The 144,179-nt window shown below is 37.2% G+C and overlaps 6 protein-coding genes across 7 annotated transcripts in view; 4 read left to right on the top strand and 2 right to left on the bottom strand.

The window, feature by feature from the left end:
• LOC586744 (phospholipid scramblase 2) overlaps nt 1-834 on the top strand; it is a 14,491-nt gene extending 13,657 nt beyond the window's left edge. Inside the window, exon 9 of the mRNA XM_786514.5 lies at nt 1-834. This exon is cut by the window's left edge and continues 794 nt beyond it. The gene's annotated coding sequence lies outside the window, so the exon portion shown is untranslated.
• Nucleotides 835-4,629: 3,795 nt separating this feature from the next.
• On the bottom strand, nt 4,630-20,755 carry LOC586783 (deleted in malignant brain tumors 1 protein). Its single transcript, XM_786550.5, has 10 exons — nt 20,444-20,755; nt 16,498-16,821; nt 15,025-15,351; nt 13,900-14,223; nt 13,072-13,404; nt 11,807-12,130; nt 9,648-9,977; nt 7,066-7,398; nt 5,722-6,084; nt 4,630-5,200 (listed from the first exon to the last, which is right to left on the bottom strand). Exons 1-10 carry the CDS (start codon nt 20,538-20,540, stop codon nt 4,989-4,991), a joined length of 2,967 nt encoding a protein of 988 aa, XP_791643.4. The 5' UTR covers nt 20,541-20,755; the 3' UTR covers nt 4,630-4,988.
• Nucleotides 20,756-24,301: 3,546 nt separating this feature from the next.
• LOC753542 (deleted in malignant brain tumors 1 protein) lies at nt 24,302-49,298 on the top strand. Its single transcript, XM_030987009.1, has 14 exons — nt 24,302-24,573; nt 27,900-28,223; nt 29,020-29,346; nt 30,710-31,033; nt 32,542-32,874; nt 34,970-35,287; nt 36,160-36,489; nt 37,727-38,068; nt 39,022-39,354; nt 43,617-43,940; nt 44,816-45,145; nt 46,238-46,570; nt 47,265-47,624; nt 48,688-49,298. Exons 1-14 carry the CDS (start codon nt 24,477-24,479, stop codon nt 48,933-48,935), a joined length of 4,323 nt encoding a protein of 1,440 aa, XP_030842869.1. The 5' UTR covers nt 24,302-24,476; the 3' UTR covers nt 48,936-49,298.
• A 7,327-nt stretch (nt 49,299-56,625) lies between these two features.
• On the top strand, nt 56,626-57,387 carry LOC115924702. The gene has a single exon (XM_030987455.1). The coding sequence runs from the start codon at nt 56,626-56,628 to the stop codon at nt 57,385-57,387; it is 762 nt and encodes a 253-aa protein (XP_030843315.1).
• Nucleotides 57,388-62,854: 5,467 nt separating this feature from the next.
• On the top strand, nt 62,855-68,592 carry LOC588415 (39S ribosomal protein L47, mitochondrial). The gene is made up of 5 exons (XM_788101.5): nt 62,855-63,037; nt 63,781-63,938; nt 65,424-65,581; nt 66,277-66,453; nt 67,606-68,592. Exons 1-5 carry the CDS (start codon nt 62,883-62,885, stop codon nt 67,768-67,770), a joined length of 813 nt encoding a protein of 270 aa, XP_793194.1. The 5' UTR covers nt 62,855-62,882; the 3' UTR covers nt 67,771-68,592.
• A 4,178-nt stretch (nt 68,593-72,770) lies between these two features.
• On the bottom strand, nt 72,771-95,687 carry LOC100891185 (peroxisomal targeting signal 1 receptor). 2 transcript variants are annotated; one of them, XM_030987006.1, is made up of 15 exons: nt 95,518-95,687; nt 93,366-93,555; nt 92,343-92,469; nt 91,392-91,532; nt 90,468-90,543; nt 85,589-85,627; nt 84,820-84,922; nt 82,692-82,820; nt 81,606-81,776; nt 80,425-80,568; nt 76,303-76,373; nt 75,685-75,894; nt 75,054-75,219; nt 73,847-74,004; nt 72,771-73,009 (listed from the first exon to the last, which is right to left on the bottom strand). In XM_030987006.1, the coding sequence occupies exons 2-15, from the start codon at nt 93,507-93,509 to the stop codon at nt 72,808-72,810; spliced, it is 1,881 nt and encodes a 626-aa protein (XP_030842866.1). In that variant the 5' UTR covers nt 93,510-93,555; nt 95,518-95,687; the 3' UTR covers nt 72,771-72,807. The 2 variants fall into 2 exon arrangements, with proteins under 2 accessions (XP_030842866.1, XP_030842867.1); XM_030987007.1 differs by lacking the exon at nt 82,692-82,820.
• Between the last annotated feature and the right edge of the window lie 48,492 nt (nt 95,688-144,179).

Raw genomic sequence — 144,179 nt, 5'->3', positions numbered from 1 at the left:
CTTAACACTCCTTCTGATCCAAAATGAGATAAATATGTACATGTATTAATATAAATTGAATTCGTACGTTTGCATATAATATGAATATTGGTGTCATGTAAAATAATATACCAATATGCCTGTATAAGATCTTCTTTTTTTCGGAACGATTTAACCGGTATAACATTTCCAAGTGTCATAAAATGCTACGAAATTGTTGTTTGCGCCTAAGCCCATCACACAATAAACGATCCTTCTCTGATTTAAAAAATAATCGCAATACCACTAGATACGGAAAATAAAAATGTAATTTTCAAAGATGATATTCTGACTAATATGTATGTACAACAATTTGAATTATAGTGCACTGCAGCTTTGCAGTCCAAATAGAGAATAAATCAATTTAATATCGTTTACAATCCCATATCAAGTCTCTGATGTCAACACGATCCTCGGCCAATTTGGATTCTTCTTCATCAAGAAAGTTTTCGATCCTTTATAATTTTACTATTCACATGACTGTCTAGAACATTGATCGTCCAGGTGTTGTATATTTGAATGTTCATATGAAATGCTATTGATAATTCTTCAAACATCAGATTGCAGGCAGATCGTATAGTAAGGTAGGATTAAATGTACAAACGAGACTTTAGATTATTCATTTACTCAATTTCGTATTGTTCCTTATCTCTCTCTTAGAATGCGATACACAATGTTTAGTATGTTTTTATATCCCTTTATATTACCTTGTATTCGGGAAACTTATAAACCTTTATTAGAATTTTCTTTGTATGAAATTGATCGTTGTACTATATATTTTGAATGTGATTATTAAAAAAAATCTACAAATAAACAAAGATATATAGTGTTTAGATGTCAAGTAGAAGTTAGGTACACACACTTTCCCCCCTTTTTAAAATAGTTTTTTGCATTGATTCCAAAGAAAACAAATCAATCTTAGAAATAAAATACAGTCGTTTTTCATCTTGACATGAATTCAAAACATTTCATTACATAGATTGTACGATTGATGAAAACAAAAAAGAAATCAATTTCAACATGAAAATAAAAAACCTATCCAACCAAACACACCACTACCCCCCCCCCCCCGCCATCATGCGACACACACACACCACCCGACCACACTCCCACACATATACCAGACACTGTTCCTACCCAAATTGTAGCGACAGAATAATAGAAATAATCCATTTAAAAAAAAAAATTAAACGAAGCTACAATAGCCCAGGGTTAAAGGTTCATGAAAACTTCACTTGTTCCCACTTCTGTATACAATGTTATATTTCTTACCTGGCTGTAAATTTAGGAATTTGTCATTTTACAACAATTTACTAAAAAATGAGAAAATGGAAAATTATGTCATTTCAGCATTATGTGTAAAGCATAGTTATGGAATTAGAAATAAACCACGATTAAATTTTATTTCCCCCGAGCCCCCCCCCCCTCCCCCGATCTACACTTTGTTGGCGGAAAATCGCAGCTGATCTCCCCTACCTTTCTTCTTTCTCTTTTTTTCTTTCCCTTTCTCTCCTCTTTCCCTTTCCCTTCCCTTCCCTTCTTTCTCTCTCTTTTAGGTTTGCTATTATTATTATCAGGTGAATGAAATAATTTGTATCGAGGCACTTGATTCACTTGGGGCGTCATTGAGAACGCCCGTAGATTTGGCCAAAACCCGTTCTGGATTTCAGTACCTCGGCGGTCACCCTGCTGTTACTATAGTAGTTTTTACATTTTGCACACCTGTTATACCGGGATAATCGCTAAATAATACGATCGTAAAAACATAGATATCCAGCACAATGTCGTCTCTTTTTGTATCGGAGAAGAGCAAAAAAGCGATATTCAAGCACATTTTGGCCTCTCTCGCAAACTCTCACTGATTCGATTGTGGTCAGGCGGCTTTGGGGTGATAATCAATATACTAATCGTTAGCTTTCTTCTGGTATTAAACTTGTTTTGATCAATTGTATATTTTTGTCGGAATAAAGGAAACAAAAACGCTTGAGTGACCAATAACCTTCAGCGTCTGAAGTTCCGGATGCACGCGCAAAATAATAAACATGTTCTAATGACGTAATCATCGCTAAATCGGCGTCTTTTATGGTAAAATGCTACGAATTCACAATGTATATACATCTTTTTTTAAAATTATTATTAAGATATAACATTATTTTGTTTGGGTTTTTATTTAATGACCCATTTTAAAATAAGAGCCACTTAACTGTTTCAATGACTGGATCGTACCATTAATAATAATAATAATAATATGGTTATTTGTATAGCGCCGGTATCCGCCAGGTCGCAGGTTAGAAAGATGCACATGAATTCCAACAGCGCCACATTACATTTAAGTACCGACATTCTGCTAGATAAATACAAATAATATATGGTATATTAATCAGTTTGTGAACACCACAATGAAGGAAAGTGAGACACAACTGCCCATCGGAATCGGGAGTGAGTGGGAATAGGATCAACAATCTATCTCTCTCTCTCTCTCTCTCTCTTTCTTTTCACTTTATGTTGCCTGCTATCTAACTCACCTGTCTAATTACAAATCGCCCCCCCCCTCTCCCCTCCCCTCTCCCTCTCTCTCTCTCTCACTACCTTTCTATCTCCTGTTCTCTATTACGGGGGGGGGGGGTGGGTGGGGGATCCCTCCTTTTTCAGGACCAATCTTTTTTAAAGTTTTTTATTTCAGAAAATCGAACGAGATCTTAGCCAGGAAGTATTGCTTACTAAACGTTTCTCCACAATAAAAAAATCATCTCTGAAAATCCTTTGTTAAAATTGTACTGCAAAGTATTATTCTTTGGTTTATTGATCTTACACGAGTTTTAAAAAAATGGAATATCAAATTAAAAGCTAGAAGGAAGTTATCTTCCTGATAAAGTATATGAAATAACGCCCATATGGCCATCAATGGTTAATCTGGTTGACTAGAGCAACGTAATATCTCTATCACCATGATCATTAGATAATGATAATGATATATTTTGTTTTTATGTAAGATAAATAATATAACTAAAGGAAATTTAATACACAAACCTACAAATGATGCCGATTATATTATGGTATTACCAAAAGTTATTTTCGCACGCCTTTCGCACACAATCGCGTTGATTTTTCAGTTATATTTGCAATTCACAAGAGACGCTATAAAAACGCCTACAATCTAAACATACATAAAATTATACATATAAACAATGCATTTGCGTACGCAACGCACATACTCAGACCCGCACACATTTAAAAGCATTCTGCAAAATTACATATTTCAAATTATAATCAAAATAAAAAATGTATTTCTTATACTTATCAATAATAGTTGTGCAACTAGATATATTTCAAACAATTATCAAGACGTTAAAACATAATATAAAGCCCTACTTACATGATATATCAATTAAACATGAATTAAGCACAAATTATTTCTGGAATACATGAATAGGCCTACCCAAAATGTTTAAAAACTCCTTTATAGACACATTTTCCTTTAAAACATCCATGTTCTACGGGGAAATGAGATGACCCCAACCTTAGGTCTAAAATGTAAATGCTTGAGATTTACATGCCTTTTTATGAAAACAAGTCCTTTTTATGAAGTCCTTTTTTCCATCATAACAATTCAATTTGAAATTAAGTCGTTTAATTTAAAAACAAAATGCTTTGAGACTTTGTCATCCATTATATTACCGTGATTGTATCTCTTTACCATATTATTACACATAATTATTAAGCCTTCTCAAGTTTAATTCTTAGATTTGACCACTCCAGAAATCTATACTTCACAGTGTATAGAGGCTGAACAAGAGTTCCTGTACTGATATGTAGTGAATGCTTAAAGGTCTCATATTATTTTAAAAAATACTTTTTACAAAGTTGTGTCATTTTGCGTCAAGTGAAATTTCAGTTTCGGGTTGTTTGCTGTTTATTTATTTTTTATGATACGTAGTCAGCATTTATGGCCAATAGTTTTTCCACACAGCATTTTCTACCTAAAAACCTTTTATAATGCGTTTTTAAATGTCAGTAATCTACTTGTTTTAGAGAGTGATTGGAAATTGTTACAAGGATATTATTTCACAATTCATATCTTTTAATTCCAAAAGCATCAAAATAAATAAAACTTTGAGCATGAATATTCATTAGGACAAGTTTTGACCATTAGTAATATCAGGCGTCAATTAAAACTGGGCATTCAATTCCAAACCTGCGTAGAAAAATTGTTGACCGAATGGTAATAAAAGCACTTTATGTTCATAAAATAGTATCGTTTATGGCAGTCCGCTAAGCCAGCAATAATAAGCCCATGTTACAAGTGGTCCAGGTTTCTGAAAATATAGAAGCCCCCCTGGAGTCCATTATACGTTTTACATTTTTAGAATACACCGAATACTTTCAGAAATGACGACGGCGGTATATGTACAAAATTTTCTCTGCTTTTAAAACAATAATTCCACCTGAGTATCACGAAAATCAATGATTGACCCCTATTGCCATAATAATATACAATATTTGTCTCGGTGGGTATCAATACATAATGAGGTGTTTAAAGTTCGCAGAGTTTATAAACAAAAAAATAAGAAGATGATTTTTTGTTTTAATTATTATTATTTATTTTTAATTTACATTAGCGCGCACACAGAGATAAGCGCACTTTAGATATTCATGCCTTTACAAATAACAATAGTCATAATATTTAAAGTAAACAACGAAGGACACTTTTGCTACACGATAATTTCGCTAGAGCCTACTGGATTTCAGTTTCACATTTTATAGAGAGGCTTAAGATGGCGGAGGAGCCAACGTGAGCCCAACATTAGGGACTTTTATATGTGCACAATGACAACGTGGATTGCTACGATCGACGTCCTTTTAATGCACTGCCTTGACTGGACGTCACACGTATCAGTCCACGCAAATCTAAAAGTCCCTATTGCAACCATCGGAGGTTCTCAGGGTGAAAACGATGATGTAACTTCGGTTCATTCGTTGTTAGGAGGACAGGCATCCGTCATGGTGGTAGAACGAGCATTAACTGTGGTGAGGGGGATGCCCTGGTCCATTCTCTGCGTCTGTCGGATGGTCTTGGCGTGAGTGCAGGTATACCACACGGCTACGAAACTGCTTAGTGCCAGCAGCGACAGAGACACACCAACAAAGGCCATGGTACCGATCACTCGATTAGAATTTGAGGCTAAATGAAAACCATCAAACACAAAGCAAAAACCTGTTTGTCAGGAGCCAATTAATCTGCTTGACATAATCATTTCTCATCCTGTTCTCACATGTTATTATACGACAGTATACGACTTACAACAATTAAGCCCCCTTTCAACTAAGATTTAAACACGACGTTGAGTTTTAGGCTTTGTCCAAAATAACTATACATATTTTTGTGAAAAAAGAAGGGTGATTGGAATACCTCGTCTATTTTTCGCGTATATGTGAAACCGACAGAGAAAGAAATTACTACGCCATCGCCTGAGAATAGGTTTACAACTTTGAACCTATCAAGGAGTTAATATTTTATCCTAACTCTTTGAACCTATACAAAGACAGGGGCACAGTGGCCCTGGGAGTTTGGGGAGTTTTTCACAAGTAACCGGTCGATTTCAGGTCTGCACTGAGAGCCATCCGAATTCTCCAACGGAATTTCAGTGCCAATCCGACCCTCCTACAAGATATGGAGAATAGAAATAGTTTTGGCATACTTACGCTCCTTGCACCTCACACCTACAGCGTCTTTGTTCGTGCAGTAGCCGTTTAACCAAGTGTAATGATTACAGTCGTCCAAGTTGACCTCATAACCGGAACAGTAAACACTTCTCAACCAGATCAGCCCCGAACCACTTCCGAAAAACGCCCCTTTAAGGGCCTCAGCGTCCTCAGTGATGTATCCCAACTGCCGGCATACGACCTCCGCCATGCTTTGTAAGGTGTTATCCGCCACGTAGTTGCCACACACAGTTCCCCATCGTCCATTGGCGCGGACTTCTAGCCGACCTTCGTATTCCGATGATGAATTCACCAAGCGAATGTCGTCTATTGAGATAACGCTTGGTAGTACTGTCGTAGGATCTTTATAAACAATAAAATAATAATAATAATAATCTTTTAAAGTCCACTCCGAATTTTATTAAACCAAAAATGGAAATCCAATTTGCCCAATTGATCGTGAGCCCGGCAGCCACTGAGCAGCGCCAGATCGACGTTGCTCTATCCCTTATTGTTGAACGCCAAACAAGGTAACAGCAACTCCCGTCTTTTAACGTCTATTGGTATGACGCGGCCGGGGTTCGAATCCACGACCTCCCGGTTGTGAGGCGGACGCTCTATTGACTGAGCCAACACACCGGTCATGGGTGATTACAGAAATATTATGATATCACCTCCCTGTTCCATAAAATTCACTACGACACAAAGTCATGTTCTGGCGAGAAATGCTCTGACCTGTCAATATCCGAAACTGACCAAGTTCTTGGCCTTAAGCAAACACTATACCTTACCCTAGCCCTTACCCTAACCCATATGACAAAATAAAGCCATTGGCACAGGTTGCTAGTGTATATGTCACCTAGAGCATCTTAAGGCTCGTTCAGATAATGACCTAATTATTAAATTATAATTTCTGAGTCTTAGTCTGAATCTTTGTGGCGTCATCCCAACAAGCAGCCAGCTTTTTTTATTTCATGTTTGACCTTGGCCGAGCCAATCGGCACTTTATATATCACATGATCTCTTTACACTTTAATTATTTCCGTATTTCATTCTTCTTGTGTATCTTATCTAAAGACTATCTCTGATATATGCTACAGTTTCCCAACAAGTTATGTGCTAATGCACAGTTATTCGCCAAGCGAAGGAATTCAATAATAAAAATTGTATCGAAGAAAAAGAATAAGAAGCACACTATTAATACGCGCAAGTCCTTTGTTGCGAACATGCAGTTACCATTCATTTAGCCACATTCAACCAAGGTGAGATAACAGATTTGTTTTTTTTTACCGCGGCATAACATCTGGTGTATATATTATGATTGTTAGTTTTTTTTCTACTTACGAAAGCATTGCACTCCAGCATTGACATATCCTCTTTGGCAATACGAATCGGTGACACCCCATCCGTTATGCGTGCAGTCCTCTAACCTGTCATCATAGGAATTGCATCTGACATTAGTAAGGTATTTCGGTCCTGATGCAGCGCCGTACGTACCACCAGTTCTAGCCACCCCAACATCCCCTGTATACCCGAGCTGCCGACAGACTACCCTTGCGTCATTGTCATCCCAGCCTCTATCACAGACGGTACCCCATTGGTCATCATGGAAGATCTCGACCCGGCCTTCGTCTGGACTAGAACCAGCCACAAGACGGACAGCTCCTTCCAGGGAACCTTCGGGACAGAAACAAATAACTTCGGACTTACATCGAGAAATACAGAGTGACACATAAATCATTCCTGTAGATAAATGTTGCTTGTTTTAAACGGCTCGTTCAGATGTAACGCGGCAAATCCGCGGCGCTTTTTGTGGAAACGTAAAGTGTAATACGCTCCCCCCCCCCCCCCCCCACTCAGTGTTATTTAGGGTACACGTATGCTTGTTTTCTCTTTTTGAAAGCACCCCCTATCTGAGGACTGCCAACATTTCCGAACCCCCCTTTCGCGGTCTTTTCGCGGGCTTTTCGCGGGCTTTTCCTGCCTTGGAGACCCTCCCAAATACGGAAAATGCTCAATGTACCCCCCTAAATTCGGAATAATTTCCAAGGAGTCCAAAGAGATGAGAGAAACAAAAGAAAAACACCCCCTTTTTAAAGAAATCTCCGGGTGAAAAGTCAAATACACCCGTTTTTTTTTTACAATTCTCGGGCCGGACTTTGTCGCACGAATAGTACCCCTTTACCGGACATTTTGGCAACACGCATGCGGTCATTCCGACCCCGGAGTGGGGGGGGGGGGGTCGGGAATACACTTCACATTTCTGAATGTTTTAACGCAGATCTCAGTGAATACGCGGAGTTGCCATTAATTTTACCCGAATTTTACAGGTACAAAAAAAAAAATTGTTCGCAGCGTTTTTCCGAACAAGCCTTTACCGCGTCACACTGACTTAAGCCCGTTATTCCATAAGTTACGTTTTTCGATTCAATATTAGTCATGCCACGTACAGTGAACAAGAGGCCAGCTAGGGGCCACACATAATGACGGCTACGCCCAGAGTTGTCTTGTGTAGATCGTTAAACCACTCGTCCGCCGAAAGTAGATATCCGGACAAATCCGATACCTTAGTTGAGCTAGCTAGCTAGGCCGTCGAACCCTACTCCAAGGGGTTTGCGTTACGGTGACTAGAGATTGCGCCTATATCTCCTATGCATTTATGCATGAATATCTTTGCATGAAGCAAATGAAAGAACGCTCACATGCATCGGGTATACCGGGCCATTAATACTGTAGGATTGCTATAGTCAAGATATGTAAATGCGAGCGACGCAATAAAACTTAGTATGTTATCGCATTGCTCGCATCGAATCTATTATAAACAGTAACATATATAATATTCACTACTCCATTATATTTTGATCGCAATTTAATTGTGCAACACACTTCTGTGAAATCCAAAGTGCTGTTGCTCGTTCGTACCGCATATCAATATTTACACCGCGTATATATACTTTGCATTGTTAGTCTTTTAATGTTTAACTCGGATGCTCGATCGAGACATAATCCAAAATGCTCACCTTAAAGATAAAGACCAGTATTGGAAACGCCCCAATTTCAAAAAAATGAAATGGAAGCTCTTATTACCAATCATGTGAAAGAATATGTTTTGACTAATACATGATGATAACATTTTTGCCGGGAAACCGCCTACTAATTGATGTATTTGGTAAATTAGTTTATCTACATGGTCTGTGAGAGATAAACGCACGTGTCGCGTATAGTCCCATATACATCTTTCTGTGCACAGTGCTTGTAACTTTACGAAGACTGGGCCATATGTCTTATCATTTTGATGATTCCAGAACCTTGCAGTACACACCAATACTTATATATGCTAGATGATCAACCTTTTCTGATCGATTCCACAACGTTTCTTTCACAATGCAATCGCATGACCATAACTGGTCTTTACCTTTAACTCTAAATGCGAACCCTAACTCAGATCCTAAATTACATTTTTTTAGTACAAACAATATTGTTTCTGATTAACATTGATATATGATTATGTTAAAAATGAATGATTATGAGAGGGTCGACATTTCTTTGCAAAGGCCTAATACACTGTCTTCACTTGCCACCCTAGCTACAATGAAATATTCGCTGCCAGACCTCACGCATAGAGGTGTCGTAGTCGAGTGGTTAAAAGCACTAGACGGGGAATGCAAAGGTCGGGGCTCCGAGTCCCAACACGACACTATGTCCTTTGGCAAGGCATTCATCTACATTTGCCACTCCATACCCAGGGTAGAGGTAGGGACTTGGTAGGATGACGAAAGCATTTATGTTAGAAATGGTGATGGTGCACATTGTTTCTGAATGAATCCGATGACCGGGGTAATGATGTCTGTAAAGCTCTAGGTATTTCGTATTAAGCGCTATATAAATCCAGATTATTATCATTATTAATATTACTGCAAACTTACTAATGCAACGAGCTCCAGCCACATCACTGGGGTCACAATTGTCACTGCCGTCGTTGCTGCTCCTGCATTCATCCAACCTGCTTTCCGTGCCACTGCAGAAAACGCCTGTAGAGTGTATTGGACCACCACTCCAGTCGTCCGCAGTCCCGAATGGAACACTGCCACTGTCATTTTGGTATAATCCCAGCTGTCGACAAACAGCCGTCGCTTCTGTAGCACCCCAAGAACTACGATTGCAAATAATGCCCCATTGGTTATTGTTATAGATCTCAACCCGACCTTGGTTTGTCGTGTGTCCATCAATGAGACGAACATCTCCTTCGTTGGGAACTTAAAATCAAACAAAAGGATGGACCAAATATTAACCAAATGTCATTTTGAAAATGCAAATGGTGAAATAACAAAGAAGATATCAGGGTGGTATGCTGAAAACGATCGATGTAAGCGTGAAAAACATACTTAATATTAAAAACTATGTTAAAAAAACATGTTAACATAATTTTTGGCAGGAAGATGGAGCGCTCATACACGCATAATCTTAGCATAACTTGCAAAGCATGATAGTTAATATAGTTTTGGTATTCTGAAAATTGTTCTAGCCGAAATTGGTCTGGAAGTCTTTTAAGTACTGTACATCGTCCTATTTATACTTTGAGAAACAAGTTTCACAGAAAATACGTGTTTACACAAGCGATGAGAAAAAGTAGGATGGGAGTTGTGTCCCGAAGCTGAACAAAAGCAAATGTATCCCTTTTGCCTTTGGATTTAACGAACTGCAGGCCTATGTACTAAAGATGCAGAACTAACCATCGTGAATATTAATCCTTTATCATATTGCATAACAAATTAGTCAAAACAAAATATAATAAATATTCCACGTAAAGTTCTTCAAATTACAGTTTTCATGGTTTTAAACCAACTGTCCAGATAGCCAACCTGTCCGGGCACACAACGTCTGGTTATATTCAATTCAATAAGGGTTTATTCGTATGATGTTCTGGCAGCCGAAGCTGAATTGCAGATCATTTGTACAAGGTAAAAACATCATGATATTTAAAATACACTGAGCATTATACATTTTGACATAACTAAATTAGATAATATTATTAATGCAAATATTGTTGTTGTATATATATATATACATTGAATTATTCTTAATGCTAATATTGTGAATTGTCACTAGAAAGTGATCTAACTATTGATGACAATTCATTGTCTTTGTTAATTATATGGTATTTTAACTAGTAGTATATTTGAAACAATTGTGAAAGAAATAGATATGTTTTTAATTGTAAATTGTCATGCAATTCAGCCCAGGCTGCGAAATGATGATATTAATAAACTGAACTGAACTGAATAAAATAAAATTAATGACATATAAAAGGATAAAAATACTGGACACATTTATACACATAATAGGCAACATCATTAAACATAAACATATACAAAAATATATATGAAGCTTACTTTTTTGAATAATAATCGTTTAAGATACGAACAAAATAGGGAATAGAGCTGTTATTAAAGCGACTAGTTTTACAAATAAATTGAGAATATTTCTGTACATTTCGTAAATTAAATTTAACAATTCTTTGACTTGGTAGCCATAACGAACACAAATCATGCTTTTCTAATTTAATGGCGAAATCAAAACAAAGTTTATTCCTACGTTCTTCCAACGTTAACAAATTGCACAGTTCTAGAGCATGATTATATGTTTCATAATTAAGTCCCAAAATAATTCTACATGCCCGTTTTTGTATTCGTTCAATATTATCTGTTTGTATACGTGTTAGGTTGGAATGAAAAAGTGGTGCACAATACTCTAAAATTGGTCTTATGTATCCAGTATAAACAATAACGAGATCAATAATAGGTAAATTAAAACGTTTCAAGGTACGTATATAACTTTCTACTGCACTTCTTTAACATTTCCTTTACTTGAGTAAAGAGCTTATTTTGTAAAGATGTGTGGTCCTATTTTATTTTCATACTTAATCTAAAGCGAAATAAACGTTACATTCCAGAACAAAAATTCATTAAAGTTGGTTATACAGTGATATAGACGTCAGATGATTGTCACAGAAATTAGATACAAATCAAAGGAAAGGAGACATTTGATAATAATGGTTAATGCCATATTTCATCTTTGAACTTACCAGTGCAGATAACAGCAACATCCTCAAGGTGTGAACAGTCGTGCGAGCCCCATCCATTACTGCTGCAGTCATCCAATCGAACTTCGAAACCGGTGCACCTGACATTATCCAAATGTATACGGCCATTTGCCCTTCCATAGTTATCACCCCGGGTAGCACTAGCATTGTTTGTTTGATAGCCCAACTGCCTGCAAAGTACCTGGGAATCTGGGGAGCCCCAGCCATCGTCACATATGGTCCCCCATATGCCAGCGTGGTAGATCTCGACCCGACCCTCGTTTGGACTGTTACCATTCACCAGGCGAACATCCCCATCTTCAAGATCTTTAAACAAATATAACATAGACACTGGTATAATTCCAATTGAGGGAGGGGGGTAACATCATGTTGCAGGATCTAGGGAGGGGGCCGGGAACAGTACTCAGGCATTCTGGAAATGGACTTATCAGCCCAGTGCGTGCAATACTCTGACGAGTTTCCGAATTGCTGTAGGATATACAAATGGGGACAGCAGCCGTTTCAGAGGCTAAACAAATAGGGACTTTTAGATTCGCATGAAGACAATAGGTCTATGCTACGATCGACGTCCTTTTTAAATAATGCACTGCCTTGAATAGACGTCACACGTATCAGTCCACGCAAATCTAAAAGTCCCTATTGTCTGACTCTGTCATCGTGGCAATAGCATAAGCCTTTGGAATAAAGTCGGCTACGTGTGTGCACATTGTTTACACTATGACACCTTTCCAAATCGCTGTAGTGCATTCTCTTGGCAATTCTCCCCGAGGTATTACTGTGCCACCATATGTATATAATGTCTGTATTGTGAACACAAATCTTGCTCACAGGAAATGTACATGTATGATGACAAACAGTGTAAACACAAACTAGTTTAACTGAACACATTGCGTGTTGAATGAAATTGTTCCAGGTCCTCGCAAGGTTCAGATCGGATAAATTTGCCATTTCCAGGCAGTCCACGCCAGTCTGTAGTCAGTTTAAACCCACCGCCCGGCCGCTTGGAAATGTCAAATTTACCCGATCTGAATTTGATATGAACTTACAGGGACGGGGTACAGACTAGTTGGACGTATTGTGGACTGTTAAAGAACGAGCTAGGATCGTATTATAGACATTAGTCCAGTCCGAGCCCGTCCATGAAGTCATTAAACAGATCGTAAATAGTTTCACACACTTTGAGCCCGTTTGGCAACATTTTTGAAATCGTAGTTTGGTGTGATGGGGGCTTTAGGCTTTCAACTTACCCGCCGGGCAATGAACTGCAGCATATCCGTTATCCCCACAACTATCGTTGCCCACTGCGTTAATGCTTTTACCGCAGTCATCTAGCTTGTATTCTTGGCCTACACAACTAACATTATCAAGGTGTATTGGTCCAAGACCGGGTCCGTATGTTGCACCGCTGATAGCAAATCCAGTATTTGGCTTATATCCCAGCTGTTGACATACAACCCAGGCTTCAGAGGCACTCCAATCCGAGGCACAGACACTACCCCATCTCCCTACGTAGAAGATCTCTACCCGACCTTCGTTTATCAATGGACCATCTTGTAAACGAACATCTCCGTCATCAGGCACTTTTGAAATTAATACAATGAAAGAAGAAACAAGGATGAATGATGGATACGACAAATGTTTCTTTTTCTAATTTGTTTTCTTTTCTTAAAATATTCTAAAACTATTGCGAAATACTGGAATCGCATAACGATTCTAAATTTAACGATGACAAATGTTACAATATATATTATTGTAATACTATTAAATAGGGGTGGGGTAGATCCCAAGATTTAAGAACAATAGGCAAGGCCACGCGGTTCATTTACGAAAGTAGGCCTTCTATTAACGACAAATTATGTAGCGAGGAGAAAAGTTCAAATATAGTTTAGTGGCCAAGATCATGATGATGATGATGGTGGTGGTAATGGTGGAGATTATATTGATGATAATAATAATAATGGTGATTATAATAATTATACAGAAGAAATGGAGGGTAGAAAGAAAAGAAATATATTAGACTTCCCCACCCCCTTCCGGCGGTTTTACCCAAGCCGATGGCATGACATCAGACTTACAAGAGCATCGTACTCCGGCATCTTCGGAATGTGTACAGTCGTGGCTGCCCAAAATTTGACTGCGACAGGATTCTAGTCTGACCTCTCTGCCCGAACACTGGACGCCATCTAGGTGTATTGGGCCAGATCCTTGTCCAAAATATGCCTCTCTATATCTATCTCCATCAAATGGTTTGTACCCCAGCTGGAGGCACACAACCCAAGCGTCTTCGACGTCCCAAAAGTCATCACAAACGGTACCCCACTGGTCGTCATGGTAGTACTCCACCCGTCCCTCCATTAGACTGTGACCACCCACAAGCCGGACATCACCTTCAAAGGCAGCTTTAAAGGTGGATCATATAATGATATCAATAATATTAATAATAATAACAACAACAATGGTAATTATGATAATGATAATTATAATAATTATAATAATTATAATAATAATAATATTGATGATAAAAATGATGATACAAAGCGGGTTCTGGTAGGTCTTATGTAATCTTTGGTTACCCATGGTGGTCCTTTTGCCCTCAATTTGCTCTTAGCGCAGTACAAAAAACTAATTGAGCTTCATATAAGGTTCAATAAGGCATAACTATTTTAGATTACTTTTTATACATGCAGAAAATATTTAATAAAAATATTATACGATGCTAAAATACTTTACAATGAATTACATTACATTAACAAACATCGCATTAAATTAATTACAATTACAATATAGTTGCGTATAGTTACCATAATAAGTATTGTAGGATGAGAACAAATGTAACTTTAATCTACTCTTAAATAAATCAAGAGACGGTGCCTCTGGGCATTATTAGGTGGAAATGATGAAACATGTTTAGTTTTGTCAAAATTATGTTACAACGATATTGATTTATTTTCATTTATTTTATTTGAGCGAGGGACCCTACCTCACCCGATGGCCGTTCTTTCGTTGTTATTGTGGTTTGATGATCACATATGCATATATATAGTCAGGTGCCTAAGTACCCCCGTCACACCGCCAAACCGACTCCACACCGACCCCAAATGCGAGAGATTCTTGGTCATTTGGGGGTAATGTTTTGCTGGGTCTGTTACAATGTGGTGACGATTTCGTCTTTGTTGGGACTGAGTTTCAAACACACTTACGTGGGCAAACCACTCCAGCATCTCGATCATGGCCACACGTGTTGTTACGCCATCCGCCACTGCTGCAATCTTCAAGCTTGATTTCAGTACCTTCACATTGAACATTACCAAGATGTATTGGACCAGTTCCTTCAGCATATGCACCCCCACTTATAGCCTCGGCGCCATGTTGGTAATTTCGTAGCTGTTTACATATAACTGCAGCGTCATCGTTGTCCCAATCATCATCACAGACTGTCCCCCATTCTCCTTCGTAGTAGATCTCTACCCGACCATCCTCCGCCGTCGAACCATTAGCCAGGCGGACGTCTCCTTGCAGATAAGGACCTTTAGATGAAAATAACAATGATATTAATAAGAAGAATAATGATGATAATAATCAAATGAATAAATAATGATAATCATATAAATAATGATATTAATAATAATATCAATATGATACCAATACAAAATAATAATGATATAATAATGATTATAATGATCATAACAGTAGGCATATTAATGATGATAATTATGATAATAATAAAACTATTAAGAATAATATTAATAATGATAACAATAATGATAATTAAAAAATAAAAATGATAATAACTACAACAACAACAGCAATAATAATGATAATAATAAAAATAATAAGGATGAAGAAAATAAAAACAATCATTTACTGTTTTGGAATAAAGCACATATATGATGATATTAGTCCTCTATATCCACTTCCAGATAACGTTTGATATTCTAATCCTAGATTTAGCTCCGACAAACGTCGCTCTCAGTGCATTCATTAGGGACTTTTAGATTGAGTGGACGAGAACACGACGAACGCCGACTGATCATGCGTGTCAACGTACTTAACTGCCCATGTTGACTACAATTAGAAATCTTTTAGATTGCACTCGACAATATACATGCATGCAGGAAGTAACACTATGAACATCACGGACAAAGAAAGAGGACAAAATATACAGTTCCTCATTCTACCCTCTCCTCAGCAAAAGAACAACCTTTCACTGCTATTATGTAAAAATGTGTAGAACAGGTGAATATGCATGTGACACCTGTTCTATACATCTTTACATAATAGCAGGGAAGGAATGTTCCTTTGTCTACCTGAGGAACTGTATACTTTATGCGCACGCGGCATACTAGTACATTGAGCATGTAAAGGCGCTGTATAAATATCAATATGTATGTATGTATGTACTAGATTTAGGAAAATCAAGGTTGACGCATTCTCGATCGCCGACTGAGACGACGTAACGCATGCACAGTGCCTTAAAATGACGTCACACGTTGCAGTCAAAGCTGTTGACGTGCAAATCTAAAAGTCCCTAATGAATAAAACCTAAGACGTAGACACGTATTGCACGTGCATGGATTGTAGTAAATGTAGATTATATAATGTCTAGCCAATGGACGTTAAATTGCTGCGACATGGATTCGCCACCAGAGCAACCAATACAAAAGTATTCTCACCACATTCGACTGCCAAAACCATTTCGGTAAAAGAACCTGATTCACCGTAGACGAAACATGCATCTATTCGGTTTTCTGACCCATCGCAACTATGGACTAAACCGAACGTATGAAGAGGTCCATTTCCGCGGTTCATAACAAACCCGCGTACATTTGTGGTGTCTAAGCCCAGCTGTCGACATGCAACCTCTGCTGTGTAATCAATATAGGACCAATATATTTGGTAGATGAAGCCCCACGTGGAATTGTGGTAGATCTCCACCCTTCCCCTGCTCGAGGAGTTACCATCTTCAAGACGTATGTCCCCTTCGGCAGGTTCGGATTCTGTCAAACAGAAATATAAAGATATAAGAGCTACGTCAATAGAATGGGGGTAGATAACTGAAATACATATATATATATATATATATATATATATATGTATATTATGTGTACACTGTTGGTCATAAAGTTGGATAAATTTGTTTTACCCCAACTAATGGAATGATTTTGAAAATGATTTATTCGTAATAGATATAGATAATACCATATGGCATGGCCGTGCAGAGGAATTTTTCCTGTTAGGGACCGGCGAAAAATGTAATGAGTTATTTATAATTTATTGCATTTTCCTTGTTTTTTGATATGTGTGGACTGCCCCTACTCTAGCCCCCGCTGCGTACAAACATGATTCAAAGGCAAAGCGATGGCCTCGTAACTGTGAGGCCCCTGGATCAAAACCGTATGGATGTGCTATATGAGTGCCCTTTTGTGAGGTATTAATCCTCATTACTGTCAGTTATGACCTAAGGGCGTAGCCGGGTCCCCAATTTTAAGGGCACAGTGGCATAAACATGCTTTAGCAGTCACGCAAAACAAACACTCACAAATTATTCAATACAATCTGAGAATGTATACTATTATCTATACCTATTAGGAATAAATTATTGTCAAAATCATTCCATTGATTGGGGTAACAAAAATTATTCCACCTTTATAACCCTACATGTTGCATAAACAGGACATCTATATATATATATATATATCCCTAAATGGTACATTAACAGGACATCAAAAAACTGGTATATTACCCTAACCCTAAGTTCAACAAAATATAACTAATGACTAATGATTAAACCTACTGTTTCTTTGGAGGCCTTTACGTTTCCTCTTCCTGCAAACGTACTTAGAGGGCAGTAATTACGTAAAGTTCTGCTATTGACCATGTCCATTTTATGTAGATACATGTACATAAAATAATTAAATAAATTAAAAATTCCATCGCAATACCTGAACAATTACAATAGTCCCGTCACCCATAGGTAAATATTATTGTATTGTATTAGTTAAGTCTTATTTTGAACGTATTTGCACCAAGATTGTAGAGTAATCATGTACTTTTAAATTGCTACCAGTTGCCTGATGATCGCTCGCAAGGCGTGAAACTCGGAGTTGCAACCATGTTCTGTTAGTCTGCCTTAATCAATATATATATATATATATATATATATATATATATATATATATATATATATATTTATATATGTGTGTGTGTGTGTGTGTGTGCATGTGTGTGTTTATCTTCGTATGTATATGTGTATATTATATCCACTCAATGGCGTATTTTAAGAAACATACGAAAGACGATTATCTAATGCAACACAAAAAATAAACTGATCATCAATTGGCAATAATGCATAACTATTGTCTTTTATCTGTTCTAAAAGATTTAATATCAGAACTGATCAATTGTTAGTATCGGTGGCTTGTCCTGACACAGACATAAAATCAAATAAACATACAAACCAACAAAATGTATATTTCTTTTCTAGAGAGGATATTAATTGGTCCAAAAGAAAGAGGCATACGAGAAAGAGCAATGGCAAATATTCGCCATTTCGCCTCAAAGTTTTCTTGTATCATAAGAATAGAATAGATAATGGACACCTCTCCATCTAATGACCTAACAACCATAAGAAAACTTTTGGCTGTAATATTCTTATATTTCTTTCTTTGATACATTAGTGTGGGTATTATGTATATATATATATATATATATATACATATATATATATATATATATATACATATATATATATATATATATATATATATATATATATATATACATGTATAACCATATAAAAATATGTGTGTATAATGTATATTTATTCATCGACGGATCATCAACTGGACTGAAATAGTATTTCTAAGCAAGCATCATGATATTTCGAAAACATATCAAGATATAATAGACATTGATATTTCAGATTATGTTCAAGCACTGCAGAAAGAAAACAAAAGTTGTAAGATCTTGTTGTGTGAAACAACTGGGATGATAATAATATTGGGAAGTATTAATCACAGCTATTGTAAAATTCATAATCCTATGGCGGTGCATTGTCACGCTTAAGCTAGCTGGTGACATGATATCACAAGAGGCTCAAAAAAATTTGGGGAGATTTTCATGGTCGAGGTGGGGCCGGGGGGGGGGGGGGCTTAGCAGTATGTAGAATAACATGAGTAAGAAGGGGAAAGTATATCATGGTCAATATCAAGATGAATAATAGATACAACTAGTTGAAGATTTATCTACCTATAATAATGTTTGGAAGGCAATTTGGTTGCATCTGCATGTCATTTGACCTTTAGTGAAGCCTTTGCTTGAGCTTATGAAACCGTTATATTCATCTCGTTGCAATCCAGAATGCCACCGTTTCCCCTATTATACTTCCTTCAGCAAATATGACCTCTCAAAAATTTCAGTTGCTTCAAAATATTTAAGTAAAGGATTAAATATACACTAGCACGTGCCGAGAAAAGCCACCGTTTGCTGAAAAAAAAACAATTTCTATATTTTTTCTTACAGTATCTCACAATTTCGCGTCATGGCTATTTATAGCACGACATCATACTGAATCTATAGGCTGTTCATATTTGCCTAACGGTGACATTTCTGCTTGCATGCAGGCGTGACTGGTCATAATACAGGTATATCGTTTGGTATGCAGTAAACCATGGTCCATTCGGATTGAAAAATAAAAGAAGTATATTACAGTCAAACCTGTCGATAGCGACCCCCAAGTGGTCTTTGTAGACAGGTCACTTTAGTACATGTTTCAATGAGAAGTATGCAAGGAAATAAATTATGTGGGCTTTGTAGACAGGTGGTCACTAAAGCAGGTTTCACTGTATATACAAACAAATTTAAGGTTTGTCGTTGAATTTACATTTATTAAACCTCACTTCTTTTCAGTTCCATGAAAATCTTATTCCTCTATTAAAGGAAATTTCCTCTGAAAATGTATAGAAAATCATATCAAATGCTGAAAAAGTACTTGAAATTTGCTAATAAATAATGCACATATTTGTCATAGTATAATTTATATAATTACCCTTGGTATGGAAAAGAGATTAAAGTGATTTAATACATTAAATCAAAACATAACCCAAGAACATATTCTATCAAAAAAAGAATGCAAAAATAAATTTCGTAAAACTGTTTGACATTTTTGTAAACACAGTTAAATATACTCTCCCTGCATTTTGTGGAAAATACCATTTCTGGTAAGTAAAAGGCGCTTCATCAAGTTTCTATTGCAGAAACTGATTATATATGATATATGATAATCATTCAAATGTTCTGCAAATCATTTTTTCAATTAGTGATTATTGTGGCAACGTCTTTAGAAATAAAAATATAATTAATTCATAAAAGAGACGAAATAGAAAATATAGAATAATTGTATTATGCAAAACAGTAAATTAGTTCGTACGAAATGAAAATTTATTTGCGCCCAACATGAACAAATTATTTCAAATAAAATCGAATGTTTCTTTTTCTTTTCTAACAGAAACTCTCGATTTCCCGTCATGGCTATATAAAGCATAAACCATAGGCTATTCATACTTGTCATTCGATGTCATTCTTCACGATTTAAATATTGTATAACTTGCATGTACTTACCACATTGTATTAATCTTGGGACCAAGATTACAAAGGCACAAAAAATCCATAGTTGTATACAGCCCCCCATCATTGCTTTTCCATGAATGGACGCCATATTTTCTTAATACAGGCTTTCTAAAGCTGATATCAAATGATTTGCTGATAGCAGGCTAGACCTTAATTCTGTGTATCACTATTTCAGGGCTATTGAACTATAACTTCTGCCAACAACGTCCACGTTCTGTCGTGATTGTGTCGACCAATATCAACTGTCGAAAAACGATGTTACATTCGATAATTACACAGTCTAAAATTGACCTTTGACCTCTGGATAATCATCCAGTTTCATTTCTCCCTACGTGAATGGCTGACAAAAACAGCGTCGCCAGGAGTGTCAGATCAGCCGCGGTGAAAAGGGAGAGCGCATGCGCAGTGTAGAGCGACTGATTAAATATGTATATATATATTAACATATTGATAAACATTGTGATAATCCGCTTTCCACGGAGCGATGATATATTGCTTGTTATTTGATAACGTGTAATAAGGGTAGAGAAATTCATCTTGACCGTCTTGCAAATGAAAATAATGCCGAAGAGATGTGAAATTTCATTTCCCACTTATTACCAAATAATTAACAAATAATTGACAAAAATCAAATAAAATCAAATGATTTATATTTCTTTTCTAACAGAGTTTCTCAATTTTGCGTCATGGCTATATAAAGCATTTCACCAAACAGAGTCAATAGGTTGGTCGTGTTTGCCTAGTAGTGATATTTCTTTTTTCCATGGAAGGCTGGTTTGTCATTATGCAGGCTGTGTATGGCGTATTGTATGCAGTAAAACGGTGCCCAGTCGGGTGGAAAATGGAAGAAGAATGCTACCAACAACTAAAAAGAAAATAAGACTTGTTGTTAGAATTACAGTTTTTTGAAACTCACTCATTTCCTTTTCACGGAAAATCTTAATAATCTATGGAAATTTTGTCTGAAATATATAGGAATCATATGGGCCTCTTAAAAAAGTACTTCAATTTTGCTAGTAGATAATAAAGAAATGAGTTTATATTATATTTAATTATCATTGTTGTATAAAAAAAAATCAATATATAACTTAAGAACGTGTTCTTTCAAAATGAGAATGAAGTCGCTGTTTTCACGAAGTGACGGTAGTGAAAAAAAATTGCATTCACTTTGCGTTACAATTTTCCTCACTATATATTCACCACAAAGTTTCAACATTTTCATATAGATTACGAGCTTTCCCGGCATTTCGTGGAAAAAATACAATTTCTGGTAAGTCACATATTTCAAAGGCTTTTCCTGTTACTGGCAGTGCATAAATGGTCAGGAACATGGGTGTCGATCCTTACGTAAAACCTATTGTTCAGGGGGGGGGGATGAATGAATAGATCATCCCCCCCCCCTGAACAATAGGTATCAATTACAGATCGACACCCATGGTCAGGAAAGAGATGATTTGAAGGGCTAAAAGATAACTGACTAAATTAATCTTCTTTTTCTAATGTGGCCTCTCTTATGTGTTTTAAAAAAAAATCGATTCCGTAAGTTAAAGTAAACAGACTTCCTTCAATTTGCAGCAGCTTCAATTTAAAAAAAAATTGTATTGCATTTGAAATCACCTTTTCGCCCGAGGAAAATTCCGGATAAGCAACTGGTGACGTTACTTCTAAACTGTATACTCGTAATATAATGTAATAATTATATTCATTATACGGTTGAATAGGCAGATTAGCAGAGTATAAATAAATGTCCAGTACATTCATATATCTTTAATTGCTGATTCCGTAGCTAACAATTAACAATTTACAATTAACACCTACCTCCTGAACCTGTCATTGTACAATGTCATGGCACGGATGGGAAATGACCCCCTAAATCTATTTGATCTGACTTTCGGTAGCCGGACACGTCCTGATTTGTAGTCATTCATATGGCATACAACATCAACATATTTAGCGATTGATGTGGCAACTTTTTCAGGAATACAGCAGTATTTCTACATTCTATTTGTTTATTTCCATTCAAAAAAAAAAAAAAAAATCATAATTGACATAAAACAGAGTTTTAAATTGATAAAAGAGACAGAATAGAAATAAAGAAAAAAGGTTATTATGCAAAACAGTACATTTATTTACAAGAGAAAAAATGTATCGGTCCCAAGTTGAAAGATAATTTCAAATCAAATCAAATCAGATCGAATGATTTATATTTCTTTTCAAACAGAGTCTCTCAATTTCTCGTCATGGCTATATAAAGCAAGCCATCATACAGAGTCAATAGGTTGGTCATGTTTGCCTATGGGTGACATTTCATTTTTCATGGAGGGGTGATTTGTCATATGCAGGTATGCCGTATTGTATGCAGTAGAATGGTGTCCAGTAGAGTTGAAAATGAAAGAAGAATACTGCAAATAAATTCAAGACTTGTCGTTGATTTTAAATTTTTTTAACCGCATTCCATTTCTGTTCAATGACAATCTTAATAAGCAATGGAAATTTCCTCTAGAAGTTTATTCAAAAATTCATATCCGCTGCTGAAAAGGTTCTTCAAATTTGCTAGAAAATAATACCAACAATTTATGTATTATGATTTATTTAATTATCCTTGATATGGAAAAAAAAGATTAACTTAAATCAATATATTCATTCAAACATAACTTGAGAACATGTTATACCATAAAAAAGAATGCATAAATACATTCATCACAAAGTTTCGTTAAAATTTCAACATTTTCATTAACGCGAATTACGTAATTTCACTCATTGATTTCGTTTAAAATTCAGTTTCTTGTAAGTCGTATATTTCAAATGCCTTTCCTGTTACAGGTGGGGCATAACATTGATCAAGAACAGTCTAATTTTAAGAGGTTATAGGTTCCTGATAATAATAATCTTTCATATTCTAGCTCAAAGAGTGTGCGTAAGCTATACATATTTTGTTAACTTGATGGAAATGACACTGAGAGAAAGAGAGAGAGACACACACACACACACACAAAAAAAAAAAGGGGATAGGGAGAGCTTCGATACTCGTAACTATGTTTCGCAAAGTTTCACAATGATAATTATGTATAATATAAACTAATTTCTTTATTATCTGCTAGCAAAATTGAAGTACTTTTTTAAGACGCTCATATGATTCCTATATATTTCAGACGAAATTTCCATAGATTATAAAGATTTTCCGTGAAAAGGAAATGAGTGAGTTTCAAAAAACTGTAATTCTAACAACAAGTCTTATTTTCTTTTTAGTTGTTGGTAGCATTCTTCTTCCATTTTCCACCCGACTGGGCACCGTTTTACTGCATACAATACGCCATACACAGCCTGCATAATGACAAACCAGCCTTCCATGGAAAAAAGAAATATCACTACTAGGCAAACACGACCAACCTATTGACTCTGTTTGGTGAAATGCTTTATATAGCCATGACGCAAACTTGAGAAACTCTGTTAGAAAAGAAATATAAATCATTTGATTTTATTTGATTTTTGTCAATTATTTGTTAATTATTTGGTAATAAGTGGGAAATGAAATTTCACGTCTCTTCGGCATTATTTTCATTTGCAAGATGGTCAAGATGAATTTCTCTACCCTTATTACACGTTATCAAATAACAAGCAATATAACATCGCTCCGTGGAAAGCGGTGTATCACAATGTTTATCAATATGTTAATATACATACATATCTAATCAGTCGCTCTACACTGCGCATGCGCTCTCCCTTTTCACCGCGGCTGATCTGACCCTCCTGGCGACGCTGTTCTCGACAGCCATTCACGTAGGGAGAAATGAAACTGGATGATTATCCAGAGGTCAAAGGTCAAATTTAGACTGTAATTATCGAAGGTAACATCATTTTACGAGGAAAGATATTGGTTGACATAATCACGACAGAACGTGGACGTTGTTGGCAGAATTTATAGTTCAATACCCCTGAAATAGTGATACACAGAATTAAGGTCTATAGCCTGCTATCAGCAAATCATTTGATATCAGCTTTAGAAAGCCTGTATTAAGAAAATATGGCGTCCATTCATGGAAAAGCAATGATAGGGGGCTGTATACAACTATGGATTTTGTGTGTCTTTGTAATCGTGGTCCCAAGATTAATACAATGTGGTAAGTACATGCGAGTTATACAATATTTAAATTGTGAAGAAACGTCAAATGACAAGAATGAATAGCCTATGGTTTATGCTTTAAATAGCCATGATGCGAAATTGAGAGTCTCTGTTAGAAATAAAAAAGAAACATTCGATTTTATTTGAATTGAAATCATTTTTTTCATGTTGGGCGCAAATAAATTTTCATTTCGAACGAATAAATTTACTGTTTTGCATAATACAATTATTCTATATTTTTTATTTCGTCTCTTTTATGAATTAATTATATTTTTATTTCTAAAGACGTTGTCACAATAATCACTAATTGAAAAAATAATTTGCAGAACATTTGAATGATTATTAAATATCATATATAATTAGTTGCTGCAATAGAAACTTGATGAAGCGCCTTTTACTTACCAGAAATGGTATTTTCCACAAAATGCAGGGAGAGTATATATAACCGTGTTTACAAAAATGTCAAACAGTTTTACGAAATTTATTTTTGCATTCTTTTTTTTATAGAATATTTTCTTGGGTTATGTTTTGATTTAATGTATTAAATCACATTAATCTCTTTTCCATACCAAGGGTAATTATATAAATTATACTATGACAAATATGTGCATTATTTATTAGCAAATTTCAAGTACTTTTTCAGCATTTGATATGATTTTCTATACATTTTCAGAGGAAATTTCCTTTAATAGAGGATTAAGATTTTCATGGAACTGAAAAGAAGTGAGATTTAACAAATGTAAATTCAACGACAAGTCTTATATCAAATTTATTTGTAAATACAGTGAAACCTGCTTTAGTGACCACCTGTCTACAAAATACCACTTTTTGTGTTTCCCTTGGGGGTCGCTATCGACAGGTTTGACTGTAATATACTTCTTTCATTTTTCAATCCGAATGGACCATGTTTTACTGCATACCAAACGATATACTTGTATTATAACCAATCACCCCTGCATGCAAGCAGAAATGTCACCGTTAGGCAAATATGAACAGCCTATAGATTCAGTATGGTGTCGTGCTATAAATAGCCATGACGCGAAATTGTGAGACACTGTTAGAAAAAATATAGAAACAAAAAATGTTAGCAAACGGTGGCACGTGCTAGTGTATATTTAATCCTTTACTTAAATATTTTTAAGCACGGAAAATTTAGAGAGGTCATATTTTCTGAAGGAATTATAATAGGGGAAACGTTGGCATTCTGGATTGCAACTGGTTGAATATAACAGTTTCATAAGATCTAGCCGAGGCTTCATTAAAAGTCAAATGACATGCAAATGCAACCGAATTGTCTTCCACACATTAATATAGGTAGATACATCAACACACCTTCAACTAGTTGTATCTATTATTCATCTTAATATTTATTATGATATACTTTCCCCTTCTTACTCATGTTATTCTACATACTGCTAACCCCCCCCCCCCCCCCCGGCCCTACCTCGACCATGAAAATCTCCCCAAATTCTTTTGAGCCTCTTGTGATATCCTGTCACCAGCTAAATTAAGCGTAACAATTCACCGCTACAGGATTATGAATTTTACACTAGCTTTGATGATACTTCCCAATATTATTATCATCCCAGCTCTTTCACACAACAAGACCTCACAACTTTTTTTCTTCTTCTTTCTGCATTGCTTTAACATAATCTGAAATATCAATGGCTATTATATCTTGATATGTTTTCACAGATATCATGATGCTTGTTTAGATATAATATATCAGTCCAGTTGATGATCCGTCGATGAATAAATATTCATATACACACATAATGTATGGTTATACATCTATATAAAACATTATACATGTATACATAATACCCACACTAATGTATCAAAGAAAGAAATATAAGAATATTACAGCCAAACATTTTCTTATGGTTGTAAGGTCATTAGGTGGAGAGGTGTCCATTATTTATTCTATTCTTATGATACAGGAAAACTTTGAGGCGAAATAGCGAATATTTGCCATTCCTCTTTCTCGTATATGCCTCTTTCTTTTGGACCAATTAATATCCTCTCTAGAATAGAAATATACATTTTGTTGGTTTGTATGTTTATTTGATTTTATGTCTGTGTCAGGACAAGCCACCGATACTTACAATTGATCAGTTCTGCTATCCAATCGTTTAGAACAGATAAAAGACAATAGTAATGCATTATTGCCAATTGATGATCAGTTTATTTTTGTGTTGCATCACATATAATCGTCTTTCGTATGTTTCTTAAAATACGCCATTGAGTTGATATATTATACACATATACATACGAAGATAAACACACACACACACACACACACGCACACACACACACATATATATAAATTTATATATATATATATATATATATATATATATACATGTACATCTTCCAGCGTCATATGACGGACAAATGTAGTGACAAACTGAAACATGGTCAATAGCAGATCTTTACGTAATTACTGCCCTCTAAGTACGTTTGCAGGAAGAGGAAGCGTAAAGGCCTCCAAAGAAACAATAGATTTAATCATTAGTCATTAGTTATATTTGTTTTAACTTAGGGTTAGGGTTAGGTTAATATACCAGTTTGTTGATGTCCTAGCTGTTAATGTACCATTTAGGGATATATATATATAGAGTCCTGTTTATACAAAATGTAGGTTTGTATAAACACTGTTGGTCATAAAGGTGGAATAATTTTTGTTACCCCAATCAATGGAATGATTTTGAAAACAATTTATTCCTAATAGGTATAGATAATAGTATACATACTAAGATTGTATTGAATAATAATTTGAGAGTGTTTGTTTTTGCGTGACTGCTAAAGCATGTATATGCCACTATGCTCATCAGATAGGGGACCCGGCTACGCCCGTAGGTCATAACTGACAGTAATAAGGATTAATGCCTTACAAAAGGGCACTAATATAGCACATCCATACGGTTTATATCCAGGGCCTCACAGTTACGAGGCCTTCGCTTTGCCTTTGAATCATGTTAGTAGGCAGCGGGGGCTAGAGTAGGGGCAGCCCCACAAATAAAATTTTAAAAAAGAAAATGCAATAAATTATAAATAACTCATTACATTTTCCGCCGGTCCCTAACAGGAAAAATTCCTCTGCACGGACATTCATTATCTATTAGGAATAAATCTTCGTCAAAATCATTCCATTAGTTGGGGTAAAACAAAAATTATGGCCACCTTTATGACCAACAGTGTACATATATATATATATATATATATATATATATATATATATATATATATATATATATATGTATTACTGTTATCTTCACCATTCTTTTTACGTAGCTCTTATATCTTTACATTTCTGTTTGACAGAATCCGAACCTGCCGAAGGGGACATACGTCTTGAAGATGGTAGCCCCTCCAGCGGGGGAAGGTTAGAGATCTACCACAATTCCGAGTGGGGCTTCATCTGCCATTTGTATTGGTCCTTACTTGATTACACGGCAGAAGTTGCATGTCGACAGCTGGGCTTAGACACCACACATGTACGCGGGTTTGTTATGAGCCGCGGAAATGGACCTCTTCATACGTTCGGTTTAGTCTATAATTGCAATGGGAAAGAAAACCGAATAGATGCATGTCCCGTCCTTGGTGCACCAATTTGTGTTTCTGAAACGGATTTGGCAGTGGAATGTGGTAAGAATTGTTGTTGTTGTTGCTCTGGTGGCGAATCCATGACGCAGAAATTTAACGTCCATTGGCTAGACATTATTTAATCTACATAATCTATTCACGTGTAGTACGTGTCTACAACTTAGGTTTTATTAATTGAATGCACTGAAAGCTACGGTTGCCAGAGCTAAATGTAGGATTAGAATGTCAAAGGTTATCTGGAAGTGGATATAGATTATGTGCCATATTCCAAAACAGTAAATGATTGTTTTTATTTTCTTTATCCTTATTTTTTAAATTATTTTTATTATTATTATTATTATTGCTGTTGTTGCTGTAGTTATTATCATTTTAATTTTTTAATTATCATTATTGTTATCATTATTAATATTATTCTTAGTAGTTGTATTATTATCATTATTATCATCATTAATAGGCCTACTGTTATTATCATTATTATATCATTATTATTTTTTATTGATATTATTATTGATATTTTACTAAAGGCGTCATTATAGGGACATTTTGAGTGGAAAAAAAATGAGTCATTAAGTAGACATTGTCATTTGGAGGACAACTTTTTACGTTTTATTTCTCATAGAAGGCCCAATTTGTTTATATTTCTCTATATATATGTAATTTCACTGAAGGCGTTATTAGGGGGATATTTGGAGTGAAAAAATGAGTATATAACCCTACATGGTACATTGATAATGTACCTTATAGGGTTATATATATTATTATTAATATCATTATTTATATTATTTTATCATTATTATTCTTGTTATTTTTATCATTTATTCATTATTTTCATCTAAAGGTCCTCATGTTCAAGGAGACGTCCGCCTGGCGAATGGATCGACGGCGGACGACGGTCGGGTAGAGATCTACTACGAAGAGGAATGGGGGACAGTCTGTGATGATGGTTGGGACAACGATGACGCTGCAGTTATATGTAAACAGCTACGAAACTACCAACATGGCGCCGAGGCTATAAATGGGGGTGCATATCCTCAAGGAACTGGTCCGATACACCTTGGTAATGTCCAATGTGAAGGTACTGAAAGCAAACTTGGAGATTGCAGCAGTGGCGGATGGCGTAACAACACGTGTGGCCATGATCGAGATGCCGGAGTGGTTTGCCCACGTAAGTGTGTTTAAAAACTCAGTCATAAGACGAGATCGACACCACACCGTCAACAGACCGAGCAAAACATTACCCCCAAATGACCAAGAATCTCTCGCGTTTTGGGTCGGTGTGGAGTCGATTTGGCGGTGTGACGGCCTGACGGGGGTACTCAGACCCCTGACTTATAGGCATCGGTTTATATACCTCCGTGCCTCTGACAAGCATTTTTACCGATCATGCAAGATAAAGAGTTGGTTCTCCTATCGATCCCCAAAATAGGGTAAAAGTTGCCCATTATTGCGTTTTTAAAATGGAATATGTTTGTTTTGGTAAAAGAAATACCTTATTTTGAGTATAACGTACTCCACATTCGTTAAACGTTTATCACTATTGGTTGAGATCATGTTTACTCAAGAAAAATGTAAGTTCTCTTCTAATACAATATTTTTTTTTTTTTTTCAAATGATATTTTGTTATATATATATATAACCCTACATGGTACATTAAGCGGACATCATAAAAATCCTAACCCTAACCCTAACCCTAACCCTAACCCTAAACCTAAACCTAACCCTAACCCTAACCCTAATCCTTACCCTAACCCTAATGTCTACTTAATGACTCATTTTTTCACTCCAAATGTCCCTCCAATGACACCTTTAGTGAAATTACATATATAGAGAGAGATATTTAAACAAATTGGGCCTTCTATCAGAAATAAAACGTAAAAAACGTTAAGAGGACACCATATTGTCCTTCTAATGACAATGTCTACTTAATGACTCATTTTTTCACTCCAAATGTCCCTCTAATGACGCCTTTAGTAAAATATATGTATATATATATATACAAATACATATAGGATGACGAAACCACAATAACAACGAAAGAACAGCCATTGGGCTGAGGTAGGGTCCGTACGTGCTCAAATAAAATACATGAAAATAAATAAATAATGTTGTAACATAATTGTGTCAAAACTAAACATGTTTCATCATTTCCACCTAATAATGCCCGGATGTAAGGTCTCTTGATTTATTTAAGAGTAGATTAAAGTTACATCTTTTCTCATCCTACTATACTGATAGCCTTATCATGGTATAATATACTCAACTATATTGTAATTACTTGAATGCGATGTTTGTTAATGTTATGTAATTCATTGTAAAGTATTTTACTATCTTATAATATTTGAATTAAATATTTTCTGCATGTGTAAAAAGTAATCTAAAATAGTTATGTCTTATCATTGAACCTTATATGAAGCTCATTTAGTTACTGCGCTAAGAGCAAATTGAGGGAAAACGGACCATCATAATTATCGTTGTTGTTGTTTTTGTTATTAATATTATTGATACCATTATTTGATCCACCTTTAAAGCTGCCTTCGAAGGTGATATCCGGCTTGTTGGTGGTCACAGGCTAATGGAGGGACGGGTGGAGTACTACCATGAAGACCAGTGGGGTACCGTCTGTGATGACCTTTGGGATGACCACGACGCTTGGGTTGTGTGCCGCCAGTTGGGGTACAAACCACTTGATGGACATAGATTCGGAGGAGCATATTTTGGACGAGGATCTGGCCAAATACACCTGGATGGCGTCCAGTGTTCGGGCAGTGAGGTCAGACTAGAATCCTGTCGCAGTAACGGTTTGGGCAGCCACGACTGTGACCATTCCGAAGATGCCGGAGTACGATGCTTTTGTAAGTCTTATGTCATAATAATAATAACTCCGCTTTTATATAGCGCTTAATACATCAATGACGTCTCTATTAAGTGCTTTACAGGTATATTATTACCCCGGTCATTGGATTCAATACTTGCCCGCACACAATGTGTGCACAATCTCCACTCCCTGGGGAGCATTCCAGCCAGGCGTAAATTAACGCTCAAAACTGTTTGACCAACAATGACGGTCGTATCCTACCGGGTACCCATTTAACACCTGGGTAGAGAGTAGCAAGTGCAGGTTAATATCTTGCCAAAGGATATTAGTGCCGTGTCGGGACTCGAACCCTCGACCGTTGAATCTCCAGTCAAGCATCCTACCGGGTACCCATTTAACAAGCGCTATATAAAAGCTATATAAGAGCTTGGGTAAAACCGCGGGGAGGGGGTGGGGGAGTCTAATATTTTTATGTACCTAACCACGCCCGACCAAAACAAAACGGGATAGAAGGGCAGTTTTGGTTGGTATTAGGTGCTTGACACGCGTGACGCGCGTGAAGTAGTAACGGTGTCAAAAAGGCCAAGAATCAAGAAAAACCGTATATAAACTGAGCTTTTTACCAAATGCATTAAGGGTTACTGTACCTTTTTCCTATCACTGGCATGGCCTTCGTGCAGCCTCGAATCGCGCGAATCTGTTTTGAAAACGAAATGAAAGAGACAAAACAGGAACATCACAAGGTAGACCTTGTTAAGGAAATAGGTTATGTGTTCGAGGGGAGCTAGCTCGTAAACTAGCTTGAAAATCTATGGGGGAAATGTGAGGGGGAAGCTCGGAACGGGTGTGATTCTGACATTTAGATAACATCTGTTTAAGGGGGGTAGAGGAGCCAGTTTTCACACGTGTGTACATTAAAATATTCTAATTGGCCCCAGGGGTAGAACCGTTTAATTTGGTTGTTGTTTCGATTCCTCAACAGTGAATATTATTGATATCATTTAAAACACTAGGGTAGAATTGGTATTCGCATACTCTATGATTTTAGTAAAATATTTATCTCACCTTTCTCTCGTATCTTCTCTTGCTTTCTGTCTATATTTTTCGTCAACTCTATTATCATTTCTATCTTATCTCCATTCCTTCTTTGTCTACCCTCTATTTCTTCTGTATAATTATTATAATCACCATAATTATTATTATCATCATAATCATTTTCTCCACTATCACCATCACCATCATCATGAGGATCACATTAACCACTGAACTATATTTGTCGTTAATAGAAGGCCTATCTTCGTAAATGAACCGTGTGGCCTCTCCTATTGTTTTTAAATCTTAGGATCTACCCCACCCCTATTGAATAGTATTACCATAATGAATATTGTAGCATCTGTCATCGTTAAATTTAGAATCGTTATGCGATTCCGGTATTTCGCAATAGTTTTAGAATATTTAAAGAAGAGAAAACAAATTAGAAAAAGAAACATTTGTCGTATCCATCATTCATCCTTGTTTCTTCTTTCATTGTATAAATTTCAAAAGTGCCTGATGACGGAGATGTTCGTTTGCAAGATGGTCCATTGATAAACGAAGGTCGTGTAGAGGTCTTCTACCAAGGGAGGTGGGGTAGTGTCTGTGCCTCGAACTGGAGTGCCTCTGAAGCCTGGGTTGTATGTCAACAGCTGGGGTATAAGCCACATACTGGATTTGCTATCAGCGGTGCAATATACGGACCCGGTCTTGGTCCAATACACCTTGATAATATTGGTTGTGTAGGCCAGGAATATAAACTAGATGACTGCGGTAAAAGCATCAACGCAGTGGGCAACGACAGTTGTGAGGATAACGGATATGCCGCAGTTCATTGCCCGGCGGGTAAGTTGAAATCCTAAAGCCCCCATCACACCAAACTAGTTCTTACTATACGTTCTCAAAAATGTTGCCAAACGGGCTCAAACTGTGTGCGAACTGAGCTGAACGTAATAGCAAATGTTTACGATCTGTTTAAGGCCCGGCCCCCCACTCAGTGTTATTTAGGGTACGCATATGCTCGTACCCTCTTTTTGAAAGCACCCCCTATCTGAGGACTGCCAACATTTCCGAACCCCCCTATCGCGGGCTTTTTGCGGGCTTTTCCTGCCTTGGAGACCCCCTTAAATCAGGAAAAATGCTCATTGTACCCCCCTAAATTCGGAATAATTTCTCAGGAGTCCAAAGAGATGAGAGAAAAAAAGAAAAACACCCCCTTTTTAAAGAAATCTCCGGGTGAAAAGTCAAATACACCCCTTTTTTTTTTACAATTCTCGGGCCGGACTTTGTCGCACGAAAAGTACCCCTTTACCGGACATTTTGGCAACACGCATGCGGTCATTTCGACCTCTGAGTGGGGGGGGGGGGGGGGGGGGTTTTAAGGACTTCATGGCGGGCTCGGACTGAACCAATGTCTATAATACGATCCTAGCTCGTTAATTTACGGTCCACAATAAGTCCAACTCGTCTGTACCCCGTCCACAGTAAGTTATCAAGTTCAGATCGGGTAAATTTGACATTTCCAAACAGTCCAAACCATTCTTACTAGTTTGCAACTTGTTCGAAATAGTTTATAACCCAACCACCCCATTCAGCTGAGACAGTTCAACCTGTCATCATCTCGTTGTTAGTGCGTTCAAACGTGCTCCTATCGTGCTTGTGCAATCCCATACTGGTCTCATACTCGACCACACCACGGTGCAACACGTTCCTAGTAGGATCGAAGTATATCGATTTCGTTCATAGTACGGCGATTCCGTTCATAGTACGTCCATCTTGTTTTAAGCACGTTATCACTCCGTCTAATTGCAGGACGGGGAGTCACCCAGTAAGTTGGCGCAAGTGAAATCTGGCAATGTTGTAAAGATTGTCTGATGTTCAGTCATGCGTGAACGGATTAAAATGAAAATGGTACCTAAATGTACTGGGAGGATAACTCTATCAACACATATCATTAAACCCCTAATTAAATATTCATACTTCAAACAATACGACTTTTAAAAAGTGGGACATTCTTTCTGACTCACCCTGTATATCTAACGTATTTTAACAAATTTCCATGTATTCCTGTGAATTTGGAGGAACAAAAAGAATTGAATTGAATTGCGAGGACCTGGAACAATTTCATTTTACACGCAATGTGTTCAGTTAAACTAGTTTGTGTTTACACTGTTTGTATTTGGAGCATTTTCATCATACATGTACATGTCCAGTGAGCAACATTTGTGTTCACAATACAGACATTATATACATATGGTGGCACACTAATACCTCAGGGAGAATTCCAAGAGAATGCACCACACCGATTTGGAAAGGTGTCATAGTATAAACAATGTGCACACTATAGTCTTAGCCGACTTTATTCCAAGGCCTATGCTATTGCCACAGTGACAGAGTCAGACAATTGTTTAGCCCCTGAGACGGCTGCTGTCCCCATTTGTATATCCTATAGTAATTCGGAAAGTCGTCAGAGTATTGATAGTTTGCACGCACTAGGCTGATAGGTCCAATTATTATGCTATTTCCACAATGCCTGAGTACTGTTCCCCAGCCATCCCCACCCCAACCGATATTACTAGGGGCGGATCCAGCCGGCGGCAGGGGAGTTTTTTTCGTTTTTTTGCTCCGGAAAAATTGAAAATTGCGTCGGCCGATAATTCGCTCAGTGAGAGGGGGGGGGGAGGGGCTTGGGGTAGTGAGCACTAATTTGTTTAATTTTATTTTGGCCCTCGACAATTTGAAAAAATCGCACCCCCCCCCCCCCTTGATTGCCAGGGGAGGGGCCCATCTCCAAAAAAGTTAAAATTAACGTGTTTTTAACTGTATTTTCCCCAGAGGAGGGCCCCCGGCCCCCCATCCCTGGACACGCCACTGGATGTTACCCCCCCCCCCCCTTCCTCATTTGGAATTATACTAGTGTCTATGTTATATTTGTTTAAAGAACTTGAAGACGGGGATGTTCGCCTGGTCAATGGTTCCAGTCCAAACGAGGGTCGGGTTGAGATCTACCACTCTGGTACATGGGGAACCGTATGTGACGATGACTGGAGCTACCCAGATACCCAGGTACTTTGCCGGCAGTTGGGCTATGAAACAAAGGGTGCAATGGCTACCTACCGCGCTAAATACGGACAAGGATCTGGCCAAATACATCTTGCTAATGTCAGGTGTACCGGTTTAGAAGCTCGACTGGATGAATGCAGCAGTAATGGATGGGGCATCTGTCTAAACAATGAAGCTGTTGGTGTTATCTGCACTGGTAAGTTCAAAGATGAAATATGGTCTTTACCATTATTTTCAAATGTCTCCCTTACTTTAATTTGTATCTCATTTCTATGACGATCACCTCGCGTCTATCACTGTAGCAACAGCTTTAATGACTCTTTGTCCTGGAATGTGTCGTTTATTTCGCTTTAGATTAAGTTCGAAATAAAACAGGACCACACATCTTTAAAAATCAAGCTTCATGTTCATACATATAACATATATAACATATATAACAAGACGTTGTGTGCCCGGACAGGTTGTCTATCTGGATAGTCGGTTTAAAATCTTGAAAACTATAATTTAAAGAACTTTACCTTGATTATTTTTTAATTATTTTGAGACTTTGTTAGGCAATATAATAAAGGATGAATATTTATGAGGGTTAGTGCTGTTTGATGCAAACATTTCATTAAATCCAAAGTCAAATGTGATACCTTTATTATTGTTAAGCGTCGGGACATGACCCCTACCATACTATTTCTCGTCGTTTATGTAAACATGTACCTTCTGTGATACTTTCCTCAAAGCATAAATAGGTCGATTTACAATCCTTAAAAGACATCTAAACAAATTACAGTTAGAACAGTTTTCAGAAAACCAAAACGTTGTTAACTATCATGCTTTGCAGGTTATGCTAAGAATATGCGTATATGAGCTTCGTCTTCCCGCCAAAAATTATGTTAACACAGTTCTAAACTTTACATAGTTTATAATAGTGAATATGTTTAATACTTTACATACTTTTCCCGCTAACATCGATCGTGTTCAGCATACCCACCTGATAACTTTTTTGTTATTTCATCATTTGCATTTTCAAAATGACATTTGGTTAATATTTGGTCGATCCTGTTGTTTGATTTAAAGTTCCCAACGAAGGGGATGTTCGTCTCGCTGATGGCCCCACGAAAAACCAAGGTCGGGTGGAGATCTATAATAATAACCAATGGGGCATTATCTGCAATCGTAGTTCTTGGGGTGCTACAGAAGCGACGGCTGTTTGTCGACAGCTGGGATTATACCAAAATGACAGTGGCAGTGTTCTATTCGGGACTGTGGACGACTGGAGTGGTGGTCCAATAGACTCTACAGGCGTTTACTGCAGCGGCACGGAAAGCAGGTTGGATGAATGCAGGAGCAGCAACGACGGCAGCGTCAATTGTGACCCCAGTGATGTGGCTGGAGCTCGTTGCATTAGTAAGTTTGCAGTAATATTAATAATGATAATGATCTGGATTTATATAGCGATTAAAACGAAATACCTAGAGCTTTACAGATATCATTACCCCCGGTCATCGGATTAATTCACAAACAATGTGCACCATCACCACTCCCTGTGGAGTATTCCTACCATATGGTCACCCTGAGGGCATGTGGAATTTCTAACATAAATGCTTTCGTCATCCTACCAGATCCCTTCCTCTATCCTGGGTATGGAGTGGCAAATGTAGATTGATGCCTTGCCACAGGACAAATTGCCGTGTTGGTACTCGAACCCCCGACTTTTGCATTTCCCGTCTAGTGCTTTTAACCACTCGACAACGACACCTCTATGCATCAGGTCCGGCAGCGAATATTTCATTGTAGGCGGGCAAGTGAAGACCGTGTATTAGGCCTTTGCAACGAAATGTCGACCACCTCATAGTCATTCATGCTTAACATAATCATATATCAATGTTAATCAGAAACATTATTGTTTGTACTAAAAAACGTAATTTAGGATCTGAGTTAGGGTTCGCATTTAGAGTTAAGGTAAGCATTTTGGATTATGTCTCGATCGGGCATCCGAGTTAAACATCAAAAGACTAACAATGCAAAGTATGTATACGCGGTGTAAATATTGAAATTCATGTGAGCGTTCTTTCATTTGCTTCATGCAAAGATATTCAGGCATATAAATGCATAAAAGCGCAATCTCTAGTCACCGTAAAGCAGGGTTCGATGGCCTAGCTAGCTCATTAAGGTTTCGGATTTGTCCGGCTATCTACTTTACGCGGACGAGTGACTTAACGATCTCCACAAGACAACTCAGGGCGTAGCCGTCATTATTTGTGGGACCTAGCTGGCCTATTGTTCATTGTACGTGGCATGAATAATATTAAATTGAAAAACGTAACTTATGGAATAACGGGCTTAAGTCAGTATGACGCGGTAAATGCTTGTTCAGAAAAAACCGCCGCAAACATTTTTTTTTTGTACCTGTAAAATTCGGGTCAAATTAATGGCAACTCCGCGTATGCACTGAGATCTATGTTAAAACATTCAGTAATGTGAAGCGTATTACACTTAACGTTTCCACAAAAAGCGCCGCGGTTTTGCCGCGTTACATCTGAACGAGCCGTTTAAAACAAGCAACATTTATCCACAGGAATGATTTATGTGTCACTCTGTATTTCTCAATGTAAGTCCGACGTTATTTGTTTTTGTGACGAAGGTTCCCTTGAAGGAGCTGTCCGTCTTGTAGACGGTTCTAGTCCAGACGAAGGCCGGGTCGAGATCTTCCATGATGACCAATGGGGTACAGTCTGTGATAGAGGCTGGGATGACAATGACGCGAGGGTAGTCTGTCGGCAGCTCGGGTATACAGGCATTACAGGGGATATTGGGGTGGCTAGGACTGGTGGTACATACGGCGCTGGATCAGGACCGAAATACATTACTAATGTCAGATGCAATTCCTATGATGACAGGTTAGAGGACTGCACGCATAACGGATGGGGTGTCACCTATTCGTATTGCCAAAGAGGATATGCCGATGCTGGAGTGCAATGCTTTCGTAAGTAGAAAGAAACTAACAATCATAATATATACAGCATGCGTCAAGTCCTGTTCAGATGTTATGCCGCGGTAAAAAACAAAATTTGAGTTTTGGCTACCAATTTATCTCACCTTGGTCGAGTTTGGCAAATGTAGATAAATGAATGGTAACTGCACGTGCGCAACATAGGACTTGCGCGTATTAATAGTGAGCTTCTTTTTTTTCTATATGATTTTTATTATTTAATTCCTTCGCGTGGCTTTAGATGAGATACACAAGAAGGATGAAATACGGAAACAATTAAAGTGTAAAGAGATCATGTGATATATAAAGTGCAGATTGGCTCGGCCATGGTCAAAAATGGAAACAAAAGCTGGCTGCTTGTTGGGATGACGCCACAAAGATTCAGACTAAGATTCAGAAATCATTGAGGCCATTATCTAAACGAGAATTAAGATGATTTAAGTAAAAAATTTATCTCGCCTTTCTCTCGTATCTTCTCTGTCTATATTTTTCGTCAACTCTATTTCATTTCTATTTTATCTCCTCATTCTTTTTCTACCCTCTATTTCTTCTGTATAATTATTATAATCACCATAATTATTATTATCATCATCATAATCATTATCTCCACCATCACCACCACCATCATCATGATAATCATAACCACTGAACTATATTTGACGTTTTCTCCTCGCTACATAATTTGTCGTTAATAGAAGGCCTATCTTCATAAATGAACCGTGTGGCCTTTCCTATTGTTTTTAAATTTTAGGATCTACCCCCACTCCTATTGAATAGCATTACCATAATGAATATTGTAGCATCTGCCATCGTTAAATTTAGAATCGTTATGCGATTCCAGTATTTCGCAATAGTTTTAGAATATTTTAAGAAGAGAAAAAAATTAGAAAAAGAAACATTTGTCATATTCATCCTTGGTTCTTCTTTCATTGTATTAATTTCAAAAGTGCCTGATGACGGAGATGTTCGTTTGCAAGATGGTCCATTGATAAACGAAGGTCGTGTAGAGGTCTTTTACCAAGGTAGATGGGGTAGTGTCTGTGCCCCGAACTGGAGTGCCTCTGAAGCCTGGGTTGTATGTCAACAGCTGGGGTATAAGCCACATACTGGATTTGCTATCAGCGGTGCAACATACGGACCCGGTCTTGGTCCAATACACCTTGATAATATTGGTTGTGTAGGCCAGGAATATAAGCTAGATGACTGCGGTAAAAGCATCAATGCAGTGGGCAACGACAGTTGTAAGAATAACGGATATGCCGCAGTTCATTGCCCGGCGGGTAAGTTGAAATCCTAAAGCCCCCATCACACCAAACTAGTTCTCACTACGTTCTCGAAAATGTTGCCAAACGGGCTCAAACTGAGCTGAACGTAATAGCAACTGTTTACGATCTGTTTTAGGACTTCATGGCGGGCTCGGACTGGACCAATGTCTCTAAGACGATCCTAGTTCGTTCATTTACGGTCCACAATACGTCCAACTCGTCTGTACCCCGTCCACAGTAAGTTGATATCAAGTTCAGATCGGGTAAATTTGACATTTCCAAACAGTCCAAACCATTCTTACTAGTTTGCAACTTGCTCTAACTAGTTTATAACCCAACGACCCATTTCAGACAGTTCAACTTCTCCTCATCTCGTTGTTAGTGCGTTCAAACGCGCTCCTATCGTGCGTGTGCAATCCCGTCCTGGTGCTCGACCACACCACGGTGTCACACATTCCTAGTAGGATCGAAGTACGACTATTCCATTTAGCGTACGGCAATTCCGTTCGTAGTACGTCCATCTCGTTTTAAGTACGTTGTCACTCCGTCTAATTGCAGTTCTAAAGCACCCTTCCCGTCCAAGCCAGTCCGAACCCGTCCATGAAGTTGTCAACAAGATCGTAAATAGTTGCTTATACGTTCACCCCGTTCACTCCGTTCATCCACAGTTTGAGCCCGTTTGGCGACTTTTTTCAGAACGTACTGAGAACTACTTTGGTGTGATGGGGGCTTCACTTGAATGTCTTGATATGCAAAGCTTGAAGCGTTGAAAATGAACCAGAATTAGGAATGGCGAGAACGCGCTAGGTTTTTATAGCTCCCGAGTCAGGACGAGATTGCACACGCTCTAGGAGTGCGTTCGAGCGCACTAAAAACGAGATGAGGACGAGTTGATCTGTCTTTGAACGGGGTGGTCGGATTAATATCTGGTTAGAACAAGTGGCAAACTAGTCAGAATGGTTTAGACCAGGCCTTCTCAACTGGCGGTGCGCGCGCCACTTGTGGCGCATGCGGTCAGTTGGAGTGGCGCGCGGCTGTTCCAAAAAATTAATAAAATAATTAATGAAAATTTAAATTCAAAATTAAAGAAAGAAAAATCAAAAAACTATATTTTAAAATTAAAAAAAATCAGCAAAATCAAAAAGTCGCAGTCGAAGTAGAGTCCAAAATGTAACCAAGCCATTTTGTTTGTTTGATTTTCACTTGATTTTGACATTTTCCGTCTTTATTGCACCACATTAACTACATATTAATTTACTTCCATTTACCCAGGAATTGTACTAATTATTTCACTTCAATATGAAATTATGATTTATATTTTATGGAATAGAAAGGTGTTAAAAATGCCACATCTTGGCCTTAAAAAAGCCCTGAAATCCACTAGCTTCCAGGGGTTTCACCCCCTGTACCCCACTCGGTATCGGCTACGCTCCCTCGCATCACAGTCACCAAACATACAGGTTGGCACTTCAACCTCAATACATTTTTGTTTTGGCACTTCTAATAAACTAGTTGAGAAGGCCTGGTTTAGACGTACTGGGAACGAGGTAGAACTGATAAATAATGGGTTAAACTGACTACTGACTGGCGTGAACTGACTGGAAATGACAAATTTTCCCGATCTGAAACTTGATATGAACCGACTGTGGACGGGGTACAGACGAGATGGACGTATTGAGGACTGTTTATGAACGAACGTGTTATATACATTTTTCAAACATTCTTCCCCGGCCATATCCCGTTTTACGATGTTCTAGGACGGTTCCAGAACGTAGTAAAAACTAGTTTGGTGTGATATCGGGTAAGCCCCCATCACACCAAACTAGGACAATGTTGCAAAACGGTCTCTAACTGTGTGCGAACGGAGTTGAACGTAGTAGCAATTGCTTATGATCTGTTTAAGAACTCCATGGACGGGCTCGGACTGGATTTACAGGAGAGTGCTCTAAAACGTTGAGCCTGTTCACAATTGTCCTCGTTCTGCAACTAGACTGAGTGACAACGTACTTAAAACGAGGAGAACGTACTACAAATGGACTGGTTGCCGTACTATGAACGGAATTGGCTTAGTTTGATCATAATAGGAATTATTTACAACGTGCTGTTGTTGAGCATCAATTAACAGCAGATCAGCCCCTATCATACCAAAATGGTTCTCACTACGTTCTGGAACCGTCCTAGAAAATTGTTAAAACGGGTTATGGTCGGGGTAGAATGTGTACATAATGTCTAAAATATGATCATAGATCGTTCATTAACAGTCCTCAATACGTCCGTCCCGTCTGTTCCCCGTCTGCAGTCAGTTCATATCAAGTTCAGATCGGGTAAATTTGACATTTCAAAGCAGTCTAAGCCCGTCCGTAATCAGTTTAAACCAGTGTTTAACTAGTTCTCGTGCTACCTCGTTCGCAACTGATTTTACTAGTTTTTAACCCGACCAACCAGGGCAGGGACAGTTCAATTCGTCTTCATCTCGTTCTTATTGCGTTTGAACGCGCCCCTATAGGTATCATGGCTTTAAAAACCCAACGTTCTTGCCATTCCTTATTTCCGTTCAATTATACTACTGCTAATTGATGCTCGATCACATTGTAACACGTTCGGCAATTCCGTTCGAAGTACGTTCATCTCGTTTTAAGTACGATGTCAGTCCGTCTAATTGCAGGACGGTGAAATGTTTGAACAGGCTCAAAATTCTAGAACATCCTTCCCGTCTAAGCCAGTCTGACACCGTCCATGAAGTTCTTAAACAGATCGTAAACAGTTGTTACTACGTTGAATCTGTTCGCACACAGTTTAAGCACGTTTGGCACTTTTTCCAGAACGTAGTGGGAACCAGTTTGATCTGCACAGCTTGAAGCGTTGAATTTAAACGGGAAAAGGGATGGCAAGAACGCTAATATTTTAAGATTAACCCTTGACCCAGGACGTGATTGCACACGCTCTATGTGTGCGTTCGAACGCACTAAGAACAAAATGAGGACGAGCTGAACTGAACTTCGGAACGAGGTAGAATTAGTCAATAACGGATTTAAATTGACTACGGACTGGTTTGGACTGCCTGGAAATGGCAAATTTACCCGATCTGAACTTGATATGAACTGACTGTGCACGGGGTACAGACGAGATGGACGTATTGAGGACTTTGAACAAACTAGCATCGCATTATAGACATTATTTACACATTCTACCCCGACCACAACCCGTTTTACGATTTTCTAGGACGGTTCCAGAACGTATAGTGAGAACTAGTTTGGTGCGATGGGGGAGTTAAGACTGAAAGAAAAAGTATCCCAACCGGAAGGAGGTCTTAAAAGCAAATTGAACACAACCGCAAACACTCACGAAGAAATCATCTCAACGTTAATATCAACATCCTATTGTGTTAAAGCCACACTGTCCTACTGTAGCTACTTGCTCCCTCTATATAGAAAACAATGCCTAATCGGTGACCATGGGTCCCCCATGATCCTCTTTTTTATGTTAATTGAGAGCTGAGTTGATAAGATAACCTCCTATCCAGTGACATTGCAGGGTGATGTAATCCCTCCTATAAACTAGTACAGATAAGCTTTAAACCTTAATAAATCGAGCGTGGGTCACGTAAAATGTCATGACGCACATGTGCACACACCGCAATTACCGGCCGTGCCGGTGCGCAGCCGAGGAAACTATTCAATACCGATGGAACTCCCAATTCCTTAACTGAAAAAGGGGTAACTTTGAATGTAACCGCTATATGCATAGCCTTGCGAGGACCTGGAACAATTTCATTCTACGCAATGTGTTCAGTTAAACTAGTTTGTGTTAATACTGTTTGTATTTGAAGCATTTGCATAATACATGTACATGTCCTCTGAGCAAGTTTTGTGTTCACAATACAGACATCATACGGTGGCACACTGATACCTCGGGGAGAATTGCCAAGAGAATGCACCACAGCGATTTGGAAACGTGTCATAGTGTAAACAATGTACACACACTTAGCCGACTTTATTCCAAAGGCCTATATGATATTGTCAGTTTGTCACAATGACGGAGTCAGACCAATTGCTGGTATCTCTTTGGTCAGACAATTGTTTGGCCCCTGGTATATCCTACAGCAATTCGGAAAGTCATTAGAGTATTAATAATTTGGACGCACTGGACTGATACGTCCCATTATTATGCTATTTCCACAATGCCAGAGTACTGTTCCCCAGCCACCCCACCCCAACCGATGTTACCCCCCCCCCTTCCCTCATTTGGAATTATACCAGTGTTATATTTGTTTATAGATCTTGAAGAAGGGGATGTACGCCTAGTCGACGGTAACACTCCAAACGAGGGTCGGATCGAGATCTACTACGCTGGCACATGGGGGACCGTATGTAACGATGGCTGGGGCTACCCAGATACCCAGGTACTTTGCCGGCAGTTAGGCTATCAAACAAACAATGCTAGGGCTTCCCTCGGTGGTAACTATGGATTTGCAAATGGTCCAATACATTTGGATAATGTCAGGTGCACCGGTTTTGAAGTTCGATTGGATGACTGCAGCAGTAATGGATGGGGCTCGCACGACTGTTCACACGCTGAGGATGTCGCTGTTATCTGCACTGGTAAGTTCAAAGATGAAATATGGCCTTTACCATTATTATCAAATGTCTCTTTTCCGTTGATTTGTATTTAATTTCTGTGACAATCATCTTACGTCTATATCACTGTATAACCAACTTTAATGAATTTTGTCCTGGAATGTATCGTTTATTTCGCTTTAGATTAAGTATGAAATAAAATAGGACCACACATATTTACTCTTTACAAAATAAGCTTCATGATTAATAACCAGACGTTGTGTGCCCGGACAGGTTTCCTATCTGGACAGTTGGTTTAAAACCATGAAAACTGTAATTTGAAGAACTTTACGTGGAATATTTATTATATATTTTGAGACCAATTTGTTATGCAATATGATAAAGGATTAATATTTATGATGGTTAGTGCTGTTTAGTACATAGGCCTTCATTTCGTTAAATCCAAAGGCAAAAAGAATACATTTGCTTTTGTTCAGCTTCGGGACACAACCCCCATCTTATTTTTTCTCATCGCTTATGTAAACACGTATTTTCTGTGAAACTTGTTTCTCACAGTATAAATAGGACGATGTGCAGTACTTAAAAAAGACTCCAAGACCAATTTCGGCTATATAGAACAGTTTTCAGAATACCAAAACTATATTAACTATCATACTTTGCAGGTTATGCTAAGATTATGCGTATAATATGAGCGCTCCATCTTCCTGCCAAAATTATGTTAACATTGTTTTAAACTTAACATAGTTTTTAATATTAAGTATGTTATTAAACATACTTTTCACGCTTACATCGATTTTTTTTCAGCATACCACCCTGATATCTTCTTTGTTATTTCATCATTTGCATTTTCAAAATGACATTTTGTTAATATTTGGTTGATTCTGTTGTTTGATTTAAAGTTCCCAACGAAGGGGATGTTCGTCTCGTTGATGGAGCCACGACAAACCAAGGTCGGGTGGAGATCTATAACAATGACCAATGGGGCATTATCTGCAAACGTAGTTCTTGGGGTGCTACAGAAGCGAAGGCTGTTTGTCGACAGCTGGGATTATACCAAAATGACAGTGGCAGTGTTACATTCGGGACTGCGGACGACTGGCGTGTTGGTCCAATACACTCTACAAGCGTTTACTGTAGCGGCATGGAAAGCAGGTTGGATGAATGCAGGATCAGCAACGACGGCAGCGACAACTGTGACCCCAGTGATGTGGCTGGAGCTCGTTGCATTAGTAAGTTTGCAGTAATATTAATAATGACAATAATCTGGATTTATATAGCGCTTTACGAAATACCATCTGATATATTTACCCCGGTCATCGGATTCATTCACAATCAATTTGCACCATCTCCACTCCCTGGAGAGTCTTCCTACCAAATATGGAATCGCTAACATAAATGTTTTCGTGATCCTACCAGGTCCCCATCTCTATCCTGGGTATGTAGTGGCAAATGTAGATTAAATCCTTGCCAAAGGACATGAGTGTTGTGTGGGGACTCGAACCCACGACCTTTGCATTTACCGTCTAGTTTTTAACCACTCGACTACGACACCTCTATGCATGAGGCCCGGCAGTGAATATTTCATTGCAGGGATATAGGGCCCGGTATACCCGAATCATGTGAGCGTTCTTTCATTTGGGTCATGCAAAGACATCCAGGCATATAAATGCATAGGAGATATAGGCGCAATCTCTAGTCATCGTAACGCATGGATCGATGGCCTTGCTAGCTCAATTAAGGTTTCGGATTTGTCCGGATACCTACTTTCGGCGAAAGAGTGGCTTATGCCTAGGTCACATTTGCTCTACAGCTAGGATACGGCGACCGTACGCCCCCGAAATCGAGAGATACTTGCGGCGGTCGAAGAGAATCTGCGGTGGCCTCGGGCTTTAACGATCTACACAAGACAACTCTGGGCGCAGCCGTCATTATCTGTGGTCCCTAGCTGGCCTATTGTTCACTGTACGTACTTGGCATGAATAATATTGAATTGAAAAACGTTACTTATGGAATAAACGGCTTATAATAAGTCAGTATATGACGGCTCGTTTAGAAAACCTCCACGCTTTTTAGGTACCTGTAAAATTCGAGTAAAAGTTATTGCAACTCCGCGTATTCACTGAGATTTGTGTAAAAAGATTCAGAAATTTGAAGCGTATTACACTTTACGTTTCCACAAAAAGCGCCGCATTACATCTGAGCCGTTTAAAACAGAGCAAAATTTATCCACATTAATGATATATGTGCCACCCGGCTAATATCTCTGTGCCACTCTTTATTTCTCAATGTAAAGTCCGAAGTTATTTGTTTTTGTACCGAAGGTTCCCTTGAAGGAGCTGTCCGTCTTGTGGATGGTTCTAGTCCAGACGAAGGCCGGGTCGAGATCTTCCATGATGACCAATGGGGTACAGTCTGTGATAGAGGCTGGGATGACAATGACGCGAGGATAGTCTGTCGGCAGCTCGGGTATACAGGGGATGTTGGGGTGGCTAGAACTGGTGGTACGTACGGCGCTGGATCAGGACCGAAATACCTTACTAATGTCAGATGCAATTCCTATGATGACAGGTTAGAGGACTGCACGCATAATGGATGGGGTGTCACCGATTCGTATTGCCAAAGAGGATATGTCGATGCTGGAGTGCAATGCTTTCGTAAGTAGAAAAAACTAACAATCATAATATATACACCAGATGTTATGCCGCGGTAAAAACCAAATTTGTTGTTGGGTTTTAGCTACCCATTTATCTCGCCTTGGTCGAGTGTGGCTAAATGAATGGTAACTGCATGTGCGCAACAAAGGACTTGCGCGTAGTAATAGCAAGCTTCTTCTTCTTCTTCTTCTTCTTCTTCTTCTTTATAATTTGTGTTATTGAATTCCTTCACTTGGTGAATAACTGTGCATTAGCACATATCTTGTCGGGAAACAGTAGCACTATCACAGATAGTCTTTAGATGAGATACACAAGAAGAATGAAATACGGAAATAATTAAAGTGTAAAGAGATCATATGATATATAAAGTGCAGATTGGCTCGGCCAAGGTCGAAAATGGAAACGAAAGCTCGCTGCTTAGATTCAGAAATTGTACTTTAGGTCATTATCTGAACGATTATCTGCTCTAGCTGAAATAATACACTAGCAACCTGTGTCAATGGCTATATTTTGTCATATGGATTAGGGTAAGGGCTAGGGTAAGGTACAGTGTTTGGTTAAGGCCAAGAACTTGGTCAGTTTTGGATGTTGACAGGTCAGAGCATTTCTCGCCAGAACATGACTTTGTGTCGTAGTGAATTCTATACAGGGAGGTGATATAATAATATTTCTGTAATCACCCCATTTTATAAAGATCCTACGACAGTACTACCAAGCGTCATTTCAATAGACGACATTCGCTTGGTGAATTCATCATCGGAATACGAAGGTCGGCTAGAAGTCCGCGCCAATGGACGATGGGGAACTGTGTGTGGAAACTACGGGGAGTACAGCGTACAAAACATGGCGGAGGTCGTATGCCGGCAGTTGGGATACCCCTCTGAGGATGCTGAGGCCCTTGGAGGGGCGCTTTTCGCGACTGGTTCGGGACTGATCTGGTTGAGAAGTGTTTACTGTACCGGCAACGAGAACAACTTGGACTACTGTAATCATTACACTTGGTTAAACGGCTACTGCACGAACAAAGACGCCGTAGGTGTGAGGTGCAAGGAGCGTAAGTATGCCAAAACTATTTCTATTCTCCATATCTTGTAGGAGGGTCGGATTGGCACTGAAATTCCGTTGGAGAATTCGGATGGCTCTCAGTGCAGACCTCAAATCGACCGTGGGAAAACTCCTCAAACTCCCATGGTCACTGTCTACCTGTCTTTGTAGGTTCAAGGAGTTAGGATAAATGTTAACTCCTTTGGTAGGTTCAAAGTTGTAAACTTATTTTTAGGTGATCGCGTAATCATTTCTTGCTCTGTAGTTTCACGTTTTAATATGCGAAAAGGTTTTCCAATCATCCTTCTTTTTACACACAAATATTTATAGTTACATTTATTTATTATTAATTGAGGATTTTAACGACATGAAAAAAGCTGATAATTATTACATGCTAGTAAAGACAGATATTTAAAGGATATATTTCTCACAGTAAAACTGATGAATAGTGCAAAATGAGAAACAAAGACAGGTTGTACCAAAAGGAAACCATTGAATCGTTTAATTATTTTTATTCATGAAATTTAGTGATATAAGAATGTTTGGTATTATTATAATGAGGCATAACTTTTCTATAACGTTTGAATATAATGTATTGTTATATAGGACGCGGTAATGCACGCGTTTCGATAGCACGCAGTGTTTTTGTTTTAGTAAAATATCGAAACTTGTTAGATTTTTTCATAAAACACCCCACCACGATTTGTTTTGGTTCTGAACAATTTTCTTTGTAAAGTTTATTTCTTGATTACAGGTTATAGACATGTCGATTGCTTGTAGACTATTAAACAAGGTAACCAAGGTTTAAGAAGTCTTATTCAGTTAAACCCGACTTTGGGTCTAAAACAAGTTTACCCTGTTAAACAAAAGGAACAATTAGACCTCAGACTAACCTCCTTTGTTACTCACAATTTTGGACGTCGTGTTTAAATTTTAGTCGAAAAGGGGCTTTTTTTGTAAGTCGTATACAGTATGATAACATGTGAGAACAGGATGGGAAATGATTATGTCAAGCAGATAGGCTCCTGACAAATAGGTTTTTACTTTAATTGTGTTTTATGGTTTTCATTTAGCCTCAAATTCTAATCGAGTAGTCGGTACCATGGCCTTTGTTGGTGTGTCTCTGTCGCTGCTGGCACTAAGCAGTTTCGTAGCCGTGTGGTATACCTGCACTCACGCCAAGCCCAAGACCATCAGACCGACGCAGAGAATGGACCAGGGCATCTGCCTCACCACAGTCAATGCTCGTTCTACCACCGTGACGGATGCCTGTCCTGCTAACAACGAAGGAACCGAAATTACATCATCGCTTTCGTCCTGAGAACCTCCGACGGTTACAATGTCGGGCTCACGTTGGCTCCTCCGCCATCTTAAGCCTCTCTATAAAATGTGAAACTGAAGTCCATGCCAAGACAAAATAGGATCTACCGAAATTAGCATGTAGCAAAAGTGTCCTTCGTGGTTTACTTTAAATATTATGACTATTGCTATTTGTAAAGGCATGAAGATCTAAAGTGCGCTTATCTCTGTGTGCGCGCTAATGTAAATTAACCTATTAACTATGGGGGTTTTTTTTGTCAGCGGTTATTACACGAATCAATCTCGAACTAAATTTTATTTTTCATCCCTAAACAAGGATCATGGGGGGCGTTTCACAAAACTTGTCATCAGTGACAAATTACAGTTTATGTTATAAGCTACTGAAACCCTTGCTTCTAGATTGGTTATCAGCATATTTGTCACTGATTTCTGTAGTTTGTCATTGAAAAAGGCTTTGTGAAACAGGTCCCAGGAGTTTCGTTCTACAAAACAATTTATATTCCCTCGTTCATTACATGATCTATCCGCTCTCGCTGACGCTGCTTTTGCACCTATCATTCTCGGCACGATGGCTTCGTACGATAAATGCATACAGCCTCAGCTCGAATATGAATAGATCGTATAATGAAATCATTCGCATGTAGTGCGACCTTGATTCCAGATCTCAAAAATCGGTGAGATTTCGAACATCTGATATCACCATTGGAAACAGGCTTATAACTTAGTGATGAAATTATCTTTGGAATTGGTTGTAAAATTATTTTAAAAAAACAATGACAAAAGATCGGCAAGATTTGCATTTTTTGCGTCCTTTCCTCAAAATATGAACTCACCGACGAGGGTCGGAAAATATTTATTTTGAGAGACTACGTCATCAAAATTTTGATAAATAGTGAGGCTTACTATTTGTATAATATTTTGACTTGCAATTTATGCAATAAATTTTTACCTTTGATGAATCGCTTATTTGGATAAATCATTTGTAAACTCTCGTGCGTGAATTTTCTAGTTGCATCCATTTGTAGTTGGACGTTCATTTGGTACTAATGATTATTGATCTAAATAAATATATGTGGAACATGAGAAATCATGGATCACCTCATTATATATTGATACCCACCGAGACTAATATTGTATATAATCATGGCAATAGTGGTCAATCATTGATTTTCGTGATACTCAGGTGGAATTATTGTTTTAAAAGCAAAGAAAATTTTGTTCATGTACCGCCGTCGTCATTTCTGAAAGTATTCGTTTATTCTAAAAATGTAAAACGTATATCAATGGACCCCAGGGCCTCTATATTTTTAGAAACCTGGGTCATATTGTAACACGGGCTGATTATGGCTGGTTTAGCGGACTGCCACAAACAATAATATTGTGTGAACAAAAAGTGCTTGTATTGCCATTCGGTCAACAATTTGTTTACGCAGGTTTGGAATTGAATGCCTAATCGACCCCTCATATTACTAATGGTCAAAACTTGTCTCAATAAATATTCATGTTCAAAGTTTTATTTATTTTGATGCTTTTGGAATTAAAAGATGTATATTGTGAAATAATATCCTTGTAACAATTTCAAGCGCTCTCTACATTATTATTGACATCTAAAAACGCATTATAGAAGGTTTTTAGGTAGAAAATGCTAAATTGAAAAAATGCTGACAGCTTATCATAAAAAATAATTCGATTGACGCAAAATGACCAAACTTTGTAAAAAATAAAAACAATTAATAGGAGACCTTTAAGCATTCGCTACATATCAGTACAGAACCTCTTCTTCAGCCTCTATACATTGTGAAGTAGATATTTCTGGATTGGTTAAGTCTAAGAACTAAACTTTAGAAGGTTTAATAATTGTACGTAATAATATAATGGTAAAGCGTTAAAATCAAGGTATTAAATATAATGGATGACAGAGTCTCAAAGCATTTTGGTTTTTAAATTAAATGACTTGATTTCAAATTGAATTTGTTATGATGGAAAAAAGGACTTGTTTTCATAAAAACGCATGTAAATCTCAAGCATTTTCATTTTAGACTTAAGGTTGGGGACATCTCATTTCCCCGTAGAACATGGATGTTTTTAAAGGAAACTGTGTCTAAAGATTTTTTAAACGCTTGGGGTAGTTGTCATGTATTCCAGAAATAATTTGTGTAAAATTCATGTTATTAGGTGATGTATCATGTAAATAGGATTTATATTATGTGTTCACGTCGTGATAATTGTTTGAATTATCATTTGCAAAACTATTATTGATAAGTATAAGAAATACATTTTTGTATTTTGATTATAATTATAATTTTATAATTTTGCAGTATGTTTGTAAATGTGTGCGTGTATGAGTATGTGCGTTGCGTGCGCGGATGCATTGTATATATGTATAATTTTGTGTATGATTATATTTTAGGCAATTTTATAGCGTCTCGTGTGAGTTGCAAATATAACTGAAAATCAACGACTGTGTGCAGGGCGTGCGCAAATAACTTTTGTTAATACCATAATAATTAAAATCGGCATCATTTGTAGGTTTGGGGATTAAATTCATTTAGTTATATTATATATATTACATGAACAAAAAATATTTCATCATCATTATATCCTCTGATCATGTGATTACTGTGCTCTAGTCAACCTTATTAACCGTTATTGGCCACATGGGTTTTATTTTAAATACTTTATCAGGGAGATGACTTTCTTCTAGCTTTTGATTTAATAATTCATTTCTTTTTTTAACTCGTATAAGATCAATAAACCAAAGAATAACATTTTGCTGTACAATTTGAACAAGGGATTTTCAGAGATGATTTGTGTGTGTTTGCGTGCGTACGTGTGTGTGTGTGAGAGAGAGAGAGAGAGAGAGAAAGAGAGAGAGAGAGAGGGAGAGAGATTTGAATTAAAAAAGGTGAGTTAGATAGCGGGTCACATAAAGTGACAAGAAAGAGAGAAAAATTGTTGATCCGGCCATTCCCGAGTCACTCCTGATCCCGATTGGCATTGGTGTGTCACTTTCCTTTATTGTGGTGTTGTTCCCCAACCGATTCATATACCAAATATCCTTACTCGGCAGAATGTCGGTACATAAATTAAATTTGGCGCTGTCGAAAATGGATCTTTCTAACCTGTGACTTTAATGGTACGATCCAGTAAATTGAAACAGTAAAATGGCTGTTGTTTTAAAATTACTCATTAAATAAAACCCGAAACTTCAGTGGTATCAAACAAAATAATTGTATATCTTACTAATAATCAAAAAAGATGTAAATACATTGTGAATGTGTCGCATTTTACCATAAAAGACGCCGATTTAGCGATGATGACGTCATCAGAACCTGTTTATTATTTTGCGCGTGCATCCGGGACGCGACTTTGCGTTTTACACCCTGGCCTGGACCTTTTCCCAATAAATTTCAAGGAACCGACTGGGAAAAGTCTATCCATGACAAGATATTGCGCGCGCACGTAGCTCTTCTGCAATGCTCAACGTACGTCCTATATGTCCAGTGTCGCGGTACGCGGTACGCGAATTTTTTTTCCGTACTCGAGAGGGCAAATACCCCATGTGCGCATGCGCGTGGACTTGTGATTTCTCTGCTACTTCCCATACGAAATGTATGTATTCGCATCTACTGTGCACGATTCGCGTTCTACGAGTAAACGATGGCATAGTAGTCTTCAAACACAGACTCTGATTTGCCAGTTTGACAAAACAATTACGCATATATCGTGCGTAGCAATAGTACTAGTATTCAAGTCTGAGTAGTTGTATGATTCAGACATTTTAGTGCTTACAGAAATGCATCCCAAATTGAATAGCATGGTATAGTAGTCTGCAAGCACAGACGCTAATCGGACAGTTTGACAACATAGTGTCTTGAGTAGTGCTTTATATTCAAATATGTGTAGTTTTATGATTCAGACCCTACTGGTGCGTGTATTGGAAAGGCATCTCAACTTGCAGAGTGGCATAGTAGTCTGCAAGCACAGACGCTAATCTGACAGTTTGACAAAATAGTGTTATTCAAGTCTGAGTAGTTTATGACACTACTAGTATGTTGTCAAACTGTCAGATTAGCGTCTGTGCTTGCAGACTACTATACCATTCTATACAAGTTGGCGACTTGAATAAAGTACTTCTCAGCACACTACTAGTATGTTGTCAAACTGTCAGATTAGCGTCTGTGCTTGCAGACTACTATACCATTCTATACAAGTTGCAATGTATTTCCATATGCACTACTGGGTCTGAATCATACAACTACACAGACTTGAATAAGCACATCGCGACACATACGCATATTGATTTGTCAAACTGGCAAATCAGAGTCTGTGTTTGAAGACTACTATGCCATCGTTTACTCGTAGAACGCGAATCGTGCACAGTACATGCGAATACATGTACATTTCGTATGGGAAGTAGCAGAGAAATCATAAGTCCACGCGCATGCGCACATGGGATTTTTGCTCTCTCGAGTACGGAAAAAAAATTCGCACGCGGTACATGTACTTTGTATCGAGACGTACGAGTGAGAGAAAAACAACGAATTACAACAGAAGGAAATAGAGAAAAACAATAAATAATTAAAGAACAGAGAGGAAACAAAGAATGTCATAAGCAGAGAGAGAAAACAAAAACTAACTTGAAAGAAAGAGAGAAATTAGAGAAGGAATTAATCAAAGTAAGGAAAGAGAGAAACCAAATAATATTATGGTTTTTGTGGTTTAATTCCGCCGCCTTCAGGGTTTCAATTTTTGACGTGTAGCCTACTTTCAAACCATTTGCTGATTCGGACCCCCCCCCCCCCCCCCTAACACACGTGTACACATATCGACACATACACAGACTACACTCGACATAATATGTGTAATGGTAATGTAATACATAAACTGTGATTTAAATATTGCACTCGTACCATTTTCTATTATTGTGGGATCACGTACGTCTTTCATTTTTTAAATTCATGTCATTTGTTTCTAAGACCTAATTTCTCTAATTCTCTTGACCCCTCTCCCTTCATATTTGTTTTCTAAGACCTCCCCCCCCCCCTCATCTCTCTTCATATTTGTTTTCTAAGACCCATTTCTCCCCCGCCCCCCCCCCCCCATCTCTATTCATATTTGTTTTCTAAGACCTCTCTCTCTCGACCCACTCTCTCTCTCGTATGTATTTCTCAGACCCCTCTTTCTTTCTCTCTCATTAACCCCCTCTTCATATTTGTTTCTAAGGCCTCTCTCTCTCTCTTCATATTTGTTTCTAAGACCCCCCCCCCCCTCTCTTTCTCATTTCTTGATATTTGTTTCTAAGACCTCTCTCTCTCTAGCTCTCAATTCATGATATTTGTTTCTAAGACCCCCTCTCTTTCTCACTTCTTGAATTCATATTTGTTTCTAAGACCTCTGTCTCTCTCTCCCTTTCTCTCTTTCTCATTTTAAATTCATGATATTTGTTTATAAGACCTCTCTTTCTCTCTTTTTCCATTCATCACTTTGTCTAGTGTAATGTACAGACACATAACATATAAAGGAAATTATACACCAGTTTTACATGAATTCATTTGCACTTTATTTACTGCTTTACATTCATATACTTTTTTTTTTTCGTGAAGGTAATCTAATCCTTCAATGTCAGAGAAGTAATACAAAAGATACAGGAGTATGTGTATGCATAAATAGTTATATAAAGAAGAAATATGTAGTAAAAGTGAAAGCAAACAATAGTAGAAATTTGAACAGATAATTTGACAGTGTGTTAAGATTTAGATGCAAGAAATGACTATAAGAAATTTTTATTTGAAAATACATGCACATGTAGATAAAAAGAGATCTGAACATAGGCGGATTCATGGGCGCAGAGGCGTGCACCGCACTTTACTTTGGAGATAACGAACTGACACTGTGCAGCGACTCACTTAGTCTTACTCTTAGTTTTGCTAACTATGGATGCCTAACAGTTACAGTTAATCGTACTCATATAACTACAATTCAAAACTGGATTTACAGTATTCATACCCGCAAAGGCGTCTGCATTGCCACTCCGTCATCATCCTCGATGAATTCCATCGTGCAGCAAGCTTCTTAACTTGTTGTTCTGAACTTGAAATCCTATATCTTCTCCCTTAATCTTCAGTATTGCAGCTGCGTACGGTGTGTATAAATGCTGCATCGACGTACGTCTGTGCATGTACGATTCGATTTGGAACTGGCGCGCCCGATCGAGGAGCGTAGACTAGACTCATTCAAGCAGTTTCATTGCTATTTACCGGGAAAATGTCCAGGCCAGGGTGTAAAACGCAAAGTCGCATCCGGGACTTCAGACGCTGAAGTTCATTGGTCAAGCGTTTACGTTTCCTTTATTCCAAAAAAAATGTACAATCAATCAAAACAAGTTTAATATCAGAAGATTGCTCCGATTGTCTCATTTTCGCTTGCTGGATCACTGCAGCAGAAACATATAGCTCGTTCGATGTCAGTACCAAACTAGCCAATCAGCTGTCAATGACGTCATATTGAGTGCGGCGGCAAATATATTTTGTGAAATTATCGAGAAATGGACTATTTCTAATTGCAAACTAGTTTTATTTTTGGATGGAAACGCAGACATTGTTATCTTGACATCCACTGAAGTCATCAGAATAGGGTAAGTTACTTCTCAGATGATTCAAGAGGTCTATGTTGTTGATAAATTTTCATTTTTTTTAGAATGTTGCACTGTGTTGCAGGGTACAGGGTGTATATGCCATTGGGTGTGATGTGTTCGCGCGCTATAAGTACAGGCCACCGCGCCGTCGGGTGTATTCTCGTACTGATGTAGGTGCAAAGCTAGAATGGCTACCTCGCCCACTATTTCCCTCTCTTATTATGCCTTTCTGAACATTCCTTTCCTTCTCAATCCAATAACTTTCACCTGCCTAAGTTATTCAAACCATACCGCCTCGCCACTTCCATTACGTAATCATTAAAAGGATCCGCCTATACAACATTTTCCTGCTATACGTTAATTGTACCGCAGGAAAATACAAATCTCCCTGGTACAGTCCAAACGATAAATATGTGCCAACGAAGCAGGCGACAACCGGCGTAGCAGACGACACTTGATAGTAATTTTGTATGTGAGATTGCTTTGCTAAGTGGAATTTATGTTCGTTATCGAACGCATACCTTCGCGAACAGCTGCATTATGTAATCTTTTGTTATATGCATTCTCGTTATTCGAGATTCGAGCTTACACGCTCATTCTCGGTTATGCAGTCAGAGCTCTGTTACCCTCCCATCCCAAAATAACTTCCCTTTTAAAACTATTACATATATCATATTAAAGAAGCAAATGCATAGCATTTATTTACACCGATCATTATTTGTGTCATGATCATGATCGTCAAAAGTTGTCGCCCTTTTATGCGACCACGCTATTTTTTGTCGGTTTTGCTGTTTGGTTTCTTTTTTATATCTTCCATTTGGCAGAAGAATGGAGCAAGCTGTCCTCGCCACTCCAGGATCCATCATTACAAGCCTTGGCACTATATGATCTTCCTTCACTCCTGATGACTGCCAAGGCATCTTCAACCACCAAGCAATACCTTCATTCTTGGAAAAGATGGGAGGATTGGGCCACGTCTAAAAAAGGCGTGTCGGTTTTCCCGGTGCAATCCTTCCATTTATCTCTGTACATATCACATTTGGCTACAACCGGCATGAAGTCGCTTGCCGACTCTGCGACAGCAGCTATAAAGTGGGTCCACAACTTAGCAGGTCTGCATTCTCCTACCGATAACCCAATGGTCAAGCTCGCCCTGCAAGGTTTCAAACGCGCCACATCTTCACCGACACTAAGAAAGCATCCGATCACCCCGGATATTCTGATGAAGATCTACGAGAAATACGGGCATGACCATGCTTCTCTAGCAGATCTACGGGTTTTGTTTGCGTGCTTCATTTCTTATGCTGGTTTCTTGAGATTTGATGATCTGAAAAATATTTCCAATAACGACCTCACATTCACATCTGATCGTCTCGTCATTCATCTCGCGAGCTCAAAAACAGACCAATTTAGACAGGGGTCTGATGTCGTTATCGCTAGATCATTCAAGCAATCATGTCCAGTTCGTGTAGCTGAGAGATATCTTGCAGCCCTCCGAGATCCTCCGGGCTCGCTTCTACCTGTCCTTCGTAGACTATGCTCATCTACCAAAGGTTTAACTCCTACCGTTCACCCTCTCAGTTATACCCGTACCCGTGAAATAGTGCTAGACGCCATCAAGCCGTTTGTAACTGACATCTCAGCTTACGGTCTCCACAGCATGAGGTCAGGAGGGGCAACTGCAGCCTTAAACGCCAATGTCTCACCTTTTCTGATTTCGAGGCACGGACGATGGAAGTCGACAAAGGCCAGGAACGCTTATTTACAACCCGACGCCAAGTCTGACCTCATACCTTCACAGAGCCTCGGAATTTGAATCACTATCGTTCGTATTTGACTATCTAGCTCGTATATTCGTAGTATACTGCCAACAATTTCGCTATTTTACACGTATGTTTACATGACACCTACAAAACTCTTATCCAAAAATAATTGTAGGTGCACGGTTTTTTCATAAACAAGGAACAGGGAGTGCGCCCTCGTTCAGTTCCCTTGGTCGCAACCACGTTTCCTCCAAAAAATAACAAATACATTGGGGGTTGTTCGTGGCCTCCGTAAACTAGTGTCCAACACTAGCTAGGCACTGGACGCCTTGTTTTCCATTTTCGCTAGGTTTATCCTTAAAACTAAATAAATAAATAAATAAATATAGATAAATCGCACGATTAGCTTCCACCTAACAAAATTGATGTATATATTTCGTGCGCATGTAATGCTTTCCGTAGGCGCCTAAATACAGCCTACCTGGTTCTACATATTTAAACGTGTCTCATGTTTACTGTCTATATTACACGTCGTGTTATTATCCATCAAATTGAAAGAAGAATTTGTAAAAAGAAGAAGTGTAAACAAAAATAAAGAAGAGTCAAGAGCCAGTACTGCTCCGTACCAATCTGTTCACCAATATCCTGTTTCATACTTGTCATTTATTTTGTATTAAGGTAGATATAGAATATAAATTAACTTTCTGACGGAACGTAAGTGGAGGAAGAAAATATAAATTACTTTGTCAATAAATATCGACTAAAATTTATTTTACATATCTTTAAACCGTCATTGATATTTAATAATTCATGAGTGAGTAAAAGAAACATACCAAACTATATAATGATATGAAATACTTGGTGGCAATTAGGGAAGTTTGACTCGATGACCCTCTGTTAATAACCGAATAGTCCATGGTGTGTCATGAATATCCATGTTTTTGCTTACCTCGGAAAAATGGTTGCTTTTACTAAATGAAAAAATGACGGTGGTGGGTTGGATGAAATGGACATAATGAACCAAGCAGAAGTGATCTATGATAATTCGTGCTTCTTATCCTTCGTGTGCTTGACCTATAATATTAAAATCGCTTGGCAAACTGAGTCCAAAGTTCGACTTGTTTCACATGTGTGTATATATAGGCAATGACGAGCTTGCAACCTATTTTGATCAAATTACGGTGGGCGAACTTTCAAAAGTCAATGGGACATGAGGGTTCCAATGAAAGAGCTAGTGATAACGTACGTTGGGGTGGATGTGCTTTTCGTTTAAACAAAAAAATTTTTTTAAAAGATTTTTGTTGTACAATTCCATAGGCTAACATGTATGGCTGCTGACTCTGGCGATAGGGGGCGTTGTGAAATGAGACTAAACGGAGCGATATGATTAGCATATTCATATATATATATATATATATATTCCGACAAATATACAGAGAAATTGCATATTATTTTTTCATATCATACTTTTTTAAACGTTATCCAAGCGACTCCCATGCACCCCAATGCGGAAAAGAAACGCACTTTTGAGAAAACTTCACTTTTTCATGCAAAAATGCTTATTTGTTTTATGCACGCAAGTCATATATTGAGCGGATGGTACAACGTTTCCATACGGAGAGAGCGAGGGAGGGGGGGGGGGGGGAACGGCGAGGGAGACAGAACATTTTGTCAAAGAAAGAGAAACATAAGCCCACAGAACATATTTATTATAATTATTCATTAGTTGGAATTTAGGCCAACTTTATGGAAAATAAAATTTAATTAATAAAAATATTTGATGTATAGTATCCCGTCCATCTTTTTCCCTCTTAGGAATGAAGGCCGGTAAACGTACGTTCACACGCACCTGTCTAAATTAAGCCCCCACCACACCAAACTAGTTCTTACTACGTTCTGGAACCATCCTAGAAAATCGTAAAACGGGTTGTGTTCGAGTTAGAATGTGCAAATTATGTCTATATTAGGGACTTTTAGATTGAGTGGACGAGAACACGACGAACGCCGACTGATCATGCGCGTCAACGTATAACTGCCCATGTTGACTATAATTAGAAATCTTTAGATTGCACTCGACGATATACATGCATGCAGGAAGTAACACTATGAACATCACAGACAAAGAAAGAGGACAAAATATACAGTTCCTCATTCTACCCTCAACAAAAGAACATCCCTTCATTGCTATTATGTAAAAATGTGTAGAACAGGTGAATATGCATGTGACACCTGTTCTACACATTTTTACATAATAGCAGGGAAGGGATGTTCCTTTGTCTATCTCAGGAACTGTATATTTTATGCGCACGCGGCATACTAGTACCTTGAGCATGTAAAGTCGCTATATAATACCAATGTGTATGTATGTATGTACTAGATTTAGGAAAATCAAGGTTGACGCATTCTCGATCGCCGACTGAGACGACGTAACGCATGCGCAGTGCCTTAAAATGACGTCACACGTTGCAGTCAAAGCTGTCGACGTGCAAATCTAAAAGTCCCTAATAGGCGATCCTAGTTCGTTCATAAACAGTCCTCAATACATCCATGTCGTCTGTACCCCGTTCACAGTCAATTCATATCAAGTTCATAGTAAATTGGCCATTTCCAAGCAGTCGATTCGACAACTAATGGTCGTTATTCAGTTTCCCATTAAAAGCCATTTTCAAGACCTTAAATAAATTATAATGTCGATTTGAGGGAAGTTTTAAGGGGTAAAATTTTCCCAAAACAAATAGTCTACATTACGACTTTTCCTGAATAGTACCATAATCTCATATTACCTCCTGCGTCAATCAAAATAATGTTTAACCTGAAAAAAATTTACATGCAAAAAATGTGCATTACAAAGAATTATATACCTCATGTATAGTTGTTTGCATTGCGATTGTACAGAGCACGAAAAAGGTATAGACAAGTACTATCTACCTAAGATAGTACTTATTGTAAAGTAATTTTTTGCTGCTACCCCACTTGCCCACCCTTGCCCATTGAATACGCATAGCAAAGTAGGTTACGCGAAATGTCAAAGTATGAGCGCGCATCGACTGTATTACAATCATGTATGCATGTTGCGCTTTGTAAAATCTATCTGAAGCTAAACTGTCTGCAGAATCAGTTCTTATTATTATGTAAAACTCACTTTAAATAGACCTTATTGCCGATGTGGGATATAAAACATATTAACCTCCTTTACTCGGGCAATGGATACAAACTATCATCGCCTCGGTGATGATAGTTTGCACCAATACCCTCGTAGTCGATTAATATTTGCGTACTATCCTACCTTTAATAAAACTATTGTTAAAGATAATTTGATTTTCATTATGTGTGTCTTTGACAATATATTCCTTCTCTTTAATTCCAGATATTCAAAAAGTCCAAGTAAATATTCAGTGCCTTGATATTGATTATTTTGGAGTTATAATTCTAAAGAAAAATTAATCTTCCTCCCATACCGTTCTGAATATTCGAAAAATTGTTTCCATTTCGTGTCATATGATTGCCACAAAGAAGTCTTTTCATCCACACTGCACGCTGTGCATAAATCATGTATATGAAATTAAACAGTTTTCAATCCCCCAGTAATCGTAGTTCAAATAAAGAATCTTTCTTTTTATCTTATGGTCATTCCATATAAATTTAAAGCATATTTTCTCAACTTCCTTGAAAACCCTTGTTGGTGGGCCTACTGACATTATAGAACAAATATATATATATATATATATATATATATATATATATATGTATATATATATATATATATATATATATTTTAAATGCATATGGTATTTTTGTTTCAAATTATATTTTATTTCCTTCCTCATAAATTCAGATGAGAAGAAATTTACATGTTATTAACAAGATATTATCACAATAAGTAATATAAAACAAGATCTTTGATACAAGACACTTCACGAATTACTTTCAATCAATGAACAACATAGAAAAAATCTGAGAATCTACATAATTCTACATTTTTTTCTTGCATAATAGTTTATAATCAAAATAACATAGAGGAAGGTTTGAAGTTACATAGTCCCACCTTATCACACACTCTCACACCAACAAACTCATGACACCCCCCCCCCCCCCACTCTCTCTAGCCCACCCATACCACACCCCCTTTCAAACACTAACACACATACTGTATGCAACCTGTTCCGAACATTTCCTTCCTCATAGAATTCACATTACAAAAGAATTATTACAGTAAGTAAAACAAACCAAGATCTAGCTTCGATACAAAACACTTCATGAATTACATCAATCAATGGACAATGAACATACTTAGAAAAATCTCAGATTATACATGTTTATTACATTTTTTCTTTAACATGTCAGTTCATAATCAAAATAACCATAGAGGAAGGTATGAATTTTACATAGTCCCACCCAATTACACACTCACACACCCTCAACTCGCACCACACAAACTCATGACATCATGGCCCCCACCCCCCCCCCCTCTAGCCCACCCACCTCACACCCCACCCCCCCCCCCTTCACACTTACACACACACACACACTGCATGCAACCTGTTCCGGTTTGTCCACCTGTACAAGAGAGAGAAATAACATTTTAAAAAACACATCCATAAAGCAAAAATGCATTGATTTGTTTCCATTTCTGTAAGTGCATCCCCAGTTTTCCCTTTTTGAAGGCCATTTTGTATTCCTCGTCTCTGTAAGGCCTAAAAATAAAATTTATTGTATTGCCCTGTGCGACCGATCCAAAAATCTGAAAATCTAAGGTCGGCATTTTTTTTTTAACCGTTTTTTAGTTTTCATTAATGAATAAAAAAATATGTATTTTGTTTGTTGGGATAAATGGGATATAAATGCATAAAATCAAATCATTCCCAAAAAGTTCTCACTCGTCTTCTGCCCTAGTTTCAAAATCCTACTAGCGTAAATTACATCTCGATCAACACAACACTGCAAACCATGGATTATTATGAGGTGAAAAAGATATGAATGGAATGATGACGCATTACAAACTGAGAAATATCAGCTAAAAGAGGGCGGGGGGGAAAAGAAAAAAAACAACATTCAAAACTGAAAAATATCGGCCCAAAGATAGGGCGACAAAAAAAAGTTTTAAAAAAAAAATCCCATGTAATGCCACCCAAAGGGCAATACAACATGTTTTTATTTAAGGCCTAATCTTTCAGCATAATAGATGGCAGAGTTCCTTGTTTTCTAGAAATAAAAATGATACACTTTACGGTATTTTCTTTTAAAGCTTTTTTGCCTTTATTCAGATTTTCATAATACAAAATGATGAATAGGAACACAATTGTTCTTACAGTATAAACATACATGTAGTAAACATTGTCTCATACATTATAAACACATACATATTTTAAAAATATTTTCCATAAGTATCCAAACTAATATAGGCCTAGTACACATTCAATCGAGTGTACAAAATTGTGCTACAATTCCAAGGAAAAAGTGACGGTAATATACTTCACAACATTATACGGTAAGCTAAATAGGCTTTGCGCCCTCTGTCGCTACAATATTAGTAGTTCACATTATCAAAATGGCGGCCTACAGGCTGAAAAATCGCATCGTGACCAGTCTTGTAAATATTTCAAACTCCCTACGGGGCATTGAATTGCGCATACCACTAAATAACCAGCAATCCAAAACTATTTCTCAGGACGTTAAGTGTTCACTATTGGGTTCATCAGCATGGTGAGTAAAATTGATAACTTTAATTCATGAACAACATTTCAGTCCCACTCTATTACTTTCAAGTAAGTAGTTTGCGCGTGCAGTGTAAGTTGTTTTGAAGTTGAAGAAATTCTCAGGTTCAGTTTTCAGTTTCATTTATTTCTCCTCAAGAAATCAACAGATACAAAATACATATATAAAAGCAATTTGGGGGAGGGGGGCTGTAGTGCTGTAACTCTGGCGCAATATTCTGGTTCGGCAGAGTTTGGCAAGTTTTATTTTACCCAAACTTGGACTTGGTTAGGTTCACACATATCTTCAATTACTATCCTGGCTGTGTATTAAAAGCTGCGCTATTGATTATCAACATTTCATTTCAAAATCGGTACTTTAGTTTAGTGACGATTGATGACACTTCACATTAGCAGTAAAATACAATTTTTTCAACTTTCCGATGTTAGGAAGAATAATTTAAAAATTCAAACTGACTGTGGGTCTACTGTCAAACTTTTCAATCAGCCGCATCGGCATGATTGTGTGCATTTGTGTGTTGTGAGTGTATTGACTATTCATGTATTCAAATGACGTAGTGCAGTGCTAGAGGTCAATACGCATTAGCTTTGACTCTCTCTATGCTTAGCTGGAGTGGTTAGGTTCGCTAATAGCAGGCAGCGATATAGCGAGGGTGGTTGGCACTGGGCACCAAAGCATTTAGGTTTTGTGTCAGAATAACTTGAGATGTCTTTCAACTAATTTCTTTTCAGCCATCAGCTCTTGTCCACTCAGAAGAGATGCCCGCAGCATCCTTGGGTAGCTGCCCCGCCCCCTCTTGCTTCATCCTTCCATTCAACCAAGACAACCAGAGGACTTGAGGAGTTTTTTGATGACCCAAAGAACTGGGGACAACCTAATGTCAAGTCTGGTAAGTTGGATTGAATGCACTTACACAGTATGTTAGGTTATTGTAGACAGTTCTGTAGGTCTTGGTATCTGACCTAGAAGTCTTAGTTTCGATCTTGGTCACTCTAGGGCTCGGTCTCTAACCTCAAGGTCTTGAGAAAACTGCTTGAGACCCGACTTAAAAAACTGCTAATACACTCAAAAAGTCATGTGAGATCAGGTGTCAGTTGCATTATGTATACTGCTGTAAGTTCTGTTACTGCATATTAATCTCAAAACGTACAATCCTAGACGATAACTTAAACTCGATGGCCCAAATTCACAAAGGAGGTTTAACTTAACCCATGGTTTAAACTCTCATTTACATAACCCATGGTTTAAGAATTAGCGAAAAATAAGCGTACCTTGCCTTGCACGCGTCTAATATTGGACCACTGACGGTGTCACGCTTATTTTGCGCTCATTCTAGACCATGGGTTATGTAAATGAAGGTTTAAACCATGGGTTAAATTAAAACATCTCTTGTGAATTTGGGCCAATAAGGTTTCGGTCTCTAGAGAACTTGATCTTGGAAGGGAACATTGTTACTATTATTTGTGACAAGTTCACAAGTACTTCAACTGCGCCTCGTAATATATTTAAGTCCTTCCCTGAATGGCTTGGGTTTCCGAACGTACCTTACAGTTACTGAATGCTGAAATAAGACGCTATCTGATGTGGCTTGCTGCCTTCGGTGTTGGCAAAAAAGCAAAATCTTGGCCCTAAAAGTAGGGCGCTTCTTATACACAGGTGCGTCTTTTACACAGAGATTTACGGTACTCTTCTTTTCACAGGATAAACAGTTGGACATTTTGAATAAATCAGTCGACTAAGTCTCATTATTGTATGGGTTTGAACTGAGAGTAATATTAATAGGCTTTTATGAATTTTATTGTTGTAAAGTGTTACCTTTCAATGTTGTGGCAGGTTCCTTTTTTATTTGACCTACTGCTGGTCAGTATCGAGATCGGGCCCTGTTTTATAAAGCTTCTTATCAATAACAAGTTACAATTAAACTTTTATAAGCTACTGAAATAGTGGCATGTGATTTGCTGAGAGGAGATTTGTCATAGAATTTACCATTTGTTATTGGTAACAAATTTCATGAAACACGGCCCAGGAGGGTGTTTCACAAAGCCTTTTTTCAATGACAAATGACAAAAATCAGTGGCAAATCTGCTGATAACCAGGCACGTAGCCAGAGTTTGATGTTTGGGGGGCACATACATGTAATCGATCGAGGTTAAAAAAAAGGGGTCTAAAAAAGTTCAACCGATCCTGGAAATTTGGGGGGGGAATGTGCCCCCTAGTGGCTAAGTGCCTGCTGATAACCAATCTAAGCCAGGATATCAGTAGCGTATTAATACAAAAACTGTCATTTTGTCACAAATGACAAGTTTTGTGAAACGCCCCTCTGGTCAGGATTGAGATCAGACAATGAATTGTGGTATAATATCGTGCATTGCAGGTAGAGCATGGAGCAAAGATGAGTTGAGACTGAAGGACTATGTGACGCTACACAAGCTATGGTATGTCCTCCTGAAAGAGAAGAACTTGCTGTTGACCATGCAAGCTGAGGCAGACAGGCAGGACAAATTTCTTCCCAATCCTGAAAGAATCGAAAAGGTATGCATGGAAGACTTGGGGTGCATGATAATGACAAACATAGTTTAACCCGCTGACTACCGGTACTGAATTCTCGAATCCGCATAGGCTATTTACAGAGTCCAAAGTTCTGGTTCCTGTAGACAGTGGGTTAATAATGGGAGGTATATACAATATTAAGGAAATCTGTAAAGCTTCAAAACATTTATAGAGAGTTGATATGAACAGATGTAGTTAATATTGATAATAGCATTGCAAGTACATCGCAAGAAATCATCAGAAGTATTGGAATACCTTCAAGATGACTAACCCTCTGGACTATCACACAACCACCCCTCTCTGATTACAAGCTTCTTATAGTATTACCCATTTACGCTCAGACAACTGAATGTACCTATCTATTTAAAGCCTATCTGCACTAGTTTGGCCAGGAGGGATTAAACCTCCCTGCATGGTCACTGACAGGTGGTTATCTCATCAAATCAGCTCTCAATTAACATAAGAAAAAGGGATCATGGGGGACCAACGAGTACCGCTTAGGCATTGTTTGCTATAAAGAGGGCTCAAGTGGTCCGCCTGCTTTAATGAATAAGGTGTGGGGGGGGGATTTTCTAAATTAGGGAGTCCCTGAAGCTTTCTTGGGGTGAAGGTCTAAGGGGATAGCTTTCCTTAAAACCTCCTATTGAGTTGCGTTCATGTTGTTGTGGTGGCATTAGGTGGCAGTCTCCATGGAGAACCTCAAGGATGTTCTGAAGGAAAGACAGGAAGCCTTGACGGAACTCAAGACGGGTCACAAAGAGGAGCACCCAGGGGAATGGCAGTACACCCCCTTCGGCTACAAGAGATACGTCAAGCCAAGGGAATACAAGGTGCCAAAGTACATGAACAAACTGGTAAGTTTTCGCAACCAACAAGGATAAAGTTCTATTTTGTGTAGTTTGGTACATCAACTTTCATTTCAGAAACTGGAAAGATTCATATATACTACTGTAAAACCAAAAGATTTAGCTTTAGTGTGCATGATATGTTGTGAGTTTCATGCCACAAAACATTTAAATCACAATTGACACAACACATAATATTTAGAATTTGTCAAAGTTTCTGGTCTTAATTAATACAGTACATGCATATTGACAGATCAATCATTTTCCGCACAGCTTGTGCCCACTCTTTGCATTATGATACATCCCAATGCAAATGAATTTCATAGGGAAATAAGTGATATGATATTAAAATTGGCAAGACATTGACTGATGAAGGAAAACAAATTCATAAATCAAAAAAATTAAAGAAATTGTCCTTTTCTGTAGATAGTAATGAGGATTTGTTTAAATTGGTACCAAACTGATCTTTAGAGTCTTTAGCAGTTAATACAAAATTGCTCAGTTGTTTCACTGGCTCATCATGAGTTCAATATTAGCAGAAATCTGTCATTAGATCTTAAGTGGTATTTACATGTAATTAGACAGGCTACTATTGAATACAATCCAATAATGAATTAGTTAGAGGTGGTGTGATCTAGTGATTACGTTGTAGGACTGACAATAACAGGCTTGGCTGCTCGAGTCCCGTCGTGGCTCTAATGTCCTTTGGGAAGACAGTAATCTACATTTGCCACTCTCCACCCAGTCATTAAATGGGTACCGACAGGAAGGAATTCCTTGAATGCCGTGAGCACTGATAAGGTAGCCTAGCAGAGCCAGGGTAAAATTTCAGAGCCTTGAGCACCTTACGTGGTGGATATGTGTACTATATAAATATCTAGTTTCATCCCACCGCTACCACCATATAATGTGGGGTTGTTTAGCTGTATGATTAGTTCTCAAATGAAGACACATAGAGAAACATCAGAGTTAGGTTTCAATCCAGCATGCCTCGTTATGTTGGGTATAGAAGAACCCACACACCACAGTGTACATTAACTGTGTGTATGTGTTTATAGCATGTATCATTGAGTCAATGTATAAGATCACATATTACAGTATCATTTGTAAGCGAATTGACAACCTCGATCCGTCTTACTTTTCTCACATCTCTATCTGCAGTGGGCTACTAAGCGGAAGTGGTACGATCCGTTCTTCGGACGTTACCTGTCCCAACACTACGAGCAGGAGCTGAAACGTGGCGGAAGGGAGAGGAGGAGAAAGAGGAGTCACCTCCTGAAACTGAAACAGCGATTCCCCGATTCTGAAGTCTGGGAGAACAAGTGAACATTCTTAAATGCCGGAACGATGTATGGACTACTGTCATGGACCTCAGGACAAATTAGCCCCATGCTTTTGACAGGAGTTGTTACCCCATGAAACCCTCTGCCTCCTCTGGTGCGGGTTTACAATGAGACATATCGAGGGGTCAGTGACACAAAGGCGTTCTCCATTTTATCCATTTTTAGAAAAAGTGGTTTATGTGTCACTGACCACTTGGGCCTTAAGGAGTGAAGTATGTTTCATTAGCCACTGACTTCAATGGGGTGTTGGGTGGAGTTAAGTCTTTGTGTTTCCTGGAAAGCCCACATTTATCTGAACATTTTGATATCAAATATTCATTTTGGCAAAATATGGAGTTATGACTTTGTGTCACTGAACCCTCGATATACTTATTTGATGTATGCCTTGAGTTAAACCCATTGACTACTGGAATCTCTCATTCCCATAGACTTAACCCTATTTTGTCTGGGCTCTTTGAGAGCAAGTTTCGACGAGGAGGGGGCAGGGGTCAAATTACCCCCCTATCATTTGGCTGCAGAAGAGGAACAAGCAACCAAAGTTTTAAACTCTCATGTACATGTATTTTGAATCATCAAAAACAAGTCTCAACGTCAAGTGAATATCCCTCATTATTAAAAAAAAGGAACTTGGGATAATTTTGTAGAAAAGTATCAATGTAAATTCCTTCAAAGAATAATTTAAAGAGAGGGTGTAATGTCCAAGAATATCACAGTATTCATATTAGATTGATTGATGTGTACGACATTTGTCATTGTACAGAAATTGCAATAATAAAAGTGAACATTTGTGTATGTTAAAATTCTAGCTGTTCCTGTCTCTTTTTCATTTTCCTTTGTATATAGTGTACAGAGTGGTGAAGTGTGACGTCAATGTATTTTTAGAATTTCTCAATTTTATCTTCATTTTCCGAAAGAGCATCAAAAATAATGTCTGAATGCCGAAAACCAATTGAATATATTAAGTATTGGCTGAGATATGACCATCTGAATAAATACATTTCCTATGGGAACTCAAGTGTTATATGCTCTGGCTCATAACATTAGGAACCAGAGTGCCCTTTTTTCTCAGACCATGTAAAGAGAGAAACAAATATTGAAATCATCCCTGATAATGCAATCACTATTGCTTTATAGATGGAGATTATATATGTCAATTCCATCATAAAATTTGAACAATATTAAACCTCTGTTCAAATATTTACATAATGAAAACGCCAGTAGAGTTGGTTTCTATTCCAAATCAAATTTATTTGATGAATATATTATCTTCCAGCTCCCAAAAGCCATAATAGTTACACAATATCATTGAAAATACAGTACAATACCAAAAAATAATACAATAACAGGACGAATACACCAGTGTGGATAAAGTGAGATCAAGAGAGAGAGGGAGTGAGAGATGGAGAGAAGAAGTAAGAGGGAGGGAGGAAGAGAGAAAGAACATAGATGGAGACAGGACAGGAACATAGAGAGATTCAGAGACAGACATAGAGAGGGGAAAGACTCTGTGCATTAGAATTTGAGCGTCAAGAAAAACAAAGGAACAAGGAAATTCAGGGAAAATTAAACATACTATAAAAATGTGCTGTATTCTTATATCAAACTCATAGATTATTATAGCACTTGCACAATTTAATTAATGGCAATTTCAACAAGCACAGACTCTGCATACACTTTGTTGAATTTAAATTTTCTAAGCATAATACCAATTGGTGAATTACCTTTCAAATAAAAAGCGTATATTGTAACGTGTGTAAAAAACAGTTTAAATGCCCAGTACTCGGTAGTTCAAGTTATGGATGATGGGACTACAATATGAAACAAATGGGGGAAAATCACTATCAGCAGGTTTTGTACCATCATTTCTCTTTCATTTCTCTAATTTCCAAATAATTTCAAATTTGCCTACCTTCATTACTTAATAGGACTCATAAGAATTAGAGAAAATCGTAACCTGCGTATGATCTAGGCAATGGAAAAAAAAATATTTGCACACAAGAAATATATGGCACCATATACTTGTACCTGTGCTAGAAACACAAGAGGACGTAATACATATAAAGTACAACTGCATCAATACAGTTTTTTAAAATGTATAACTCCGCTTAAATTAAGCTTTTAGAAAGTTCACAAGTCACATGTAAATGCCTGATATGTTGCATACTTGTATTCATGCAATTACTTACAATGTATATTTAAATGGATAAAACTGAAATATTTAAACAAACAAAAAAATAATAATGTAAAGACATATATGTAGTACATGTACCTTCTAAAATCCCATTTCTTCCACACATACTCTTCTTTGGCAAATTTAAAGAATTTCTTAAACTTTTCACTTCCTTTCCATGATTCGACAAACCGGCTTAAAAAGCTTATTACTTCTAACACAAATAATGGAAGCCCGGCTTTGTGCATCTTACAGTCAAGTTTTTATATTCATTTGTAACATCAAGCCATTATCAATTTTTTTTTTTAAGTATTCCATGCATGCACATGTTGAGATCCAACAAAATGAGAAGCAGGAATTTGGAGTGAAATTATGAGAAAGTAATTTTTCCTCAGAAAATTTGGGTGAAGAAAATATTGTCTCTTTAATTACAAACAAAATCAAAAACAAAAAAGCTGGAGATATATCACATCAAGGCAGCATCAGCATGCAAATGCAAGGAGGGAAAATTAAGCACCTCTGCATACATTAATGAACTCTAAACAATATAGTACGGTATTATGTACACTAAAAACATATAATGCAATATCTATAATCTTAGTTTCACTGAAAGATATATATTTTTTGAGAAACTTGGCAGAATTAATTGACTCAACAAAGAGATATTGGTGAATGATTACATAATCAAAAGCAAAAAACTAACACTAAAATTAAAATAATTGCACCGTAGGCATCTTCCCTTCTGGAAGACGGCCAAAAACTACAATTAAAGTTTGGCAAGATCAAGGAATTATAGAATTATTCATCCATAATCATGTCCTTTTCCTCTACATATGTATATCAAGATATAGTCAGCTGACGGATAAAGCCTTGTGACTTTTAGTTTCTGGGGATTTTCTCTCTTCCCCACGCTCTTCTAGCTCAGAATCAATTTGATGTTTACCGTGAATACAAATATGTTATCCAAGCCTACTAACTTATTCATGACAGTTCATGAGATACAACTCATATTTGAAAGAAACCATATCTAAATGAACCCATATCTGAATCTAATTTGATTGATTAATCTTTTTTTCCCCAATGATTTTTTTTATCACCTTTTTTTTCAGGGAAGGGGGGGGGGGGGGAGTTGATTATTCCTGATTATAATTACAGAGAAGTATGCATACAATTGTAAATATTTTTATTCAAACGTCTAAATGAAATTTCAATTCAGGGCTTCAAAATAAAGTGCATTGCTTAAAATCTGCATAGACTGCATGATATAAAAGACAGTTTCTTCTAATGATGATGAATTCTATGCACATACATGAAACCTTTATACACATGATGCATGTACAATACTGTTCATTTCATAAATCGTTTGATTTTAGCCCCTGAATGATGAGTACAGAATACTTGAATATCAAACATCCTCAAAAAATTCATGACAAGTAAAGAGAGTAAGGAAATGCGCTTGAGGTTAAATGATGATGTACATTTGAATACAATTTTTTCATTTTATTAAAGCAGTAGTCAGGGATGCAAGTTAGAATTGATCAGAGGGCCTGAAAATCACCTAGAATGAGCTATTTTGTACACAAAAAAGCCGAAACTATGGTCTGAAAAAAAAAAACTCACTAGGGCCTGAATTAAGGCTATTGCCTGAAAACTGGCATCCCTGAGCAGTAGAATTCTGAACAGCATCTCGGCAAACATTGGACTTATTTCTCTACTATAAAAACGGTAGTTGTTTTCGAGGTCAACACTGTATGGTAATTAAATAATACCTGAATGCATTTTGTGAACCTTTCATTTACAATGTATCTGTCTGTTCAGAGCCAGCAGGATATTTATGCAATGTTTTGAATGGTATATATATAGCCAATTTAATTAAATTATGGTCTGTTTTCGTCCAAACTTTCAGATTATCTTTACTTGTCTATTTAGCATTGCAGTCACTCCCTTAGCACCAGTTCCTGTCATCTGAACAATGTTACCAAGTCCCTTTAAAGGATCTTTGCATGTATGTGCAGGTTTAACTGTTGTTGATTATGGCCACCAGCTAAGTCCAGGAACTCTTGTCCTTACACAGTCGGCGTGGATGCATTCATAGCGATGACAGCACCTCCGCCAATCATGGATCCTCTCCTTGAGGGTTGTCTTTTGTTCTGAAAAATAATAAATAATAATAATACACAACATTTATTAGGCGCTTAATACTGGTGTTTTTAAGCGCGAAAAGATAATGTAAATTGGACATTCAAAGACTTTGAGAGTATACAAATGTATGTCAAATGAAGTCAACTGAATTGTGTTATACATGAAGGTGAGCAACCAAAAAGAAAAAAAATGAAGAAATTGACCAAAAAATATATTCCTCAAGACTCAAACAAAATTTAAAGGATATTGTTATTAAACCATGCCCTTATAACTTTATTATTTTGACGTCAATTAACGAAATAAATCAATATGTAAGAGAGAAAGAAGAAAAAAAAAGTTTTTGACTAACTGTTATTTATACGGCACTAATGTCCTTTGGCAAGACATTGATCTATATTTGCCACACTCAGCCCAGGTGATGTAAATGGGTACCTGACAGGAATTAATTCCTTGAAATACCAGAGCGCCGCAGTGACTGCCTTGCTAAAGCCAAGGTAATAATCGGGGCAGCACCAGGAGCGTCACATCGTGATGGACATGTGCGCTATATAAGAAGCCACCATTATTATTATTACTACAATTGTATCATATAATTTTTCATTTTATATGTATGTCTATATTTTTGGTAAAATGTGAAACAATAAAAACTTAAACTTGAACTTGAAGTTTACCTCGAGCAAAGGGCTGCTGATAAGAGCGTGGCTCCAGTCACTTTGAAACGCTGAACTCATTGTTGAGTAGGTCTAGGTCACGTTTGTCCGCAGCGTCGTACAGTTTGACCTTCCCCATGAGAGAAATGGCCATGCGTAGGGTACTCCAGATATTCTCTGACATTTGAGACTTCTGACCCTGCGGGCCTTGACCGCTACGCTGGAGGTTCAGGGCTTGAAGGAAGTGCTCAACTGCTTGCCTGGGACAAAAAACAAAAATAAAGGAAAACTTAAAAGCATTGGCCTACTGTTTTCTTGTTGAGAAGACTAGTTAACGCACACAAAGCACAATTTTATTTGAAATTCAATGTTGATTGCCTAGACTGTTTTCATAAGTGTTGTATAATTGCTTTTATCATGTTGTAAACTGTTGTAACCATTGCAATACAGTCTTTGGACTGCGAGAATGGATAATATACAATAAAATCCTTCAATCAAGCACTCGCAGTCGCACAGAATAGGCTTGCACAGAACTCAGGCCGGACTTGGGTATCGTGTGAGCCCTATACACAGGGTTTAAATATATCCTATATTTTCCTTATAGTCCTTAACCATTTACTGAAAGAATGCCAGGTAAAGCTTTTTGAGGTTGATTTTATACATTCTGACGATACACCAACTATTTTATCAGGTGATTGGTACACTTTAATATCTCAGACATACCAATGAGACCGACACAAGACCAACAACAGACCAGGCAAAATAACACATTACTCCTAATGGCCGAGAATAGGTTTGAGGACAGTGTAGGGTCAGTTTGGTGATGCGCCTGAGGAATCGGTGGAAATCCATGATAAAAAGGGAGATCTCACACAAGGTAGAAGATAAAACCAAGCAGCGAAGTGGGGACTGATTCCCCTGTGTAAAACTCATAGCTCTGGAAAAGACATTGAAAGACAATGAAAAACATTGCTCCGAGAACAAAAACAAAATAAGTATTCAAAAATTCCCAAAGGGTATTTCCTTTTCCTCCAAAGAAATGGATCCAATCAAAGCTGTGATTGAACCAGAAGTCCTTTTCACCGTGACATACTCACTTGTGAGCTCCTAGGTTGACGCAGCTGATGCCAAGATTGTATCTTGATCGGACGAACCCTGGGGAGATCTCCAGCGATCTGTGATAGGCATCCACAGCCTCCTCGCTCCGGCCGCTGTTGGCAAGAGTGGCTCCTAGGCGATTCCATAGCAATGCATCCTAGAAAGAGGAGAAAAGCAGGAGATTCAAGGTAGCAGTCGTGATTTGACATTTTTACAATGCCTAAATAGTACATCAAGGCCAACAGAAATACAGATGATTTTTTTTATTTTATTACAACCTGTAGGAGCTGGGTTGGGTTACATTTAAAGATAAAGTTGAGTTCTGGTCATCCATTGTGAAAGAAAGGTTGATCATCTAGCAAATATGTATTGGTGTGTACTGCAAGGTTCTGGAATCATCAAAATGAAATTTCGCCCAGTCTTAGTAAAGTTACAAGCACTGTACACAGAAAGATGTATATGGGACATCACGAACATGTGGCATAAAAATCTGTCCTGATATTACATGCCATATTTAGAATATTAAGGCATTTGAAGAGCCATGCTTTTTGGGGAACATTTTTTATCTGATGTTCTTTCACACTTGCATAATACAATGATAACACTCACAAATTATTTTTCACCTCTTCCCAGAATTCAACCTTCTCTTTAAGGTGTTGTATTCTCGGATGCCTTTTTAGGGGCACTGCGATATGCTCAAGGATATTTATTTTTCTTCTGACACAAGCTTTCATTATTCTATGGCCTATGATAGAATAAAGATACCCTACCCGTATGCGAAGTTTCAGAATTCTCTGTTACTCCATGGCTAAGACAGGGTGTGGGTGTGTGTGTGTGTGTGGGGGGGGGGTGATCCTCTCCTCCCTGGATGACGGACCAATAGAATACAAATATCATTTTTAGGGGGTTAAGAGTTTCAGGGGCAGATCGCATCCAAACAAACCTAACTTGAGAGCTTGGTGAGATTGTAGAACAATCCCACTACCTGTACACAGTCAAACCTGTATTGAAAGACCACTTGTCTATAAATAGAAACCACATTTTATTTTCCCTTGAATAGAATTTCTCTAGATAGAATTAACCCAATACTTAAACTAAAAGAACCTGTACATAAAGATCACCTGCCTATAAAGACTGCTTTTCTTGTCATCCTTGAATGGTCTTTATAAACAGGTTTCACTGTAACTACATGTACATGTATCATACCTCCGGGCTGGCTGAGAGGGCAGTCTTGAAGCAGTCGACAGCTTTATCGTACTCCTGAGAAAGATTGAAGAGAACCCCTAAACCGTTCTGGACGTCAGCGTCCACAGATTCCGGTGCCATTCTAGCTGCCTCTATGTACAGGTCTTGGACATTTTTGTGCAGTGATCTATGTGATGAGGAATTATAAGGAATTGTTAAAGACAACACCTAGATCTAGTGGCAAATGGAATCTGAAATTATGTTGTTGTTGTTGTTGATTTTAGCCTCATAATATACATGTGCCAGATATTTGGAAGTTCATTGTTTTGAAAAATTTTACTGTTTAATAACACTTGTATATGGGTCCCCAAACTCATCACAGAGGAACCTGAGAATCTTGTATGCTGCACTACATGTACTTACATGTACATGTATATGATTAATCACAAAGAAATGTTAAAATAAACTGCTGGCAAAAAGGAAATATGGGAATAAAGATTTTTGAAAGCAGTCTCATATTGTTTCACTAGCAAAACTTAAGACACAAAGTTTAGTATTTCTTCTTTGATATTTTGAATATGGTACACTGTATATACACCGATATGGAATATATATTTTTTGTGATTGGTCCCCTTTGAGTTATTTGACTTACAATGACATCATTGGTGATGAGATCTCCTGATTGGCGGCTGTTGCACCATCCAGACCACCTCCCGCCGGATTGACGAGACTTGAGTACTTTGAATTTGAGGAGAGCCATTGTTTGAGCACATCTAGAGCTTTGTTTTGCATGGCCTCGTTGGTGTAGCTGACCGCCAGGGCCATGAGGGCAGAAGAGTTGACTGGACTTAATTCTAAACATCTGAAATAGTCACAAGGAATGCAATTTAATAGCAAGATTTAGTCACAGAGTTGCCAATTTGTGTTTGACTGATCACAACTTCAAAGATTCATAACTTTCTTGTTTTCAATCTGAATTTGCTCAAACTTTCACTGACGTGTTCCTCTCATTTTTCTGCTTCCATTAAAACCCAACTAAATATCAGGGTGTGACTTCCCCTTTAAGAAATGGAATACATATATCAGGGAATAATTTTCCTCAAATTTTTTGATTAGCAATTTCAGCTGATGGATAAATATTTCAAGTGAAATTCTGTACATTTCTATGGAAGAAAACTGCTACACAAAAGATATTATGTATAGCAGTCATGCAAAAATGCATAGCAAATTGCGATGCGATACCAGGAAAATTATTCCCTGTATATCTTACTTTCTTAGGGCGGATATTGCGGCTTGTTCCTGCTCATTTTCTGCTTGAGTTGTACCAAGATATTGCCATGCCTGAAAAAGAAAACAAAAATCATTTTAAGTTAACAGAGGCTATCTATTATTGTCAACAAACTTATTTTTATTATCAATATTATGTCTTTAGTTTGCTTACTAATACTATTTGTTACTCAATTGTTTAGATAATATGACAATGCAGTTCAGGATTGTAATATCACTTTGCTTTAATTTATTTAGCTGCCTGCCTGTCGGTTGTGGCCGAGTCATGTGTTCACTCATGCTCTGCTTTGGGTCTGCTTGAGTGATCGGGGTTGTTGAACCTGGGTAAGCATTAACTTGATATTTTTCATGTAATTGTACTTTTGGATATCATATGTAACAGTTTTCCTGTAGAATTATAGATGGACGTAATGATATTTTTTAATCATGTTTTAATGCTACAGCCTTTTGCTTCAGACGAAGGAATGTACTGAAATCTTAATTTTTGTCTGATATTCCAAATTGGATATGAAGTATGAACAATGTAAAAGTTCAACCAAGTTTTGTTATGCTATTAAATTGATAATCATAGTTATAAATGTATTATTAATGATATGATAAGTTGTAATTAATAGGCAATTATGAATAATTATACACACATACCCATACATCCATTTAATTCAGTTTGGATTTATTAAGTACTTGTGACTCATTAAATGCAAGTTCTGGAGTTTATAGTAGGGATTGGAGTTATAATTTATTCTTTGAAATTAATTTTGCTCTTGCAATTGCAAGATAACGAGTGTTATCAGAGGATAACGAGGAAGTAGCTATTGAGGGGCAAATTGGAGGATTTGCATGTCACATTTGAGGTTACGATGTTCTCGAGATATACAATTAATTCATTATTATCTGTGATTTGAGGACAGATGTAGGGTGCTAATGAATAACTTGTATTGTTAGCTGAGGATTTGATATGATTTTGGGGAAATCGCTTATAAATTATGTTCCATTTTCACTTAAATTTTAATATGATTATAATAATAGATAGGTTTTCAATAGTACAATATAATGCATACTAATTGCCATGTATTACAATGTATCAATATAATTGATATATATATATATATATATATATTACAATGAACTGATTGATTGTTGTTTTCTGTCTTTGCAGGGTTTTTTGTTTTGATTTAATAAATGATCAACTGCAACCGCATCGTTTGCCTCTGACTCCTCTCTCTCGATCTCCTGTCCTCGCTACCCACGACACTATTATTGGTTGCTATTATTGGGCAGGGCGTATTATATGTCACACCTGATTTAGATTTACAATTTCAAAATTAAAGAAATGATTGGTACTTCAAAATTTGAAGCTTGAAAATTAATCTATATATAATTGTTTTCAAATTTAATAACACAGGTTTTAGGGTTTCATTAGCTGGAAGATTGAAGGGAGAACAAAAAAGGGAGGCAGCCTGTACAGAGATACAAAAAATACTCTATTACATTGAGCCAGAAAAACTCTGCAAGTCTGCACGTCATCAATAATTAAGGGTGTGTCCTTAAACCAAATATAAACTTATTTTCAATGAAAGATGGATAAATAAAGAAAAACATTAGCAAACAGCAACAATAATAAAATGAAAAGCAGACAAAAATACCACAGAATATCATAACTCTTCAATGATAAAAACTAGATGGAATTTTGACTGCGCGCAGTCGAAAATGATGCCTCCGCCATCAGGCGCGGATCCAGGATTTCTTAGGGGAGGGGGCCCAACTTTTTTTTTTTTTGCTCCCGAAAATTTGAAAATCGCGCCGGCCGAAAAGTCGCTCAGTGGGGGGGGGGGGGGGGGGGGGGTAGTGAGCAATTTTTTTTTTTTTTTTTTGACCCTCAATTTTTTTTTTTTTTTTTTTTTTTTTTTTTGCTCCCGAAAATTTGAAAAACGCGCCGGCCAAAAATTCGCTCAGTGGGGGGGGGGGGGGGGGGGGGGGGGGGGGGGGGGGGGGGGGGGGGGGGGGGGGGGGGGGGGGGTAGTGATCGCATTTTTTTTTTTTGATCCTCAAAATTTTTTCAATTTGCACCCCCCCCTTGAGCGCCAGGGGGGGGGGGCCCAACCCCCAAAAAAGGTAAAAATCACGTGATTTTACATGATTTTTTTCTCAAGGGGGGGGGCCCGGGCCCCCCGGGCCCCCCCCTGGATCCGCCACTGTCCGCCATAGAGCAATTTAAACAAGTTTGGAGTTTAAATCTCCAGTGGTTCTTGAGATATCATGATAACAATCTCAATGTATGGAATTTCATAAGTTGTCCTCTGTGACCCTTGACCTTTGACCTACGTGCTCCAAAATCTAATCAGATTGTCTTCCTATGGTGATACACACTATCATTAAGTTTGAAGTTTAAATCTCCAGTGGTTCTTGAGATATTATGATATGGTGATACATACTATCATTAAGTTTGAAGTGAAAATTCTCCAGTGGTTCTTGAGATACTTACGTGCTCCAAAATCTAATCAGATCGTCTTCCTATGGTGATACATACTATCCTTAAGTTTGAAGTTTTTACATCTCCAGTGGTTCTTGAGATATCATGATAACAATCTCAATGTATGGAATTTCATAAGTTGACCTCTATGACCCTTGACCTTTGACCTACGTGCTCCAAAATGTAATCAGATTGTTTTCCTATAGTGATACACACTATCACTAAGTTTGAAGTTTAAATCTCCAGTGGTTCTTGAGATATCATGATAACAATCTCAATGTATGGAATTTCATAAGTTGACCTCTGTGACCCTTGACCTTTGACATACGTGCTCCAAAATCTAATCAGATCGTCTTCCTATGGTGATACATACTATCCTTAAGTTTGAAGTTTTTACATCTCCAGTGGTTCTTGAGATATCATGATAACAATCTCAATGTATGGAATTTCATAAGTTGACCTCTATGACCCTTGACCTTTGACCTACGTGCTCCAAAATGTAATCAGATTGTTTTCCTATAGTGATACACACTATCACTAAGTTTGAAGTTTAAATCTCCAGTGGTTCTTGAGATATCATGATAACAATCTCAATGTATGGAATTTCATAAGTTGACCTCTGTGACCCTTGACCTTTGACATACGTGCTCCAAAATCTAATCAGATCGTCTTCCTATGGTGATACATACTATCCTTAAGTTTGAAGTTTAAATCTCAAATGGTTCTTGAGATATCGCGCTAACAAACTCAATACAAGGAATTTCATAAGTTGACCTCTGTGACCTGTGACCTTTGACCTACGTACTCCAAAATCTAATCAGATCGTCTTCCTATGGTGATAAATACTATTCCTGAGTCTTAAGTTTAAATCTTAAATGGTTCTTGAGATATTGTGATAACGGTCAAACGGGACGGACGTACGGACGTACGGACGGACGTACAGACGTACGGACGGACGTACGGACGTACGGACGGACAACCCGAAAACATGATGCCTCCGGCACCACCTTCGGTGGCGGAGGCATAAAAAGCAATCTGATGGACTCAATTTGCAACCAACGCTCATTCCCGCCTATCCACTGATCATGCTATAAATAGTTGTATTGTATATTTCCTATTTTGTCCCTTAAAGTGACTCGGTAACATCGCCTCAGATTCTGAAACAAATCCTGGATTTAGCTCATGCTGCAATGATTATTATAAACCTTTAGGTCAGTCAGTCAGTCAGTCAGTCAGTCAGTCGCCTATCTGATTATTAAGATATGTATGATTGGAGATCAAAAATTTCATTTTGCATTTTCCTAGTGGTTTTAATAAAACTACAACATATTGGGGGAATGAGTATGGTAAAACCGGTCACTCAAAGATTTTTACTTTTTGAGGCACTTCATGTTCATTTTGAAGCACAATTTTTTTAGGACTTCAATATTACACAATATCACAGACACTGATAACACGTAGGGCCATGCATCTCAGATCTAACATTGTTAAACGATGCCTTTAAGCCTTTTTCTTTCCAATTTTTATGGCTTGGGACAAATAAAAAACTTGATTGCCTTTTTAACCTTCATCTATCACTATAATCTGAAACAAACAAAAGAGGATCCCACCACTGAGAGCAAGGCAAGCACTTACTTCCATGTGATCTGGGTTCTTCTGGACTTCGGCTTCGAAGAGAAGGACAGCGTTGGAAAGGTCACCCTCTTTTAATCTCTTGAGGCCTTCTTCGAAAGGGGAAGGATGATCGAAGAGGTGATTCTCACTCTCAAAAGAATACGGCTGCAAGAAATCATAAATACACATAAATTAACAAAAGTGGAGTCTTGTCCCTTAAAAAACCTCCCAAAACCCTGAGTGATGACAAAGTCTTCTTTTACACGGAGGTGATGTTAACACAGAGGAAGAACCATGTCATTAGCATATGAAGAGCTCTGACAAATACATCGGCCAAACTTTGGAATAAACTACCAGAAAATCTAAAAAAGTTGTGGTATTGTTGACAACTTTAATAAGCCTCTAAAAACATTTCTTTTCAAAAATACTTTCCAATGTTAATGAGAGGAGGTATGTTGGGTATACCTCACTCTTCTCATGTTACTTTATCCACCTTCCTTTCTTACTCTTTCTTATAGCGCAAAGAGACATATTGTGAAATGCGCTATATAAGTACGGTTTGTTATTATTATTATCATCTGCTACATGTACATTGATTAGGGTGGCTATTATCTGAACTATCATTCAGATATATCAAAAAAGATCTTTTCATTCAATGATAACACTAAATGGTACGCCTTTTGTGCTCTGGACAAATGTATTTGCATAATTCCCCAAACTACTTATTAGAAGAATCTGTAGTGTGACTGAGATTATCAACACGTTGCAAAGGCCTGTAGCTCTATCTACAAGGGGGTAAGCAAGTAACTTGGAACGGTGCATATGATACAGTCAATGGTCTCTTTGCCACTTCTTCGGAAGAATTATTTTGCTATAACAAATCATGAACACAGAAGAGGAGAAATACAGATAAGTTTGCATTTGCTCAATGCTCTTTCCCTGAATGGTGTAGTGCATGCTGACAGTCCAACAAAATTACCACGATTACTCCAGAGGCATCGAACACCCTTATCCTATTCCTCACATCCCTTGCAATCTTTAGTTCATAATCTAGATAGCCGGGCTGCATAGCGCTTGGAAGATTATTAGAAGAAGAAGAAAAAAGTAAGTTTAACCAACTGTCTACTGCAACCGAGTGTTCCAAGTGTTAAGCCTATGGGAATTTATAGAGAAGTCAGTAGTCAATGGGTGACATGTAGTACCTGGTCACTGGTTTGAGCGGCGTTAAACTCGTCCAACCAAGGATGCGCATCTCCGGTCTCTTTCTGGCCCATCTCCTCCCACTCGTTCTGTAATTTTTCCCAGAATTCCTGGTCGGCAGGCATCGTCTTCTCCTGGTCGAAATCCCGTGCCCACTCTTCTGCTGTGTACTCCTGACAGAATGAAGGCATATGACGATAAAGATTCCACAGAAACAGCATTCAGTAAATTAGCAAACAGTAGAGAAATATTACCCCTCCCCCCAAAAAAAAATATCTTTAAAATATCCATAAAATTGTTGCTCATATTCATAATAATTCAACTATTACAAAATACCCCCCCAAAACATGGTGAAGATTTTGGGACTTTAAATAGAGCAATGAAATAAGCACAAAATGAATGTTGAATATGGTTAGGAAGCTACATGTAGCATAATACTGTAATCCGTAATTAGAAAAGTACTATCAAATTGATGGAAATGTGTTAGTATCTACAGGTACATGTACTGTATGTTTTGTACAGTATGTGTAAATGCAATTGGCAAAAGCATGGAATACAAATAAAGCACAGAGCGTAAAGCCTCTTCAAAATATAAATAGAAATAAAAAGGTATGCATCTGGCAACTTGGCAATCTTAATTTCATCTGTTCAGAGCCAGAAAGGCATTAAATCTGTGGTAAGTAGATGAGTTAATGCCCTTCTGGCTCCAAACAGACAATTTCTCTATCCATGGGAAGAGCATTAATACTTTGTTTTCCTTTGCTGGAAAGCTGTAAAAGAGACATGCCACATGTTTTGCTCAGACACCTACATGTAGATCCATACTGAAATAGTTCTTCATGTACATGTAATCATGTTCAAGAGTTTCCACGATCACATTGACATTTCTATAAAGGTACCAGTCCATGAAGAGGTTTTGTTAGGACTTTACTTTTCAAAGATATTTTTGCGGGAGTTCGACATTTACAATTCCTCAAATACAAAAGAACAGATCAGATTTAGATCCCGGATAAAGTTCAGGCAGCCTACAGTTTCAATCTACAGCAAATAAAGAGTAAATTATTGTTGTTAGAGGGCGCTACACACACCTGCTGGTTTGTAAATTCTGAGGACCAAGATTCTGCAGTTGCATCGACCGATGACCCGTCTTTATTTCGGACCTCATTCCCATCTACTGTGAGGTCACCATCACTCAACTTCTTGATAAATTTCATAAACTGAAAAAGAAGATTAAGTTAAAAAAGGGAGTCTGTATTAAGTATCTTGTATGGATTCACTATTAAAATCCACGAGTGCAGTTTTCCTAAATCTAACGATTACACATGTACGTACATGTACATGTACATACAAAGGTCATAATGCTACATGTAATTATTTTATACTTATTTGGTCTTATTCTACCTGGGTAGCCACATCATACTGCTCTTCCTGCGGGCCCTGCAATTATCATTACCCCAGCACTTCCGATAGCCCAGTACCACACCTGGGCCTTGACTCTCGATGGACACATGTGGGCAAAACACCTTGTCCATTGACTCTCGATGGACACATGTGGGCAAAACACCTTGTCCATGGATATACAGTAAACTCTAAGCTGTACAGTCAACAGCCCTAACCAATAAACTACAGTGGTGCCTAGTGTTAAAAATATATTTCTGCACACAGGAGCTCCTTTAGGATTTGGTAGTGTAAGTATGGTGTCCTCCCAGTAATACTGAAGTATTTCATCAGGTTTTTTTTACCAGAGCTCGATTTTTTTTCAATTTATCAGAGCACTTCTTGAGTTTTTGAGAGCTCAATGCTCCCATGTACATGTATCTTTTTTCGCTGGTGGATCCACACTGCTTCAGAACTTCCTACGCCAATTATTCCTTCAGATTTCAGGATATTATGATTGAAAACAGATATCGCAAAGCCATTACCCGGTATAGGATTCAGCTTGGGGGGTTTATAGCATTCTACACGAGTCAGTGCAATACACACTGTGTGTACAACCTTGCTATTTTAAGCATAAATTGTTGGCTCAGTTTTACTAGACATTTGAAACAGTGTACATGTATAGATCTCAGTGTATTTTTGATGGCACCTATAGGTATCAAATTCAAGGGGTTTTGTCTCTTTGACATTTTGTAATCGCCATTCAGATTTTTCTTCAAAACTTTTAGATTTGAGTTATACAGCATTCCAGATTACATGTCATGTAGATGCAGGAAAACAACAAATGGAACATTTATATTTCTTTAGTATGTTTACAATGTTTTGACAAGACAACATGTACAATGTATATATATATATGAAAAGATGTAGCAGCAAATGAATTTAATAAATTTTGCGGTGAAATTATTTAAAAATAGAGCAGGAAAAAAAAATGAATGAATAGCATATATTTACTACTTTTGAGGGGTACTGGTACAAATATTGCCAAAAGGGATCTTGAAACTATACTTTGCCCCGAAACTAGAAGCCTTGGTGTGCATGACACTTTAAGAATTCTGAATGGTTGATATTCTGGAAAGTTCATGCCACTAAACAAAAGTTCCATTTGAGGCTCATTTAGATACGACGTGGCAAAACTGCAGTGGTTCTTTTATGGAAACGCTAAATACATTAATTTAATGAAATTTGTAACACAGAGCTCAGTTTATACACACAAGCCCCTTGTCGCGCGCAGTGGCCATTCATCTACACATTTTAAAATAGCGGCGGCTGTTTTTTTTTTTTTGCAGCGGTTTATCGTGCCATATCTGAAAGAGCCTTCAAAGGCATTGATTTACATTTACATAAAAAATATATGTCAAGACACAAGTTATTGGAAATTCACAAAATTACTTGCCACAACTTAAAATTGTTACTACCTATTCACACATGTTCATGTTGCTCAAGTTTCTGGATATAAAGCAAGTCTCTATACTATTAAACAATTTTGGGGGTTTGATAGAATGGAAAATACAAATAATTGGTGGCAATTTGAGGAGTAGAAGGCCACTATGACCTTTAGAAAACTATGAACATTACAAACCAGAGCAAAATAACAGTGATTTCCTATTGAAATCTATTTATTCGGATGGTCATATCTCCGCCAATACTGAACATACAGGTATTCAATCTATTTTCAACATTAGGACATTGTTTTTTATGCTCATTCAAAAAATAAAGTTTAAATTATAAAAATGGATTTTTGATGTTTTTCTTCTGAATGGGAGCAGATGATCTCACCTCTGAACTCTGGAACTTGGGGTCATCCATGGAACCCAGGAGTTGTGTAGCTGTTTGTGCAAGTTCATCTTTCGTTTCTTGCTCTCCTTTGAAGTCATCAATCCTTTAATACAAGCAAATGCACAATTGAATAATAATGATAATAAAGATGTTGATAATATTGATAATGATAATAATAATGATAATTATAACAAACAATGACGATGATGATGATAATAATGAAAATAATAACATCAATAACTACAAATATATTATTAGTGATAAAAATTACAATCATAATAAGAAGAATGAGAAGAAGAAGAAGAAGAAAAAAAAGAAAAAGAAGAAGAAATAAAAGAAGAAGAAGAAGAAAAATGATAATAAGAACAAACAAAAAATGCAATACTAAGTTACTACCCCGATGACAGGAACTGTGAATAACAGAATTTACAATGATGATACTACAACTACTTCTACTACTACTTCTTCTAAAAAAGAGACGATACTAATCCAACGACACGAACCAAATAGTTTATTAGTGAATCACAGAATTCAGTAGTCAGACAATTTACTTTAAAAAAAATACATAACAGATCAATCTAAAATGATGTCCGATACGCCTCAGATGCCTCCATTTTTTAATCAAATTCAATAACATGATTTGAAGAATACAAAAACAATACATGAGTTTAAAAGTTTGGATATGGGTAGCGATGATTGCTATTTAATTATCTGCCATAAATTAAACATGTTTCATAAAACATTATAAAAACAGAAAGAAATAACTTACCACCTTGCATCTTCAGTCTGGTTGTTGAATTCTTCGGTCCTGTTAATTGAAAAAAAAAGTAGAAGTTTCATGATTTGATATTTATATCATAGATTGGTTTTCAAAGCATATATTATTTTTGTCTGCTTGTCAGCAAGTTATAACTACTTGGCCCCATCTTTTACTAAAACCCTGGATCTGCACCTTTAAGTGATACATGTAGGTCATAATACATTGTTTGACACATCTCATTAACACTGAATAGACTTTCATAACAATAGACTTTGATTCCAGTCGACTTCCATGACAATAGACAATCATAACAATACTCTGGGAAGTTTAATTAATATATACTGTACATGTAAATTATTGATATACTGTGTGACAGACACAAAATGAATAATAACACATGTACATACATGTATGTACAGTACATGTACAGTTGTATACACTAACATTTTTTTTCCATCAATGTTGTGTACAACAAACAGTGATGTTGAATTTTCCTCAGTACTACCGGTATACAAAAACAATCTACAATTAAAGGAAATTTTCTTTTTATTTGTCTATTTCTTCCTTTCGTTTGCTTGTTTGTTTGTTTGTTTGTTTGTGTCTTATAATTTCCAAGCAGAGCACAAGCAACAAATTTAAAGTATTTTTTGTATTTGTCTCACCCCCCCCCCTGTTTTTGTTGTTTGTTTCTGTCCCATTATTCCCACGCCAAATACTTTTGCAAAAACTACAAATATATTCAATTTGAAATCAAAGAACTATGCTATACACAAAATAGTAGTATATTTGTAGGTCAGCTCTTATCAAAGATGGCTTCTCTTAAAATTTACAATATGGGTACAATAATACAAAAATCAACTAAAATTAATATAAATATAGGTATCAAATATTCAATGTCTTTATGGGGACCTTCCCCTTGTTCAAGAGCTTCTTTCTGGCTTTTTTCTTATAATTCAACAATGTGTTAATCGCTCTTTATAATATATTTTTTGCGGTACTCACAACTTGGGAAATTGTCATTTAATAGCAATCCATTACATGTCTACCTGGTTTCCGACAGGCACTTCCCAACTGAATGAACATAAAAATAATAAATTTTTAATGAAATCAAATGATCATAAATCATTTTTTCACCTGTTTTGTCGACTAATAGCAATAAACATGTAGGCAGCTGTTACAAGGTATGAACATACTGTATTAATAACTGAACTAAACTCAAGCGAATAAGGCAAACTGATTTTGCTCAGGGCTTATCAACACCAAAAATAAATGTGGGATTTCAAGTGTACTATTTATCCCCCTGCCCCAATTTTTTTTTTAAATGTATGTACAGGTGTATACATGTACGTAGCTAAAATGTATAAAAATCAATTAACCTGGCATTCTAAAATTGTTTTAGTAAAAGCAATGTAAAGAAAATAAAGGATAATATACTATAAAACCCTGTGCACAGAACCCAAGTCCAGCTTGGCTTCTGTGTGCACCCTTACCTTACATGTTTGTTGACTAATACTCAACAAATATTTATGTAATGAAAGTGTATTTAAAGATGAACTTGAGTTCTGGTAAAAAGAGAAAATGAATTCTCACATAATCTAACGAAACTTACACTGAATGTTAAAGATTACAAATAAATGTCATGTGCCAAACAATTTTGAAAGAAAATGTATACTGGATGAGTAATGAGCATAGAAAGATAAGGAAATCAGGGTAGTACTAGCCCCGACACCATGTGTACTGTCCCATATATATCTTTCTGTGTAAGTGATTGTTACTTTACCAAGACTCTGCCAAATTTATGATGATTTTGATGACTCCAGAACCTTGCATTACACACCATTACTTACATGCTATATGATCAACTTTTCTGATCCATTCCACACCTTTTCTTTTACAATGCAATCACATTACCAGAACTCAAGTTTATCTTTAAAATGCAATCCTTTGAAGAAGTAATTTTGGAAGCTCATACTGTATGTTGGAAACAGTATAGCAACATGGAATCCCTTACAAGAGCAAAAAACATGTTCTGGCAATTGGTACACTTTAAATAGCAAAAAGACACCTTTCTGCTGCAAACGTGAAAAATGTACACATACAAATGATTCAATCTCTCGATGTGGAGGAAATTCTTCCAGCAGTGTTCACACATGTACATGTACGTCAGTGGTGGTGGGAAGAAAAAATTTGGAGGGGGGGGGGGGGAGAATTGGTCGTTGGACACAGCTGAATCTAATCTTCTGCATGTTAACTACACCTTGCAACTGGATAGAAAGATGTATGTAAGATGTTTGGAGAAAAGGGGAGGGGTCATACATGTAGTAAAAACCAAATCCAATCACAAATCTTAAAATTATATCAACATAATAGAAAGTTTTAAAGCTATAACTACATGTAGAAAAATGTGACTGTGTCTCCAAAATTCCTCAGCCTATATTCTGTGAGGTTCATGACTATATTCTAGGAATACGGTGAGAAAAAAAGCAAACTCTTACATTGTACATGTACATGTGCTAATTGATCTTCATGACCTTTGACCTTAACCTAACAAGTCAAAAAAATTCTCCATTTTCTCCATTCAGTGATGCATACGAGTTATGGGTTTTAAATTCACTGCTAAAATAACTTTAAATAGTCATTGATTTGGCAGTTACAAGGTTACCAAACCTTGAATTTCATGTAAATTGACATGCTGACCTTTGATATTAAGTTTGACCCTCTTTTACCTAAAATTTAATCACTTTGTCTTACTAAAACAAATTTTGAAGTTCATGGCTTAAAATCCTTCTAAGACATCGCAATAACGGGGCTAAAAGTAAAACCCGGGAGATTTCATAGAAATGGACCAACTTTTAGGCTCTATGACCTTTAACCTTGCACCATTTTACTCAAAAGCCTACACTGTATTTTATCACCAGAATTAAAGCTCACACCTCAAGTTGTTCTTGGCATATCACGGTAATGAGGCTGAAACCTGAATATCTGAAATTGACATCTATGACCTCTGACCTCTGACCTACTTACTTCAAATGCTAATAAGATCACCTTCCTATGGTACAACATACTACCACAGAGTTTCAAGTTCATACCTCACTGGTTCTTGAGATATCATGATAATGAGAAAGCAGGATGAACTGACGAATGGACATACGGATTGAACAACCCGGAAACATATTTCCTCCAGCACCACTTTTGGTGGGTGGAGGCATAAAAATGAGTGACCTTCCTTAACTTGTAAAATAATAACAAGCCTACGCAGGTATTGTATGGCTTTAACTCGTCAGAAAGAGGCTACATTAAAAAGGTCACTTTTTACAAATAGATTATAATCAACCTTTAAAAGAGCATAACAAAACCGTGAAGATGAAAATATCATGAGATAAACTGTTTAGTGACAAAAATAACGAAAAGGTAAAGAGTATAGCAATCCTTACCATAACATGTGCAGTGTATACTCATCAACATTATTAACATTATGATCAAATGAATACCAAACCAGAAGAAAACAAAATAGAGAGATACGCGGTGAAAAAGAAAATGGGAGAGAAGGAAAGAGAAAGAGAGAGAGAAAGGTAAAACACATTATCATTAATATCCATACAGTATATACATGTACAGTATATTCATTCATCTCCAAAATATTTCCCCAAACAGCCATGAAGAGGTAGAGGGAAAAAGAGGTCGAAAGAAATCTAAATGTGCTCAATAAATTAACAAAGAGGGCGAATCAATGGAAAAAATAGAAACAAAAAACAAACAAAATGTAATCACAGCAAATGACGTAGAGAGGAAAGGATGACATAGAGAGCAAAGGATGACGTAGAGAGGAAAGGATATAATCAACAGAGAAAAATAGAAATAGATTCTTGAAGGACACAGAAAAAAAGGAGAAAAACAGGGGGTGTGGTCAATTCTGCCATTTATAGTCTGGTGATAGTGAGCACTAAAATATTTTTTTTTTTCCTAAACCACGCCCCCTTGAGTAAAAAGAAAAAAAAGGATTCGGGGGGAAAAATGGCATCTAACAACATTTCCCCCCTTTTGAGTAAGACAAATTGGGAAATAATAGTCGAGAAGAAAAGAGAAAAAATAAGGAAAAAATCTGGAAACTGATTTAAATCGGGTTTTTATCAGGCCTGTATATGAAAATATCCTCCATCCAGCTTTCCAATAACAACAACAACAAAAAATATTTTAAAAATAGATCTATAACTATACGACCACATAAAGATTGCCAGCTGTTGAAATATATTTGGCCATTCCATCAAAGTAGGAACAATGAGCTCATTTTTCAAAATGAAGGCGGTTTTAAGTTTGTGTAGCACTAAAAGTACTGTATGTTGTACCAGCCTTCTCTCAAAAATACACATGTATGATGACCCCCCCCCCCCCCAACACACACACACAATTTATTCCATATCATCACAACAAATTGACAAATTTTCACAAACTGGTTAATGTTGAATATCAATAAATAGGAAGGAGGGGAGAAGAACAAGACAAGAAGAACAAGAGCAACAAGAAGAAGGAGGAAACATAGGAGAAGAAGAAGGGGAAGAAGTAGGAGAAGGAGAAGCAGGAAAAAAAAAGGAGAAGAAAAGAAGAAGAGGAAGAAGGAGAAGGAGAAGAAGGAGAAGAAGGAGAAGAAGAAGAAGAAGGAATAGAAGGAGAAAAACAAATAGAAGAACAAGAAGAAAAAGAACAAGAACAAGTAGAAGAAAAAGAGGAAAAAGAAGAAGAAGAAGAAGAAGAAGAAGAAGAAGAAGAAGAAGAAGAAGAAAAAGAAGATGAAAAATAATAGAAAGAATAAATTCACAAGAGATAAGAAAAATGTGTACTGTAGTTCAATATGTATGAAGCTCAGTATAAAGAAAAAATGAATACATACCATAGTTTATCATCGCTCTGGTCAAGATATTCTGTTGCCCATTTCGTATCTGTTGTGGCTATAATGTCCGGTCCCACTAAAAATAAAATGAATAAATAATATTAATGATAATACGCTGTAAGTGTAATAAATTAGAGCCACATGATATTTGCAACATTCCATTATAGTGCTCTTAAATCTTTACTATTCCAATATCTCATAATAGCCGAAATCATGTTAAAGTCGATCTCGTTATAAGAGGTTCATGCTGCGATAGAGGGTGGTTTATTGACCAATTTTCTGCCTAGAATCAGGTTTCTCAAACGTCTTTCAGGCAAATGTTAAGGTGATAAATGCAAAACCTTTTTCAAACGTCTTTAGTTGTGGGCATATTGTAACGCCAAAAAAGGTGCGTTTTGAATGTGACATACAGCCAGAATCACGTTTCTGAGAGATCATAAACGCAAAGCTGTTTTGAACCCTGCATACAAATAGGACCTCCCAGGTTAATTTCCGGTTGGGAGGGTAGCGCGCCATGTGTTGTGTCATGTTGTTGCACAAGCATGTATGTGTAGTTGACCTCCGAGAAACTGTCTGCTTCCCGGGTCACACGGCGCAAAGCAGCTGCGCAGAGACAAGGCCTTTATTTTGAATCGTGAAGAGACGAAAAACGTGACATCCCGCAAATCACGTTCGTATAGTGGGGTTTGATAGTGGGGTTCAATATGTACATATCCAGTGGCAAGACACGATAAACGCACCCAGAGTTACACGCAAATTGATATGGGCCTGTGACAACATCCTCGTTATGACCGTTACCTTGTTATAGTCGACCTCGTTATAGCTGACTACTACATAATTCATGTCATAGACTAGGGGTGGGGTGGGGTAGGGGTGGGGCAGAGGGGTGGCCATAGGGTGTCAACATACTGTGACAAAACTCACCCGCTTCTCTCTGAGAGTCTAGGAAATCTTTTGTCCAGTTCAGGTCAGTGTCATCAACGATTTCCTCTGCCCTCCTCTGCTCCGCCTCAAGAAAATCAGCTGCCCAATCTGCCCTGGAGGCAAGGTCTGCTACTCCTGGGGCTATAAAGTAAGATCACAAAAAGTGAAAACTTTGGACCACAACGATTGCTATTCATAAAAGCGTACTGACTGAAATCTATGTTTAAAATTGATAATGTCTTTTGGCAAGGCATTAAAGTTAATACAAAGTTTTGGTATGGGGTCATGAATTTGGTTCTAATGAACATATTGGAAGCGTATGTGATTCTACAATATTCAATGATCGTTGTCACGGTTGAAATTGAGTCTGAAGTGATGAAATTGTGAATAACAACCTCTCTATGTTGTATAGCGCCCTCTCAAGATTGACATGAATTTATCTTCAAAACAATGTTTCTTTACTAAAATTGACCAATTTTCTATTCCGGTTTGGAAATTTATTGGAAGCGCCAATAAATTTGATATTTAAATTTCTCAAAATCCTTAGCGTTTTAGAGCCAAATTTTTTAAAATTTAAATTCTAACACTAGGTTTCAAATGGTAATGCACATTCTAAATTTCATAATGCAATCCTGTTGAAATATTACCAAAACTTTGTATTACCTTTAATCTAAATTTGCACAACGTACCCAGGAGAGAATTGGGGACCTGGTAAGATGACACAAGCCTTTGTGTAATTGTAAATTGTAATATGCTCTCACTGTAATAAAACCATATGGTAGGAATACTCCCCAGGGAGTGGAGACTGTGTACATGTACATTGTGGGTGAATAAATCTGATGACAGGGTAATAATATCTGTAAAACGTTTAGAGACGGTATTTCGTATAAAGCGCTCTACATGTATACACAAATCCAGATTATTATCATTATTTTATTTTGATAGGTATACCTTGGGCTAGGGCTTGCCTGTGATGCATGCCTTCTATCTCCTGCATCTCTTGAAGGAGTGCATCCATGCGGAACGTCTGAGGTGGACCAGCATGACGATGCTGATCGGACAGGAATTCATTGACCAACTGTGAACATAAAACATGAAGCACGGAATAATTTTCCTCAAATCTTTTGATTAGCAATTTCAGCCGATGGATAAATCTTTCAAATGAAATTCTGTACATTTCTATGGAAGAAAACTGCAACACAAACGATATTTTATCAGGGATGATAGTGAGCACTAAAAAAAAAATAGGTTTTTTGTTTTCCCCTCAACCACGCCCCCCTTGATTAAAAAAAAAGGAGAGGATTCGCGGGGGAAACATGGCATCTAACAACATTCCATCCTTTCGAGTAAGAAAATTGGAAAAAAATAGGGCAAAAAATAGGGCAAAATAGAGAAAAACAGAGAAAATAAGGGGGAAATCGGGAAAATCAGGATAAAATAGGGAAGAAAAAAAAAATTGGTAAAAAAACAACAAAAAAAAACAGGATTTTTTTTTTTTTTTTTTTTTAAATTGGGAAGAAGAAAAAAAATCAGGAAAAATATTTAAAAAATCGGGAAACCGATTTAAATCGGGTTTTTATCAGGCCTGTTTTATATAGCAGTCATGCAAAAATTCATAGCAAATTGCGATGCGATACCAGGAAAATTATTCCAAGTGAAGATTACCGGTATAGGTTGAAAGAGAGACTCTTCATGTGCAATAGGGCAAGTTATTCTGTCCCATACGTTATCAACTATATCCAAGATTTTAGTACGTATGTACACGTAATATCTGATATTTTTATCTAATTGCATTATTTGGCAGCCCTACTAATGCTTTGATCAGACAAATCAAGAATTAAGAAAAAAAAACATTTGGACCCTGTTTCATAAAACTATCAATAACAAATGCTGGATTTCTATGAAAAATTTGGATGGATAGACGGATGGATGGGTGGATCGACAGATAGATGAATATATATAATAAATGCATACCTCATGGTCGGGGGCTTCAAGGAAGGGCCTCGCCCCTGCACCACCCCTCCAGGTCTTGGTAGATGTTGTAGCCCCTCCTGGTGCAGCGACTTGTCTTGAGTGAAATGAGACGTCAGACGCATCAAGGGGTTGGCTGTCCCACATTCCCCCTCCACGAGATCTCTCATCGCCATAGCAACAGATTTTCTCCCTGCAGAATGAAAAGAGAAATTGTTGGTAACCAACCACTGGGAATTTCCCCAAGGCAAAATTAGGTATTATAATGTCTGTTTTGTAATCTTGTACCGGTATAATATATTGAACAGTTTTTGTAAAAAAGAGAGAAGTCTAAGGTCAACCAAATCAGTCTGAAGGCAAAATATTGTATGTCCTCCAAAACAGGAATGGCTGGCAGCTATACTAAACAATATCGCACTATAGGCCTGTCCTCATTAGACCGAAGCAGGGAAATAATACATGGGGGCTGGGGGCAAATTTGTTACCGGATTGTCAAAAAGAGCCCCCAAAAATTTGTGTAGAGTTTAATGCAAAACAAATTAAAATCATGCAAGCAAGCTTGAAAAGTAGCCCCGAAATGTTTCGAATATTCTTTTTTCCTGGACTGAAGTTGCAAAAATGACCCGCAGGGAGTTTGTTAAATTCAGCTACATGCACGCCTTCATATGCTTATACTAATCGCTATTATCGTAAAGCAGGGGTGATAGTTAGCACTACAAAAAAACAGTTTGTTTTTTGCATCAATCCCCCCCCCTCCCCCTCCCCCTCCCCCTGTTATAATGTAAATCACACCTTTACTAATTATCATCAGGAACAAATGAAAGGTACAATGTAAGCAAATCGCTACCATTCCCGTAGCAAAATCTGACATTTCATACTGAATGTTAAAGAAAGAAGAGTCCACTAGTATAGTATTAATGACTGCTTTGAGAGAAATAGTTGTTTTTATACGCTCAAGGGAAGGTTAGATTTGTGCTATTGCCCGGGGTGTGCCGAGGGCAATAGCCCAATTGTAACCTTCCCGAGAGCGTATAAAAACAACTATTAAGTTTATGAATGCAATTTTGACCAATCACATGGCTGGATTTCTTAAGTGAGGTATATAACAAACTTTAAAGCCACTGTGTAATATTTGTGAATATCTGTGAATTTTAAATGTTAGCAGTGTCCTAATATTCAAATTATGCAAGGAAAACCGTTTACTTGCTAGACTTCACTGTCAGACACTATTGAGTGACTGACTGGCTTTTTTTCTTCTTTGGTAATAACACACATAAAATGAGATGTAAAGGGTATATGAGCATTTGTCGGCGCTAGTGTAGTTCCGTATCCATTTTTTTTAGCAGTTTAATATCCATTCTTAGCAAAGGAATTTTAGCCCAATTGTTTACTCCCTTCCCTAAAATGTAGCTGATTGTTCCTGTCATGTCCTGTTTTTGCTATTGTCTTGTATTTTTTTCCAAGTCCAACATTGCATTGATGAGATGAATTGAATGTACACCTAGAACTATTTTAGTTTTTTTTTACTGCTATTAGTAGGGGCCCTGTTCCGAAAATTAGGATCGTCCCCATAAATGAGGTTATCCTCGTTAACGCGGACAACTTGCGTCCTAGATTTTTGCAGACGTTTTTTTTCATCGACATCGGCGCTCTGCGCCTTTTCTGCGGGTTTCTGAACGGCGCGCTGACGATGCGAAAAACAGAGTCCGTGTGAGAAAATATCCCCAGTTCACCCTCTACTTTTAAGAGTTGTCCGTCTTCCAAAGGATTTATCACTTACAATGTGAAAGTCCCTGTAGGCTGTACTACAAGGTCAATTGATGTAAAAATTAAAATGCATCAAGAAAATCATCGCGGAATCTGTTTTTACGCATTGCTGACGCGTCTGAAAATGTTAACAGTTTTCCATACACAAACAGTATACTTATGACTTTTAGGAGTAATGCCTCCTTGAGTGTTTGTAATTGTAGGCTACATGTATGAGCTATGCTATGCCTATTTTAAAATCACACAACGCAAACATAACTTAGCAAACACCAAAACAATAATGTGGTACAGCACAGCATACCAGCACAACCCAACCAACCATAGACATAGTCAAACAAAGCGACGTCACTGACCTCAAAAAAGGTGATTTATGAATTGAAATGCTTACCGAGTTCTGAAAAAGCAAAATATGATGAATGCTATATCATTTGATCTAGTTGTGGTGAACAATTTTCATCTCAAATAGCAATTATTCCTCGAAATATTCCGACGAATTATGTAACACATCCAAGGTCTTTTCAGGACAGCGCAAGGGGTAATGTTATGTAGTCTGCTGTCAAGTCTTCCACATTCTGTTTATCCCCCTTTTATTAACTTAATCAGCAAAGTCGAAACATATTATGTGTGTATTCAAATAAAGACAAATATTCCCAAATGCACAAAAATAAGTCTTGTATTAAATTCGAACGACAAAAAGCTTTCCTCATGTATTTTTGATTCCCAACATTAACAATGAGAGTAATTATGAATGAGCCTGATTCGTAGGCCTTTAGTTTCAAAGGTTGTTTGTTGCAGTGGGCAGTGTGTGACCACCCCTCCCATCCCTATCAAGATTCAACGATTTACATAGATCGCATAGTAAATTAAATGATTAGGCCCGAAGGGATGAATGTATTGATAGACGGATGGATGGATCAAAGGATGAGCAGGAAAGTCTCACCTCCCTGGGATGAGTGAATGAATAAAGGAAGGAATGAACGAAGGAATGACCTAAGGAAGGAGAAGATCATATGTGTGAATAAGTAACAAAACAGAAAGAAAGGAAGAAATTTATATAAGAAAGAAAGAAAGAAAGAAAGAACAAACAAAAAAGATGAAAGAAAGAGAAGAACAAAAAATCGAGCGAACGATTAATAAATGCTGATTCTTTGCAATTCAAAGTAAACATTCTCGTTGGATAAAACGATTCGGTTGGATGAAACGATTGAAACGTATTTCTACTTCATATCCCGATACGCAATTTAAATTGGGAGGAAATGTTATCTGGAATAAAGTTAATGGATCAAGGGGAAGAAAAGTGAGTAAATCATTTTCTAATCATACAATCCTGTTTTATAGGCCTACTATAAGTGTATGCACACTTCTTGGAAAAGGTTGCACTACACAACTTTAAAGATTATACCAGAGGTTTGCTACACATTGTATGCAAAGTGGATTCCACAATTATATCGGATAGATACTAAATTATTCATTCATTTTTCCTGTATTTCCTTTTCTTTTGCTTTGTTTATCGATTCTTCTTGTTCGTTTTTATACTTAATAGGCCCATCATATTCCAAAGTGTATTGTTCAATAATGCGAATTCATTATACAATGAGCCTAAAATATACTTTAAGGATTGATTACGCCTTCTCCCTTGTGCTAAAACTATTAATGTTTTTGATTGAGATTGCTCATGTAATAAGTCTAAGTCCACTCCAAAATAATTAGCTTTTAATAGATGCAGAAAAACAAGAGAAACAGAGCGAAACAAATTGGGTAAAATCGGATAACTACTAGTTTTTAATATGAATTTTTGTTAGAGTATGAAAAAGTATGGAACTTAGAAAATCACTACACAAATTGCCAACTATAGGCCATCTGTTTGTGACGTCATTGCCTCAATATTTATTATTGCTTGATATATTTTTTATCCCATGCCTATGCCAAGGTTAAATGATTTGTATCATATTGCGTGCATGTCATTTCACAAAATCTTTTATAAACTTTGAAGAATAATGTTGATATTATTTTCTGAATATTACAGTATATTTATAATCATTGATTTTTATATGAATAGTTTATCAAAATTCACATTTTTCATGATTCAACTGAGGAAAAAAACACACTCTGTATTAGTGCATCCACGCACAAACATATACTATCAATATAACTTGGATGATGGTGTGAGGAAATACACAGTAAAAACGCTGTTTAAAAAAGTGATGTTCACTTACAGTTGTACACTATCTTAAACAACAGTTGAACAAATTGTAAACAATGTTGCTCGAAACGAAAGTAATTTTGTTAAACATTCGTTGTTTAAAATTTAATGACTGCTATATTTACTATACGAGAGCTTTTAGACAGTGTTGTTTACATATGACGTCATGTGTCTCGTGCCTGTAAAGTGCGCGCTGGCTAAAAGCTTTATTTCACATTGTTATGTTTAGAAACAGGTTCCTTGAAACTAACATGCAATTGAAATTAACATGCCACTTAGAAATGCAGTGCAGCTGTTCAGGCACAGCTCATTGTTATTCATATTAGATGCATACACACAATGCAAGTATATGCAAGGGTCTTCTGTTGACTACACAGATTGATACATATGTAAAAGCACATGGACATTGAGTCTGGATTAAACTACCAAAGCAACCACACGTGTTTCTGCAGGCTCCATTTTGTTTGTCTCTATACTTACATTTATTTAGCTTAATAGTTTTTACTTTCCAACCCACAACACAACACACATCATGGCCGACCAAGCTACCGACGCGCTTCTAAGTGACTGGGGATTCAATGTCTTAATTGAAATCACTTTTCTATTAACCAATTTGAAGTTTTTAACTTATAGCGTAAGTTCACAGTTACAATTTTCAGTATCTGTACGCAAATGTCAGAATAAAGGTAGACTTAAAATCGTCGCGTCATGCAGTGCGGCACTGATCGCGCACTCGGTTATAACGTGTGCTAAATCCCTTGCCATATAGATTGCATGTATCCCTATATATGCAGTTTATACGTGCGTGCATGCGCGCTCATGCAAAATGGGCACTGTTTTGGCGCTAATTCATGAATTGCAGAATTACCCTACCATATTGTAGTCTTGTAGTCTTCATATACCTATATAGAGACCCAGAAGTAGTGGTGCACTTATTCAGAGTATCAAACCCAAATTATACCCCATTATACAACCCTTTTGTTGTAAACAACCCCCACTGAACAACAGCTCCTTCTTAAACAACTTTCTTTAAACAACCCAGTTGGTGTAAACAATCCCCACTGAACAACAGCTCCTTTTTAAACAACTTTCTTTAAACAACCCAGTTGGTGTAAACAACCCCCACTGAACAACAGCTCCTTTTAAACAACTTTCTTTAAACAACCCAGTTGGTGTAAACAACCCCCACTGAACAACAGCTCCTTTTTAAACAACTTTCTTTAAACAACCCAGTTGGTGTAAACAATCCCCACTGAACAACAGCTCCTTTTTAAACAACTTTCTTTAAACAACCCAGTTGGTGTAAACAACCCCCACTGAACAACAGCTCCTTTTTAAACAACCGTCTTTAAACAACACCAGTTGTTTAAATTGTGATTTTAAACAAGTTGTTCAAAATGTTGATCAACTAAGTGTTTAAACTTTAAACAACTCGAGTTGCTTAACATTTTAAACAACTCTTAGATCAGGTCACCCGTTAATCAAGAGTTGTTTAAACTTTTAAACAACTTGTTCACAAAAATTTTAACTGTGTAGATGTTTAGAGGAAAAGTTGGAAATTTATATTATCAATAAAAAAACAAAACAATAAGTGGATAGTGAGGCAATGATGTCACAGACTTATGAGTGAGTTGCCAATTTGTCTTGTGATTTTCAAAGTTTGTTTATGCCTTGGTTGTCCGATTTTGCGCAAACTTTTTGTATTGTTTTGTCTGATTGTTCTGCTTTTCATTGAAAGTAAGTTATTTTTTTGAGTGCACTTGCCCTGCATTTTGTTGGTATGGAGAAAAAAAATCTCGAAGAAAATTAATGTCACTTTGTGTGCCGTTAGATGATGCACCCGAAATGAAGGGAAAACCAACCGTGATAGCAAGCTACTCAAGAGGAAAGCACAAAATCATATAAGTAAAATAGTGAATGTTGGATCGGATAATTTAATTTGCAATCACTATACTCTTCAAATTGGCTCAATTCGTGGTAAAGGCTATGTGGTGTAGTAGCGGACAACTTTCCCATTTTGTTTCAACAACGAAACAAACAAATGTTGTTGTTGTTGTTGTTTTTTTTTTTAATTCACCTTTTCAAAAGTGTATGTTTCTCAGCCGACCGGCCGACTCCGCGGGGGGGGGGGGGGGGGGGGGGGGGAGTAGTAGTGAGCACTTTTTTTTTCTTTGAGCAAAAAACGGACCCCTCCCCTGGATCCGCCACACTGGTTTCGGGAGCGGCCTTTTCTCTTTAGATGACCTATGATAATATGCTACCCATAAATATATATTAGGAGAAGTGCCCCAAGGGAGAAGGCGCTTAGGAAAAAAACAGAAATGAACGATGTTTAGGTACACGTCAAACGGGAGAGTTATTCTCAACTATGTCACGATCCACTGACTAAATCGCCAATCTGTGATTTGCATAGACTTGTGATCTTTTATTCAATACATTCATAACTTTCTAATATTATCCCGGTTTATCAGTCTATTTCTCTGATTTTCCTGCTTTACTCTGAGAGAAGTTTGCTATCAAGGTTGGATTTCCCTTAAAATAATTAGTTACCAGGAGAAAAATTGAAATTAAAAAAGACACAGGTCTATTCTGGTAAAGTACGTATTTTTTTTTATTTAAAAAAAAATATTTATAAGTTTATTGCTTCAAACTAGATAACATAAAAAAGCAGCTTGTGAAAGACATTTACATCAATATAACAAAAACAAAGTAATGAGTGGTACATTATGGAATATAGCGTAATAATTGGGAGAAACCAGGGTACACCCTTAATCGCGGATAGAATAAAACGTACTCTCTCTAAAAAAATCGAGTGATCACGGACGTCAATCCTCTGGAGAGTGAAAATGTAGTGAAAATAGAGTGAACATTCATTCTTTTCTTCTTAGAGAGCAATCTAAAATCAATCGATTTTCACTCCTAAACAAGTGATCACGGACGTCACTCCCAAGAAAGTGAAAATAGAGTGAAAATTCACTCTTTTTTTTAAGAGAGTAAGCTCTAAAAGTAAGAAGAAGAATTGGAGGGGGACAGGGGCGGATCCAGCCGTCGACAAGAGGGGGGGGGGCCAAATCTTGAGAAAATATTTAGCAGCGATTCATCCAGCTGGTGAATACGCAGGGGGGGGGGTGGCTCCCGTGAGAAACCCAGTGCCTCTATATTTTAGGAAATGAGAAGATTTGACTGAAGGGCAATAAAACCCTTATGATAATATAATTTGCATGAAAGCGAGAAGAAAAAAAAAATTGAATGGTGAAGGGTTGAAATAAATCGGACCAACGACGACAACAACAACATTTTGTGTATTTGAAATATTAGATCACTAAAAATATATGCGAATCGCAAATTGCCGATTTGGTCATTGGATTGTGACGTTACGCATGGACAACTCTCGCGTTCGTCGCGTACCAAAATATCATACATTATTTCACCGAGCGGCGAATTCTTGCGAACGTAGCGAATTCAGGGTTTCGCCAGAGTTCGTGAAAGGTTGCTAAAGGTTGCAAGAAATTTCGCAAAGAAATTTTGAACATGCATGCTTACAATTCCTTTGCGAATTCATTTTTCCTCAAACAGTTACAAGCGTTTGCAAAACAGTCGTAAACATTTTGCAAAACAGTCGTAAGCCTTTGCAAACGGTTGTAAGACCGTGTCGCGGAAGTTCTTTTTGATTCATCAATGCTAAAATCCAAAATTCGCAACGTGATCGTAAACATTCGCCGCTGAGTGAGATACTCCCTGTAGCGCCTTCTCCCCTGGGGCACGTCTAAAAATTAACTGTGGGCAGCATATATAACAAAATACCCTCCTGAATTATACATTTTGAAAAGTTGACAGTTTAGTCATTTGTGTGTTGTAAAAAAAATGGGACATGTTGTCCGGCATTTCGCCAAAGTGACACTACCGATTCAGCCAAAAGGTCATTAGCCCCTTTTTTTACCAGCAAGCATAACCATTAGACACAAAACTGAGGATTACACAATTTAAGATTCTGAATAATTTGTGTCCAGTAAACTCGTGACTAGCTCGCATCGGGAAAAAACTAACTGACGGTCGATGCTCTGTTTTTAAACAAAGAATTAGAAACCATACACAATTTTTGTTTTTCCACTACCGCAACGTTTTGGTATATCGGAAATCAATATTCTCTCATTTTTCAACTTACATACTGCCTTGTGAAAACATTTAACTCGGTGCCAGACGACCCAAATAAATTCATATAAACGTTTAACTTTATTTTGATACTTAATTGGAAAGCATTCATATTAAGATTTAAAAAAAAATACAAACAAACAAAAACACTTTACCAAGATTAACAACATTTTGTTCACTATATACATAGCCTAGTACAAATTAATCGAAGAGGAAATAGCCAAAAGAAAAAGGAAATAGATCAACAGAGAGTAAAGTGGCACAAAATAAGCATCGCTTTACATAATCATGGTCCTCCAAACGGTTTCTGTTTTGTTAATCTGATTTTTCTGTTTTTGTCTTGTCCCTTGTTTTCTGTTTGAGTTGTGGTTTGTTCTGTTTGTGTCTTATCTCTCTGATTGTTTTGTCTGTACTTTATAAAACCTGGTTAGAGGTCTTTTTTCTATAATTGAATGACATTTTACCATGTAATAATTAAACAAAAGAAAAACGGGGGGTTTTAAAACCATATACACTGTTTGTTGACAATTTATGTATTAATTTGTTTGGTATGTTCACACAAATCGTGTATCAGTTAATTATCAATTGTTTATATGATTTTTATATGTTCCAAATACGTTAATGAAAAAGAAAAAAAAAAAGTTGTTAAGAAATGTATTGAACAATAAATCATTAAATACCAACAACAAAATTATCAAATTTTAAGAAGAAAAGGAAGAATGGGTGAGGTGTAGAAAAGAAACGGGGCATGTAAATTTATTTCAAGAATCACTATACTTCATTTTTGTAATAATTATGTTCGATTTTTTTTTAAATCTTGTACAAAATAAAGTGATGTTTAAAATTGAATCCAGAAAATATTTGTTTTGTTATCATCGAAACGGAATGTGATCAACAAAATGGAAATATGTTGCATTTCTTGATAATGTGTAATTCATAACAAAAAGTGAATCATAAAATTTTGTTCAATATTATGTTTTTTATGTATAAGTTGCAAAATGCTTTGTTTTACTCATTATGTAGGTCTTTATGATATTCATCTTGTTTTCATGGCTTTATGAGGTTCGTTTTGACATTGATTTTCACGAAACAGGAAGAAGTAGAAATATAACACAGCCAGACATAACTACGTTACGAAGACTTTGCAAGAGACAAGCGACAAGAATATATAATTATGGAATTTTAGTACATGATATTCACCGCAAAAAAGGTAGAATTCTTAGGAAGAAAAACTAAAATCCCAGGACAGACAGCATGATTGCAATTCGGTTGCTACCGAGCAGTATCCTACGGTTTTGCTTTGTTTTTGTTAATTTTGTAATTGGGTTTATATATTTTGTTATCTTTACTTTCTTTTCTTTTTGATTAATTATTTTCGCTTTTGTTATTTTGCTTGTCTTACATGAGAATCCAAGATCTGCATCAGGAAAAATCAAGTAGAAGGAGGTAAAAAAAAAAAAAAAAAAAAAAAAAAGAGAGAAGTAATGTCATCTGTACAACCATAGCGTTTACGTCGTAGTGATTCGAGATCCATGCATGTACCTAAGATTGGCGAGGGGGTGGGGGGGGGGGGGGGTTGTTAGGATTAGGGTTTTTTCTGTCAGAAAAGGGTCCTGACTTGAGATTATCTTCAAAACTTCCTTACAGCATGCCTTTAAATGGCATTTCTTAGGTTCTCTATATGTTGGACCCCTTAGAAAACGAATGAATAAATTAATGAAAGAGTAGATGGATGAATGAATGTTTTTGAATGAATAGACGAATGAATGAATACAAATAAATATTAGATAAATGAAGTAAGAAAATGAATGAAATTAATAGAAATACCCCAGTGAAGAATTCGAAGGGATGCTCGTGCCGTCTGATTGTCATAAACATTTTAGGCTCATTAATCCTGCCCCTGTTTAAGGCAATTTAAAGCAGGTGTAGAAACAGCAATTTGTTTTTAAAAAAGGGGACATAATTCCGAGAAGGGTCACGGTTCAGGGGCACTTTTATTTCTTGTATCCTTGAGAACCCAATTTGGTTTCAATAGGGAAGGGGAACGAGCGAGCCGGTTGCGCCTTTCCCATATTCGCCACCGATGTCAAGAAAAAAACTGCCACTTCATGCCGATCACAGGGTAATACATGTATAAATATGGCTCTCGAGATTGAAATGGGGAAAATTATGCCCCGCTAACGACTCCCCCGACCCCCTTCTCGATTTTTGTTTTGATGGGATTGGTCCTCCAACCGGGTATTTTAAGAAGAAAAAGAAACATTTCCAGAAAATGATTTACTGCTGAATAACAACGTTCAAAGGTTATGGTACCTCGATGTACACCATTCTCCTCCCTCGTGTAATGATGATGATCATGACTTAACGAGTATAGCATCGTGCAAGCTCTTCCGATGGAGGGTATTATCAATCTTCTGTATATCTTATCCCGAGCAATAGCCATTATATTTATCCCGGTCAGAGCGTCGAATTAAGGTCGCATAATACACAAGATGTATCGTGAAACACACGTTGGAGCATCGTTTTGAATGAAAAGTCGGAAGAATCACAGTCACGCCTTTGTTTAAAGGCCCACTGCACTACTTGTAGCTACTTGCGCCCTCTATATAACAAACAATGCCTAATCGGTGACCATTGGTCCCCCATCATCCTCTTTTTCTTATGTTAACTGAGAGCTGAGTTGATGAGATAACCACCTGTCCAGTAACCTTGCAGGGCGGTCTAATCCCTCCTGTAAACTATGGCAGATAAGCTTTAAAGCGTAAAGGGACACAATTTTCATACCTATAGGCGGGGCTAAAACTTTTTGTGAGAGCGCAGCGAAAATAGACCAGCTTTCATTGAATGATTAGTTACTTTATACGAGGTTCCTTTACAAAGTGCGATGTTGTTTTAATGATTATTCATAAGCGGAGGGCCGAAGTCAAATATCATGCTTAATTGTTTTGAGTCGCTTGCTACTACTTCACAAGTTAAGCACATTTTCTTTTTTCGAAAGATTTTATCATGATTATTTAAGAGGTGTTTTTTTTTATTTGTAGCGATCACCTCTAAATCGGAGGTGGCGTCCAAAAATACCCATTACGACGAAAATAGAAGCTTGTTAATGAATTATTTTGTGTTCATTGCTATCAAGAAATGCTGGTGTGATATACAAACTGAAATCTAGCCTATATGTTTCCATCATAACTACAAATTTTGTACTCCGGCCATTAAAATGTTGCCCTATTTAAACTATGGTATTCTTGCCTGGGGTAAATCATTGAAACTCCAACCGGACAAAAACCTGGTATTTCAAAAAGAGAGCAATATGTACAATTTACAATGTACCTATTTGTACCCACTGGAGCCCTCTCTTCTGTGATACTAAAGTATTGAGAGAAGTGAGAGTTCAGGATATATTTAATTTACAATTAGGCTGCCTCATGTTTCAGCTGAATAACAACGATCTGCCCAGGCACTATCATATTTGTTTAAGAAAAGATAAATCAAGCTCACTGCTATCTTACCCCACAGGCGTTTTCCTATCACCTTCCTAGAACGAGAACACGCTTTGCTCAAAGTACCTTAATTATACAGGTCCCAAGTCCTGGAATTCTCTCGATTCTGTGATTAAAAAGTCTGTAAGCGTTCATGTATTCAGAAGCAAATTGAAATGTCATTATTTGAATACATATTGTCATTTCTGTTCTTGACTATTTTTGTTTCCAAGCAGTATACTTGTGTTGGTTAAAATGAGTAAATAACGGTTTGGCCATGCCAACTACATGTACGTAAATATTCCATTTATATTAAGAACAAACTACAATGTACTTATTGTTTCAATAAACTGCATATTATATTCCCTTCCCTTTCCCTTGTCTTTTGTAGTTCATTGTGAGTATCGGTTCATGTATCCTTGTAATTTCTCTTTCCCCGTTTTAGCGTGTATTTGTACTAGTATTTTATAAACCTTGTATGTCATTCGTAGTTTAAGAAGTCTATCCACATCGAGCTCTGCTTTTCCATAGGTTCCGCCACTATATTTGTTTAAGTTCAACTGAAGGACAATTCTTTCTGAATAGTGTGTACCGGTAATGTATGTACATGTATATTATAATAATTTTTCAATATGTTGTTACGCTCTTTGTAAAATGAAATTTTGTGGAAACCAATAAACTATCTATCTTTCTATCTTTAATACTATGAAAGAGAATCAAATTATCTATTTTTTGATACCATTTTTGATAGAAATGGGATTAATTAACATTACAAGTTTAAGTAAAACATGGTTTTGGGTGTGTGTTTTTTTCTTCAAAAACTAGGTGAAGCTTATCCAAAAAAGAAATTATTTTTACATAGCAAAATCGGAGACGTGTATTATTTTGTAACTTTCCAGGAATTCGCAAATTTAAAAAGACAATGTCTTTTGCAAAGGAGAGCCTAGTTTAGTGAAGAATTATAGCAACCAAAAATTTATTGACCTGATTTCAACAAAACGAAATTTTCCCCATATCTGTACTAACTTTATGCATATACATGTATATGTGCATATTTTAGTGTATTGAGGACGCGTTTTGGTGTGTTTAAATCAAGTTTTAAAGTAAACCTCTTAGTAAAACCTCAAATTACCACGGGTTTGGTGTCAATTTTATTGAGATATGTAATGTACGTTAAGTATACATTTTGGGCCGAAAATATGTACATTTTCCCCTAAGTTGGCTAGGTATTAAGCTGACGACAGCTCAACGGGAACACATTTAGTAATGCAGAAAGCTAAAACAATAATGAGCGTTGAGTGCAATTGATAAAAAACAATTGAAATTTATAATTTTTGATGAGGAACAACATTCATTATCATGGTTGAAAGTGAGAGCTAAGGGTGAAGAATGGGGTGGTCGGAGGAGCCCCCCCCCCCCCCCCCCCCCCCGCCTCCTTCCCCAATACAAAAAGATAAGAAAAATATACAGACATTGGAAATATAACACATACACTTTTCTTCTTCTTTTTTCACACGCGCGCACACAAATGCACACACATACATGCACACGCGCACCCACACCCACGCATACATACAATATCGTACATAAGCTAGGGCTCATGCTATACGGCGGTTCTTGCTCTTCGGCCACTTTGGAACACTAAGATATTTTGTTCCACCTGAGAAGTAGACTCCAGGCCATAATGTTCCTAATCCTAACCTTAAAAGCTAATCGCAACCCAAAAAAGCCTTAATTAGTTTCCTTATTTTGACGATATGAAGCCCGGAACATAATGTTGCTAGAATAAAAATTCTGACAATAGGGACTTTTATATTATGCACGTCGACATAGCGGACTGCTACATGTGACGTCCTTAAGGCTATGGCTGTGCCTTAAAAGGACATCACAGTGCCTTTAAGGGACAAAATGGCAGTCATCTTATTACCCCTGCATCTCAAACAGGTGATTTCCGTGAGCAGTTTTACAGGAATGTACTTCTTTGTCACCCTTTTGAATAATGGTAGAGTTTTGTCTGACCAAGCAACAACTTATGCATGTCAAATGTTGATTAAGAAAAGAAACTGTTCAAGCGTTCCAAAAGGCTGAACCAAATATCTTAATTGTCACAATATGTGATGAAAGAATATCCATTGATCTGAATGCATCACAAACATAGTATATTATTAGGCTGCATTTCACAGTTGAGTGTCCTACATTGTCAAGAGTGTAGCTTAAAGGTATTACAAAGTTTTGGTATGGGGTCATGAATTTGGATCAAATGAACATATTGGAAGCATATACGATTTTAAATATTCGATGATCGTTGTCGCGGTTTAAATTGAGTCTAAAGTGATAAAATTGTAGATAATAAACTCTTTATGTTGTATAGCTCCCTCTCAAGACTGATATTACTTTAGCTTTAAAAACAATTTTTCTTGACTACAATCGACCGACTTGCTATTCCCCTTTGTAAATTATATATCAAAACTGCATATTCTGAGATTTTCATGATCGCAGCTACCATTGAATGGCTTTAGGCACTATTTGAAATATTGAAATGTACCGGGAGCACCGGTTAATTTTAATTATTCAATTTCTCGAAAACAGAAGTGTTTTAGGGACTATATCTGTTAGTGCTTATTAAACATCCACAGGGGCATCCAAATATATCAAAATTGTAAAGAATTACTACCCATCCAATTTTCAAAATCTCTCAAAATTTTGGATTACCTTTAAATACAGGTAAGTAGTCGCAAAGAATAGGACGCGCATGGAACTCGAGTCTGATTTGGGTTCAGTGCGAGCCCTATAAGAGGGTTTTTATGATACCCTTTATTCTCTTCATACTGCTGTATACCCATATAATACCAGGTAACGTTTTAAAGGTTTATTTTATACGTTCAAGCTATACACACACAAAATTTCCAGGTGATTGGTACACTTTAGAAGCTTGATTACGGAAACGTGAAAATCATTATCACTTTCCAAAGCACGATCTTCACATCTTAGGGAACAAATCCATACGAGGCATGAACCAAAATCGAATCAAAACCCTCTTTAATGGAAGATCTCAACAGTGAATGAGTGATGATAAAAACGAAAGGCTACCGCTTACGTCATATCTACAGCTCAAATAGTCAGAAGTTTCAGATGTAATGATGAATGATACATCTGGATTATTTCTGGACCAGTTCGCTGACTTTTCTTTGCAAACAGCGCACACCTTAGAAACTTTTCTGTTCAAAATCATTTGTGAATGTCGTGGGTCGCATGAACATGACTCCTTTTCTCTTTTTCTCTCCTTATCTGTCCTTTTTTTGTTGGTTTACTTTTTTTACCGTTTGATTGAAAGGCGTACGTGCTCCTATATCTCCTGTAACTCAGCCACTGGCTATAATTAGGGACTTTTAGATTTGCACATCGACATAGTGGACTGCTACAGGTGGTTTTCTTTTAAGGCACTGACAGTGCCTTAAAATGACGTCACATTGCCTTAAAAGGACGTCACACAAAGCAGTCCACTATGTCGACATGCAAATCAAAGAGTCCCTAAATATTATTGTATGAAACAACGTCATCCTGCGGTGTATGTCCTATAACAAAGAGAAACTTTATCAAAGTTCTTTGCTTATTTGTTAATAGGTTTTTCAAATTTATTTCGTACGTATTTGCAAGGTAGTGAGTATGATATCAATAAGATTTTTGTCACCACTATTCATGCTATTAGTATGTCCAGAAATAGAGAATTTACTAGGTATTTCATTAATTTTGAAAAAAAATATAATTGAAGAATTCGATAGGGGATCTAAATTATATTTCCACAAATGTCTTGTCTGCCCAATTTACTTTATTGTGCATGTGCTCTTTTCCCCGGGCATGTAACAAGACAAAAACAGGTTACGACTAATCGTATCTCCCAAAATCTAATCATACCTCCTTCAAATTAATCGTATCTCCTTCAATAAATCTTTACCTTACAATCATAGTAATTAATGATACATGCTATATATGTTACCTCTACTTTATTTTAATTTTGGGGGGATTGTTTGTTTGCTTTTTAGATTTAACCTATTAAGTCAGGATTCAATTTCAATAACCTATTTATTCATTATTTGAATTTGCGATCAAACAAGACCTAGGAATGAAGAGCGTATGAGGGGGAGGGGCCTTCTTAAAAATATTTTATTAATGTTTTTTTTTAATAAATTCTTCTCATCTTCTCTTTCCCTTTTCCCCGGGAAGGTGAGAGGGGCAGGAGACATAGTGCCTCCCTGTATATACACCACTGTAAACACGGCACTATCCTTTCTCACGTTTTGACACTGCCCCCCCCCCTGGTCTCTGTCCCTCTCTGTCTCTGACCCCCCTCCCCCTCCACCGCACACCCACTCATATATTTGCCCAAATTGCCCCCCCCCCCCATTCCCTTAATTTGATGTCTCTGTCTCTGTCTCTGTCTCTTTCCCTATCTTTACATTTACCCAGGGTTTGAAATATATTTTGTTGTAGTGCTTCATTTGTTGGAAACGTTTTTCTTTTTCTTTTTTTATGTTGTAGGTATTCATTTAATTACTTAAACTGAAACCACATGTTTGCACCTCCTGTAAATAATATACAATTCGTTAATGATAAAAGAAAGGTGCAATAATGCAAATTTATGCAAATTAGTTCTGCGACCTTGCTCTTTGTGAAATGAGGACACGCCCATGCAGGATGTTCATCTACGTTGCTCCACGCGCATGCTCTACAGTGTGCAGTTATTCCGGATCTCTCGCGCTCTTTGTCTCTTTAATATTCTTCTATGAAAGTTTCAAGTGGTTCATTAAGCCAAATCACCTTCAATAATACAAAATCGACATCATCAACGTGAAACCTATCAAAGTTCGCCAGAAGATAGAAGTTAAGGCGTGGCATTAACAGCTGGAGAACAGTAACAGTTGTAATCCCGCGAAACTATTAATATCAAGCTGCATTTTGTTTTCTTTCTCCTCCTCCGTATGTCATCTGACCTGGCAACTATTCTATATAAGAAAGCGTTTGCCAGTACGGAAGTTAATTTGTGACGCCGCCCTTAGAAAAACAAGTGAAGCTGCACACTGTTTTCTAGTTCTTTTGCCTCTTACAAACAACTGCACTGTGGAATCTCGTTAGCAAAGACATCCGAACTGCTATACGATTGAAATTATCCTATTCGAAAACTTAGTTTATTCGACAGGCAGAGCCGGGATACACAGCTTAGAAATGGCACCAATTTGGTTAAACGCAGCAGTTTTAGTTGTCTGTTTTTGTGCCCTAGTGGTATCAGCTTCCAGACCTCTGCCATTTGATAGATTTCAAGGATCAGAGGAAGAACCAGAGATTCAAGACCCGGTGAGTATATTCCAACAATCATGTTTTAAAGTGTAACACCCCCCCCCCCTCCCGCCCCTTCACTCCTGGCGAGGAAGACGGACACATCTTTACAGAATTTCAATTTCATTATAATTAATTTTGCGTTCAAGCGAGGGACATTTTCGACACTTCGTTGAAATGGAAATTGTATTTCTTCATCAAAATATTATAAAAGCTAAGACATTTTAAAGATTTAAAAAAGACACCACTTGGTTTCCCAAATATGAGAAGACAGAAGACCTCAATATCGGTATTTTGTTAGCTTTTGTTCAATTTTGCAAACCAATTCAGAATAAATTGTTATTAGGCAACAAGTTAATTTTCTTTTTTGTTTTACCTAAGCGCATATTTCGTTATAAAGATCCATTTTAAATTCACCCCTCCCTTTTAAGTATGAATAGTTAAAATGTCACTTGTTCATTCATCCCACTCTGTGAATATTTGAAGAAAAAAAATAGTAATCATTTTTGTAATGGAAATTTAAATGATTGCTGGATAGGGGAGGGGGTGATGGTTAACCCAGCTGCTTTAATAGTAAAATATATATTAAGTAAATCATAAACGGTGATTTTACGAAATAATACCCCAAACACGTATAAATCTTCCCAAATAACTGTATGCTTAAATTAGCTCTTTATTTTTCTCAGTCTCTAAATTTAGAATGTTGAGTCAAAGCAATAGATTATTGAATGGCTTCTCTACGTATGGTTTCAAAGGTGTAGCCACGTATGCCATGGGTGCTCGTGCCCCTCCTAATTCCTCCGCTGTCGAATGATTAAATAACACACAAAAAGAGATAGAGAGAGAGAGAGAGAGAGGGAGGGAGAGCGAAAGAGAGAAAGAGAGAGGGAAAGAGTGAAGGAGAGAGATATGGAGAAAGAAAAGGGAAGAAGAAGAAAGGATGAAGATGACACGAGCCCATCCCACACCCTCACTTCGCTCGATGGCATTGTTCTCTCGCAGTTTATTTATTTAGAATGTCCGCCCACACCCCCCCCCCCTCCCCATGGTACGCAAGGAATTACAATTGGCCCAATCAACCGAGGTGCAGTAAACGGCTACCTGATAGAATTTCCTTGAATGCTTTCATCACCTTAATTAGGGACACTTTGCTATTAGGACAGGGTCAAAATTTCAACTTTAGGTGCTTTGAGCATAAAACCCCCACCAATATACCCAAAATTATCAACACAGAAAGAAAAATCGTCGATATATCTCTGGCCGTTATATGTAGAATGTCTTTTAAATTTCATCCAGTGTGTTCCGATAATGATGAATGATTGATTCCGCCCACAATATAGTAATCGCCCGGTCACAGTTACACAGAGGAAGGGGCCCAGGGCGATGGCTCTTGTATCTTCCCGGTTCCTTTTTAAAATGTTGAAGCTTTAGTGCAGTGACAATATAATTTTTTTTATCAAACTATAAAACAGTTTTTATAAATATAAATATTCCACCTCGATGCCTCATGTTTGGCGCTATTTTGGGCCACAGTAATTTCCGAATCGGCGTGTGTGTGTTTTTTTTTTTTTTTTTTTTTGGGGGGGGGGGGGGGGGGGTCTACAGCCCCTACATTTCCCGTCACGTTCGCATGCGATTGCTTATTTTGCATGGGAAGAGCTTTTTTTTTCTTCGTCGTCATCGTCTCATTTATTTATTTGTTAAATTCTTTTTTTCCTTTTCTCAGGTTTGAGTGATTACCTCCTGTGAGAGCAGTTTTGATAAATGAGGACTTAATACAAATAATAATAAATGCAGTGCTTATAGAGCGCTTGCCACCGAAGTCTCTAAGCGCTATATGAATAATTTAGTTCAGTGAAAAGCAACTTCCTCATGGCCTGACGGGATATTCTTTTATTAATCTATCTGTTTTTCCTTTGTTCTTTAATTTACCGCAGACGGCTCAAGAATTAGTTCTTTTGAAACTCCTTTCTGGAAGCAATCTTAGTTTGGATGGAATCGCATCAAGAATGTCAAACTTTCAAGCAGATAAACGGGGATCCTCCAGTTGTAAGTACATTGTTAGAAAAATGCTATTATTGTTACTGTTATTATTATCATTATAGTTATTATTACTATTATAATCATTATTATTATCATTATTGTTATCATTGCTTATATTATTATTATCATAATTACTCTTACTGTTATCATTTGTGCAGTTCATGACTGTCGTAGTTGTAGTAGTAGTAGTAGTAGTAGTAGTAGTAGTAGTAGTAGTAGTAGTAGTAGTAGCAGCAGTAGTAGTAGTAGCAGTGGTAGTAGTAGTAGTAGTAGTAGTAGTAGTAGTAGTAGTAGTAGTAGTAGTATAGAAGTAGTAGTAGTAGTAGTAGTAGTAGTAGTAGCAGTAGTATTACAGTAGTATCATTAACATCATCGCATCATCTTCACATCATCACCATTAACATCATCTTTGTAAATATATATCATGATCTTCGTAGTCGTCGTCGTCAAGGTTATATATTCTATAAACATTATCATTATTACTATCACAACCATATTGATATAATTACATTACATAATAAATAGAAGGGTTCTGAAAAGTTTTTGTTAAAATTATCAACAATCAGAAGTCTATCTTAGCAAAAATTATAGTATTTCATTTTGATATATTTATCGTCTAAAGAAAGATGTGTTGATAAAACTATATCCGCAAGCACCCATTCATATTTCTTGATTCGCACCTTAAAATCCAAAGGACGAGAGTTTGAGCAAAAAAATGTTGTGCTAAAGATTTATAAAGCTGAAGCCGAACTCCTTGGTTGCATTTGACTACGGGTTCCAAATATGGGTAATGTTTGGGTTATAAATCAATATACCTAACATGGCAATATTTACAATTAGAATTTAGAAAATGGACAATTTTGAAAAAAACAGACAAACGGCTTAGGTATCACTTGCACCGTATACATTCAAAACAAAGAGCACTTACCCGTTAAAGCATCAACATGTTTTCCTCTGAATAGACTAGAAGTAACAAACTCCATTTGTTAAAAGTAGCGTTTTAATTTCTTTACGAAGGATATAAGATAACATTCTGTTGTTAGCCTATACTTTCAAGCGGGGGTTGAAGCATGGAACCGATTTACAAATTAACACGCCTACGTCTATATTGTATTATAACGCGACGTTTCTTTCCTATGTAAAACCAATATGCAAGTATATGAACAAGTGATATAATTGGACAAACTCTCCATCCCATCAATTCACCTTCTTCCTTGCTCTCTCTATCTCTCTGTATCTGTTTCACTTTCTATCTTCCTCTTTCTGCACTGTCTCTTTCTCTTACTACCCTTTCTTTCTGTCTCTCTCATTCTCTCTCTCTCTCTCTCTGTTTGTCTGTCTGTCTCTACTTATCTATATATCTATACTTCACAGTTTCTCCTCCTCTCGCTACAATGTGTCCTCTCTTATCCTCCCTTTTCCCTTTGTCTCTCTCTCTCCCCCTCTCTCTCTCTGTCTATCTCCTTGTCTCTCTATCTGTCTCTCTCTCTCTCTCTATTTATCTATCCATCTATAATGTTTCACTGTCTATCTTCCTCTTTATGTGTCTTTCTCGTACTATCCTTCTCTCTCTCTCTGTGTCTCTGTCTCTCTGTCTGTCTCTTTATTTATCTATTTATCTATCTATCTATGTTTCACAATTTCTCTGCCTCTCGCTACAGTGTCTTATCTTTAATACCCTCCCTTTGTCTATGTGTGTGTGTCTCTCTCTCTCCCCGTCCCCCTCTCTCTCTCTCTCTCTCTCTCTGTCTCTGTCTCTGTCTCTCTGTCTGTCTCACTCTTTCTCTCTCCCCCCTCTCTTTCTCTCTCTCTCTCTCTCTCTCTCTATTTATCAATATATATATATATATATGTTTCAAAGTTTCTCTTTCTCTTTCTACACTGTATTCCATCTTACTCTCCATTCTCTCTAAAATTTTACATTTAAAAAAAAAAAACTTTCTACGAGTATCGTTGAAATAGCTGATACATTTCTGCAAATGAAAATAAATTGTTTGCTAAGTTGGTAGAAAACATTTCTTACGACCATCGTTTGGGTTGCTCCTGGACTTTAGGTTAGGCTTAGGGTTAGCGTCCGTGTTGTAGTTGGGTTTTTGGAAAGGCGTAGAGTTAGGATCCGGATTGCAGTAGAGTTTTAGGTTAGGGGTTTCAGGTCGGCGTTAGGGTCGCAAATGGGTTTTAGGTTAGGCTTAGAGTTAGGCTTAGAGCAACCGTTGTTGTTTAATCTAGACTTAAGCTTAAGGTTGTGGTAATAGGTATAGTGTTTAGTCGAGGGTTGAAGATTTAAATTTGTAGGAAATTGATCGCGGAGCAACAGTTGCAATATAGCATCCTGTCGCACAACCAATGTGAATTAAAATGTATTTATTTGTTTGTTTTTCTGTGTTTATCTGCAGCTAGTAGAAACTGCCGATTTTGGAAGATTCTCTGCTGATGGGTTATAAAAGAGGATTCTCATTTCTACCGAATCTCGTCGCGACTGCGACAACGCCCCCGAGCAGGCAAAGGGAATGCCACATAACCACCCTCATCGTGGCAGAGTCTACGTTAGGCAGGACGACTTATACCATTTTAAGATTTGCTTCTAAAACTTTACCCTTTCATGAAAGAAGAAAAACATCTTGGTTTTGAGTTGTGATTGGTATTCCGACTAAGTCAAAGAATGTTGCTGATTTTTTTTTTAAACATCCGGCTGACTGTTTCAACATCGTCATCATGGGGAGTCAATTTAAACTGATCTGGAGAACACTGAATTATGATTTCTGTTTTTAAATTCTTTATTTGCAGCAACAATTATTTGTGCTTTCCAAAAACTTGTATTCATTTGAGATATGTATCATATGATTTTTGTCAGGTTTTGGTAATTATGCTGTAACCAAAATCTGTAATATAAAAAGGATTATTATGCCTGTGTACAACTAATGCCTTCTGAATAAATCCCTCCATTTTCTTATAAATTAGAGCCTGAGGAAATGTAGTTAACACAAGTTATATAGGCGTAATAACACATTATATTTGTATTGTCATCACGGCCAGGGGCGGATCTAGCTGGCGACAAGCGGGGGGGGGGGGGGGGGGGGGGGAGGGGGGGGGGCAATTCGTAAGAAAATATTTAGCGGCGAATCGGCCAGCCGAAGAATAAACGGGGGGGGGGGTGTGAGGGGAATAAAAAAAAACAATTCGGGCGAAACATAAAAATCAGGAAAAAAATATCTTTTTAAAATCTTGAAACAATAAATGTTTGCCAAGGGGGGGGGGGGGTTAATTTTTTGTTTTAAAAAGGTAAAATTTACGTAACCATTTACATTTTTTACGTGTTTTTTTGTTGCTAGGGGGGGGGGGCGGGGTTGTCCAGCCCCCATTGTGGATCCGCGCCTGATCACGGTATATTTAGAAGAAAACATTGACACAATCCATATTCCATAATAATTACGATTTATCGCCTTTGTAATAGTAGAATGAAGTACAACCTGAATAAAAGTAGTAATAAACCTCTCTTTTAAACAAGTAAATGGCCTAATTGTAAATGGGCCATCGATTCTGGGATATGGAATATAATTTGATGGTTATCACGGAGTTTTTCTCGCTATTCTGTAACACTAATAATAAATCATGGCCTCGATCGCTTTATGTCCCTTCTAAAATATCGAGATTTATTACTAAACGTCTTTCTGGGGATATAAATCTTTAAACAGATACTGGAATTGATTTTGTTCTATCCACCGTTTTTGTTTACTATATACAGTGCGTCCGAGAAAATAATGAAACTAGAAAACAATTGCACATTGTGAACAACATATGAACTGTGTATAATTATGATTCCTTTCTTTTCATAAAGTAGAGGTATTTTGCTTTCAGATGATACATTGACGACTTTAATCCGTACACTCTTCACTAAGTAACATTGTTTTGAAAATGGCTCGTCAAAATCAATTTGTGCAAGATTGGAGGGAAATGGTGAACATGGTTGAAAACGTTAGTATGACAAGCGAACATAACCTAAAACGACCTGAAAGATACCTTAACTTTAAAAACCGAATGAGTACGTTATTCCCGTGTGCTTCTTTTAATAACGGGGGCAAGTTTTTGCTATCACCATTACATAAAGGGTAGTGGAAATATTGTCAATGATAAGGGAAAGGGCATATTTTGTACTTGAATTGCTCTGCATTGCTAGGAACAGTGATTTCGTAGCATTTTTCAGAACTGAAATTGTTTAAAATCTTGAGCAAGGAATGCAAACAGTCCGGTGATATTTCGATAAGAATAAAAATAAGGAGCTCCTTAGATTTTGAGGATGGGGGAAAGTTGTGATCCAAAATGCACGTACGGGAAGCAATAAACCAACAGAATGGGAACCGTTTCCGATCAATAAAGAGGCACTTTTAATTGCTCGAGGTATGTTACGCCTCTGTAATCCTGGAAATTAGTACTTGCCCGTAATTTTTTTAGTAACTGCTTATTTAAGTGCACATCATCACGCAATGGGCATATTGCATAACCTTCTAACATTTCCCCAAAGTTATGTTCGCATGTGCATACTAACGTTTACATTGTGTTACAAATATCTGACACCATTGGAATTTTGACAAAGTCATGTAGTTTAAAAAAGCACCGTTGTTCGATGAAGCATTTATGGATGAATGCGATCATAGTAAGCATATTGCCTCTACTTTATGGAAAGCAAGAAGTTACTTTGATAAAACGCATAGTTTTCTCACAGCTCCTGTTCCTCTTTGGGTTTCGTTTTTTCTGGGACGCACCGTACGAGTATGTAATTTGTTTTGTTCTAATATGCTTTTAAGAGAGCAGATATATTTTGTCTTTTGCCTTTAAAAATACATTTTGAAAATATTGTTGCAGTTTTAAAGGCCAGAAAGCTATAAATATATAAATATATGTACATGTGTGTGTATTATTTCATCAATAGCGAGATTAAAGTGTACTATATCTTTTTAGATTTCTTGTGTGGTTTCTTCATTTGTTCTAAAAATAGCATCATAATTTTAGAATTGTTATATTTTGAGTGTGCTTTTTATGGATTCATTGTCGATAAGTATGATAGAAACTAGTCGCTTCCCGGAATCCCTGACATATAGTCACAGATATTTGTATAGCTTCATTTTTTTTCTTCAGATGTCCTTCCATGGCAAGCTGTTTTGTTTTATATAGGCTCCTTACTTTTACATCTTTTTCATGTTGTATCTGTAGAAGTGTCGTAATAAATCCTTCAAAGTTCTACACAGGCGCGTACGCAGGATTTTTTTTCAAGGGGGGGGGGGTTAACATTTATAAATCGGGCCGAAAATTTCGCAACGACTCAGCCAGCCGCTGAATAATTTAGGGGGGGGGGGGGGGGTAAGAGGTCACTTTTTTTTTTTTTGGTCCCAAAAAAAAAATCGCAACGACTCAGCCGACCGTTGAATAAGCGGGGGGGGGGGGGGGGTAAGGGGACACTTTTTTTTTTTTTTGGTCTCGAAAATGAAAATTTGACATTTTGCTCCGTTTGGGGGAGGGTAAGGTCAGCTTTTTTAGGTCAGCCATGGGAATATTAAAAAAAAATAAATAAATAAATAAATAAATAAATAAATCCAAGGGGGGGGGGGGGTGGGTTTAGGGGTTTTTTTTTGGTTGGGGGGGGGGGTTTACTCACAAAAAAATACCAAATACTTTAAAGTTTGAACTTCAAAAATGAACAATAGAATGTGCATTCATTATACAGATATTGACTTGCAGCGGGTGTAATTATAGTAATAGTATAAATATTGACTGCTATGAGAGGCATCGCTGTTTCTATAGGCTCAAGGGGACGATACATCCTGATATGACCCCGAGGCGTGCCGCCCGTCCCCTAGAGCCAGTATAGAAACAGCTAAGCTTTGAATATTAAAGCAGTCGATATATCTTTTATATACCGAATTTGCAAAACAAATCTACAAAGAATTCTTACCTTATCTTTTTCTTGACTAAGACTGGTTAAAACATTACAGAACAACTGAGAAACGATCTGTTAATCTTCGCTGGATAGTTGCCTGAATGTTACAATCATTCGGGAATCACAGACAAAAAGCACTCTATGGTTTCCGCGCTCGCACAAGGATACTTTTTACACGTAAACTAATGGGGATCTCAGCAATATTTATTTACGCGGCCCGTTACCCAGGCGGGCATCTTTTAAAAAGTATTGAGCGTTAGGTGGGGATGGCTAAAATCACGATTCCAATTTCAAAAAATTAGGGAAAAATGATATGGGGAATTTTTTTCTCGAGAAAAACAAATTTTAAGAGAACAAACCAAATTGCCCCCCCCCCCCCCTAACATCAACAAATTCCCCAACATTTAGAAATGTTGTGTTTTCCTCGAAATTGACATACATGTTAGACAAATACAGACCTCAAGAAGGGCGACATGCATTGATTAAAAATATATTCATTTTACTAGCCGGTCAATATAACCATCGAAGGTAATAGGCCAGGAAAATAAAGGGATTTCGATCCTCGCACTCGATATCACGTGACGCGCTGTGGACCAATCACATTTCGGTATCTGTCTAAGCTATGTAATATATATAAATAACGTACTCATAGTCTTATATTATTACCCCGGTTATAGGCGAGCCGCCATGCTAAAGGACAATAGAGCATTCAAGAAATATCTTTCTACCAGGTATTCAGAATGGCAAATGTAGATAAATGTCTTGCCAAGGACATAAGTGACGCGGTAGGACTCGAACTGTGAACCATGTGATCCTCAGTTTGGTGAGGTGACGTATCCACTAAACCACGACACCTCTACAAAATTAAGCACTATAGTGTATGATAAAAAAGCAAAATAGTTTCGAGGGGAGTACAGATACAACATGCAAAAGATGTAAAAGTGAGGAGCTTATTAATTAAAACAAAAAAAGCTTGTATACATGTGTATGATTTGGCTCCTATATAGAGTAGCATTATAAAATGTAATTGATAATCATTGAAACTTTGAAAGGCAGGGTATATACTGACACTACTTTATAATTACATATACTGCCATCTGCTGGTCACAATGTTCAGATGTGCCGACAGCCATGTCGAACAATCCATCAACTATCGATGACGCGCGCGTGATGATGATGCTTAGGGTAAAGGAACCGGGAATCGCCGAAAGATGGCGCGATTGAAACTACATATTGACAGAAGTTTAGTACGTTAATTGTCGGGGAAAATACCCTGACTTTAAACTAGTGCAGACGGGGAGTATTCTATCACAAATACTCATATGCTTTCAACGACTGTTCAAATAATAAGAAATGACATGTACAAAAACTTGGTGATGAAATTTTATTTTAACTCTTTGGTGTTCCCACATTCAACATTCAGATTGGTATCAAATATCTTTATTAATTCGTTGTTTAATCAACACTATTACAAACATGTACATATTCAAAAGTGAGTGTAGAATAAGAAGGAAAGTAGAAACAAGATGACATGACGATGCAAGCATGATAGAGTCAGCTCAATTTGTACGAGAATTATAACACATCATACATTCTAAATATCATATATAATAAACAAAATAATTATTAATTCTTCACTGATTTGTTGTTTAATCAACACTATTACAAACATGTACTACTTCAAAGGTGAGTGCAGAATAAGAAAGAAAGTAGAAATAAGATGAGATGACGATGCAAGCATATTACAATAAGCTCGACTAGTACGAGAATGATTACCCATACATTCTAAATATCATATATAAACAAAACTATTATTAAAAAAAACTTTAGTTGTATAAGCAATGCAGTCCTTTAATATACACAGGCACTAGCTGTCACAATAAACCAACACAATTTGTATGCATATGAATATATATATATATATATATATATCCCGCAAACTAAGAATCTAGCAATCTGATTGGTCTAAACGTGGTCACATGATCAATGATAGATTTACCATCACTTCATGGCCTTGAGCTATGGGTAAGCAAAAGTACTATCTCCCTGCGATTGAATTAAATACGTTTGCCTTGAATTTGCCTGTGGCATTTCTATGTAGAGACAAAATATCAAGTATAAAAAAAAGTGGAACAGATTCCTCATTTTTGAAAAAATAATAATTGACGAGAAACCAAGAATCACAGATCGTTTTTATACCAACTTTTAATATCAAACAATATTATTTCTTTTCCTTCGATCAATGTTGTCCTAGTGTAGGACACTACATATATGATTATAACTATATATTACTATTTATTCAATAAATTACATTTAATAACTATATAGCGCCATTAAACATTAAAAGTAATGAATTTCTACTAAATGTGGTTTCGCTGAGATCATCAAGGCATATAGTGTAGTCATATCATCTCAAGACGATGTCTGTTAAATATATGTGCTTATCAGATAAATGGGAAATTGCTGATATTTAAAACGGCGTCTTACTTTACCTTTAAAAGTGATGCATCTACTGATTTAACTTCACTCTGTGCATCCGCAAACATGATTTTGTCATAACTTGAAGGATGCGTTTACTATGTGCTTCATTAACACGTAATTTTCAACTAATCAAAACTTGATGTAATTATTACACAATTTTCAGATATTCCCAATAATTTGATCCAGGACGTTATGTAACCCATTTTTAAAATTGCATTCACATATTAAGTATCCATGAATATTAAGATGATAATTGACGTACTGAAACAATAAAACACCTTTTAAAAGTTAATAGTGATGTTTTTCTACTAGGCCTATGTGATTTTAGTGAGGGCATGTGGAGATCATTCCAAAGTGATGTTTGCTAAACATATGTTTATCACATAATCCAATCTTGTCGATTCTATTATTTGATTTGATGTGTTGTTATTATAAACTATTAATTGTTAAAATTGTGCTGAAAGTGGTCTAGTCCTATAATAACAATGTAAACAAAAAGAAGTGATGATTGCTAATGAGATAAAAAGCACTAAGGACAAATGGACATATGGCTTCCTCATATCATCCCAAAGATATTTTTGCTGATGTGCTTATTGCATAACTAATGAACTGCTGAAAATTTGATATATGAAATCGTGTCACAATAAAACTCCTTCAAACATTAACAGTAATGAAAATGATTGTACTGATGTGGTTTTACCGATATGATGTGATGACCTATCATATCAATCTTTTCTAAAGCAATCTTTTCGATTGTGCTTATCACATAATTAGACAATTGCTGACAAGGTGATTCGTCCTACCATATACCTTTATTTGTTTTATTTATTTATATATTAACAACACGTGGGATGGAACACCCTTGTGAGCACGAGTGCTATTTTCATAGGGGTCCACCACCTTTAAGATATTAGGAATGTTGAATGTAATGAACACATCGGCCCGAATTCACAAAGGAGGTTTGTCGACAAACCTCCATTTGTTTTTTACAAACCAAGGTTTGTAAAAAACGCGTCGAAACGCGTCATATGACGCACATAAACCTGGGTTTGTCGACAAACTTCCTTTGTGAATTCGGGCCACAGTGTTTCGTCATAGCATCTCGATCAAGGCAATCTTTGCTACTTCGTGCCTCGTTACAAATTATTTTACATTCAAATGTTACGATTAGGTGTTTTTCAATATTCAGAATGTGAATGCAAGCATTTTGTGTTGTTAGGTAGGACTATCGATAATGTTTGTTATACCTAGCAACAATTCAATGTCTGTAATTCGCATTCTGAGCATTGACACACAATTATTTGTAACAGGTGAGTGAAATAATTTGTAATGAGGCACTTAAGGGGCTTTCACACCGGGCCTTGCGTAGAGTTGCGTAGAGTTGCGTACCGACTACGCCGATCGTACGCAACCCTACGTAATTGTACGCGGAGGGACGCAAATGGGTACGCGAGATGAACGCAAAAAATTAAACATGTTTAATTTTTTTCGCGTACCTTCGGCGTAGACATTTTACGCAGACAGTACGCAATTTGTACGCAACTCTACGCAACACTACGCAACTGTACGCCAAGCCTACGTAACTGTACGCCAAGCCTACGCAACAGTACGCTACCCTACGCCAGTCCGACGAAGCATTAAAAACGTATAAAGATTTTTGTTGGTATATACCTGGACGTAAACTTGGCAGGTATTGATCATTATTTTAAAGGGAAATGATATTTTTGTTTACATGTGTGCGTTCTCATATTTATTCTTTTCATGAAGAAAAGTTGTTTCTTTGACTTTATTTTGTATTCTTGCTCGTAATTCTGTTGCACTACTACAAGGTATTTCAGACTGACATCTTTTGTTTTGTTATGGTTTATTCAATTTGTGATGTTGACATCTCATGCTTTTGATATAAAAACAGAGATAAGATGTACTGATGCCTCATGCGAAATGTTATTATCTTTTGTGGAAATCTGTATGTATTTGTGTCGGTCTGTTTGCTTGTGTGTACGTTTGTGGTCCTGTTTGTATGTTTGTAATATAATTTTGTTTAATTGAAATGAGCAAAGAAATAATTTTGTCTCACTCTGTTAGTGAGACTGAGTGAGTGTGTATGTCGGAAGTATTTCTTTTAAATCTAATAAATGACTAACATTTATATCATTACATTGTCACACACATATACGCTACGGACAAAGGACAACAGCTATCGTCTTCAAACTTTCAGGAAACTGTTATTGAATGATATTTTACAAATGAGTAAAAAAGGGATATGGTCAACAAATATCAGACTTCTGTCCACATTTATTCACAAATCACAATAAGCGCTCTCTTTTGTTGGCGTTTTGAGGTATCAAATCACATCACGTGACCTTGCAATGTACATCAAAAGAAAGTTCATGTATTACCCTTTTTAATGATACATAGTAAAAAAAAATGTAGTACATCCACAAAAATGTCCGCATTTTTTGGATAATAAAATCTTGAACAAATAAACATTACTGCAAAATAACCTCAGCGGTTGTTAATACCTACTAAAAAACTGAAATTTTAACGGTCAAAAACGTGTATCAAATGCCACTTTTTACTATCAAAACTATGGCAGGTTTATAATTGTTATTTTCTTCACTCACTATTCAAATTGGCGTTTCAGCCCTATTTCACGCATGCAAAAGAGACCCACTGCCCCTTGGATGTCACAGTTTGTCAGAATGCTATTATACTAAGATCAAGTTATGTTCACATGTAATAACATGTACAATTCTTTGTACACTGCACAGTTCTTTTTAACATACATTTTTTATAGGTTTATAAAGCGCCAATGGCTATACTCGCGGCTCCTACGAGCGTCTATTGCATTTTTACATGGCATTTTCGCACACAGTAAGCAACCGTACGCAACCGTCCCTACGCCAGGCCTACGCAAGCGTACGTAACCCTACGCCAATTGCCTACGCCGTAGGTACGTAACTATACGCCATCGTACGCAAGCCTACGCATAACCTACGCAGGGACTACGCCGAAGCATCAATTTTTTCATGAGTACGCAGCTTAACTTCGGCGTAGTCGGTACGCAACACTACGCAACTCTACGCAGATCCGGTGTGAAAGGGGCTTAAGTAGCAAAGATTGCCTCGATGTAGATATTATGACGAAACACTGTGGCCCGAATTCACATAGGAGGTTTGTGAATTCGGGCCTACGTATTCACTGCATACACCATTCTTAAAGGTACTATGTCCCGTTTGCCGGCCAAACAAATGAAAACGGTTAAATTCCAACGGCAATCAAATGGTAATACTGATTTAGAACTTCCCTCAAAAAGAAAGGGCTTGAACATGTCTTTAAGTGGGGAAAAATAACGACCATTAGTTGTCGGATCGACTTTAGTGATTGCAAGCACTAAAGCAATTGTCTGATTTTCAGACCATTGTATCGAATGGTCATACGGTTTTTGCAGCGCAAAGATTCAATCAATTTAATTTTGGCCATTACAAGACATGGGTTATTGATGTAGACAAATGCTCATGTACACTCTAAAAAAAAGATTTTACACTTTACGAGGGTAAAAAGGGAACATGCATGTTTGTTGGCTAAAATTTGACACAGGGGTGGTTGGGTAAATATTTACCCATCTAATGTTTAATATTTTACCCAACTGATGTGCAATATATTTGACCCAATGTAAAAGGTAGCATGTTACTCAACGACAACCATGTTCCCTTTTTTGACACAACGTTGTGTAATTCTTACCCAACTCATCCTGGGTACTCGTATACTTTGTTGTTGTGTAATTTTTTATCCAAAAATTGGGTAAAATTTTAACCCAACCTTTCTTAAAATTTACACAGATTTGGGTGAAATAGAAAATTTGTCCGAGGAGTTGGCTGGAAAGGGGCATGTTATATGTGTTACAAAATTTGTTGTCCAGAATTATGTGGAATTTCATGTCCATATTGAGAAGATTTACATGCATTCATGCAAATAAATGCTGCAGAAAGAAACAAGTGCATGATCGTAGTCTATTTCGAACAAAGTCGTCCATCTTCTGTTGATATTGAACACGATTACGTAGTCGATGAACAGCTGATTCGGAACGACCCACCACGCTAGCGTTTCAATCATAGTTTGTAACATCAGTTGTGTCATAATACCAATGTTTAGGGGTCAAAACTTGTGTTTACCCAACGCGTGGTTAAAGAGAGACTTCGTGTTTAGCACAAGGTTGGGTAATACTTTACCCAACTTTTTTAAACGGCGATTTTGCACAGCAAAATTTTGCACTCTATTTTTAGAGTGTACCCTACCTTTTACAACTCATTTTATATATGTTAACCAAAGACAAAAAAAGAAGTCAGCCAGCCACTCAATAGTGTCTGACAGTGAAGTCTACAAAATAATTTGAATATTAGGACGCTGCTAACGTTTACATTTAACAGATAGGACATGTTCAGACTTCCTGCAAAGTTCTACAGAATTTGGCAAAAATTCTTAATGGCAGTGGACCCCTATGACAAACAGCACTCGTACTGATTAAGATGTTTCGTCCCACAATTGGTAAAAAGATACATCAATCAAATAAAGGTATAGTAGGACGTATCAACTTGTCAGCAGTTAAGTTTAGGCATTAAATTTAATTAAATTACGAGAATTGACTATTACTAATATGTGAGTGAAAACATTATTGTGGTCAATTTATGATGTGCTTTCACTGTGGGCATCTGTTTTGTTACATCATCTTATGGTAAAGTTGTGACGATACTGTCTACAGTCATATCGCTTACAGGCACGCCGTTTACAGGCACACTGGATACAGTTGTCACGTTTGTCTGCTCTTGATCCTCTCTGGAGTTCCCTCGGCATCCACGCCTGCAGCCCCGTAGCTGATTTCTAAAGTGAAGTGAAGGGATCCACTCGAAAGATGATAAATCGTTCTACAGCGATAGCAAGGGTGCTGAGGAGTGACATCAACAAGGCCGTTGCGAAGATAAACTCCGCCCAGTTCGAAGATTTCAGCTGTAACAAAACACATGATGATGATGAAAGGAAGGTATTATGTACATCCCAGATGATGATGACTAGATAGATGACTCTAATAGCACTCAATTAATAACATATATTGAATAATCACAACCGATTTGGTTTGATAAAGAGAGCAAAGCAATTTCGCATCAACGCTGACAGTCCTATCTTTGTTATTTGCGTATCAATATCAGACGACAATTTTTTTGTATGGAATCGTGGTGAAGAATTTCCTCCGGAAAATCTGCCTCCACACTAAACATGACAATTGCGAAGTTTTCTTGTGCCCATTCTAAAGTCAGTGCTGAGAATCATTTTGTTTTAAACATGCGTAGATAAAAATTATGTCAGAATGATATCAGACACAAAAATAAATGACATTCCCCCCAAAACTGTTGCTAAATAATATGATACTGATAACTTTGTTCACGGCATGTAACTTATGAAGGCCCTTTATTTGTCAATAGGGACTTTAAATTCTGCACGACGAGAACGTGGACTGCCCTTTTAAGGCAATGTGACGTCACTGCCAGTGCCTTATAAGGACGTCACATTGCCTTAAAAGGGCAGTCCACGAGTACATGTCTTGGAGTACATGTTTGCGACGTGGGTATGCGCGCGTGTGTGTGCGTGGTGGATAATAACCTGAAGTTTTATTACCTCTTTCCCAACTTTCAAGTAGGGGGGGGGGGGGAGGGGGCTACCAATTGTAAAATTAACTTGCAAGTATAGGCCTATACGCATTGTTTGATATATTTTGTTCGCTGTCATAAAAATAATGTAACTGAATACAAAATAGATGGATGTCAAAAGGTGTTAGGTGAAAGGTTGCGTTTGAGGAAAAATATATTTAGAATTATCATCATAGATAAGAATCCTAATTCAAATGCATATACCTTCTACATTGATCATCGTATTCATAGTTATCGTATTGAGCACTGAGGGTATTTGCATTACAATTGCAAAGCCTTTGGACAAAAATCGACCCTGTTAATACTCCCGCCATTTCAAATCTAACACATCTGCAAAATGCATTGAGTGTATGAAGTTATCAACTTAAAAATGTACAATATTTTAACCGTAAAGATCATTATTTGCGGTGGATTGAAACATTAGTAATAACAAATTTAAGAATGCTGCATCCATATTACACGCGAATCCAGCCTAGGGCGATGCTCAAGGCACCTAAAGCATAGTATTAATACACTGGGTTTAGCCCAGCTGCCCTAAGGCGCTAAAAGCATTCAAGGAATAAATTCAAACCAGGTACCAATTTACTACACCCGGGTGGAGAGTGGCAGATGTAGATTAAGATCAAAGCAAGTAGAGAGGATGAAATGATAAAAATATGTTTACCCCAGGTAGTTGAGATTACATGCACGAACCGAGCCTCCAAGTATAGGTGACATGCATATTGGTTCCAAGGGAGGGAGAAGAGAGAAGAGGGATGGGTGAAGGAAGGGGGAGAGGGGAGAAATGTCGCAGAATTATATTAGACAAAATGTAATTACATTACGCGCAAAACTGTTGCCGTAATATTGTACTAATCATTTTTATCATGTGGCTTGTTCAGGGGCGGTTTCATCTGTTGGAGTGCTTAATGCGTGTGAATGTATGTGACGTGGGTGTGCGCGCGTGCGTGGCGGTTGATAATCTGACAGTTTATTACCTCTTTTCAAACCTTGACGTAGGAAGCAGGGGGGGGGGGGCTACCAAAAATGACAGCTTAAGATAAACTTGAGTTCTGGTAAAAAAATATATTAAAAAAAGAATTCTCACAGAATCAAACGAATCTTACACTGAATGTTTAAGATTAAGAATAAATGGCATGTGCCTAACTATTTTGGAAGAAAATGTATACTGGCGGAGTAATGAGCGTAGAAAGATAAGGAAATTAAGGTATAGTAGCCCCCAGAAGCGTATGCAGGGGGGGGGGGGATTTGGGGTTACCCCCCCCCCCCTTGAGTTTTTTTTTTTTTATTAAAACGACGTATACAGTGCGAGTTCCCGGAAATGCAACCCAGACTTTACCCCTAACTATAAATGAAATTAATACATGAATATTAGTATTAAAAAAAATGCTCATATTGTACCCTATACTGATTAATTTAATCTGAAACCTTGATTTAAATCCCCTCTAAAGTGTTGTGAGCAGCAATTTTCACTTACATTGTATCAGTTTAAGTGACACTTCTGCAAAGATTCCCCCTTCCCCCTAAACAAATGTGTTTGGAGACAAATATTGATAAAAGAATACATAACTTGTGTTTTCTGATGTACGCAGTAAAACTAAACTTTGTATTTTTTCATCAATATTCAACTTCAAACACATTTGTTTTGAAAATCCTTGCAGAAATGTGTCTTAAATGACATTCTCTTTTACATTAAAAAACAATTTAAGTGAAATTTGACAATCGAATTTGTGGCGAACTTAAGGCTCTCAACACTTTACAGGTGCTTTAATAATAACATTCAGCAGTCAAAATCTGAACAGTAGCCCTAAAACTTAACCGTTTTCGTAATGTAACCATATTTAATGGACACGTCCTTGTGGAGTATATTATTCACCTGTTACAAATAATAGTATTTCAATAGTCGGAGTGCTAATTGCATAGTCACTTCCCAAATAGTTTGAATAGTTTTGTCTGGCCCATTTCCATGGACAGGTTGTGACAATATGGCTTATTCTTAATAAATACAGTTTGTGTTTTGTCTGAACTTCATTCATCTAAAGAATTATAGAGATTCATCAATTCAGATGTACATTTTATCTATTGAGATTAAATCATATTGTCACATTTATTTCATGAAAAGCCGTAAAACACATTATTCAACCTTTATTGACAAAAGTATTTTAAGCGTTTTTGGTATACGAAAATATGAAGTAAGGGAATGGCTACTTACCCCTGGGCGAAGATAAGACACATAAGTCATCACAATGCACGAAGATGCAACGAAATCGCAGAGAGACAGATGAAAAGTGGAAAGATTTTTGATTTGTCGTAAGGCTTTGAAGCCCAGTAAGCCCAACATTGACAGAAGGTTCAAAATCACTCCCAAAATTGAAATTGCTAGAGGAGCAATAAGCGCAACTGTATCCGCGATTGCCATGGTGATATACTTCTCAGATTATTTTGTGACTAGACTAGTATGGGTGACTTTTATTGGACTAAATCAATGTCGTACTTATAAAGTCATTGAATGGTTAAAACTTAAAACCGATTCGGTTTACTGAAGAGAGCAAAGCAAATTCACGTCTACGCTGACAATGCTATATTTTGATTTGCGTAACAATACCAGACAACTTTGTTTAGGAACCGTGGTCAAGAACCTCATCCGGAAAACGTAGTCTCTACAAAAAACATGACGTTTATGAAGTGTTCTTGTGCCCATTATACAGTCAGTGCGGAGAATCGGTTTGTTTTATACATTCGCAGATAAAAATATAAGACAGCAAAATAATGACATTACGCCTAAAACTGTTTGTGAATGTTGTACTTATCATTTTGATCATCTGTTTGGTTCAGGGGCATTGGCGCGTCTTGAAGTGCTTGCGTGTGTGTGTGTGGCGTGAGTGTGCCCGTGGGTGTGCGAGGTGGTTCGTAATCTGAATGTTTATTACCTCATTCCCGCCCTTAATGTATTGGTCAGGAGTACCAATCGTAAACTTTACTAGAAAAAAGTAAGTATTGCATGATTTTTTTTTTCTTTTTTTGCAGTCATATTGTAATACAAAATCGGTAGCTTAATAAGCATAAGGAAATACAGGAATACAAATATTTAAACAAATTATATCATATAAGAAGAATAAATATAATGCGTATAGCTTTACTTTTTATCTTCGAGTGCATAGTTATCGCATTGAACATTGGGGGTATTTGCGTTAAAATCGCTAAGACTTTGGAAAAATCGACCGAGTTAATCCCCATCTCCAAAACGTAATATGTGTATGAAAGTGTGTGCTCAATAAAAAAAAAATTAAAAAAAGTCTGAACCGTAAAGATCTTCATCTGCGATGTATTGAAACATTAAAAGTACACATTGATTAACAATTACCACTATCAAAGAAAGGACATTTTTACTTGAGATTTCGTCTGGGGTGTGAATAATTTTGAACAGGAGCAATACTGAAACTGTGGCAATATTGATTATCATGCAGTTGAAGTAGCCAGGGTCATGTGCGTTTGTGCGTAGCAACTAATAGACAAAAAATATATACAGGAAGTACCAACATAATAGCTTTTACAAATTGAGAATTTTAAAAAGTACATACATTTTTATAGTGTATTAAATTAATTTTGAATATAACTGTACTTGCACGAACCAAGCCCCCAAGTACAGGTGACGTTCACATTGGTTCCAAATTCGAAGGAAGATGGCCTAGGGAAGGGAGAAAGTGGCGTGAAAGTATGACGGTACGATCAACCACAAGCGCACGGGCCTAACATCCAAGGGGAACTGACTTGTCTAGCGCAATCATCAAATTTCCCTGCTTATATATTTTTGCGAGGGACGAAGCGAGCGAGCAAAAACATGGACTGTATAGTTGGGCGAAAGTGGAGATAGGACACAGAAGTCACATAGAGACCACTTGCTGCCGAATATGAGGGGATGACTGCCCGAATATTGTCATTTTTCACTCGTGGGAGCTATGCTCGCGCATACGGGCCCCTCCCTCAGCCTTCCGGGATTCGAACGTCTTGTTCTCTCGCATTCTGTCCACCGAGTTGTGTTTATACATTTGATTTGCTCACCCAAGTGTAAAATTCTAAAAATAGGTATAATCAAGAATGAAGAGAACCTAAAAATAGATATCATACAAATACACAAGAATAGAAAAAAATCCAGAATATGTAACAATTAATGGAAATTATTTCCAAAGTAATTTCTTTTCTCACTCGATATGTTGTTAGAGAAACGAAAATCTCACAAAAAGAAAGGATGACAAGAAAGAAAATGGCATAACACCCTCAAAAAGAGAAGAAATATCTCAATGATCTACAATTATCTTTTTGGTGGAATCAAGTAATTGTCCTCCCAGCTATTAATGCGTCACAAGGCACTCCTGTGCTCGGTAAAACCCAACACAGTGATAAGAAGGATATGATTAAAAGGTTTGATAATTCTTCAGAGATGTAATTCGTATCAACAGGAACTTAAAAGGCAAAAAAACCCATCTCATTTATTGCGAAAACAACCTCGATGAAACCAATGCCCGTTCAAAGTGAGATCACTTGAATTGATAAACATTATGAAAATGTCATCACTTTTTACTTTTCTTGACGTCGGTCTAAGGTTACGTGGAAAGGCAATGAATGTCAATTAAGACGCTTTTTTAAAGTGCAAAGGCTAATTATGTTCAGTTTGGTACGCCAAATGGCTTCTTATATTTGTATCAGTTTCCCGAGTCTGTCCTTAAAATCTAGATCTGAATACTATATACCGGGAATAATTTCTATTCATCCCCTTATAATAAAATTTGCAGTAAATGCTATTGTTATAGACACAGCATGCCGACCTTACGAAACAGGGGGTTGATGTAAAATATAACCATAATAGAGTTCAAGAGAGAGAGAAGAGAGAGAACCAGTGAACGAAAGGGGTGGGAATATTGAAGGTTATTCGCAGATAAATGACATAATGGGCATTAGAAAGAAAAGCAATGGCAAATACCTTCATCATAATAAATTTCTTTAACCTACTGAAATAAGTGCTATTGAAATCATTAACTCGCCAGAGAATACAGCGACTTCAGCGATTTTACGCTTATATATCCGAGGGGCACATAACTGTATTGACTCAGAAAATATAATTATGAGTGTAACAAAAACAATGAATATTGAAGAGGCAACTCTTTTCTTGCGGTGGACACAAACCCGGCTAAATTGTTCAACTATTCTAATGAATTTTAATTTCTGAAGATAACATGTTAAGAAAAATTGTTTAAAATGTACAAAATATTATCAATAACGTTTTTGAAGATGGCAAGGGGCTACTACTGTGAAATATTTTCAGCTAGCTACCACCGACATTGTCTTGATAATTGCCTTTAATAGCGTATAACATATTTCAAAATTTAATTTATGAAAACATTCTGCCCAATCGCTTTATTGAGAAGAAGCGGAATGTGGAGTGTGGTGACAGGGTACAGTGGTTCATTCACTTCAACCTTAATACAACAAGGGTTGAGGGTTTGAATCTCAGTCGATCACTAACGTCCTTTGGCAAGACGTTAACTTCCATATCTGCCACTCTCCGCCGGATGTATGCCATTTTCAGCAACAATATCTTGAATTGAAATTATATTGTGTGTAAACAACTCCTCATCAAAATTCATTTTCTTTTTCAATAAGAAATCGTTATTGTTAACAAATAATTGGATTATTCTTTTCTTCGAAAATTGGTACAGTCTTCTAACTCTTCCCATGCTGTGATCATTTTTAAATAGAATGTATGTACTTTGAAACTTAATAACTTATTATAGCTTCCATCTCATAGATTTTTCTCCGTACAATAGTGTTTTCACCCACATTACCCGTTGGGTTTTTACAAACGAGTCAAAATTAGTCATTGTAACCGTCCTTTATCATAACCTTGATACAATATTAATCTCTTAATTCGATCTTTCCCATTCCATATAAATTCAAAACATAATTTCTGTATTTCCGATATGACCCACTTTGGAACCACTAGTGAAGCAAAAACGTAATTTAATTTACATAATGCATATTTTTTTAATAAATGAATTTTTTCCAAACACTATATTAAAGGTCCCTCTGTTTCCATCAACGGTGAAGTCTTTTAAATCTTGCTTAAAATCTCCCTATAATTCAATTCCTCTCTTATTCTGACGTCTAACGCAAAATACACTCCCAAAATCTTAGTTTCTTCAGTTTAACCACATTCCCGAAGGGAAGTTTTTCTGATTTGTCTTTGTTATTCCCCAATTTCATAATACTAGTTTTTTCCGCATTAACCCGTAAACCACTTATTTTCTTAAATAACGTATAAATCTCCTTTCTACAGATTCTTTATTTCTAACAAATATTGTCATGTCATCTGCATATAAAACTTGTTTGACTTCAATTCCTCCAATATGAACGCCTTTAATAACCTCATCATTCCTCACCACTGTTGCCAATATTTCAATAGCGATAATAAATAAATAGGGCGAGAGTGGATCTCCTTGCCTTACCCCTTGCTTAATATCACAATAAACAGTAGCAAAACCCCCATTCATAACACAGCTACTTGTATGATTAAAAATAGTTATTTACCCACGAACAAATGAGGGACCGAACAAGGGCCGTAGCCAGAGTTTGATGTGTTTTTTTTTTTTGGGGGGGGGGGGGCACATAAAAATGATCGACGTCCTGGGGAGGGTCTAAAAAAGTTCAACGGAATCGAAAGTTTTTTTCGAAATCAACCGTAATAAAAAAACTACAGGCTTTATCATCTGACTCCTCATTAAAAAAACAGAACATATCATCAATTAAACGTACCGCTTCTGCAATATTACGATTATTTATAAAGCCCACCTGGTCTACGTGTACGACGTACTCAAGTACTCCCTTTATTATTGTAGCTAATACCTTTGACCAAATTTTGTAATCAACATTTAATAATATGATCGGCCTATAATTTGTTCTGTATCGAGGGTCTTTACCTTCCTTCATGTTATCAACCACAACACGCACACACACGCGCGCGCGCACAAACAACGCACACTTACGCACACACTCACGTAACACATACACAGGCACGCATTCCAAGACATGGCACCGCCCCTGACCAAGTCACATGATCAAAAGTGTTAGTATCATATTACCTTCTCATCATATCTGTTTATCTGCGCATGTACAAAACGAAATGATTCTCAGGACTGATCTTATAATCGGCAGAAGAAAATTTCACAAAAGTCGTTTTTGGTTTCGAGGTCTCGTTTTCCGGAGGAGGTACATTCTTCACCACGATTCTGTAACAAAGTTGTCGTCTGATATTGCTACGCACATAAAAAGATAGGATTATCAGACGTAAAACTGCTTTGCTCTCTTCAGTAAACCAATCGATTGGAACTTTTCAATAACTTTATGATAAGTACATCAGTAATTCATTGCTATAAAGTCAAATATAGCAATCAAGTCACAACATAATCTGAGAATTATATCACAATGGCAATCGTGGATACAGTTGCGCTTATTACTCCTCTAGCAATTTCAATTTTGGGGGTGATTTTAAACCTTCTGTCAATGTTGGGCTTACTGGGCTTCAAAGCCTTACGACAAATCAAAAATATTTTCACTTTTCATCTGTCTCTCTGCGATTTCGTTGCATCTTCGTGCATTGTGATGACTTATGTGTCTTATCTTCGCCCAGGGGTAAGTAGCCATCCCCTCTCTTCATATTTTCGTATACCTAAAACGCTTAATAGACTTTTGTCAATAAAGTTTGAATAATGTGTTTTACGGCTTTTCATGAAATGAATGTGACAATATGATTTAATCTCAATAGATAAAATGTAAATCTGAATCGATAAATATCTATGATTCTTTAAATACAGATCAAAGAAGTTCAGAGAAGATATCAACTTTATCTATCAAGAATAGAACATATTGTCACACTCTTCCTTGACAAAGGGGTATTAAAAGACAAAATGTAATACATTTACCTCAGGTTCGTTCTTCCGTCTTCCGTCGCCTCAAATTCATTTATAATTAATTTTCCTAAGTTGGAACAAACTCCCCAACAATTTGAAAAACAGCTCAACTCTTTCCAGATTTAAAAAGCTAAGCAGGGAAATCTTACCTTCTTTATATTAAATATATTCTTGATATTCTTGTCCGCTTTTATTTGTGCTGCCCTCTTATATACTCTTATATTATCTATACTGCTGCTGCAGAAGTGTACTTCTCTTTTTTTTCCTTGTTTATATTAATGTTCGATGTTGATTGTTTTTCTATAATTATTGTTGATCTTTTTGTGTATTGGTGGCCCGTTTTATAACCTCCGCTTTCTCCGGGGTCACCAAACTATCATTGTGTTATTCTAAATTATTGATGTAATTTATTTTGATTGTATATATATTTTGATGGTTGAACAATAAATGAAATTGAAATTGAATTCCAACTTTATAGGTAGTGTTTATGCAAGTTGCACTTTAGACTATTTAAATATTATTATTCGGAAACAGCTGAATTAAATACTCCACAAAGACGTGTCCATCATAGGTGCATTAATACATAACGAAAATTATAGGCCTACTGTTAAGCTTTTCGCTGCTAGATATCATTATTAATTCAAGGTGTCAAACTAGAGAATTCGCTATGGGTACAATATCAGCATTTTTTAATATTCTGTATGTACCGATTACACCAATATTTAGGGTTGACCCCGGGGCTCTTTTGGTGGGACTCACACTGCATTAGTTACTGCTAAAATGTTTCTACAAAACTGAATCGTTTTAGTTCAATTCGCAATAACAATACTAACGGCCTCAAATTTCTCATATCCGTTACATGGTGACGCTCATGGCGCTTAGACATTTAGTACCCTGATAATAGCCAAGCCGCCACAGTTACTAGCGTTCAAGCGTCTACCTGATATACCAGCTCAGGTACCCGTTTACACATGGGTAGAGTGTTGCAAATGCAAATTAACGTTTTTGCCAAAGGAAATTATAGTTAGGTTCACAGCTCCAACAGGGCATGGTGTCGGTAAATCACCTCGATTTTATTGCTGAATCAAAAGGAAAATGTAATGCACAAAACGATGCCACCGACTGATTTTTAAAAATCGGTGCTCTAAGTGACCTATTTCATTGTCAGGGCCCACCAGTGTTTTTATGCACTTCAGAAAACATGTTTCGGCTGAAAAATGTTGTTTGGTGTAGCAAACCCACCATGAAATATGGTATAGTTTAAGATCCACAGAAGATCACAGGGGTCCTGAAGGTGCTTTAAATGGGCCCAAAAGGATCAGCAAAGCTAGACAGTACACTAGACAGCTCTAAACTATTTTCTGGGGTAATAGAATCACAGAAAAATATCTAATTCGGTATCAAAATACAAGGATACATTGTGGTTATGAGGCTTTGATAGTCAAAATTGTCCCACATATACCTACCGGGCCCAAATGTATACATAAGTGATTTAAAAGCATCAAACTATTGATATATTATTTACTTTCTTTTACATAACTAAAGGTACTTGTTAATTCAGCCATTAAAGAGATAGTTGAGTTTTAGTATAGAAGGCGCTACACAAAATATATTTTGTGTAAGATAATGAAAAACTAAAGCTTAAAATAATTTGAAAGAGCATGTAATTTAAATGACAAAATCATCTGTGTTTGATCAAAATCGGTTCAGAGACGGCTGAAATATCCATAGATATAACCATTCTAATATTCCAAACCATTCATATATTTGTGGGTCCCAACAACTATTCAACAATTTTGAACCAGCCGTTGGAAGTAAAATATGCTTACCCTTTTCAAACAGATGTTTTTGTATAGTTTTTGATGATCTCTTCTATTTAATCATTATTTTAACAAAATATCACATGCACATTTTTATTATTAAAAATGGTTGAATTCATTGACATTTTGGAGAATACCCCCATGTGGTTTAACGGCTATTATTTTAGTTGTACACATGCTTATTACTAATATAAGTCGTTTGTAGTGTGTGTATAACTTTCGAGCATGGTACAGTTTTAACGATATGTTTGTGATGTAATTGTGCAGGTAATTTTGGTTACTAAAATTCAGTTTGACCCAAACTGTCCTCTCTTTACCAAAACTTAACTATCCCTTTAATGCATCATGTTCGGAGCCCTAAAGCTATTCACTGCAACCCAATAGGCAATGCGTGAAAATCGTGTATTTGACTTTCTAAAATTTTGAAACATATGCCATTGAACAGGTGGCTTAGCGTCAAATGTATCGATTATCGTTACTGGCCGGATACAAGCGCCAGTATCATGAAATATGAAGCTAGCTCTCATACTCATCTTTATCAGAGCTCACAGAGAGAAAAACTCCCCACTGTATGAGAAGGTCCTTTGCCTTGGACCATGTGCACTATTCCAGGTGGATGCCTGTCCACATTCGAGATATGAAGTCTTTACCAGCCACTGTGAAGAAAGAGTTTGTTCAACACTCACACTGCATGGGTTCTTTCCAAAACATCAAACAAGCTTTCTTCAATCCCTTTTGGCCAGGCGCATGAGCAAGATAACAAGATTGTGAAAGGTGCAAGTGGCGCTATTGGACTCCTGGAAAACCCTGCTGCTCTTAGACGATGGATGTTCTCTGGACCAGAAATGGCTACAATGCTGAAGGGGTTTGAGGAAGAATACTTCACGGAAGATGATAAGGAGAATCCTAAGAACTTTCCGCACCATGAGCAAGGTCTCTCATCACAGAAGTCATTAAAGAAACAATCAATGTCCTTTCTACAAGCATCAGGCAAACGGGTAGTCCATTTTCGGATGAGTTAATGATCTAGTAACGCATGACAGTTGCAAATGCACAGAGAGAGAGAGAGCCGTGGCTACCAAAGTCCACAATCTGGAGTAGACTAGAAGGAAACAGTACCAACAGTTCTCAAGGCTGTGCTTGATGAGCACACTTACTCAATCCATGATCCAAATCAAGAGAAATTCACTGGCTCACTTCAGACCGCAAGAAAGTTGAGAAGAAAGACAAGAAGATCAAAGTGCTTCTTAACAATATAGTACTTTTTGGTCAACTCTACATCGCTCTTCTCTCTCAGACTTCGGTACTGATCTTTATCTACCAGGTACAAAATCCGACCTGCTGCAATGCCTTGAGAAGCCTGACCAACCAGAGCCACCATCAGCATATTGCTATAAAGTCTTCGATGGAGCTGTCATCGTCCACTGTCTGCCTGTAATCAGCATCAGTACTTTGATGGGTACGCCAACAAAGTCTTCATTCCATACCTGGAGAAGCAACGGCAGACTACCAAGAGATTAGATCTTATGTGGCACACTTACATTCCAGACAGTTAGAAAGTCAGAGTCTACCCGTGAAAAGAGAGGAACTGGCATCCATTGGAAAGTGTCTTGATGTTGTAGTCATCCGTGTCTGCAAATTATATGATCTCCCCAAGACTCAACCTTTAACTGACATCTGGGTGGCATAAGGTATGGGGAAGAAATACAGATACACCTATACTTCCACATCAATGCCATCTGTGGGAGTTTAGGAGAGCCAAAGTCACAAGCACTGCCTGTGTTACATTCATATTTGGGTTCCGACACGACATCAGCATTTCATGGCATGGGAAAGAAGTCAGTCTGGCAGGCTTGAACAGTGATGATGCCACAGAGACATTTTACTTAATATCCAGCCAAGCATCCCTTTTAGAAGATAACCGTTGACTCTGAGCCTTTCCAGGTTCTTGAAAGGCTGACCAATTGTCTTGTAAGTCAAGTCGAGTCCATCAAACTCTATCAATGAAACAAGAAGAAGCCTCCAGTACGACACCCCGTCCCCAAATCACACATATATGAATGTATTGTTGGGGGCTCCAACCCTAATATCGTTCAATAAGTCCTAAAAAGCCCTGTACCAAATATATGGCATGTGTACAACACCAAATCGATGTTATTTTAAATGATTTTCTTTTCAGTAGAATTCAGTATTCAGGTAACCCTAATTTTTTTAAATGTGATTATGCACTGTATATGATGTGGGGACTCCAAAACAACGCCCCTGTCCCTTTCACTTTTAATTGAATATTTTTTAGGGTCTCCTTCCTTAATTTCGTTCAGTAGGTCCTATCCTAAAAGAGCCCTTAACCAAAAACAAACGGTCGTATAACCACAAACCAATGCGATCTTACATTATATTTAACATAGGGGCTCTGGCTCGACGCGCCGCCCCGCCCCCATTCACACATATATGAATATAATGCCGGGGGGGGGGGTCCGAACCTGACATCGTTCAGAAGGTCATAAGGAAGCCCCTTACCCCAAAATGCATTTTTACAACAACAAACCAATGTTATTTTACCTTATTTCTTATTTTGGGGCTATGGGACAACGCCCCCGCCCCCAAATTGCACCTTTATAAATATTTTGTTGGGGGCTCCTACCATAACATCTTTCAGTTAGTCCTAAGGAAGTCCTGTACCAAAAATTGCATTTGTACAACAACAAATCAATGTAATTTCACCTTTATTTCTTAATTGGGGGCTCCGGGAGGACGCCCCCGCCCCCCACATCCCTATTTGAGATTTTTGCCGGGGGCTCCTACCCTAATATCGTTCAGTAGGTCATAACGAAGCCCTGTACCAAAAATTGCGCTTGTATCCGGCCGGTAACAATAATTTCACTAAGTCACCTATATTGATAGGTGGGGATAACAAATTTGGCCGCGGTCGACTTAACCTTCTACGCAATGCTGAAGATCCATTTTTGGATAAAATCATGATATAGGCACACTGATTGAAACTAGGGCATTTTGTCTTGCTTTAAAAATGTAGTGATCCCTAACACTATTACTCTTTTTTCACCTTATTACAAAGAGGCATGTATAAACTACCTAATTTCGAAATTTCCAGCTTTCCAGGACAAATTTTGAATCCTAAACCAAAGTTTGAAAACACATTTGCGGTGAAAGTAACAGGCTTTGCATAGCAGTCCCATGCGCTACCTTTTGTAAAGCGAAAGAGATAAGGCAATTACATTCACAATTTTCTCCTCAATCACGTGCACTGTTCTTTGTTACTTAACCAATAGTATTTAGATGTTTCAACTTTAGTCATCATCATCTGGGATGTACATAATACCTTCCTTTCATCATCATCGTGTCTTTTGTTACAGCTGAAATCTTCGAACTGGGCGGAGTTTATCTTCGCAACGGCCTTGTTGATGTCACTCCTCAGCACCCTTGCTATTCAGTTCTTGATATCAAGAAATAGGAATTAATGTTAAACGGGCCTGCCAACAACACGCAGCAATACGCAAGCCAATCACGCATAGGTGTGACTGAGGCATTATGCATGAGTCACACATTTGCGTATTTGGCTTATGCCTCAGTCACACCTACTCATCATAGCCCATTATAATGCGTTTTATTAGGTTGATTTTATATAAACTTTTGATATAAACAAATTGTTGGGGTTTTTTCTTAAATATGTGGCTGGTACACATATACCATTTACCCTTATGATATTGTGAGATGCGTGGTGTGGCATTCTGCAGAAGCTAATAAAAGTTTCTTTTTTGTTTTGCTTTGTTAAAACAATAATATTGAAATGTTCCAAATAAAGTCATCATCATCATCATCGTGTCTTTTGTTACAGCTGATGTCATCGCTCTGGGCGCAGCATATCTTCGCAACGGCCTTGCTGATGTCACTCCTCAGCACCCTTGCTATCGCTGTACAACGATTTATCATCTTTCGAGTGGATCCCTTCGGGAATCGCAAAATCATCACCCCACGCCGAGCGATCTTGGTCCTTTCAGTGACCTGGACAATTGTAACAGGGATCTTTTACTTAGGCGCTCACTTCAAAGATCGTTATTTAGTGCTTGGTAAAGTGGTTTTATTTTCTTCGATTTGGATAACCATGATTGGAACTGCAGTCTGCTACGGCTTCGTCTACCGGAGAATAACGTCCGCGTCGCGAGATATTGGACAGTCGGAAAGTTTTCTTCAGCGAAGGGTCAAAGTTCACCAGAAGATCATCACGACCTTTAGCCTTGTCATTGGATCGACTGCCTTATGTTGGGTCCCGTTGACCGTGGCCGAGTTATTGACAGGGTTTTCGCAATTCAGTGACACAAGTTGGTTCATTGCTCTGGATAGGGTCTCCTTCACTATAGTATGCTTCAACCAGGTCTTGAATCCGATCATCATCTGGTCCAGACTGACGCAATTTAGAGATCAGCTACGGGGCTGCAGTCGTGGATGCCGAGCGGACTCCGGAGAGGATATAGAGCAGACCAAATCATCATCCGTATTCAGTGCGCATGTAAAGGGCGTTCCTGTTAACGACGTGCCTGTCAACATGTTTGTAGACAGGATCATCACAACTTCACCATGAGATGACGTGACGAGAAAAATACCCTCAGCGCAAGAACATCAGTAGAAATTGACCCATATTAATAGTTTCAAGGTTTAAAAAAATAACAGCACCTTTTACTCCGAGACCATTTTCGTCATAAACGAATAAAATTTAATGAACAAATATTAATGTAAGAGTCGTTTCATTCACCTGTTACAATTAATAGTACACACAATGTCTTTCAATAGTCAGAATGGGAATTGCATACATTAAATTGTTGCTAGGTAGAACAAAATTATGGCTTGAACTATCTAATACCACGTAATGTGTGCAATTGACATTAAATAATTATAATAATAATCATTAAATAATTATAAGAATAATCATTTGTAACGAGGCGTTTAACTAAGAAATGTGCATTAAATTTGATTACATTACAAACATGGCGTATTGCCTGTGGGACATTATTTATGTGATAATCAAAGCAGTAAAGATCGCCTTGATCGAGATACTATGACGAAACACTGTAAAGATGTCTTTTGTGAAATCACATCAGTGCACATTCACCATTTGTTTAAATATCTTCAATTAATAGGACGTATCAACTTTTCAGCAATTGGCTAATCATGCGATAATTACATTCGCAAACATTGCTTTGAGATGATTATAATGACAGTATTATGTCCAGATGATCTTACTCAAACCATATCAATACAAATGCATTAATTATGTTATCTCGTAACAGAACTTCATTTATGAACTTGTAAGAAATTCATCAATTATGCAATTAGCATATCGATTCAGCAAACATAGCTTTGCGAAGAAATGACGAAAGCATGTCTTCAGCGCTTTCATATCATTAGCAATTCATCATTTTATTTGTTATTTTTTGGCAATGGGAGTATAGGACTATACGTGATTTAGCGATATATTAGCAACTGATAAGTTATGATCAAATCGCATAACATCAAACCAAGTTTATTGTAATAGAATCGACTAGATAAGATAAGATAAGATTTATTCGTCTTTCCTTCAAATGTCACATAAAGCACAACATAGGTCATTACACATTTAAAATGCCAACAAATTATGGTAATGTTAAAAATAAAACGATCTAAAAGAAAGACGAGGAGACCCTGGCAGAAGCAGAGCTTGTAAGTTTTAGGGTCCCCTCTGGACTAAATAGTTGGTTGGTACATAAATAGGCAACAAGATACACATGATGGGAGTATATATTTGTGACTTCATAAGAAAGGTGGTATAAGAAACAAGATGGGTACACCAACAATCGGGAGACTAGACTACACAAGACGGGAGAAAAGAGAGAAAATACGAGAATGTATAAAAGACTACATATACAGCAGATCGACAATATGCACAGCATACAACGGGCACAAGACAACAGGGGAGGGAATAGAAAGCTGACAATCTGAAAATATTCAGTTTCTATAGACACATCATATCAAGAAGAAAAAGTTTTACATCTATAGTAATACGTAATAGATCTAGGCACCAAAATAGAATAGAAGAAATGTATTATCTTTAATGTTTTAAGGGTGTTATATCATTATAAAATGTAATTTATTAAATAAATAGTACTTCATGATTATAATCATAAATGTAGTGCGATATTCATCACTTTTAATGTTTTCAAGGAGATCACTATATGGGACGTCATTGGTTGAGATTATAGAAAAACAGTAGCGTGTGATGATTAAAAGATAAAATTGATTCATAGTTTCTCGTCAATTTTTTCTTCTTCTGGAAGATGAGGAGGTGGTTCCATGTTACGTCATATTTTTTTTTCCTTTTCTGTACATAGAAACGCCGCAGGATCAATTGAACGGAATATATTTGTGAATATACTACCAATGCAGAGAACAAGGCGACATTGCATGTAATTGTTTTAGCATTTTGTTTAATATTCTTGTCAATCCCATTGTTCAAATGTCCTAAAAAGTACCGCTAGTCTGCTTATCCATTGTAGGGCCGTGTCCGATCGGTTGCCGAATGTCGTCCGAATATTGTCCGATCATCGAGGATTTTAGTGATATAATTTGCGACCGCCCGCGGAAATGTCGAATGATTGGCATTTTTTGCTGATTGATTGATCGGTGATAAAAAAATAACAGGTCGGAGATCAATGAAAGCTTTATAATTGAGGTATATAGATCACTGGCGCGAACCAGCATGGAAAATGAAATGTCTTGCTCATAATTAGCAAACTTATTTGTAGCCGACTTCTGACAACCGCTGGTCGGTAGTTAGTTTGTAAAAGTCACAGAGAGTCTTTTTCGGAATTCCACAAAAGTTTGTTCGCGGTTAAGTAGGCGATGGATCTCCGGACTATTTTGGTCGGCTGGAGGTTTATGCTGCTGCATCGAAAATCTTCTGATGACCAAAGGCTTATAATAAGGTCACACTAGGCGTACGTGCGACTGTTTGTCATTAAACTACTCAAGTCTGGTAAGTTTGGTGTTCAGGACTGATAATATCTCGTGATCCTCTTTTAAAATTGATAATTGCGGTGTTCGAGATGGATAATTTTGCCTTCCATGGATGACGATTACTGTCTTTTTTCAAGAATGATAATTTTTCGTATTTCAAGATTGATCAATTCGGTGACCAAGAAAGATAATTTTGCTCTTCAAAATGACTAATTATCTCGTGATTGGCTTTCAAGACTGATAATTATGTTGCTCTTCAAGAAGAATAAAATCCGGCTCTTTAAGAATGATAATTTTGATTTTCAAGACTGATAATTTCGGTAATCGGGTACGTATAGCAAAATCAATTTCAACACTGATGACATCTCAAATCAAGGCTGATCTCGCTCTCCAATACTGATAATTTTGGTATTTCAACACAAACAAGCTTGGACAGTGAGTCTCATATCTATATTCTTTTTCTGAATATAATATTTGTTTAGGTCCAATTGATCGACCTTCCGTCACCTGGAGCACGTAATGAATAATAATTGTAATGAACATCAAGACCGTAAGACCGTGTGGGTTTATTGATAGGGTGTGTGAGTGTGCATGTGTGTGTGTAGGGTGGGGGAGGGAGGGTGGAAGGTGACACAGTCACATATTGGGCAGCTAAGTGCAGGCCTACCATTCATCTAAATAATTAATTTGTGCCCAGCGAGAATGTATAAAATCAAACTAGAATAACTTTACCCGGCGTTCTATATGCCAAATACTTATTTGTCTGTCAGACGGAAACAATATAGAGTGCAGACTGTACGGGTATATTGATATGGTAAGTGTGCGTGCGTGTGTCTGTGTGTGTGTGTTTGTGGAGGAGGAGGGAGGGGGCAGGCGATTCAACTACGCGGAGGAGGTGTATCAATGTTTTAAATGTTGACCTTAAT

The sequence above is a fragment of the Strongylocentrotus purpuratus genome, unplaced genomic scaffold, assembly GCF_000002235.5.
Source record: "Strongylocentrotus purpuratus isolate Spur 01 unplaced genomic scaffold, Spur_5.0 spur5_scaffold_16, whole genome shotgun sequence".
NCBI lineage: Eukaryota > Metazoa > Echinodermata > Echinoidea > Camarodonta > Strongylocentrotidae > Strongylocentrotus > Strongylocentrotus purpuratus.
The sequence above is the reverse complement of the archived record's forward strand: the minus strand, read 5'-3'. Positions and strand labels throughout refer to the sequence as shown.

Coding starts and splice junctions, on each gene's coding strand:
- LOC586783 (XM_786550.5), bottom strand. CDS start 20,540: ATGGCGTCCATTCATGGAAAAGCAATGATGGGGGGCTGTATACAACTA. Junction 15,352..16,497: donor GGTTTTGGCAGTCGAATGTG/GTGAGAATACTT, acceptor TTTCATCTAAAG/GTCCTTATCTGCAAGGAGAC. Junction 6,085..7,065: donor TGCTGGAGTGCAATGCTTTC/GTAAGTAGAAAA, acceptor TTGTTTATAAAG/ATCCTACGACAGTACTACCA.
- LOC588415 (XM_788101.5), top strand. CDS start 62,883: ATGGCGGCCTACAGGCTGAAAAATCGCATCGTGACCAGTCTTGTAAAT. Junction 63,939..65,423: donor ACAACCTAATGTCAAGTCTG/GTAAGTTGGATT, acceptor CGTGCATTGCAG/GTAGAGCATGGAGCAAAGAT. Junction 66,454..67,605: donor CAAAGTACATGAACAAACTG/GTAAGTTTTCGC, acceptor CTCTATCTGCAG/TGGGCTACTAAGCGGAAGTG.
- LOC753542 (XM_030987009.1), top strand. CDS start 24,477: ATGGCGTCCATTCATGGAAAAGCAATGATAGGGGGCTGTATACAACTA. Junction 31,034..32,541: donor TGCCGGAGTACGATGCTTTT/GTAAGTCTTATG, acceptor AAATTTCAAAAG/TGCCTGATGACGGAGATGTT. Junction 32,875..34,969: donor CGCAGTTCATTGCCCGGCGG/GTAAGTTGAAAT, acceptor ATTTGTTTAAAG/AACTTGAAGACGGGGATGTT.
- LOC115924702 (XM_030987455.1), top strand. CDS start 56,626: ATGAAGTCGCTTGCCGACTCTGCGACAGCAGCTATAAAGTGGGTCCAC.
- LOC100891185 (XM_030987006.1), bottom strand. CDS start 93,509: ATGTGGGACAGCCAACCCCTTGATGCGTCTGACGTCTCATTTCACTCA. Junction 75,220..75,684: donor TCATCACCAATGATGTCATT/GTAAGTCAAATA, acceptor CTCATCACATAG/ATCACTGCACAAAAATGTCC. Junction 74,005..75,053: donor CCCTCTCAGCCAGCCCGGAG/GTATGATACATG, acceptor TCCTCTTTCTAG/GATGCATTGCTATGGAATCG.